This window comes from Heterodontus francisci, chromosome 3 (assembly GCF_036365525.1).
Source record: "Heterodontus francisci isolate sHetFra1 chromosome 3, sHetFra1.hap1, whole genome shotgun sequence".
In the NCBI taxonomy this organism is placed as follows: Eukaryota; Metazoa; Chordata; class Chondrichthyes; order Heterodontiformes; family Heterodontidae; genus Heterodontus; species Heterodontus francisci.
In genome coordinates, this window is record NC_090373.1 from 69,389,781 (window position 1) to 69,511,530 (window position 121,750).

Here is a 121,750-nt window from a genome sequence, read left to right on the forward strand (position 1 = left end):
TACAGAATCATTGGATGTTTCTTGTTGCAATTACTGACATTGAAACTGCTCAAAACACATGAAGTCAATATGTAATACGTCTCCTATTTCAGTATTGATGAGATCTACTTGTAGACCTAAGGAAATAACTGCAGTTTTAGATGGGTTAGGTAAACAACTTAAAGTATCAGATGTGACCATGGAACAACCCGGCCTGTAGCTTAGGTCACAGTCATAGCCTTGTATTTTGATGAGTAGCCACTGTAATATGGGTGGTGCACTCGTTAACGGTTCACACCAGATCATCTCAAACAGCTTGTGGTCACTTTCCACGATAAATGTCTTTCCAAATAGTTGTGTGTGGAAATGTTGGATTCCAAAAACCAGGGCTAAGGTTTCCTGTTCAATATTCGAATGCGTGCCTTGGGCAGTTAAAAAACTCTTGGAAGTAAAAGCGATAGTCTTCCTTTTTTGCAGCATGCACGCTCCAAGATCTTTTTGTGACGCATCAACCACTTGTGCGGTTTACTCTGCTGGGTCATTGAATTGAAGAGTTGATAGTCCTTTGGCCAATGATTTCTTGAGCTCATCAAATGTGTGCTGATGATCCTCCTGCCAGATAAACGGAACTTCTTTTCTCACAAATTCTTGCAGAGATGAGACTTTCTGTGCAAAATTCGGTATGTATGGTGAAAGAAAATTGATTACACCTAAGCAACACTGAAGATCACTTTGATCTTGCAGGTTGGGCATTGCAATAATGTCCTTCAGTTTGCTAGCATCAGGATGGATCTGAATATATTGACCCAAGAAAGTTAATCTGTTGTACATTAATGTTACATTTTTGGCTATTGAACACAAGTCTCTCTCAACGTGCTGCTTCCATGAGGACGTGCAAATTTCGATCATGCTCCTGTTTTGTTCGGCCATTAACAGCGATGTCATCTGTTATACAGATGCATTTGGAATTTCACATGTGATAGAAAAAAGAACAAAGAACAGTACAGCACAGGAACAGGCCATTCGGCCCTCCAAGCCTGTGCCGATCTTGATACTTGCCGAAACTAAAACCTTCTGCACTTCCGGGGACCGTATCCCTCTATTCCCATCCTATTCATGTAGTTGTCAAGATGCCTCTTAAACGTCGCTATCGTACCTGCTTCCACCACCTCCCCCGGCAGCAAGTTCCAGGCACTCACCACCCTCTGTGTAAAGAACTTGCCTCGCACATCCCCTCTAAACTTTGCCCCTCTCACCTTAAACCTATGTCCCCTAGTAACTGACTCTTCCACCCTGGGGAAAAGCTTCTGACTATCCACTCTGTCCATGCTACTCATAACTTTGTAAATCTCTATCATGTCGCCCCTCCACCTCCGTCGTTCCAGTGAAAACAATCCGAGTTTATCCAACCTCTCCTCAGAGCTAATGCCCTCCAGACCAGGCAACATCCTGGTAAACCTCTTCTGTACCCTCTCCAAAGCCTCCACGTCCTTCTGGTAGTGTGGCAACCAGAATTGCACGCAATATTCTAAGTGTGGCCGAACTAAAGTTTTGTACAGCTGCAGCACGACTTGCCAATGTTTATACTCTATGCCCCGACCGATGAAGGCAAGCATGCCGTATGCCTTCTTGACTACCTTATCCACCTGCGTTGCCACTTTCAGTGACCTGTGGACCTGTACGCCCAGATCTCTCTGCCTGTCAATACTCCTAAGGGTTCTGCCATTTACTGTATCCTTCCCACCTGCATTAGACCTTCCAAAATGCATTACCTCACAATTGTCCGGATTAAGCTCCATCTGCCATTTCTCTGCCCAACTCTCCAACCGATCTATATCCTGCTGTATCCTCTGACAATCCTCATCACTATCCGCAACTCCTCCAACCTTTGTGTCATCCGCAAACTTACTGATCAGACCAGCTACATTTTCCTCCAAATCATTTATATATACTACAAACAGCAAAGGTCCCAGCACTGATCCCTGTGGAACACCACTAGTCACAGCCCTCCATTGAGAAAAACACCCTTCCACTGCTACCCTCTGTCGTCTATGACCAAGCCAGTTCTGTATCCATCTTGTCAGTTCACCTCTGATCCCGTGTGGCTTCACCTTTTGTACCAGTCTGCCATGAGGGACCTTGTCAAAGGCTTTACTGAAGTCCATATAGACAACATCCACTGCCCTTCCTTCATCAATCATCTTCGTCACTTCCTCAAAAAACTCAATCAAGTTAGTGAGACACGACCTCCCCTTCACAAAACCGTGCTGCCTCTCGCTAATAAGTTAATTTGTTTCCAAATGGGAGTAAATCCTGTCCCGAAGAATCCTCTCTAATAATTTCCCTACCACTGACGTAAGGCTCACTGGCCTATAATTTCCTGGATTATCAAGAACAAAGAACAAAGAACAGAACAGCACAGGAACAGGCCATTTGGCCCTCCAAGACTGTGCCGATCTTGATGCCTGCCTAAACTAACACCTTCTGCACTTCTGGGGCCCATATCCCTCTATTCCCTTCCTATTCATATATTTGTCAAGATGTCTCTTAAACGTCGCTATCATTTCTGCTTCCACTACCTCCCCTGGCAGCAGGTTCCAGGCACTCACCACCCTCTGTGTAAAACATTTGCATCGCACATCCCCTCTAAACTTTGCCCCTCGCACCTTAAACCTATGTCCTCTCGTAACTGACTCTTCCACCCTGGGAAAAAGCTTCTGACTATCCACTCTGTCCATGCCGCTCATAACTTTGTAAATCTCTATCATGTCGCCCCTCCACCTCCGTCGTTCCAGTGAAAACAATCCGAGTTTTTCCAACCTCTCCTCATAGCTGATGCCCTCCAGACCAGGCAACATCCTGGTAAACCTCCTCTGTACCCTCTCCAAAGCCTCCACGTCCTTCTGGTAGTGTGGCGACCAGAATTGCACGCAATATTCTAAGTGTGACCTGTCTAAAGTTCTGTCCAGCTGCAACATGACTTGCCAATTTTTATACTCTATGCCCCGACTGATTAAGGCAAGCGTGCCGAATGCCTTCTTGCTACCCTTCTTAAACAAAGGAACAACATTGGCTATTCTCCAGTCCTCTGGGACCTCACCTGTAGCCAATGAGGATACAAAGATTACTGTCAAGGCCCCAACAATTTCTTCCCTTGCCTCCCTCAGTATTCTGGGGTAGATCCCATCAGGCCCTGGGGACTTATCAACCTTAATGCTTTGCAAGACACCCAACACCTCCTCCTTTTTGATAACGACATGACCCAGACTATCTACACTCCCTTCCCTTGACTCATCATCCACCAAGTCCTTCCCTTTGGTGAATACTGATGCAAAGTACTCATTTAATACCTCGCCCATTTCCTCTGGCTCCACACATAGATTCCCTCCTCTGTCCTTGAGTGTGCCAACCCTTTCCCTGGTTACCCTCTTGCTCTTTATATACGTATAAAAAGCCTTGGGATTTTCCTTAATCCTGTTTGCCAATGACTTTTCATGACCCCTTTTAGTCCTCCTGACTCCTTGCTTAATTTCCTTCCAACTGTCTTTATATTCCTCTAGGGCTTTGTCTGTAGCCAGCCTTCTAGCCCTTACGAACGCTTCCTTTTTCTTTTCCTATGGTCCATGTGTAGTTGGAAAAGATTTTGGCATACAGAAAGTCCGAATGGTAATCCTTGGGAAACAGTATCTCCCAAATGGAGTGCGGAATGTCGTTCACTCCTGAGAGGTCTTTTCCAAATGTATGAACCAGTATCCATTTTAAAATTAATTCTGGAAAAACATTTGGCATTTGTAAACTTGGAGTTTAGTTCCTTAAGTGTGGGAATTTTATTTGGGCATTGTTCCAGTGCCACATTCAGACGCCATGGCTGGATTTTGTTCTGTCCCAGGGGTTGGGGTCTGTGGCGGGGGTGGAGAGGGGCACCACACACCCCAACGCTGGGAGGGCCCAGCCCGCTACTACCGACAGTGGTGAGACCTCGTGGCGGCCCCTCACCGCTCAGCGACGGGACCCCCATTTGAGTATTTAAATAAATTAAAATGAATGAATTAATGATACTAACGTTGCCGCCTGCTGTCCCGCTGCGATCTTCAGCCCCGTGGCTGACACTGCTGCACCTGTAGATCCCCGTCCGGGGAAATGAGTCGCCACACTGGTGGGAGGCGGGAGGAGGTACGTTTATTGGTGCAGGGGTGGAGGGGGGGGAAACAAGGTCAAAATAACATCATTGGTGTAGGGGATAGTAGGAAGGGTTTGAGGTTAAAGTGTATGCAGTTTGGGCGGGAGAAGGTCACATGGACAAGGTAAGTATTTTGGGCGGGGAGGGCAAATAATTAATTAAATTGTTATGGGGGGGGTGGGAGAGGGGCAGATGAAATGTCTTTATTTATTTATTTTACTTGAGTTTTAAATATTTAAATTTTCCTGTATGGCACAAAGCCCTGTAAAAATGTTGTTAGCGCCTTTGCACAGGCAGCTGACTCTATTGCCGGGGACAGACAGCCATCCTTCTCCATGTGCCCGCCCCATCTATTTAAATGAGCCACCGCTGCGAGACGCAGGCCACCATTCTCTTCACCTGCCGCCAATTTAGCCGCTTGGGTCTGAACAAACTTCTTGAGAGCCATCTATTTTGTTGACGCATGTGATGGAGCTACACCAATTGGTGTGGTGCTGGATTATGCCATCTCTTTCTATCTTATTCAGTACTACTTTCAGTTTAATCTGGATATGGATGCGATACTTATGTGGAGGATCGATGGAAGGAATTGTGTCTGCACTTATGTACAACACTGCATCACCTTTTGAACCTATCTGAGTATAATGTTGTTCGGTCAGCTACAGAGGTGATAGGGTTGTCCTTGTGGTGTGCTATCTTCACCATTGTCACGTTGATGCTATGAAAGGTAACCAAGGTCAGGTCTCTGCACGCCGGTCGGCCTGCAAGCGTTGGACCTGTGGTGTCCACAATGTAATCAAAAGTCCATTGTGAATTAAATTGGAGCAGGGAGTGGCCCCTTTGTCCTTTCAAAGTACTGTCTGTTACTATGCAAATGTCTTTCCAGTGAAGGGTTTTTTTTTTTTTAAACATGTTCTTTCTTTACTCCAGTAACAGTTTAAACATCAATGTTGATGTGGCAAAATATGAGTGCCTCATTCCTGACAGGTGAGGGCATACATGACACCCTAATGATTGCTTCATGGTTCAAGCATGTGTCCGCTTTTGAGCAATGTTTCGACAGGGGTAGGAACTATCATGAGCTCAATGTTTCTATCAGCCAGCTCTGCCTCTGAAAAATCACAATCATGCCCCTTACCTCTTCAGCGGCTCACAAACTGATCTATTGTCTCCTTGGGTTGCTGTCGGAAAGGCATAAATTTGAGACGTACATGCCGAAATTAAGCTTAACTCTTAGCTGATCTAAGTCTTAACTGGGAACGGTCCAATGATTGACAGGGCCCTCGACCATGACCAATCCATTTCATGCACTTCTGCTCTCACCTCTTCCCCTCCCTCACAGAACCATGAAAGGGTTCTCCATGTCCTCACCTTCCACCCCACCAGCTTCCATATTCATCGCATCATCCTCTGCCATTTCTGCCACCTCCAGCATGATGCCACGAGCAGACACATATTCCCCTCCTCTTTCAGCATTCCAAAGGGACTGTTCCGTCTGCGACACCCTGGTCCACTCCTCAGTCACCCTTTCCTATGGTGCCTTTCCATGCAAGCGTAAGAGATGCAATGCCTGCCCTTTTATCACCTTCTTTTTCACCATCCAAGGCCCCAAACACCCCTTCCAAGTGAAACAGTGATTTAATTGTAATTCTTCAATTTAGTCTACTGTATTCGCTGCTTGCAAAGTGGTCTCCTCTACACTGGGGATACCAAAGGAAGATTGGGTAACTGTTTTGTGGAACACCTCTATTCAGTCTGCAAGCTAGATCCCGAGCTTCCTGTCTCTTGTCATTTCAATTCCCTACATTGCCCTCACTCTGACCTTTCTGTCCTTGGCCTAATACAGGCTCAATTCAATCTCAAGGAACAGCACCCCATCTGTTGACTGGGCATTTTACAGCCTTCTGGACTCAACATTGAGTTCAATAATCTTAGGTCATAACCTCTTACCCCATTTTTTTTCTGTCTTTTTTTACTGGTCCATTTTCTTTTTCTTTTTTCCCTCCTGTTTCTTTCTTAATCCCTTTACTTTGTGGTTGGTTGGCTGTTATCCTGCCATTCACACCACATTCAGACAGATCTTTTTTTTCGTTACTTGTACTATAACCACTCCCTTTGGCTTTGTACCATGAAACCTTTTGTCATTTAATCTGTCATGCCCTCACCCGAGCACAGACCTTCCTTTTTGTTCTTCTTCCCCGCCACCACCCCCACCGCCCCCCCCCCCCCCCCCCCCCCCGCCACACCGTTATGACCAGGTGAGAACGATGTCTCGGGGTCCCTTTCAGCCTTCACCTGGTCTTACCATAACAGGGTTTGATTTTTAAACACACCGTTTTTAGCTTCCCCTTGGTGAATCCTTGCTCAGCACTTTCCAATTATAAGGCAAAGAAACCAGCACAAACAGCTTTTTTTATTTTATTTTATTTTATTTTATTTTAGAGATACAGCACTGAAACAGGCCCTTCGGCCCACCGAGTCTGTGCCGACCAACAATCACCCATTTATACTAACCCTACAGTAATCCCATATTCCCTACCAAGAAGAAAAGTTGAAATTTATTAAACTTGAACTTAAACTCCAATCCGGACGATGCCTATGGATACACGATGCGCCCATGCTCGCATGCATACGTGATACACACATGCAAATAGAGACAGGAAATAGGAGAAGAAAAATACAGTGGAAAGGTTTGAGGCAATATCTGAAGAGCTTTTGTTACAGTTCTTCGAGCTCACTGTGGAGTCCTTCATTGGAGTAGATCTTGCTTTTCGTTGGGGCCCAGTATTCTTCTTAAATCTTGTTCGCTGTGGGAGACTTTTCTCTTTTGGGGTTCATGTGTCTTCAGTGGATTCAGATGCTTGTGAGAAAGAGATGGGAGCAGACAGGAGAGATCTTCTCAGTCCAGGAGCAAATAGTCTTTCTGAGTTCAAACTCTCTGTGGCTCATTCCAAAGCCTGGAACAGCCAGTTAGTCATGTGACTAGCTGGTCTAACCAGTCCTGGCCCCTGTGGATTGCATCACTCCAGCAGGCCCTAGAATGTGCTTCCCCACCCCCTCACTGTCCAGTGATCAACATCCATTGTAGGCTGAATGTGTCAGGGAATGGTCCTTTGTCCTTTCAAGTCCTGTCTGTTCATAAGCAAATGTATTTTCCAGCCATGGCTGGTCTGTTTAACAAATCATTTCCTCGCTCCAGCAACAGTTAAAAATCAATGTTCATGACAAAATTAATGTGCCTCATTCTTGGCAGGTGGGGCCCTAGCATGACACCCCTTTCCCTTGCTCAAATCCTATTACATTTCTAACTTTTGACAGTTCTGATGAGAGGACACAGACCTGAAACGCTAACTCTGTTTTTCTCTCCACAAATACTGCCAGACCTGCTGAATATTTCCAGCATTTTCTGTTTTTGTATGGAAGAGGTGACTGATTAGTCAGCATTGTCAGCAATTTCATCTCTTTTTCCACTGAATAACAACAAGAGCATGACATGGCTGCCATTGTCAGCACACTGCTCTCAGCTTTAACTTCCACCTCCTATGCAATACACCCACATTACGTTCATGTCCTACAAGGAGAGATACTTTGCTAGCTTTCAGTATGGGTAATGAAGCAGGCATGATGCAATGCTAACCTTCGGGAATAGAACCTGAGAATGCCAGATGGAGCAATCCTCCCTTTGCCGACTTCATGCAGCACCATTTCCACTTCACCACCATAAAAGGTTGGTTTCATGTACCACTCTAGAACTTGCCCACAGACTCCATTTCCTGCCCCCACATTTGTTTGCCATCCACATGTTTTTTTTTGGCAAACTGTTTTGCCCCAAACAGCTTTTGAAAAGGTTGAAAAATGTGACCCCACTTTCCTTTAAATGATTGCATCTCTTTAAGGACGAATGACATTTACTATTTCCTTGCTTTGGTGAACTGTCCTTTCAGGCCCAATCCAATCCAGGAGCTTACCTCACATAGCAATCTGGTCATGCCAACCCTTCCCGATATGCACAAGCTCAAACTTCACAGCACTACAGTTCTGCCCCAAAGGCACATCTGCCACCAGTAATATTAGCCCTACTCCAGGGTTGGCCGTAGTTTCAACTCAGGCCCAATATCATGTCATGCTTTCTGGCCCAATGTTGTATTTCTGCCCAACTGCCCTGCTCCGATCCTTCATTACCCAGCCCCTGATGATGTGCAAGATCTACTAGTATAAAAGAGGACAATAATTGCTTTGATATTCGACAGTTGCACTAACATCCAACAACAATAGCGAAATTCAATTTATTAACTCAGCTTCAGATTTTAATGTTTCTCTTTATTTCCAGTCAAAGGCCAAAACGATGGAGATGATGTTCCTTGGGATTGTGGTTTACTGCCTTTTGCTGACCCTTTCCAGTTCAAAGGTTGAGGAAAATCTGTATTGCTCAACACAGAGGTCAAGTGTAAGAGATCATTCTTTTAATATCTATATTCCTAGTATAACTGTTTAATATTCTACTAGGCCTCTCCCTCTATTACTAGACAGTGAGGATTTTACCATCATTCCCTTGGGCAAAACATCACCTTCCATATGATGTTACAGGAAGTGATGACAAGAGATGGACAAGAGGGAATGGGCTGGGGGGCTGGGTTCCATTCTCCGGCATCATTCACATGTAGCGAGCAGGATTGCAGATGTGAATCAAGCCCACATTCTAATGAAAATAAGTAATTTATGTGCATATTCATGGATGAAACCCAGATCCTGATATCGAACTTAACTACATCTCCCCACAACTTTGAGTACTCAGCTTTTCCATTTTTTGGAAAGTCCCAGTGATATCAACCCGCTTTCCCCAAAGACTCATCATTATCAATGGACTAAAAGTAGCAAAATATGTTATTCCGATTTATTATGTTAACACATATCTAATGCCACAGAAGTTCCTTAGTTTTCACCGTAGTGCTCCCTCTTTGTCCTTTGTGCTCTTTGAACTCTTTTGCTAAATATAAACTTCAGGTACCATTGAGTTACAAGAAACTTCAACTTCAACATTCGAGATGAGAATTTGTTGTTCCTTTGCTTTGCACTTGGAGACACAGCATTGCTATAGTAATGATTAATCTTTGAAACTCATACTCGTATTTCTGAAGTCATTATCTGTCTAATTTGCAGGTCCCCTTTTATTCACATGTTGTACAGCCCCACGGAAACAAGAGCACAACAAATGGTAAGAAAGAAAATACATCTCCAATTTAAAGATGCCAAGTGACTAAGAGTTGTTTTGATAGTTCACCATCAGATAATAAACTACTCAAATGCAGTATTCAAGGTCACAAAAGGATTCTGTTCAATAATTATGGTGACAATTACAAATAACTATCTTTTCTTACACTTCGCTTATTCCATGTTTCATAAACAAATCAATGATGACTAAATAAATATATAAAAGAAACTTGAAAATTGTTCCTTTCAACACCAAATAAATGCATTTGCATACTGTTGCAATCTATGTCAACATGGCAGGCAATTTGTGTACAGAAATGCCTCACAAAGAGCAATGAGATAAATGACCAGATAATCTCTTTTAAAACTATTGGTTAAGGGATAATTGTTGGTCATGACCCCCTAAGAATTCCTCAGCTCTTCTTCATATAGTGCCATTGGATCCTTTACTTGAGCAACTTGCCTTTGTTGAATGCCTCATCCAAAAGGTGGAATCTAACAGTGCCTACATCAGCTCATGAACTGATACTTGAGTTGACTTCAAAGTGAAAGAAAATCAGGTGGGGTGTAAAATGTGCCACCAATTCACTATGGTCCGTTTTGTGCTACTTCCCAAAACGAACTTCACCCCCATTTTCTATACATTGAGTAACTCATTCTTTGCATGCTTTCATATTTCAGATAAACAATATGTGAAAGGATTTTACCATGCGGATTTAAATTTGGAAACGACTGACTTTCAGACTATTGCTGAATATGTAAAAAGATTAGTTTTCCCTGCTGTTGTTAATATCCCTGGAACAAGTACCACTCTTACTATATTTAATTTAAACATCAGAAAGGGTAAGTTATATTTATTGCTGCACAAAGATGTTAATATTTGAGTAAAATATTTGAATTTAGCTAATTTGTTAACTGCATTTTGGGGATGAATTTAACCTTCCCGTGTGGACACTTAAAATCATCCAGGTTACTTACTCACTTTGGAGCCACCGGGAGATGACTACTAGTGGTTTCAACCTGCTCAGTCGAGCAGGTGGCAAAGACAACTGCCCAAATCCATCAAGATCCTGTTTTATAAATGCAGGTTGTCCAAATGAGATCAGCAGGAACCAACTGTTTAATTCAGTGAAATGAGTGAGAAGCCACAGTGAGTTTCACACCAGTCAAACCCAATGGGGGAAGCAGATTGGCGGAAAGAATATGCACAAAAGATTTTTTTCACCTTTTTTTGACTTTCCGTGTAGTGTCAGGAGACTGAGGAGTGTTCCTCTTAGTCCAGAAAGGATATTATAGGAGCTCAGCTGTCGCTGACTCACCACCTCCCCCTTCTCCATTGCAAGGTTTTCGCTGCCTACCAGGTATCATGGCTGGCCATATTTAAATGAGGCCAGGAGTTAACATTTCTGGAGCAGCAGGTGTGGTTCTGTCTCACATTGCTGTCCACCCATCCAAATCTGGAGTTTTATTTTTATTTATTCATGCTTAGGATATGTGTGTCGCTGGCAAGGCCAACAGTTACTGCCCACCCCTAACTGCCATTGAGAAAGTGGTGGCGAACTGGGAAACTAGGTTAAAGGGCCATGACAGTAGAAATGCAGTGGCAGACATTTAAGGAGATATTTCATAGTATCTTCAAAGGAAAAGTGAGCATTTGTTCTCTCGGGAGTGAGTCTGGGGAATTAATAATGGGAAATAAAGAAACAGCAGAGGAGTTGAATGGATATTTTGTGTCTGTCTTCACTGTAGAAGACACAAATAACATCCCAGTAAGACTTGTAAGTCAAGAGGTGAAAGAGAGGGAGGAACGTAAAACAATTACCATCACCAGGGAAAGGGTACTGAGAAAGCTATTAGAACTAAAGGCTGAAAAGTCCTTAGGACCTGATGGCCTGTATTCTAGAGTCTTAAAAGAAGTGGCTGCTGAGATAGTAGATGCATTGGTTGTAATTTTCCAAAATTCCCTCGATTCTGGAAAGGTCCTATCAGACTGGAAAACAGAAAATGTAACTCCTGTATTCAAGAAAGGAGGGAGACAGAAAGCAGGAAACTACAGGCCAGGAAGCCTAACATCTGTCATAGGGAAAATGCTAGAATCCATTATTATGGAAGTTATAGCAGGACACTTAAAAAATCTTAATGCGATCAGGCAGCGTCAACATGGTTTTATGAAAAGGAAATCATGTTTGACTAATTTATTAGAGTTCTTTGAGGAAGTAACAAGCAATATGGATAAAGGGGAATCTGTGGCTGTGGTATACTTGGATTTCCAAAAGACATTTTATAAGGTGCCACATCAAAGGTTACTACACAACATAAGAGTTCATGGTATTGGGGGTTACATATTAGCATGGATAGAAGATTGGTTAGCTAATAGGAATCAGAGAGTAGGGATAAATGGATCATTTTTGGGTTGGCAAGTTGTAACTAGTGGAACGCCGTGTGGCCTCAACTATTTACAATCTATATCAATGACTTGGATGAAGGGACAGAATTTATGGTTGCTAAATTTGCTGATGACACAAAGATAGGTTGGAATGTAAGTTGTGAAGAGGGCATAGGTAGTCTGAAAAGGGATATACATAGGTTAAGTGAGTGGGCAAAAATATGGCAGATGGAGTATAATGTCGGAAAATGTGAACTTGTCCACTTTGGCAGGAAGAATAGAAAAGCAGTATTTTATTTAAATGGAGAGAGATTGCAGATCTCTGCAGTACGGCGGGATCTGGGTGTCCTGGTACATGAATCATAAAAAATTAATATGCAGGAACAAGAGGTGATTTGGAAGGCAAATGGAATGTTATCATTTTTTGCAAGGGGAATGGAATATAAAAGTAGTGTTACAATCAGGTGAGAAAGGTGTCTAGGGGGTCCCTTTTAGTCTTCACCTGGTCTTATTGTAACAGGGTTTAATTTTTAAACACACTGTGTTTTGAGCTCCCCTACTTGAATCCTTGGTTCAACGCTTTCCAATTATAAGGCAAAGAAATGAGCACAAACAGGCTTCCTTCAGTTTAAAGAAGAAATTTATTAAAACTTAAACTAAAAACTCTAATTCGCTTAATGCCTACGGATACACTCCGCGCCCCATGTGAGCATGCATACGCAATATGCACATGCAAATAGAGACAGAAAAGAGCAGAAGAAAACATAAAATAGAGCAGTTTGAGGCAATATCTTGTTACTGTGCTTCAAGCTCATGTATAGTCCTTTTGTAGGTAAGTCCAACTGCTAGTTAGTCATGTGACTAAACAGGTCTGACCAGGTCTTCTGGACTGGGGAAGCAGGGACTGGGTCCTTTGTTCCAACACTGTCTTTCTGGTGAGGGGCCCGGCAATTCCTTGTGATAGGCCCTCTTTTCTCCCCAGCAGAAATTTTAAGTTTTAATGTTCATGTGGCAAAATAATGTGTGCCTCCTTCTTGGCAGGTGGGAGCCTGCATGACAGTCGGGAAGGTCTGCTACAGTTGCGCAGGGCATTGGTGAGACTACATCTGGAATACTGTGTATAGTTTTGGTCTCCTTACTTAAGAAAAGATATAATTGCATTAGAAGCAGTTCAGAGAAGGTTCACTCAACTGATTCCTGGAATGTTGGGGTTATCTTATGAGGAAAGATTGAGCAGGTTGGGCTGTATCCATTAGACTTTAGAAGAATGAGAGGTGATCTTATTGAAACATAAGATCTTGAGGGGACTTGACAGGGTCGACGCTGAGAGGGTGTTTCCCCTTATGGGAGAGACTAGAAATGGACTCCCATTTAAGATGGAGATGAGGAGAATTTTTTTCTCTCGGAAGGTCTCCAGTCTGTGGAATTCTCTTCCCCAGAGAGCAGTGGAGGCTGGGTCATTAAATATTTTTAAGGCTGAGCGAGATAAATTCTTGATGTCAAGGGAGTCAAAGGTTCTATGGGATAGATAGGAAAGTAGAGTTGAGGCCACAATCAGATCAGCCATGAACTTACCAAATGGTGGAGCAAGCCTGAGGGAATGAATGGCTCACTCATGCTCCTAATTTGTATGTTTATATCATGAGCCGCCTTCTTGAACTGATACCAACAGTGGTGAAGGTACTCCCTCAATCTTTAAGATAGGGAGTTCCAGGATTTTAACCCTATGATGATGAAAGAGTGGTGATATATCTCCAATTCAGTATGGTGTGTGACTTGAAGGGCAACTTGGAGGTTGTGGTTTTCCAATGCACCTGTTGCCCTTGTCCTGCTAGGTAGTAGATGGTGCAGGTTTGGGAAGTGTTGTCGAAGAAGCCTTGGCTGCAGTGCATCCTGTGGATGGTACACACTGCAGCCATGGTATGCTGGTGGTGGAGGGAGTGAACAATTAAGGTCCAGATTGAGTTACAATTGGGGACTTTGTTGTATGTAAATCTTTATGTACTGAACCATATAAACCAAGAAGATTCCGGTTTCAATTCCTGGACCTATGGGCTGACAAGTCTCCAGGTCATGATGGACTTCATCCTACAGTTCTGAAAGAAGTGGCTAGTGAGATAGTTGATACTTTGGTTTTAATTTTCTAAAATTCCCTTGATTTGGGGAAGGTTCCATCAGATTGGAAAATAGTGAATGAAACTCCTTTATTCAAAAAGGAAAGGAGACAGAAAGCAGGAAACAACAGGACAGTTAACTTAACATCTGTCTTAGGGAAAATGTTAGAAGCTATTATTAAAGACGTTATAGAAAAAATGAAAGGTAATTAGGCAGAGTCAATATAGTTTTGTGAAAGGGAAATCATGTTTAACCAATTAATTGGAGTTCTTTGCAGAAGTAGCATGTGCTGTGGATTTCCAGAAGGCATTTAATAAGGTGCCACATCAAAGGTTATTGCAGAAAATAAAAGCTCATGGTGTAGGGGGTAACACATTGGCATGGATAGAAGATTGGCTAGCTAACAGGAAACAGAGAGTAGGCATAAATGGGCTATTTTCTGGTTGGCAAGATGTAACGAGTGGTGTGCCCAGGGATCAGTGCTGGGGCCTCAACTTTTTATAATTTATATAAATAAGTTGAATAAAGGGACTGAAGGTATAGTTGCTAAATTTGCTGATGACCCAAAGATAGGGAGGAAAATAATTTGTGAATAGGACAAAAGGAGGCTACAAAGGGATATAGATAGGTTAAGTAAGTGGGCAAAGATCTGGCAAATGGAGTATAATGTGAGAAAATGTGAGCTTGTCTATTTTGGCAGGAAAAATAATAAAGCATAGTATCTAAATGGTAAGAGATTTCAGAGCTCTGAGATGCAGAGGGATCTGGGTGTCCTAGCGCATGAATCACAAAAGGTTAGTATGCAGGTACAGCAAGTAATTTAGAAAGCTGATAGAATGTTATTGTTTATTGTGAGGGGAATTGAATACAAAAGTAGGGAGGTTATGCTTCAGTTATACAGGGCATTATTGAGACCACATCTGGAGTACTGTGTATAGTACTGGTCTCCTTATTTAAGGAAGGATGTAAATGTGTTGGAAACAGTTCAGAGAAAGTTTGCTAGACTAATATCTGAATTGGGTCGGTTGTCTTATGAGGAAAGGTTTCACAGGCTAGGCTGGTATCCGCCGGAGTTTAGAAGAGTAAGAGGCGACTTGATTGAAACATATAAGATCCTGAGGGGTCTTGACAGAGTGGATGTGGAAAGGATGTTTCCCCTTGTGGGAGAATCTAGAACTAGGGGTCACTGTTTAAAAATAAGTGTTCGCCCATTTAAGACAGAGATGAGGAGAAATTTTTTCTCTCAGAGGGTTGTGAGTCTTCGGAACTCTCTTCCTCAAAAGGCGGTGGAAGCTGAGTCTTTGAATATTTTTAAGGCAAAGGGAGATAGATTCTTGATAAGCAAGGGGGTGAAAGGTTATCGGGGGTAGGTGGGAATGTGGAGTTGAGGTTACAATCAGATCATCCAAGATCTTGTTGAATGGCAGAGCAGGCTCGAGGGGCCGTGTGGCATACTCCTGCTCCTAATTCATATGCTCGTATGTTTGTATGTCTGTTCTGATTTAGCTAATCTCAACCAGGATGCTGGTAGCCAGTGGGGATGATCCAATTGGTCTTACCTTTGCTGGAGTAGGAAGAAGTAAATCATCCAAAAGTTGCGACTACTGATTAATATCTAATCACACACTCGATAGGACAGCAAGGGTGTGTCAGCCTACTGAAGTTTCTCTTCACTTGTGCTTAGGACAGCCCTGCCAAATATCATTAGCTTCAGCAATTCAGGTGGGAAAACTGGAGCCATGAAATTAATCCTAACTCCAGCTGACCGTTTTGTTTGGATCCAGGTGACAATTAGATTAAGTGACTTGCCTGAAAACTGGTAAAGTGTAATCTTTTGGTGTCACACTCTTCTCCAGCTCAGAGTTGAAGCAGCAAAGCAGTTTTCAACCATAGCTGCCTCTCCCTTCACTTGTCAGTCAAACATTTTTTTTGTGATTGATAGCATGAATAATCAACCCAAGTTCTCAAGTCCAATTACGACAGTGAAAGGGCTTGCTACCCATTGGAAAATACTTGTTGTTTAACTAAAAATGCAGTTTGCTCCACGAGTACTGGATATTTCATCTTGGTGCTGGAACTGGTATCTCCTTGGCTCGAGCTGCCACCAGTTGTCGTCAGCCACCACAGAGAAAGCAGGTGAAAATGTCATGAATTATGGGATTGTCACAACTATAAACATCTTTATAGCTGAACATTGCACTGTTGGATAGCATTGATTAATATGACATCATAAACACTGCTTCAGTATCTGAGGAATTGCGAATGGAGCTTAACACTGCAATCATCAGTGAGCATCCCACTTCTGATCTTCTGATCGAGAGAAGGTCATTAATGAAACAGTTGAAGATGGTTGGGCCTAGGACACTGTCTGGAAGATTTCCTGCAGTGATGTCCTGGGGCTGAGAAGATTGGTCTCCAACAACCATAATCATCTTCCTTTGTGCTAGGTGTGACTCCTGCCAGTGGATAATCTTCCCCTTAATTCTCATTGACTTCAACTTTGTTAGGGCTATTTGATGCCACACTAAGTCAAGTGCAATCATTCTCACGACATCTTTGGAATTCACCACTTATGCCCATATTTGGATCAAGGTTGTGCAAGGTCTGGAGCCAGGTGATCCTGGCTGAACATGAACTGATTATTGGTGAGCTACTAAATAGTACTGTTGATGACTCTATCCATTAGTTTGTTGATGATAGGACAGCAATTGGCTGGGTTGGATTTGTCATGCGTTTTGAGGACAGGACATACCTGGGTAATTTTACATGTTGTCAGGTAGATGCCAGTGTTGTAGCTGAACTGGAACAGCTTGGCTAGGGGTGCAGCATGTTCCAGAGTACAGATTTTCAGCACAACCCAATAGATCTTGGCAGGGCCTGTAGCCTTTGCTATGTCTAGTGCAGCAATGCTGCATCAGCTGTTCATTGATGTCAAGTGGAGAGAATCAAATTGGCTGAAGACTGGCATCTGTAATGGTGGGGACCTCAGGAGGAAGTCAGGAAGGATCATCTACATGACACTTCTGGCTGAAGATAGTTGTAAGGTCTTCAGCCTTGTCTTTTGCAATCACCAGCTGGACTCTGCCATCATTGAGGATGGGGACATTTGTTGAGTATCCTCCTCCCAGCAGTTGTTTAATTGTCCACCATTCATGACTGGATGGACCAAAGATCTTCTCCTACCTGAATTGTTACCATTTTATACTCATCTTTGGCATAAACTCTGCATGCACACACCAAAATTCCAATCCCAGTCTTTTTGATTACCTTTGATCTTGATCAGAGTTGTCTAAGATACAGCCCATGGGCCAGGATCCGGCCCGCCAAAGATTTCCATCTGGCCCGCGGATGTATTTCAGAGAGGAGAAATTCCCCATTGTCTCCTTCTTTCAGACCGGCTTTTAAAAAAATATCGCAAGTCAGTTTCACCGCTGACAGCTGCTGCATGAGAGTGGTAACAGCGGTTTCCCAACATCGGACAGATTCAAGGTTTTCCGATTCTTTTTTAAAAGGCTGCCCGAAAACCCCGAATGTGTCCAAGAATGGGAAACTGTCCTTCTTGCTCTAATGCAGCATCTGTCATCTGTGAAACTCAGCACAATTTTCTTTAGAAAAAACTGACCAACCACAAAGCTGCTGTGCTGTGCTGAGCGCTCCCGCTCCCTGCAACTGTCAGAGAGAGAGAGAGAGAGAGGGAAACAGAGAAAGAGAGGGCAAACAGAGAGGGAGAGAGGGGGGGGCAAAGAGAGAGGGGGGAGACAGAGAGGGAGGGAGAAAGAGAAGGAGGAGAGTGAGGGGGCAGAGAGAGAGGGGACAGAGAGAGAGAGGGGGCAGAGAGAGAGAGTGAGACAGAGATGGGGACAGAGAGAGGGATCGAGAGGGGTGGAGAGAGAGGGGAGACAGAGAGAGAAATAGGGACAGAGAGAGAGAGGGAGAGAGAGTTATCAAGATCACTCCTGAAAGATGGACATCTATGTGGAATACTCCATATAGCTACAAGTAAGCGAGCAAACATTGACTACTTGTATAAACAAAAAAAGCCAAGTATCTCACTGAATCAGTGTCCAACATAGTGATGAGAAAGTATGTCAATAAATTAATCTTCTCATTTAAAGCTTCTTCACAAAAATGCCCATTTGTTGTTGTTTTGATTAATAATAAGATACATTTTTAATGCCTTTATTTTTCACAAATTGTCTCACCGCCCACCCCCCCAAACCCCCCATGCAAGACAAAAATTGTAATGTGGCCCCCCCCCATGCGAAAAGGTTGGACAACCCTGATCTAGATGAAGAAAATGTCAGATTTTGAGTTTTTGCAAGCAAGGCTTTCCCATTTTGAAACATAGATATCATTCTGACTGGGTGACAAGATTAGAAATTATCTGTGCAGATTAATCTGTCGATAGATACCATCTCAGATCAGTGGAGTCCTCAAAAACATAAAAATGAAAAATCCTGACGTATTTGCAAAGGATTTAAAACATATAATTTTGGCATTACTATTGGACTGCCTTAATCTATATAAAAGGACTGCTGAAAATGCTGTGTAGCTTTTAGAGATAAAGTACTGAAGTATTTTGAACAGCCTTATGGCACTGATGATGCTCATCCACTGATGTGCTTCACTAATGGAAGAGAATGACAAGAGCTCTCACACATAGTCCCCCAAATATGTGATTTTTTTGCTCTAGCCCAGGCTATTTTGGAATGCACCAAATGAAGCCATCTTTACCAGCAAGCTTGAGTTGAATTCTTGGGAAAGCAGGGTGTGAAGGGAGTTGTGATGGTGGCAGGTGGTGGTGGAGGGAGTTTAAATAGAATTGAATAAATGCTTAAAGTGACTGGGATGAAGCAGTAAGTGAGGTTAGGTTAGCACTCTGTCACTTCACCTCAATGAACCTGGCTTCAAATCCAGCTTGCAGAAAAAGATGAAAGACTCTGGTCTCTTCCAGCTGTAAAAGTTTTACCCACAATGTGATTGAACTGTGTCATTTGGTTTCTTGGAAACATAGTTCAAAAACTTCCTGCATGTTGGTGAAGCGTGATATTAAACTGGCAAACTCCTGATATCTTTATGTGCATGTCTAATTCACCACTAAGCATATTCACGTTAAATTTCTACGTATTCTATTTTAACAGTGTCAATGTATGAAACGGTTAATGATTTGCTTCAAACAGCAGACAGAATATCTTGTCACAAATGTATTAAGCAGCATGCTAAAAAACACCACACCAACACAGAGTAGGAGGAGCTTAATCTGATACCTGAGCTGAGGGTCAACAATGTAAACTTAGATTTTAAATGTAGAACAAGGCTCCATTCCCACCATCAGCATTGCCCACTTTGATGGAAACAATAAAGCCATAAAAATATATACATTTAGAAAGGGACCAAGTTAACCTACAGCATTCTTGTACCTTTCCTAATCACTGATACACTGACAGATTCCCTCATAATTTGGAAAGTTAGAGAGGAAGTGATAACTTACAGAGAAAGTAATTTAATAGAGGAAAAAAGAAAAAATACTGTATGAAGATATTTCTGATAGAATGTTATATTGTCATAAGCATGCTTGCTAATAGAAAATATACATTTTTAATAAATGTTTTAAAGCATGTTTTACAATTTTACTAATTGATTATCTATTTATTATACTTCTTTAGAATGTAATTACATTGACAATAAAGCAATGTGCACCTTCTGGAATGAAGATATTGAGAACTATACTGAATGCTGTGTACAATCTTCAGGAGCGCACTGTTCAAACTTGCCCATCTGTAATTGTAGTCATACGGATGAAATAGGATTCTGTCCAGAAAATGTCACAAGTCTAACTATGAAAGGTAATTCACTCTATTCTTTTAAAACCAGGGAATAACATTTGAAATGAAAAATACTTTCTTGTAAATCTAGTTATTCCTTTACTGTAGAATTCAGCGTACCTCAGTTTTGGTTTTGCTTTCTCAATAAAAATTCAATGTTGTACCAGTTAATCTTTCACACATACTTAACAAAAATAATTTAAAAGTGGAAAAAAGATTTTGAAAAGTCAAATAATTATATGATGCTATTTCTGATAGAATGTTATATTGTTGTAAGCATGAATGCTAAGAGAAAATGGGGTAATTTACACTTAAAATACGGCATTCTTGAGCTGGATTACATCAAAGAAGCCAGCGCAACCAAGCAGAAACTCCAGACTACAGATTTGTAACATCTACTTAGTCTGTTTTAAAGAATGGTTTAACTTTAATAATGGATAATGTTGTTTATTGTATTTGTTTGGAATGTAAATACATAGGCAATAGATCAATGTGCATTTAATATCTCATTTGAAAGACAATACTTCCTACAAATTTGCACTGAAATACCAGGCTAGATTATGTACTCAAGTCCTGGATATACTATTGTTATCTCCAGACTCGACTATTCTAAGGCTCTTCTATCTGGCCTCCCACCTTCCATCTTCCTTAATTGTACTTTACATTAAATTTCTTAATTTTGGCAACCACCGGCATGACACAAAGAGGCTGCAACAACAATTACAAAGTAGTAAAGAATAAATATTATTTGGTAATTTAATAGCAGATATAATGCCAACATTGTAACAGTATGTCTGTATGCAAAATATGTAAATCCAAAGCTTTGAAGATACTGGTTGGTCAGGGAATGGAAGTCCTGATGAACAAAGAATAATAATATAAACCTATTTTGAATAACAGGGCTAGTCTGTATTATTACTCACTGTATTGATTTGTATTTTATCAAACCGTCTTAGATTTGGCATTGTGAACAGCCTCAGTCCAATGATCTACTTTGCTGATATTTAAATGAATTATGCCACCTCCCATATTGATTTTCCCTGAGGCTGCACTAATTAGTCCAGAGAGATGTTTGAGGCATTGACAGTGCTAATTTATACTCTTTAATGCAAATATTTCCGAGATGCAAAAAATGTAAAATATATCAAAAACATCCACTTATTCAACACAAGTCCTTTGGACTAGGAGCTATTTTTATAAATGAAAAGAAATGACTGTTGATACATGGTAGTGAAGTTACTCAGGCATTTTACGATGTGGCCAAGTTTCTGAATAATATTGATCTTCACAAGCTGTCATATTAAAACTATCTGCAAAATGTTTGTGTCAACCTAAAGGGGACAAATCAGGAGTATAAGAGCTGTTCCATGCACGTTGTCATTGTGGGAAATGAAAGCGGATACTCCAAGCAAAACTCTAAAGGCACAAAAATTAATGGTATGGCGAAGAAGATTTTTATGCAACTTAATAGATTGGGAATAAAACCAAAAGCCTGCTGCCTCTCGTCCCTCTCTTTCTCCCAAGTTCTCAACTTTTGAGTTTTTCTCATTATATTTCTTTCTTAGGGACATAGAAAGATAGGAGCAGGAGTAGGCCATTCAGCCCTTCGAGCCTGCTCCACCATTCTGGATCATGGCTGATCATCTACCTCAACATCATATTCCCACACTATCCCCATATCCCTTGATGTAATTAGCAACTAGAAATCTATCGATCTCTGTCTTGAACTTACTCAGTGACTGAGCTTCCACCACCCTCTGGGGCAGTGAATTCAAAAGGTTCACCACCCTCTGGGTGAAGACATTCCTCCTCATTTCAGTCCTAAATTGCTTGCCGTTTGTTCTGAGATTATGTCCCCTGGTTCTAGACCCCACAGCCAGGGGAAACATCCTTTCTGCATCTACCCTGTCTATCCCTTTAGGAATTTTGTAAGTTTCTATGAGATCACCTCTCATTCTTCTAAACTACAGAGAAGACAGGCCCAGTCTCCTCAATCTCTCCTCATAGGACAATCCCACCATCCCAAGAATTTGCCTGCTGAACCTTTGCTGCACTCCCTCAATGACAAGTATATCCTTCCTCAGGCGGGGGCCAGAACCGCATGCAATATTCCAGGTGCGGCCTCACCAATGGTCTACACAATTGAAGCAAGACTTCTTTGCTTCTGTACTCAAATCCTCTTGTGATAAAGGCTAACATATCATTTGCCTTCCTAATTGCTTGCTGCAGCTGCATGCTAGCTTTCAGTAACTTATGAACATGGACTCCTATGTCACTCTGGACATCAACACTTTACAATTGCTCACCATTTAAGAAATACTCTGCACCTCCGTTCCTTCTACTAAAGTGGATAACCTCACACTTATCCACATTATATTTCATCTGCCATGTTCTTGCCCACTCATCCAGCCTGTCCAAATCCCCTTGAAGCCTCCTCACAACTCACATTCGCACCAAGTGTTGTGTCATCCGCAAACTTGGAAATTTTACAATTGGTCCCATATCCAATATCATTGATATAGATTATGAACAGCTGGGGCCCAAGCACTGATCCTTGCGGTACCCCTATAGGTGGCAGCCTGCCAACCTGAGAGTGACCCATTTATTCCGATTCTCTGTTTTCTGCAAATTACCCAATCCTCAATCCATGCTAGTGTATTACCCCCAATCCCATGCCCTTTAATTTTGCTTACTAACCTCCTATGTGGGACTTTATCAGAAGCCTTCTGAAAGTCCAAATACACCACATCCACGGGTTTCCCCTTATCCACCCTGCTAGTAACATCTTGCTCTACGGCAGCGAGGCCTGGACAACGTATGTCAGCCAAGAGCGACGTCTCAATTCATTCCATCTTCGCTGCCTTCGGAGAATACTTGGCATCAGGTGGCAGGACTATATCTCCAACACAGAAGTCCTTGAAGCGGCCAACACCCCCAGCTTATACACACTACTGAGTCAGCGGCGCTTGAGATGGCTTGGCCATGTGAGCCGCATGGAAGATGGCAGGATCCCCAAAGACACATTGTACAGCGAGCTCGCCACTGGTATCAGACCCACCGGCCGTCCATGTCTCCGTTATAAAGACGTCTGCAAACGTGACATGAAATCGTGTGACATTGATCACAAGTCGTGGGAGTCAGTTGCCAGCATTCGCCAGAGCTGGCGGGCAGCCATAAAGACAGGGCTAAATTGTGGCGAGTCGAAGAGACTCAGTAGTTGGCAGGAAAAAAGACAGAGGCGCAAGGGGAGAGCCAACTGTGCAACAGCCCCAACAAACAAATTTCTCTGCAGCACCTGTGGAAGAGCCTGTCACTCCAGAATTGGCCTTTATAGCCACTCCAGGCGCTGCTTCACAAACCACTGACCACCTCCAGGCGCGTATCCATTGTCTCTCGAGATAAGGAGGCCCAAAGAAGAAGACCCAATCCTCAATCCATGCTAGTGTATTACCCCCAATCCCATGCCCTTTAATTTTGCTTACTAACCTCCTATGTGGGACTTTATCAGAAGCCTTCTGAAAGTCCAAATACACCACATCCACGGGTTTCCCCTTATCCACCCTGCTAGTAACATCCTCAAAAAACTCCAACAAGTTTGTCAAACATGATTTCTTCTTCGTAAATCCATGTTGAATCTTCCCAATTAGACCATTATTTTCTAAGTGTCCAGTAATCACTTCCTTTATAATAGATTCTAGCATTTTCCCAACTATCAACATCAGGCTAACAGGTCTGTGGTTCCCCATTTTCTCTCTCCTTTCTTAAACAGTGGGTTACATTTGCAACCTTCCAATCTGCAGGCATCATTGCAGAATTTATAGAATTTTGAAAGATGATCACCAATGCATCCATTATCTCTGTAGCCATCTCTTTCAATACTCTAGGGTGAAGATCATCAGGTCCCAGGGATTTGTCAACTTTCAGTCCCAATAATTTCTCCAATACTACTTATTTACTAATCCTAATTTCTTTCAGTTCCTCATTCTCACTAGACCCTTGCATCTCAAGTATTTCAGGAAGACTTCTTGTATCTTCCTCCGTGAAGACAGGTGCAAAGTAACTATTTAGCTTCTCTGCCATTTTTCTATTTCCCATTATAAATTCTCCTGTCTCTGCCTGTAATGGACCCACATTTGTCTTTGTTAATTTTTTCCCTTTTACACACCTAGAGAAGCTTTTACAATCTGTACTTATATTTCTTGCTGGTTTATATTCATATCCTATTCTCTCTTTATCAATTTCTTGATCGTCCTTTGCTGAATTCTAAAATTCTCCCAATCCTCTGGCTTATTACTTTTTTGGCAACTTTATAAGCCTCCCCCTTTGAGCTGATACTATCTTTAACTTCCTTTGTTAGCCACAGCTAACTCACTTTCCCTATTGTGTTCTTTTGCCTTAAAGTAATGTATTTTTTTTGAAAATCATGCATTAATTCTTTAAATACTTGCCATGTACCGTCAAACCTTTTAATGTATTTATCCAATCCACCATGGCCAACTTGCTCCTCATACCTTCATAATTGCCCTTGTTTATATTTAAGACCCTAGTTTCAGACTGAACAACATCTTTTTCAAACTTAATGGAAAATTCTATCATATTATGATAGGGCGGCACAGTGGTGCAGTGGTTAGCACTGCAGCCTCGCAGCTCCAGGGACCTGGGTTCAATTCCGGGTACTGCCTATGTGGAGTTTGCAAGTTCTCCCTGTGTCTGCGTGGGTTTCCTCCCACATGCCAAAGACTTGCAGGTTGATAGGTAAATTGGCCATTAGCAATTGCCCCTAGTATCGGTAGGTGGTCGGGAAAAATATAGGGACAGGTGGGGATGTGGTAGGAATATGAAATTAGTGTAGGATTAGTATAAATGGGTGGTTGATGGTCGGCACAGACTCGGTGGGCCGAAGGGCCTGTTTCAGTGCTGTATCTCTAAACTAAATTATGGTCACTCATCCCTAAAAGTTCTTTTACCACCAGATTATTTATTAGTCCTTTCTCATTGCATAATACTAGATCCAAAATAACCTGTTCCCTCATTGGTTCCTCAACATATTGCTCCAGAAAACCATTCCGACCCACTCCAGGAATTCTTCTTCCACAGCATTGGTGACCATTAGATTTACCCAGTCTATATGTAGATAGAAGACACCCATGATTACTGCATTGCCCTTGCTACATGCACTTCTAATTTCCTGATTTATACCATGCCCTACATTACCACTACTGTTTGGTGGCCTGTAAACTACTCCTACCAATAATTGTTGCCCATTGCTCTTTCTTAGCTCGACCCAAACAGATTCTACAGTTTGTTCATCTGATCGATTAATGCACTGATTCTCACTAATGCACTGATTCCACCCCTTATTATCAGCACTACCCCACCTTCGTTTCCTTTTTGCCTTACCTCCTTAAATGTCAAATATCCTTTAATATTCAGTTCCGAGTCTTGTCCACCATGCAGCATTGTCTCTGTAATGGCAATTAAATCATACCCATTTACTTCTACTTGCGCCATCAACTCACCTACCTCGTTGTGAATGCTGCATGCATTCAGATAGAGTTCCTTTAATTCTGCCTTTTTAACATTATTCTGTGTTTTGGCCCTGGTGATAGCATTTGTTTCTGCTGCTTTCCACTTTCATTCACAGCTTTTCTATTTCCTGTAACCAGCTTTGTTTTTCTCCTGGCTGAATTCCCTCATAGGTTCCCAACCCCCTGACAAGCTAATTCAAACCCTCCCTAACAGCCTAGCAAATCTCCCTGCAGGGATATTAGTCCCGGTCCCTTTAAGGTTTAACCCGTCCATCTTGTACAGGTCCCACCTGCCCCAGAACCAGTCCCAATGCCCCAGGAATCTAAAGCCTTCCCTTCTACACCATTTTTCCAGCCACGTATTCATTCGTTCAATATTCTTATTTCTAAACTCACTAGCACATGGTACTGGGAATAATCCTGATATTACTGCCTTAGATGTCCTGCTTTTCAATCTCCTTCCTAGCTCCCTAAATTCTGTTTTCAGGACCTCCTCTCTCTTTCTACCTATGTCAATGGTGCCAATGTGGACCACGTCTTCTGGCTGTTCATCCTCCCCTGAAAGAATAGCCTGCAGCTGTTCCATGACATCCTTGACCCTAGCACCAGGGAGCCAACACACCATCCTGGAGTCATGTCTATGGCCACAGAAACACCTGTCTGATCCCCTAACTATTGAATCACCTTCCACCATTGCCCTTTCACTCTTCTTCCCCCCACCTCCCCCCCTCCCCCCCAACCCCCAACCTGTGCAGCTGAGCCACTTGTGGTACCACAAACCTGGCACTTGCTACATTCCGCTGACAAACCATCACCCTCACCAGTATCCAAAATGGAAAACTGGTTAGTGAGTGAGGTAGACTCAGAGGAGTCCTGCACGACTTGCCTGGTCTTTCTAGACTGCCTAGCTGTCACTCATTCCCTCTCTGCCTGCATACTCTTAATCTGCGGTGTGACCACTTTAATAAACATGCTATCCACATAGTTTTCAGCTTCGAGGAGGCACCACAATGACTCTAACCTCCGTTCGAGTTCCAAAATGCGGAGCTCAAGTTTTTGCAGCTAGAGACACTTCCTGCACATGTGTTCACCTCGGCCACGTGAAGGTCCACGACTCCCCACATGCCACAGGATGGACATTCCATGCAGCCGAGCTGTCCTGCCATGCCTTAAGCTTGCTTTCAGATTATTTACTTTAAACTGGAGACTAGGAAGTAGAAAGTAAAATTACTTACCAATCAGCTCCTTCTGTATGTATAATGTAGGCACTGAAGAGTTCAAGAAAAAAAAACTTTTACCTTTCTTCTACCTTTTCTCTATAATCCAGTTATTAACCCACTGTTCCTAAAAGTATTGAATGTGCCAAGCTCTTTACAAACTTACACTAGATACTCACCAACAAATCAGCTTAGGACTTTGCTGTGATGTCACAGATTTTTTTGCAAACTCAGCACACACTGATTCCAAGCAGTTTCCAATATGTGTGCTTCCAACTCCCAGGTAAGTGTGGGCCTCGAGCCTCGGTCCTGATTTATAGTCTCCCACTCCAGGCTGTTTCCTCACAGGTCCGATGTCTCGCCAACTCCCAGGTAAGTGTGGGCCTCGAGCCTTGGTCCCAATTTATAGTCTCCCTCTCTCGGCTGTTTCCACGCACATCCAGTGCTTCTCTGACTCCCTGATCTTCTTCTATGCTACATTTGTGTTGCCTTTCAACTGGTTCCTTTTATTCTGATTTTCTCACTGTCACTAAAATGTTTTGTTTCTTTGTTGAAGACTTGTGCTCCAGCACTATCGCTGTCTTTAGCCAAACAGTTCCAGTACAGCTATAACACTGACATAGTGGAAAATTATCCATGTATTTCCTGTCCAGAAAAAGCAGGACAAATCCAATCTGGCCAATTATCGCCTCATCAATCTTCTCTCCATAATTGGCAAAGTGGTGGAAGGGGTCATCGCCAATGTTATCAAGCGGCACTTACTCAGCAATAACCTACTCACCAGTGTTCAGTTTGGGTTCTACCAGGGCCACTTGGCTCCAGACCTAATTACAGCTTTGGTCCAAACATGGACCAAAGAGCTGAATTTCAGAGGTTAGGTGAGAGAGACTGCCTTTGACATCAAGGCAGCATTTGACCAAGTGTGGCTTCAAAGAGCCTTAGCAAAATTGAAGTCAATGGGAATCAATTGGCTGAGGTCATACCTAGTGTAAAGGAAGATGGTTGTGCTTTTTGGAGGCTAATCATCTCAGCCCAAGAGCATTGCTGCAGGAGTTCCTCAGGGTAGTGTCCTAGGCCCAATCATCTTCAGCTGCTTCAGCAATGACCTTCCCTCCAACATAAGGTCAGAAGTGCGGATGTTCATGACTGCTCAATACCATTCACACTCCTCAGATAATGAAGCAGTCCATTCTCGTATGGAGCAAGACCCGGACAACTTTCAGGCGTGGACTGATAAATGCCAAATAACATTCATGCCATACAAGTGCCAGGAAATAACCAAAAAAAGAGAAAAGAACCACCATCCCTTCACATTCAACAGATTTACCGTTGCCGAATCCCCCACCATTAACATTCTTGGGTCACAACTGACCAGAAACTTAACTGGACCAAGCATATAAATACTGTGGCTACAACAGCAGGTTATAGACTGCATATTCTGTGGTGAGTAACTCACTCCTGACTCCCCATAGCCTTTACACTACCTACAAGGCATATGTCAGGAATGTGATGGATACTCTCCACTTGCCTGGATGAGTTCTGTTCCAACAACGCTCAAGAGTCTTGACATCATTCAAGACAAAGCAGTCCACTTGATTGACACCCCATCCACCACATTAAACATTCACTCCCTCCACCATCGGTGCACAGTGGCAGCAGTGTGCATCATCTACAAGATGCACTGCAGCAAGTTGCCAAGGCTTCTTCAACAGCTTCTAAACCTGCGACCTCTATTATCGAGAAGAATAAGGACAGCAGGCGCAGGGGAACACCACCACCTGAAAGTTCCCCTCCAAGTCACACACTGTCCTGACTTGGAAAAGTATCACTGTTCCTTCACTGTTACTGGGTCAAAATCCTGGAGTTTCCTCCCTAAAAGTACTGTGGGTGTACCTACACGGCAGGGATTGCAACAGTTCAAGAATGCAAGAATGGGGTGACACAGTGGTGCAGTGGTTAGCACTGCAGCCTCACAGCTCCAGCAACCTGTGTTCAATTCTGGGTACTGCCTGTGCAGAGTTTGCAAGTTCTCCCTGTGACCGCGTGGGTTTTCGCCGGGTGCTCTGGTTTCCTCCCACAGCCAAAGACTTGCAGGTTGATAGGTAAATTGGCCATTATAAATTGTCCCTAGTATAGGTAGGGGAAGGTGGGGATGTGGTAGGAATGTGGGATTAGTATAAATGGGTGGTTGATGGTTGGCACAGACTCGGTGGGCCGAAGGGCCTGTTTCAGTGCTGCATCTCTAAGTAAATAAATGCAGTTTACCACCACTTTGTCAAGGACAATTAAGGATGAGCAACAGATGCTGGCTTTGCCAGGGATGCCCACATCCCAAGAATAAATAAGGATAAAAGGATGATGCAGAACCTCATTGTCCTGTGTGGCCCTAACTTGAGCTTCAGATTCCATGTTCATCTTCTGGACCCATTACTTCTACCGCTAAATATTGTCCACCTCTACACGTAATTCTGAAACCCTTATCCATGCTTTTATCTCCAGATTCAACTTCTCCAATTATTTCCATGTTGATGTCCCAAAATCTACACTACACAACTGCTTGCACACTTCATTATCTGTATCCTGTCCCAAGCCTCATTACCTCATCACTGTCCAACCTCTATTGGCTTCCTTTCCTCCATTTTCAAGACCATTATCCTTGTTCACAAATTGCTGCATGGCCTCACCACTCTCTACTTCTGCAAAAACCTCCAGGCGTACATACAAGTTTGCCGCAGTTTGTGCATTCCCCTCACCCTTTGCTCCATCTGCTACATCAGTGTCCCTGTGGCATTGAACATTGATCCAGTCTTCCGCTGTTCCCTAGGCCGAATGAATTAAACCTCTATCTACTGCTCCATGGACCTGGCAATTAAATCTATAGGCTGGGATTTTATGGGGCCCCCCGAGGCGGGGTGGGAGGTGGGTGGGGGCATGGATTATAGTAACGGGTGGTGGGGGACGGAGCACTATCACCAAGTGATCTTTCTGGGGGCAGGTAAGGCCAATGGTGGCCTTCCCCTCAGAGGCCAATTGAGGCCCTTAAGTGGCTTATTAACGGCCAATTGAAGGCCTCTTCCTGCCGCCACTGGGATCTTACCAGCGGCGAGGTGGTGGGGGTGGGGCCTCCGCCACATGGGGAGGTCACTGTAACATGATGCACACTCCCTGCGGGCTTGGAGGGGTCCCTCCTCCATGGATAATCGGTGTCCCACGGAGGACCCCCACTGGAATCTACTTCACCCCTCAGTACGCCCCTCCTCCTGGAATGCATGACCACCTCCTTAATGGGACCTTCCGGACTGGCCCCAGTGACCCTGCCTCACCTACCTCAGGTCCTGGATTTCAGTGCTGGACCTGGGTCCGACGCCTCTGCAGTACCAGCAGTGGCCACCGCTCCCCATGGCTTTACCGATACTGCTCAGCTGCCGGGCCTCTTAAAGGGATGAGGATCTTGGCTCGTGAAACTTTGTTGGAAAAAGACTGGAGGGTCACTCCGAGGGGGTGCGAAAAGGCAGAGGCAGGGTACCCCGCCTTTTCAGCCTGGAGCCAGAAGCCCCGCCTCTAGGACAAAATCCAGCCCACATGTCTCTAGTCTTTGATATTGGGAGATTGAACCTGTGTTGATGTGCTCCCTGACACTGGGGAATTGAACCCATGTCAATCTGCTCCCTTTCATTGGGAGATTATATCTATGTCGATCTGCTCCCTTTCATTGGGGGATTATATCTGTGTCCATCTACCCGATGACACTGGAGAATTTATTATTCAATTCTTTTGATTTGCACTCTCAAACATCTAAACATAGTCTCAGAAAATTTCACCCATCATTCAAATCTACTTTTATTTTGCATTTAGAGTAGTTTTCCTCAATCTTTTAATTTATAATTACCTCTTAAACAATAATTTAGGAGGACGGAAATTGCTCCTTAACTGCAAATGTGTGGAAAGACGATGGCAAAGCACTAAAAGGGATATACATCCTTTATATCAAAAGTTAGCCTCAGGCCACAGCAATTGTACACTTACGAAACCTGTATCATATACATAGTAATCTGACTGGATAATATATATGCCTAAGTGAATTTTGTACTTTAAGATATATCAAGATTCATCAGAGAATTTTTATATATATGCAGATGGTTGTTGCCAGTAAGAACCATATAAACTGAATAACTTTCAAAGGGTTAATGGAAATATTTAGGGAAAAAAAGCTGATTAGGAAAAGAGCAAGGAAATGGAACTAACTGGATCATTCTTCAGAGAATTACACAGGTGCCATGAACTAAGTGGCCTCTTTCTGTACTGAAAAATTCTATGGGGATATGGGGGTGAATTTCCACTGGAGTTTTCCAACTCATCCACTGTACCACTGGAACATACTAATAGGAAAATGGATACAGGAGGAGGCTATTCAGCACCTCAAGACTTTTCCATCATTCAATTAGGTGATAGCTGATATATATCTCAACTCTAATTATCTGCCTTGGTTTCATATCCCTTAATATCCTTACCCAACAGAAATCTATCAATCGCAGTCTTGAACTTTCAGCACCACAGCCTTTTGGGGAGAGAGTTCCAGACTTCCACTACCTTTTGTGCGAAAAAGTGCTTCCTAACCTCACCCCTAAATGGCCGAGTTCTAATTTTAAGGTTAAGTGCCTTTTTTCTGAGCTCACTCACCAGAGGAAATAGTTTCACTTTATCTATCCTACCAAATCCTTTAATAATCTTAAAAACCTCAATCAGATCACCCCTTAATCTTCTATAATCAAGGGAATGCAAGCCTAGTCTATGCAGCTTTGACAGAAGAGCCAGGGAAAGAGTCTGTTAAAAAGGAAGTATACCCCATAGTCATGCTGGCAAGCAGGAGAACTCTGGTGGAAATTCATTACCCGTCCACATCCATTTCCCCCCCCCACCCCCCACCCCCCTCCCCCCACCATCATCATTCTACTCTTCAATTTGCGGAAGCATGAGTCAGAAATTTAAAAGAAAAGACTAGGAATTCAGGGTTGACTAATTTGAGTGTTGTATTGTGCTCAATTAAAGTCATGGGTAACATTGTATTGCGCACAAAGTGGCTGAACTTCCTTGGTGCACAGCCGAAAATTTGTGACAGCCCCAAATATAGCCTCCTGGTGTGAGAGAAGACAGACTAATGGCAGGAAATTCGCATGCCACAAATCTCCTTAGCTCTGGACCCCCTGCAGCTGGACAAATTGGGAATGGGGTGAACTGATGTGTACAGACTTGCTCAGGGGTACAAGTGATGTCCCATTTGGAGATCAAGGCATGGCTTCCCATTCCTAGAAATGCTGACTCCTTTATTGACATCCATCTAAAAAGGAAGTATCTTAGCCAGTGGCGCCAACATCCAAAAGAGTAGCGTGCCAGTGCCTCTTTTTTTCTCCCAACATCACCCACTCTCTGCTCAATGACCACCAAGGTGTACCCAAAGTAGTGCGGGCACCTGCCACTGGAGTTTAAATTAAGTGAACATGCCCTGCTCCAGGATTCTCTGATGGGAAAGCCAAGAGCAAAGGTTGTTCACACCCAATCCACTGCATTTCTTATGGTTTTTTTATTCATTCACAGGATGTGGTCATTGCTAGTAAGGCCAGCATTTTTCATCCATCCTTAACTGCCCTTAAGAAGGTGGTGGTCAGCCACCTCTTTGAATACAACTGTTGCTCGGTCATTTCAGGGACAGTTAAGAGCCAACCACATTATTGTAGGTCTGGAGTCACATATAGACAAATTGGGTAAGGACAGTAGGCTTCCTTCCCGAAAGGATATTAGTGAACTGGACAGATTTTAACAACAATCCTGTAGATACATGTTCACCATTACCAATACTAATTTCTTTTAATCCAGATTTATCTGGCTATGCTTGGGGTAGATAAATCACCTCGTGCAGATGGCATCCCAGATTGCTAAAGGAAGTGGGGGTGGAGATAGTGGAAGGACTTGCCATAATCTTCCAATCTTCCTTGGATATGGGAGAGGTGCCAGATGATTGGAGAGCAAAAAATGTGACACCCTTATTCAAGAAAGGCTGTAAGGACAGACTTAGCAACTGCAAGCCAGTTAGTTTAACATCCAGGGTGGGTAAGGTTTTAGAAACAACAATCAAGGAAAAAAATCAACGGGCACTTGGAGAGGTTTGAGTTAATTAAGGATAGTCAGCATGGATTTGTAAAAGGGATATCATTTTTGACTAACCTAATTGATTTTTTGGTGAAGTAACAGAGAAGGTTGATGAAGGGAATGCGGTGGATGTTGTCCAAATGGATTTTAAGAAAGCATTCAACAAAGTACCACATAAAAGGCTGGTTAACAATATTAAGACTCATGGATTGGAGAGTCAGTGTCCAATTGGATAACAAGTTGGGCTTAAGGACAGAAAACAGCAAGTCATGGTAAATGGTTGTTTTCAGACTGGAGGATGGGAGACAGTGGTGTTCCCCAAGGGTCAGTGCTGGATTAATTCTTTTTTTGTATATATATAAATGACTTGGATCACAGAATGCAGAGTAGAATGTCAAAATTTGGCAATGATACCAAACACGGCAGAGTGACAAACAGTGAGAAAGATATGAACCGCCTGCAACGGGACATAGATAGGCTAGCAGAATGAGCAGACAAGTGGCAGATGGAATTTAACACTGAGAAAAGTGAGGCAATGTATTTTGGTAAAAGGGATACGGTGATACAACTTAACGGCGCAGTTCTAAACAGTGTGCAGGAACAGAGGGACCAGGGGGAGTGGGGGAGGGGGGGGGGGGGTGCATGTGCATTGATCTTTGAAGGTGGCAGGACATATTGAGAAAGTGGTTTGCAGAGCATATGGGATCTTGGGCTTCATGAATAGAGGCATAGAGTACAAAAGCAAGGAAGTTATGCTGAACCTTTATAAAGCTCTGATTAGGCTCCAACTAGAGTGTTGCATCCAATTATGGTCACCAGACTTTAGGAAGGATGTGAAGGCCCTGGCGAGAGTACAAAAGAGATTCACCAGAATGGTTCCAGGGATGGGGAATTTTAGTTTCAAGGTAAGATTGGAAAAGCTGGGGTTGTTCTCCCTGGAACAAAAGTGATTGAGGGGAGATTTGATAGAGGTGTACAAGATTATGACAGGTTTAGATAAGTTAGACAAGGAAGAACGGTTCCCATCAACTAAGGAACTAGGGGACAAAGGTTGAAGAATTTGAGCAAAAGATATCGGGAGAATCTGAGGAAGAAGTTTTTTATGCAGTGAGTGATAATGACCTGGAACTCGCTGCCCAAGAGGTTGGAGGAAACAGAAACAATCAATGATTTCAAAAGGAAATTTCACGGGAACTTGAAGGAAATAAATTTGCAGGCTTTTGGGGATCAAGCGGGGGAGGGGGACTGACAGGATTGCACTGCAGAGACCCAGCATGGACACAATGGGCTGAATGGCCTCCTTCTATGCTGTAAATAATTCTATAACTCTTATCTAAATAATTGTAACTCTGTAGCTGTTGTCATGGGATTTGAAGTATATGTCACCAGATGCTGACCCCAGGCCTCAGAGTTATTATACTCGATGCTACTGGTCCCAAGGTGGAATGGGGACGAGGTTTTAAGGCTGTCAGCTGTCTTGATACTCGCACTCTGTTTGGCAACAGAAACTGTCATAGCCAAAAGTATTTATCTGTTCCGATGTTTTTTTGCAGTTACGGCAACTGGTTCATTTAAAATCAATGAAAGTTTTGGTGATGAACGTCTAAATAACACATCAAATACTTCTGAAGAACTTAAGAAGAATCTGACAACAATGGTATGTATAACACAATGGAGTATAGTAGCTACAGCTCTGCAAAGTAAGTATAACCAATTCCTATGACCTTTGTTAACTAGATAATCTCTAGTACATAAATGGTTCATAATTAAATTATATATATTTTTAAAAGGTCACCTATTTTGACATTTCAACCGATACCTCAAATTTATGATCGAGAGAGTGGATTATAATTAGGTGGCTCATGAGGAGAAAAACACTGATACAAAATGATCCAGTCTGTGCTGAATTATTTAGAATTAGAATTAGAACATTACAGTGCAGTACAGGCCCTTCGGCCCTCGATGTTGCGCCGACCTGTGAAACCATCTGACCTACACTATTCCATTTTCATCCATATGTCTATCCAATGACCACTTAAATGCCCTTAAAGTTGGCGAGTCTACTACTGCTGCAGGCAGGGCGTTCCGCGCCCCTACTACTCTCTGAGTAAAGCAACTACCTCTAACATCTGTCCTATATCTATCACCCCTCAACTTAAAGCTATGGCCCCTCGTGTTTGCCATCACCATCCGAGGAAAAAGACTCTCACTATCCACCCTATCTAACCCTCTGATTATCTTATATGTCTCTATTAAGTCACCTCTCCTCCTCCTTCTCTCCAACGAAAACAACCTCAAGTCCCTCAGCCTTTCCTCGTAAGACCTTCCCTCCATACCAGGCAACATCCTAGTAAATCTCCTCTGCACCCTTTCCAAAGCTTCCACATCCTTCCTATAATGCGGTGACCAGAACTGCACGCAATACGCCAGGTGCGGTCTCACCAGAGTTTTGTACAGCTGCAGCATGACCTCGTGGCTCCGAAACTCGATCCCCCTACTAATAAAAGCTAACACACCATATGCCTTCTTAACAGCCCTATTAACCTGGGTAGCAACTTTCAGGGATTTATGTACCTGGACACCAAGATCTCTCTGTTTATCTACACTACCAAGAATCTTCCCATTAGCCCAGTACTCTGCATTCCTGTTACTCCTTCCAAAGTGAATCACCTCACACATTTCCGCATTAAACTCCATTTGCCATCTCTCAGCCCAGCTCTGCAGCCTATCTATGTCTCTCTGTACCCTACAACATCCTTCGGCACTATCCACAACTCCACCGACCTTAGTGTCATCCGCAAATTTACTAACCCACCCTTCCACCCTCTTCCAGGTCATTTATAAAAATGACAAACAGCAGTGGCCCCAAAACAGATCCTTGCGGTACACCACTAAACTCCAGGATGAACATTTGCCATCAACCACCACCCTCTGTCTTCTTTCAGCTAGCCAATTTCTGATCCAAAGCTCTAAATCACCTTCAACCCCATACTTCCGTATTTTCTGCAATAGCCTAGCGTGGGGAACCTTATCAAACGCTTTACTGAAATCCATATACACCACATCCACTGCTTTACCCTCATCCACCTGTTTGGTCACCTTCTCGAAAAACTCAATAAGGTTTGTGAGGCACGACCTACCCTTCACAAAACCGTGCTGACTATCGCTAATCAACTTATTCTTTTCAAGATGATTATAAATCCTGTCTCTTATAACCTTTTCCAACATTTTACCCACAACCGAAGTAAGGCTCACAGGTCTATAATTACCAGGGCTGTCTCTACTCCCCTTCTTGAACAAGGGGACAACATTTGCTATCCTCCAGTCTTCCGGCACTATTCCTGTCGACAATGACGACATAAAGATCAAGGACAAAGTCTCTGCAATCTCCTCCCTAGCTTCCCAGAGAATCCGAGGATAAATCCCATCTGGCCCAGGGGACTTATCTATTTTCACACTTTCCAAAATTGCTAACACTTCCTCCTTGTGAACCTCAATCCCATCTAGCCTAGTAGTCTGAATCTCAGTATTCTCCTCGACAACATTTTCTTTCTCTACTGTAAATACTGACGAAAAATATTCATTTAACACTTCCCCTATCTCCTCTGATTCCACACACAACTTCCCACTACTATCTTTGATTGGCCCTAATCTAACTCTAGTCATTCTTTTATTCCTGATATACCTATAGAAAGCCTTAGGGTTTTCCCTGATCCTATCCGCCAATGACTTCTCGTGTCCTCTCCTTGCTCTTCTTAGCTCTCCCTTTAGATCCTTCCTGGCTAGCTTGTAACTCTCAAGCGCCCTAACTGAGCCTTCACGTCTCATCCTAACATAAGCCTTCTTCTTCCTCTTGACAAGCGCTTCAACTTCTTTAGTAAACCACGGCTCCCTCGCTCGACAACTTCCTCCCTGCCTCACAGGTACATACTTATCAAGGACACGCAGTAGCTGCTCTTTGAATAAGCTCCACATTTCGATTGTTCCCATCCCCTGCAGTTTCCTTCCCCATCCTACGCATCCTAAATCTTGCCTAATCGCATCATAATTTCCTTTCCCCCAGCTATAATTCTTGCCCTGCGGTATATACCTGTCCCTGCCCATTGCTAAGGTAAACCTAACCGAATTGTGATCACTATCACCAAAGTGCTCACCTACATCTAAATCTAACACCTGGCCGGGTTCATTACCCAGTACCAAATCCAATGTGGCATCGCCCCTGGTTGGCCTGTCTACATACTGTGTCAGAAAACCCTCCTGCACACACTGGACAAAAACTGACCCATCTAAAGTACTCGAACTATAGTATTTCCAGTCAATATTTGGAAAGTTAAAGTCCCCCATAACAACTACCCTGTTACTCTCGCCCTTGTCGAGAATCATCTTCGCTATCCTTTCCTCTACATCTCTGGAACTATTCGGAGGTCTATAGAAGACTCCCAACAGGGTGACCTCTCCTCTCCTGTTTCTAACCTCGGCCCATACTACCTCAGTAGACGAGTCCTCAAACGTCCTTTCTGTCGCTGTAATACTCTCCTTGATTAACAATGCCACACCTCCCCCCCCCCCCCCCCACCCTTTTACCATCTTCTCTGTTCTTACTGAAACATCTAAATCCCGGAAACTGCAACATCCATTCCTGCCCCTGCTCTACCCATGTCTCCGAAATGGCCACTACATCGAGATCCCAGGTACCAACCCATGCTGCAAGCTCACCCACCTTATTCCGGATGCTCCTGGCGTTGAAGTAGACACACCTTAAACCAAGTTCTTGCTTGCCAGTGCCCTCTTGCATCCTTGTAACCTTACAATTTGGTGATTCAATAGTCAGGCTGAAGCAACTAAAACAGAAACATTCTGAATTTGCGCAGTGCCCCGTGTTAGAATATAAATAGAGTCATCGAGTCATAGACTTATACAGCACAGAAACAGGCCCCTCGGCCCACCGTGTCTGTGCCGGCCATTAAGCACCATTCTAATCCCATTTCCCCGCACTTGGCCCGTAGCCTTTTATGGTATGGCATTTCAAGTGCTCATCTAAATACTTCTTGAATGTTGTGAGGGTTCCTGCCTCTACCACCTCTTCAGGCAGTGCGTTCCAGATTCCAACCACCCTCTGGGTGAAAAAATCTTTCCTCAAATCCCCTCTAAACCTCCTGCCCCTTCCCTTAAATCTATGCCCCCTGGTTATTGACACTTTCGCTAAGGGAAACAGTTTCTTCCTATCTAACCTATCAATGCCCCTCATAATTTTGTATACCTCAATCAGGTCCCCCCTCAGCCTTCTCTGCTCTAAGGAAAACATCCCTAGCCTATCCAGTCTCTCTTCATAGCTGAAATGCTCCAGCCCATGCAACATCCTGGTGAATCTCCTCTGCACCATCTCCAGTGGAATCACATCCTTCCTATAGTGTGGTGCCCAGAACTGTACACAGTACTCCAGCTGTGGCCTAATGAGCGTTTTATACAGCTCCATCATAAAGTCCCTGCTCTTATATTCTATGCCTCGGCTAATAAAGGCAAGTATCCCATATGACTTCCTAACTACCTTATTTACCTGTGCTGCTTCAGTGATCTATGGACAAGTACACCAAGGTCCCTCTGACCCTCTGTACTTCCTAGGGTCCTACCATCCATTGTATATTCCCTTGCCTTGTTAGTCCTCACAAAATGCATCACCTCACACTTCTCAGGATTAAATTCCATTTGCCACAGCTCCACCCATTTTACCAGCCCATCTATATCGTCCTATAATCTAAGGCTTTCCTCCTCACTATTTATGACACCACCAATGTCCGTGTCATCTGTGAACTTACTGATCATACCTCCTATATTCACGTCTAAATCATTAATGTACACTACAAACAGCAAGGGTTCCCAGCACCGATCCCTGTGGTACACCACTGGTCACAGGTTTCCACTCGCAAAAACAACCCTCGACCATCACCCTCTGCCTCCTGCCACTTAGCCAATTTTGGATCCAATTTGCCAACTTGCCCTGGATCCCATGGGCTGTTACCTTCTTAACCAATCTCCCATGCGGGACCTTATCAAAAGCCTTACTGAAGTCCATGTTGACTACACAACTCTTACCCTCATCTACACACCTAGTCACCTCCTCGAAAAATTCAATCAAGTTTGTTAAACACAATCTCCCCCTGACAAAGCCATGCTGACTATCCCTGATTAATCCCTGCCTCTCCAAGTGGTGATTAATCCTGTCCCTCAGAATTTTTTCCAATAGTTTCCCTACAACTGATGTTAGACTCACTGGCCTGTAATTACCTGGTTTATCCCTGCTACACTACTTGAATAGTGGTATCACATCCGCTGTCCTCCAATCCTCTGGTACCTCTCCTGTGGCCAGAGAGGATTTGAAAATTTGTGTCAGAGCCCCTGTTATCTCCTCCCTTGCCTTACAAAACAGCCTGAGATACATCTCATCTGGGCCTGGGGATTTATCCACTTTTAAGCCCACTAAAACTGCTAATACTTCCTTCCTTTTAATGCTAATATGTGCAAGTATATCACAATCCCCCTCCCTGATCACTACACTTACATCGTTCTTCTCCATAGTGAACACAGATGAAAAGTAATCATTTAAAACCTCACCTATGTCCTCCGGCTCCACACACAGATTGTCACTTTGGTCCTGAATGGGCCCTACTCTTTCCCTGGTTATCCTCTTACCCTTAATATACTTATAAAACACCTTAGGATTTTCCTTTATCTTGCCCGCCAATGTTTTTTCATGTCCCCTCTTCACTCTCCTAATTACTTTTTTAAGTACCCCCTACACTTTCTATACTCCTCTAGTGCCTCCGCTGTTTTCAGCATTCTGAATCTGCCATAAGCCTCCTTTTTTTTTCTTATCTAATCCTCTATATCCCTTGACATCCAGGATTCCCTAGACTTGTTAGTCCTATCCTTCACCTTAAAAGGTACGTGTTGGCTCTGAACTCTCACTATTTCCTTTTTGAATGACTCCCACTGGTCTGATGTAGACTTTCCTCCAAGTAGCTGCTCCCAGTCCACTTTGGCCAGATCCTGTTTTATCATATTGAAATTGGCCTTTCCCCAATTCAGTACCTTTATTTCCGGTCCATCTTTGTCCTTTTCCATAACTACCTTAAATCTTTCAGAGTTATGGTCACTATCCCCAAAATGCTCCCCCACTGACACTTCTACCACTTGTCCAGCGTCATTCCCTCGGATTAAGTCCAGTACTGCCCCTTCTCTTGTAGGACTTTCTATGTACTGGCTCAAAAAGCTCTCCTGTATGCATTTTAGGAATTCCACCCCTTTAAACCTTTTGCCCTAAGACTATGCCAGTTAATATTGGGGAAGTTGAAATCCCCTACTATTATTACCCTCTTACTTTTACACCTCTCTGAGATTTGCCTACATATCTGCTCCTCTATCTCTCCCTGACTGTTTGGAGCTCTATAGTACACTCCCAGCCAAGTGATTGCCCCCTTTTTGTTTTTAAGTTCTACCCATATGGCCTCATTTGATGAACCTTCTAAGGTATCATCCCTCCTGACTGCAGTAATTGACTCCTTGATCAACAGTGCAATGCCACCTCCTCTTTTACCCACTCCCCTGTCACGCCTGAAGATTTTATACCCTGGAATATTGAGTAGCCAGTCCTGCCCCTCCCTCAGCCATGCCTCTGTGATAGCAATAATATCCTATTCCCATGTGCTAATCAATGCCCCCTCGTAAGACGCCTTACATTAAAACAGATGCAATTCAGCCTTGCATTTTTCACTGATGCCTTAACAGGTCTATATTTGCTCTGCCTTCCAGACTGACTCAATTTCTCTTCTATATTTGACTGTGCATCACCCCCTACTGTACCTTCACTCTGTATCCCATCCCCCTGCCAAATTAGTTTAATCCCCCCACAACAGCACTAGCAAACCTCCCAGCAAGGATGTTGATCCCGTTCCGGTTCAGGTGCAACCTATCCAACTTGTACAGGTCCCACCTTTGCCAGAAACAGACCCAGTGATCCAGGAAACTAAATCCCTCCCTTCTGCACCATCTCCTCAGCCACACATTCATCTGCTCTCTCCTCCTATTCATATGCTCACTAGCACGTGGCACAGGGAGTAATACAGCGATTACAACCGTTGAGGTTCTGCTTTTTAATCTGCTACCAAGCTCCCTAAATTCTTGTTGCAGGACCTCATCCCTCTTTCTATAGTGGAAGTTTTTCTTTAAAAAGGCATGTTTTTAATCTGCAATTTTGTTTTCAATTGTTGTTGCAAACATTTTTGAAGCTGGCTGATTTGGATTAACTTTGCAATCTTTGTAATACTTATTATTCGTTTAAAGTACATCCAATAATCATCTGTATGATTTAGGCCTTCCCAAATATAGTAATTATAAATATGGGAATCATTTTACACTTCTAACAAACAGCTTCAGCACCAAAAGTACAGATCGAAAATTTCATAGTATCATACAGCACAGAAGGAGAGCATTTAACCTTTTTTTGGAAGACTGAAACAAAGTATTTGTTTTATGTCTTTGTCATTCCCTTTTTCCCCATTATAATTTCTCCCGTCTCTGTCTGCAAGGAACCCATGTTTACTCTCGCAGATCTCTTTCTTTTCAACTACCTATAGAAACTTTCACAATCTGTTTTTTAAATGTCCCCTGCTAGTTTATGCTCAGATCCTATTTTCTCTTTATCAATTTCTTGGCCATCCTTTGCTGACTTTTAAAATCCTCCCAAACGTCAAGCTTACTACTCTGATTGTGGGCTTGCGATTTTTTTTATAAAGCCAGTCTGGAAGAAGAAGCCAATAGGAAATTTCTCATCTCTGAAATTACCAGTCTGGTGAAGATGGGGAATGGCTGGGTACAGTTTATATCTGCAGGCCGGCTGGAACCTTTGGCGGGCCGGATTCTAGCCCACGGGCCGTATGTTGGACAACCCTGATATAAACAGTTACTGCACAAGTTTAATCTAAACCCATCTTGCTCTGTCAGGCTCCACCCACAACTGCCTGGTCTTGTGTGGCATGACATCATTTCCACTGGTGTTCTTCACTTACAGCTCATTAAGGTGATCTTCTCTTAAGGTGGTCCCTTCTTAAGGTCACCCCACAACAACCATCTACCATCATAATCGTGTAATCTGGTTTCCCAAGCCACCTTAGCCAAACCTATATAATTTTGTTTGCTCAGATTTAAGATGTTATATTTTTAGGGTAAACTAAATCACTCCCAAACTGAATATAAAATTCTATTACATTATGATCACATGTCTGCAGGGGATCCTTTACTATAAGATTACTAATTAATTCTGACTCATTGCATGTCATGAAAGCCCCCACCTGCCAAGAATGAGGCACATTAATTTTGTCATATGAACATTGATTTTAAACTTGCTGGGAAGAAGAGAAGGCCTGTTACAAGGGCTGCCAGACCCTTAACTGAAAAACATTTGCATACTAACAGACAGTTCTTGGAGGGACAAAGGTGCTATTCCCTACTCCAATTTAACCCACAACGGACTTTGAGCACCAGGTATTGTGTATAAGAAGAGACATTCCGGGGTCAGCTAAGACAAGAGAATCCACAAACAAATGTGGTCAGGCCAGCTAGTCACATGACTAACCTGTTTGGCAACCTGGGTTTTTCTGAATTGTACAAAGAGTTTCAAGTCTTCAGAAGAAGGAATTTTCCTCCACACAAGATCAGGTGGCAGGTTGTTCAACCTTGCCCGTCAAAAAGCAAAGACCAAAGTACAGAAGGTCCTCATCAGGGAACTCCTCTTTGCTGATGATGCTGCATTAACATCTCACACTGAAGAGTGTCTGCAGAGACTCATCGACAGGTTTGCGGCTGCCTGCAATGAATTTGGCCTAACCATCGGCCTCAAGAAAACGAACATCATGGGACAGGACATCAGAGATGCCCCATCCATCAATATCAGTGACCACACTTTGGAAGTGGTTCAAGAATTCACCTACCTAGGTTCAAATATCACCAGTAACCTGTCTCTTGATGCAGAATTAAACAAGCGCATGGGAAAGGCTTCCTCTGCTATGTCCAGACTGGCCAAGCGAGTGTGGAAAAATGGCGCACTGACACAGAACACAAAGGTCCAAGTCTATCAAGCCTGTGTCCTCAGTACCTTGCTCTACGGCAGCGAGGCCTGGACAACGTACGTCAGCCAAGAGTGACGTCTCAATTCATTCCATCTTCACTGCCTCCGGAGAATCCTTGGCATCAGGTCCTCGAGGCGGCCAACATCCCCAGCATATACACCCTACTAAGCCAGCGGCGCCTGAGATGGCTTGGCCATGTGAGCTGCATGGAAGATGGCAGGATCCCCAAGGACACATTGTACAGCGAGCTCGTCACTGGTACCAGACCCACCAGCCGTCCATGGCTCCGCTTTAAAGACGTTTGCAAAGGCGACATGACATCCTGTGACATTGATCACAAGTCGTGGGAGTCAGTTGCCAGCGATCGCCAGAGCTGGCAGGCAACCATAAAGGCGGGGCTAAAGCGTGGCGAGTCGAAGAGACTTAGCAGTTAGCGCAAGGAGAGAGCCAACTATGTAACAGCCCCGACAACCAATTTTATCTGCAGCACCTGTGGAAGAGTCTGTCACTCCAGAATTGGCCTTTATAGCCACTCCAGGCGCTGCTTCACAAACCACCGACCACCTCCAGGCGCTTACCCATTGTCTCTCGAGACAAGGAGGCCAAAGAACAAAGAGTTTGAACAGAGAAAGACTGTTTTGCTCCTGGAGTGAGAAGACCTCTCCTGTCTGCTCCCATCTCTTTCTCACAAGCCTCTGGACCCACTGAGGACACATGAACCTCAAGAGCGAAAAGTCTCCTACATTGAACAAGGTTTAAGAAGAATACTGGGCCACAACAAAAAGCAAGACCTACCTATAATCAAGGACTCTACAGTGAGCTCAAAGAAGAGTAATCAAAACCATCTTCAGATATTGCCTCAAACCTTTACACTTTTTTTCTTTTGCTGTTTTCTGTCTCTGTCTGCATGTGTGTATCACATAGGCATGCTCGCATGGGTGCGTTGCTTATCCGTAGGCGTTAACCGAATTAGAGTTTAAGTTTAATAGAGTTCAACCTTTTTTCTTTAAATCTAAGAAAACCTGTTTGGCTAGTTTCTTTGCCTTACAATTGGAAAGAAGTGAACTAGGATTCACAAAGGGGGAGGTAAAAAAATGGTGTGTTTAAAATAAAACCCTGCTGCGGTAAGACCAGGTGAAGGCTGCAAGGAAACCCTAGACCCCCTTTCTTACCTGGTCGTAACATTGCAGAATACTATATTCATAATTTCCTGTTCCCTAGCTGGTTCCTTGGCATACTGATCTAGAAAGCTATCTTGAATGCATTCCATGAACTTGCCCTCCAGGCTGAATTTAATGAAGCTGTTTGGAACAGGAATGGAACCAAGGTGCAAGGGGGGTGGGGTGGGGGTGGTGGTGGGGAGTGGGGGTGGAGGAGCAGAGAATAGCGTGGACACATCTGCCTGAAATCTGACATTGTGAGGTCAGTTCTGGATGTAGTCAGCAGTGGTACTGCAATTTTAATTGTAGAACAGTTAGTTTTAATACATTAGCTTGTAATTAATTGCAATTCAATGGGGATCTTAGAATCGTGGGTGACAGGTGGCCCTCAAGAGCCTTTGTATCTCCAGCCATTGAAAGCTGGTGGCATTGAGGTGAGGCCTCAGTGCCGCGACAGGTAGGCAACCATGACCAGCACTGAATAGGGGAACAGGGAGGAGTGGAGGCCATTGTCAGCCTACAGTGTTGTGCGCTCTGCATTGGTGGGCTTGGTTTCGAGTGGCAGTACCGGGGAGAACACTCAGAGCGACCTGGGGGGAATCCCCAGCTGTGGAGGTCAGCCTCTCCTCCTCCCTTTCAATGCTTACTTGAACCTTCCTGCTAATCACAGAAGGATGAGGAGCTGGAAAGGACTCCGGGCGCCTTGTCCTTCTCTCGCCTTGTCACTGCTACATTGATCTCATGGCGCGTGTCTGTGGGATCTGGCTCTCCGAGAGGGTCGCCAACCTTTTGATTGGGGAAGCCATGAGCTCGAATGCCTGAGACATAGCAGCACTCATGGCATGGATGGACTCCTCCATCCTCCGCTCATGACTGCACATTGCCTCTGGCATCTCCACCAGATGTTGCTTTAACTCTTTCTGCAACTCCAGCATGCCCTGTGCTGTCAATACCAGAAGCTCGTCATCAGCCTGGGGCTCAGCATGGGCCTGGTCACCCATAGTCCTCCGACTGTCAGAGGCCTTGGCTGTCACAGCCTCACCCAGCTGCTCAGACGCGTATGTGGTGCTGTCATCAGTTTGTGACCCTCATTCTAAAGCCAAGCAGAAACTCATCGAGATAAAAGTTTCTGCGTTGGTGGAAGGTGCAGTAGAGTCATAGCACGGTGCATACTCTGACTGCTGATCCTCCTCAGAGGTGGAATTATGTCCCCTTCAGCTGGAGTCTCCTGCGAATGCCGACCTGCATGAGAAAATCCAAGCTTGTGTGAGTTAAGCTGTGCAGATCTCGTCATGCCAACTATGTGTTATGGAGGTCTTGAGCAAGTGATCTGTATGTCAATGGAAGACAATCCTCACTTGCTTGTGTGGAGACTCCAGTCTCACCATCCGCTATTGAGCAGCCACCCTGGGTCCCCACTAATTCAAGCACTTCCCCCTCAGCCGTGGAGAGAGGCCATGCCTCTGCCAGTCTGCGATCTATACCTGCTGTTGTGAGCCCTCTTGTCTGCAAGTGGAAAGAGGGAGATAGTCATACTTCGCAGAGAGATCAACATGGCAGTTCTGCTAGTGCCTGCCCCTCGTCCCCTACTGCGGTATCCTATATAGCTCATCCTCCCGCCCGCTCTCAGGGGAGTTAATGGGTTGAGCTGTGAAAGAAGGTGACCTGTGGCTGAGATGCAGTCGTGCATCTGTCAGGATGAGGTGATGTTTCACCACCCTTTGCCAGTGCCTTTGTAGTGCCTCCCTCCCCATGTCTCGCATCCTCCTGCGTAGCCATATGTAAACCCTAAAAAGGAGAGAGGTATGGAGCAGTCACCATGGCACACTGAAGGAAGTTGTTGAGCCTCTTGCGGCACTGTACCCATGTCCAGGGGGTGGTGGGGGTGGTGACCCCACAGCTGCTGACCTCCTCTGCAATTTCCACCAGGCTTGCTTGGGCAGGTGGGAGGACCTCTTCTTGCCTTTGAAGTGGAAGAGAACCTCCCGCCTTTCCCTTGCAGCCTGGAGGAGAATCTCGAGGGAGGCATCGCTAAACCATGGGGTCATCCTGTGTCTTGCCTCTGCCATCCTGTGCTGTCCTTCTCTGGGGGTAGGATAGGGTGGGGGTGTGGGGTCAAGGAGTCACTACCGGAAAGGCTCCAGCAGAGAGCACAGCAAATAAGTATAAGTTAGCAATGGAAGCAGGGTTGGCAGGGCTTTAAATATGGCACCAGCACCTGCTCTGGAGTCATCTGATGCCATATTCAGCGCCTTGAACCTCGCCCCCATCGTGTAATTGGCCGGGCCCCGTGCCTCCATTAATACAATTAGCCACCCACTGCATGATTGCATTGAGCTGGCCACGCACGTGACTGGCGGGGACGGCATCTACTTCTGGGTCTGCCGCCAGGACCCACAATGGGCTCCCTAAGTTCAGCCCAATTATTACAAATTTGGTTAGCCCCGTCTATATGAAGATTAAAATCCCCAATGATTACGATATTACCCTTGTTACATGCACCTCTAATTTCCTGATTTACTCTCTGCCTGGCGCTACAAATGCTCTTCGGGGCCCTATTAACTGCTAGCACCATTGTTCTGCCCCTTGTTGTTTCTTAATTCCACCCAAACTAATGCTACATCGAGTTAAGATTCTTTTTCTCCACTGTCCTTATCACATCCTTTATTACCAGGGCAACCCTCCTCCTTTACCATTTTGCATTCTTCTTCTAAAAGTCAAGTATCCTGGAATACATAATTCCCAATCAAGTCTGTGCAATGGTTATCAGATCAAACCCATTTATTTCTATCTGTGATATTAATTCATCTAATCTGTTGCGAATGCTTTCTGCATTCAGTTCTAGTGCCTTTAGCTTTATTATTTTTCTCTTTTTCCCTGATGTCAAATGAGTCACTAATGCCCCAATACCTTTGTTAAGCTCTGTGTCCCTTCCTGATGAAGTGGAATCTTCCCAATGTAGAAACGGTCCATGGTTGCTTAAAGTCTTAGCAGTTGTCTAATGGGAAATAAAGGTTCTTCAACAGTAGGGGATTCAGTAGTCTAGTTCAGCAGTTGAAGTGTTGCTCTTCTTTCCAGCGATGAGCACAGCAGATCAACAAATAGTTTTTTTTTAAATTAATCTGACTTGACTTTTCAGAATTCTGAGAGGGAATAATAATACGGTTTAAATAGACTGAGGGAGAGCTCTCCTATTTCCTTCACGTGCCAGAACAGTCTGTTAACTGTGTGTCTCTGCAAAGCCAGCTTCAAAGTCAAAATGGATACATTTGAAGTCCTGTCCTTCTCTTTATGGTGTTGCCAGGACAACCAAGATGCACTTTGCAGTAACTCCTGAAGCTGGCTGCCTTAAAGAAGTACTGATCTCTTACAGCCTTAAAGGCACACCACATACTTACTAAAAAACCAGGATCATGACAGGAAGGCGATGGGCATTCCACGCCAGCCTTCCCTCACCATTTTTAGGCAATCCCCTTTCAGTCTGTCGCTGGAGGTTTGATAAAATGTAGCCCAATAATCCAGCTGAGGTCTAACCAGTGATTTACAAAGGTTTAGCATAACTTCCTTGCTTTTGTATTCTATGCTTCTACTTACAAAGCCAAGGATCCCTTATGCCTTTTCAGCAGCCTTCTCAACTTCTGTCACCTTCAGAGATTGGTGTGTGTAAATCCTGAGGTCTCTCTGTTGCTGAACCCCCTTTAAGATGGTGCCATTTAGTTTATATTGTTTCTCCTCATTCTTCCTACCAAAATGAGTGTATAAAATTACAAATGAAAGGACCAATAGAAACTTTAAGTGGGTGCACGTGAGGTTTGGCCACTTTATATTATTGTATGCGCGTTTATATTTTACATTAAAATGATTCTTATTCAGAACAATGGGATTTTGTTGATAAGACTAAACAATAACCTATTTTATTAGAAAATTTTGAATTACATTCCTGAAAGTAACCTTTATTTATTTGCACTGTTTACAGCTTGCCAGTTCTTACAGTAACTTGGCCGGGTTCCAGTGTGTCGAAATACTTCATGTTCGGTAATTTTTTGCTAGATTGAACTCTGACAGCTGTTGCAGGATTTTCTAGCTCCTACCTCTCTTGACAGTTCTTTCCTTAGATGAAGCAGATCCACAACAGTGCCTTTGAACTACTTATTATTTTTTCATATTTATATAATATATTTTGTATTAATTTTGTATTCCTGGTTCCCATTTTTAATATTTCTCATTATCTTTCTTGATTACAACCCTACTCTTTCCCTCATGCTATCTCTGTGTACTTTTTTATCATTGTGACTATGGGCCCGATACTAACTCACGGGGGGTAACTTTAACCTCCAAAAAACGGGTGGGTTTGGGTCAGTTGGGATGTAAAAATGAAAAAAAATCCTTAGCCCAAACCCAACCCATCCTGAACCCGCCCACTTTTGATTTTAGTGCAGGCAGGACTGGGATCAGATGAGCAACCGATCTCAGGAGGCGAGTTGCTCATTTATATATTTCAGTGAGGCTACTGGAAACCCAGCAGCTGAAGGGAGGTGAAGACTGCTGCATGGAAAAGGTAAGTGCATTTCCAACACTGCTTGCGGACCAGGAGGAGCAGGACTTTTTCCCTCCAGCCCACCAAATGAAACTGTTCTCTTCCCCAGGGATCAGACCCTCCCCGATGTCCTTCTTGGGCACCCCTCCCCATCTTCTTCCCTCTTCATCTTCTCCCCTTCTCATTTTCTCCCCTCCTCCCCCAATATCTCCAGTTCCCACCTGTAAGATTTGATTCTAGGGGTGGCAGATTACTCAAAAAGAGGTGAGGAATTACAAGCGGTTTATTGAGAAGCGACAGTTCAAATTCAGCGTAAGTAAACATACAACCCGTAATGGATGGTTTACCAGTCACAGGTCAGATGGACAGATGACAGGGAACAATAGTCGGATCTTTGCAGCCTGCCCTGATGACTTCTTCTTTTTCCAACATCTCTCAAGCTGGCCGAGGTATTAAAATGAAGTTAGCATGCACCTCGAGGGCACCTTCTCGTCTGCCCGCCCTCACTTCTCAACTGGTCATTCTATACCTTATTTTAGGGGCTGGTGGATATCTCACATCAATCATTTGTTTAATTACCTTTGCTCATTCAATTATCCAATTACCGGGGAATAGAAGCTAAAGGCAGACCCCTCCCAAACTGGCTCCAGTCCCATGAAATCATCTTTGTTTATCTCTTGTAAGGACATCTTGTTACCCTCATCCAGACAGCTTGCTTAGATATGAAGGGTATGATTCCTTTTCCCAACCTCGTATCAACCTCACACAAAGGACTGTTTCTATGCTATGTCCTTGACTACATAACAGGGTCTTGTGAAAAATCTAATATGTCCTCACTGCTCTGTTCTGTGATTGTGTTAGTTCTGGTTGTCTGCTAAAGAAACTTTCTTAATTAGAGAGAGGGAAAGAGAGAGAGATTTCTATAGCATTGAATTAATCTTTAACGATTTAATAAAGTCATTAAACTGTCATTTCTTATACACCCTCCCCATCCCACATTGATCCCTGCCACTCCATTGATGTCTCTCCCAAGCTCTGATCTTTCTCTGCTTCTTGATTGAGGCCTAGTGCTGCTGGCCTACCCATTCAAAAGCCAGCTAGCTTCTCAATCTGGCTGGCTATGGCCAGGAAACAAATCCAAAAATAGTAATCAAATCCTGCCATTAATTTCATTATGACCTGAGGGAGACGCGTCCTTCCAGATTCCTGACCGCAAAAATGCACCCCTCGCAACTGCACCCCCACCTCTGCTCCGCTCCCTTTCCTCCTCCATGTAAATATCACTGACTGCAAAACTGCCCCTCTGTTCCCTCTCCACCTCCCGGTAAATATCAGGGCCATTGTTTTCATCTGCAAGACCTGTTTTGAATTTTTCAACAGGTTTCCCGCCCAACAGCTAGTCAGATTGACAGGTGGCTTGTCTGTCAGGCTAGAAGACAACCAGGGAGTGGATGTCAGGTAAATCTGACATTGAGGGCAATGAGGGGAATCGGATATCATGAGGGAAGTTGGACATTGCCAAGGGAGGGTGGTAGGGGAGTCAGACATCGCAGATGTGAATGAAATATCACCAGGTTTAATCGTGCAGTGGAGTTGAGATGGAGGGGGGGGTGGAGTGCCAACTGATCAGGGGTTATTGGAAAGGTAAGCTTGGTGGGCTGGGGGAATAGATCAGACTTCTCCTGGCCCACAAGCAGTGCAATAAAAGCACTTTCCTCATGGTTCTGGCCCCTCTCGTCTCGTTTCATCTGCCAGGATTCCTAATGCCCAGGAATCCCAGTGTGCCAATGTTAAAAATAAAACTTGAGTTTAAATTGAGGCACACTGCCTTTTAAAAAAAATGTAGTTACTGAGCTGCCTCCTGTGAGTGTGTTTATTGTTCAACCCCCAACCCATCTCCATTAAAATGTAAGTAGGCAGGTTGGAGATAGCTTGAGGTCTGATTTCCCATTTTTATTCCTGTCTGCCTTTTCACTGCATTATTTTGAAGAAGAGCAGAAAAGTTCACCCTTGGTGTACTGACCAATATTCATCCCTCAATCACCATCTCAAAACAGATTATCTGATCACTGTGGGATCTTGTGTTAAACAAATTGGTTGCCATGTTTCCTACCTTACAACAAACTGTTACTTCAAAATTGACTGTAAAGTGCTTTGGGAAGTCTTGAGCTATGTAAATGTAAAACTTCCTTTATTTACTTGCTCTTCTTTCTGGTGACACCGGGCATTATTTCAAGACGCTGGTGGTTTGCAACCACCAGATTAGTTTGAATCAGTTTGTTATTTTATCATAAACGCCTCAATACTGGTGGGTGGGGGAGGGAATGGAGGGGGATGTTCTGTCGTGGAAACTGCAATAAAATTTATTTTTTCTCCCCTTTAAAAATAAAATCTGGCATGTTCAAAAAACAGGCATCAACTGCAATATTCTATTGCTGGGATTTTAACACCAGGGGCAATGCAGGGGACAGGTGCTAGGCATCCAGCCTTGGGAGTTACTGTGGGAAGCCTGGAGAAGCACCTCTGCTCCTCCTGGCACCAGTAGCAAAATGTTGTACTTATCTTTTTGGGGCCTCTGCCTCTGTTCCAACCAGTTTTAGTAGTCAGAGGGCTGAATTTTACAGATCCCCGACATCGGGGGTCGTGGCGGAGGAGGGCAGGAAAATCCTCTGGGAGAGGACCACCATGCACCCCAACACTGAGAAGGCCCCTACATTCCTGCTGTCTGTCCCGTGTGATGTTCGTGCTGCTGGCTGGCATTCCTGCACTTTCAGATCCCCATCTGGGAAACCATGGCAGCACCCTGGTGGGGAGGGGGGAGGAGGTAAGTTTCTCAGTGCGGTGTGGTGGGGAGCGGGATCAAAGTAATATCATTGGTGCAGGGGATGGTGGGAAGGATTATAGATTAAAGTTTATGTACTTTGATAGGGGGGAGGTCAGGTGGACAAGGTAAGTGTTTTGTGTGGGGGGGAGGGAGAGGGCAAGTAATTAATTCTATGGTTATTAGGGGGTGGGAGAGAGGCAAAATACTTTTTCAAAATTGTGTTTCTTTAAATATTTAATTTGAACTGTAGGGCTTGAAGCCCTTTGAAAAAGGCATCCGCGCCTGAGCACAGGCTGCTGCTGCCATTACCAGGGACGGACAGCCCACCCCGCCACGTGATCGGGGCGGGGTGGGCGACCCGCCCCGGATATTTAAATGAGCCGCCGCGCTTAATATCGTGGCGGCTCCGCGATGTGCTGCCCTTGCAGGCCGCCATCGTTTTCACCCACTGCTGATTTCGGCGGCGGGGAGTATAAATTTTAGCCCATAGTATCCATGGCAGATGCCCCAGCCAGTGGAAAAAATGCCTTTGATTCCTATCCAGTTTTGATATGATGTTCACCTGAGCCAAGTGGGCACCACAGCTTCTCAGTGTTAAAGCAGCTCTGCGCAGCTTCCAGTAGGCAGAGGGAGTTAAAATCCCCTCAGTTAAGTTCTCTTAATCCTAATTATATTTGGTTCAAAAGGCATTCACATGTTGCATTTTATATTGAACTAGAAATGGAAGCATCATAGTGGACCACAAGCTTACAGTCAATGGAGAGTTAAGCTCAAAATATTTATTAACTTACATCAAAGATGCAGCTGATCTAATCATTCAGAGTTACATGGTGGATATAAATTCCTTTCAAATGAAGACAGAAGGTAAGCACCTTATGCTACAAATATTGAAAAAGAGTATCTTAATGTCAATAATTGATACTCACAAGTACTTAGCAGTTGTTGTCTAATTGTTCTATCCAGATAGTCCATCAATTGATAGCCTATCAATTTTCTCACTAAGTATTGTACAAGGACATGAATAGAATCATTGCTACTGTTTTGACGTTGCAAACCACAAAGCACGGCTCCTTATTGGACGTTTTTTTGGTGATGCCAGTGCTGTTTTGCCTCTAAGATGGCATCATGCACAGGGAGTGTCCAGCAGAAGTATGCAGAGTAACGATGATTTGACACCAGCACTGTCAATTTGCAGCTCAACACTCCAACTAATACCCTCTCTTAACTTCGCACAGCTGAACCTGTATTCAGCAGCAGGAAGGGCCACCCCCACCCCTGTGCACAAATGAGCACTACTTAAAGGGATCATCACTTACATACAGGTTAGTTAGTTATTAATATCTAGTGGCTCGTGCTGCAATTGTAGAAGTGTTTAGTGCAGGGTTGTCCAACCTCTTCACATGGGGGGGCCACATTACAATTTTTTGTCTTACACAGGGGGCTGGTGAGACAATTTTGGAAAGAAGCTTGAAATGAAAAGATTAATTTATTGACTTACTTTATCATCACAATGTTAGACACTGATTTAGTGAGATACCTGTCTTTTTTTTTGCTGGCACAAGTAGGCAATGTTTACCCGCACACTTATTATAGCAATGCAGAGTATTCCGGAGAGATAATCCATCTGTCAAGATATCTTGATCACTTTCTTGCCCTCTTTCTCTCTGTCTCTGTCTCTGTCCCTCTCTCACCCTGTGTTCTCCCCTCTCTGTGTTGTTCCCCCTTCTCTGTGTCATCTTCACTCTCTCTTTCCCCTCCTACCTCTCCCCCCCCCACTTTTCCTCTTGTTTCCTAACTTTCTCTCTCTCTACCCCCCTTTCTCTGTCTGTCCCCCTCTCTTCCTGTCCCATCTCTTCCTGTTCCCCTTCTCTCCTTCTGCCTGTGCTCCCTCTCTCCCCCTGTCTCTGATCCCTTCTCCCTCTCCTTCACCTCTCTCTGCTCCTTTCTCTTTCCCCCTATCTCTCATTCTCTCTCTTTATCTATCTGTCTCCTCCTCTCTCTTTGTCCCTCCCTTTCTCTCACACTCTCTCCCTGACAGTTGCAGGGAATGGGAGCACTCAGCACAACAGTTTTGTGGTTGGTCAGATTTTTTAAAAATCACCCTTCCAGTTTCATAGCTGTCAGGTGCTGACATCAGGGACAACAGTTTCTGAACTTCGGACAGATTTGGGGTTTTCCTTTTTTTTAAAGCCTGCCGGAAAACACAGAATCTGTCTGAAGTTGGGAAACCACTGCTCCTAATGTCAGCTGTGAAACTGACAGTGTTTTTTTTTATTTTTTAATCAGTCTGAAAGAAGAAGACAATGGGAAATTTCTCATCCCTGAAACACATCCGTGGGCCAGTTGGAAACCTTTGGTGGGCCCGATCAGGCCCGTGGGCTATATGTTGAGCAACCCTGCAGTGGTTTCTAGAGTCCTTTAAAGTTGCTGAAGTCTATACAGAGGCTGAAGTACTTGGTCTTGACTTCAAGGATTAGGCACAAACCATTTGCTCCCAGACATGGGTGCAGTAGTTTGCGTTCTCCTGGACCACAGCATGACAGGGAGAATGAGCAGAGGCGACACAGAGCAAGACAGGCGGATGAAAGATAGAGGAGGGGGAGAAGGGTTCTCAGCAAGAAGCCATATCTGCCCAGGTTGTCCAAGAAACATTTCTCCTACCTGAACCTCAATGAGGAATAGTGTCAAATGTCTCCACTTCACTAAGGACACCCTCACTGAAACCTGGTACTTGCTGCAGCTTCAACTGGAGCCTCAATGCAGGGCGAGGACTGTGGTGCCAGTGGCTGTGAAGGTGATTGTGGCCATGAACTTTTATGCATCAGGATCCTTTCAGGCTAGAGCAGGAGATATTTGCAACATCTCCCAGTTTGCTATCCGTTATTGCAAAAGGGAAGTCACTGATTCTCTCTGTTCTGAGAGCTGCATACATTTCATTCTCTCTTGCCAAGGGAGAAGTAGGGGAGAGAGCATATGGCTTTGCAATGATTGCAGGCTTCCCCATAGTTCAGGGTGCCATTGTCTACACACACATCACCACCTTGTGGAACCCACATGTCAGCTTTTCCAATATACCACAAGTGAAAAGGATTCCATTCCCTCCAGCTTCAGTGCAACCATATGCAATGTATCATTCAGGTCAATTCCTGTTATCTTCGCAGCAGTCATGATGCCTTCATTTTGTGGCAGTCTGCTGTGCCATCTCCACAAGCCACAATGACAAACCAGAGGGTGGCTATTGGGCAACAAAGGCTATCCTTTGATGACAAGGCTTATACCCCAGTACAAAATCCATGCACATAACAAAATCCATGCTGCCACAGAAAATGTGAGTGAACAGACCATTTGGGTGCTTAGAAATGCTTCCACAGTCTGGGCTGCTCTGGAGGAGCCCTGCAGTATTTGGCAGAGTGTGTATCAAAATTCGTCATGGACTGCTGCATGCCGCACAGCCTCGCTATCATGTGGAAAGGTATGGTTCTGTGAGTACTACTATGTCAGGCTATTGCTTCACTGGTCTGTGGGACAGCTCTCCCAATTTTGCCACAAACGCCTAGATGCTAGTGAGAAGGACTTTATAGCATCGACTGGGCTGATATGTGCTTTTGTCATGTCCGATGCATAGTTTGATGCCGACTGGTCCATCCTGTTCTATTATTAGACATTTTTGTAGCAATTTGATACCACTGAGTGGCTTGCTACGCCATTTCAAAGGGCTCTGGGTCTGGAGTCACATTAGGCTAAACCAGGTATGGAGGACAGATTTCCTCACCTGACAGACATTAGTGAACAGGTGAGTTATGACATCTGGTAGTTATATGGTCATCATTACTGATTATTCAGACCTCTGGATTACTAGTCCAGTAACATAAACACTTTGCTACAGTTCTACCTAAATGCCTCCACAAGTATAATTATGATGATACTGAGGCATAGTAATTTTTAATGTTTCTTTTAAAAAGTGGTGCTTTTAACAAATGGCAATTTTCCTTTAGGACTTGTGAAGATGGAAATCTCTCCTTTATATCTTTATTACAAGAAACCTATGAATATAAAATGTACCATTAAGGATAATGTCGAAAAAGTACACTGGTTCATCAAGGCACCTAAAGATGATGAAGCAGTCATTTCTAAACGTCTTTATAATTATACAAATGATGGTTCTGTATCTGAATCCGAACTTGAAGTAAATGCAACTTCAATTTGGAAAGGTAAGCCCATTTACATCAAGATTACAACAAGGTATAAATTGTCAATCATACCACTGATGTACAATTAATGGTTACTGATGGTTACAAGATCCCATGAATAATTTACTGGCATTGTTACACCTTCTGTAGCTTTTGGACACTGAATGCTATTTTGCATTAATGGATAGGGTTTTTCCTGTCATTTTTGCAAGATGTTCCTTTTAAGGTTGCTTTTGAATCTTAGCTGAAGCCTACAAGTAAACCCATCTCATACTCAGAAAGCTCTGTAGTAAATAGAAATGAGATGAAAGCAAAAAGAAAAACAAATTCTGGAAATCTTAAATCGAAACATGAAGTACTGAGTAAACAGAATTTCCATCGCACTACTGGTGAAGTTTTAGTTTTAGTTTTAGAGATACAGCACTGAAACAGGCCCTTCGGCCCACCGAGTCTGTGCCGACCATCAACCACCCATTTATACTAATCCTACACTAATTCCATATTCTTACCACATCCCCACCTGTCCCTATATTTCCCTACCACCTACCTATACTAGGGGCAATTTATAATGGCCAATTTACCTATCAACCTGCAAGTCTTTGGCATGTGGGAGGAAACCGGAGCACCCGGAGGAAACCCACGCAGACACAGGGAGAACTTGCAAACTCCACACAGGCAGTACCCAGAATTGAACCCGGGTCACTGGAGCTGTGAGGCTGTGGTGCTAACCACTGCGCCACTGCGCCGCCCCAAGTTATGGCAAACAGCACAAGAACAGTGCCCAGGAAATTCATGGCCACTGTTTCAGGTGCAACCCTACTTCTGGCAAAGTACCAAAAAGATGCTTCCCATGCCAGTCTAAAACATTAACCTCTCTAGAGATGAATCTAAGGTGCCCACCAGTGCCAACATGCTGGAAAGTCCAACAAATGCTGCTGTGTCAAAAGGGTTGCCAGAGACCCGTTGGAAAGAAGCTGAAATATAAAAAACCTGTATCCTCTTTGAGATGCAGGCCAAAATCCAGGCATAGACATCCAGAGCAGTTCCAGCACCAACTGCTGCTGATGCTCTCAGCTTCTCCCCTCTTTTTCCCAAAACTCCAACTCTCTCCCTCATCTCGCAAAGAGGCACTCCCAGTTTCTTCCCAAAGCACCAGGCCCAGCTTCTGCCCTTTTCCTCTCTGAATTGTTGCTCTGTTTTTTTTCTCTTTTCCATCCTTTTTTTCTTTGTCTCCACTTCGTCCTTGATTTTCAATCCCTCACTGTTTATGCTCTTCTCATTCTCTTCTCCCTGTCTTTCGTTTCAGCCCTTCATCCTCTTTGCCATCCCTTTTTCTCTTGCTTTTTCTTTCTTCTCCCTCTTTTTCTGATATAACGGTTGTTTCAAGACTCTTTCTAGATTGCTAACTTTATCTATCCAAGGACTGTAGCACATTATAACAACACAACTTGCATTTCTATTGTGCTTTTAATGCAGGGAAGCATCTCAAAGGGCTTCGGAGAAGCGTAATCAGACAAAAAAAGATGCTGAGCCAAAGAAGGAGATATTAGGAAGGATGACCAAAAGCTTGGTCAAAGAGATGGGCTTTAACAAGGTTTTTGAAGTAGTAGAGGGAGGTGGTGAGGTATATGTTGCATATCGCTGTCAGCCTGTTAGGCGTTTGATTGGTGAGGCTTGCGTAGCTTTCTGAGGCTTTGGTTAATTTAAACAATAACTCATTTATTACATTTCAGGAACTATATACACTTTCACTTAAGCATGTCTAATCCTCTGCTGACACAATGCTTCTTCTCTCTCTCAAGTCTCTTACACATGATCTCTGAAATTATAACAGTGTTACTCACACTGTCCCAAATATTAACCCTTTCAAACCCTTATACTACATGAGGTTATAAGGAGCTGGCACGAAAGAGGAGTTGAGCTCTGGGGCAGATCAGCCATGATCTTATTGAATGGTGGGGCAGGCTTGAGGGGACAAATGGCCTACTCCTGCTTCTATTTCTTATGTTCTTATGTATATCTCCCTCCGCCCCAGGTGTTTGTCCATATATATTTTTTCTATATACATTAATTTTTGCTTTACATACTACCCCATCTGACATCACAGATTCAATCTGTCAGGAGGTTTCACAGCTCTCCCTGATCGTGTTGTTGTCAGACTTGGGAGATCAGTAGTCTTTCTCTGAACTCTTGTTTCTTGACTTGGATTGGCTTCATTGAGGTTTGTAGTATCTGGTGCTTTCTGAATTTCAGGATCAACATCTGGTTCATCCAAATATGATTGACGTCTCTGATGAATAGAAATAGGATTCTTCCTGTTTCTTCTTATGGTACCTTCTGAAGTATATACTAAATAAGATCGCTGTTGATTCTCATCTCTCTGGTTGGTTACTCCTTCTCTGCCTTGGTCCCGTACCCATATCTTTTGTCCTTCAGTCAACTTGGTAGGTTTCTAGTACAATATCTTCTATTATAATTCAAAACTTGTTTTTTTTCCGATAAGTCTTCTCTCTGTCTTGAACTCTCTGATAATCCTGAACTTCTAGCCCTGGAAGTAATTTCTTTAGGTAGGATGGGAAGTTGTGTTTTGAGTTTCCTCCCCATCAACAGTTCTGATGGTGCTAATCCACACAACAATGGAGTAGATCTGTAGTTTAGCAGTGCTGTTTGAAAATCTTCATTCTTCTTTAACAGTGCTTTGATACTTCTGATTCCTTTTTCACCATTTGATTGAGGATATCTAGGGGAAACTTGTAAGATGTAAAAATCCACATTTTTCCGCAAGTGCATGAAGTAGCCATTTGCAAATTGAGGACCATTATCTGACACAATCTCATCAGGAATGCCATGTGTTGCAAAGATCTCTTGTAAAGGTCGAATGACAGTCTTAGTTGTCGTTGTGTACAAACGTTTGATTTCTACCATCTTGAGAAGTAATCGATAACAATCAGGAAGAATTTCCCACGAAACATGAATCCATTCATCCCAGATGTTCCCACGGTCTGGTTGGAAATTGGGTTGAAATAAGGTGTTCCCTCTGGTCTGTTCTGAGCACCATGCATACCTGGCAATTAGAAATCACTTCTTCAATATCTCTCGATATTCCCGGCCACCAGACGGATGACTGTGCCCATGCTCTGTATTTTGTGATACTCATGTGGCCCTGGTGTATTTTTTCCAAGATATCTGCCCGGAGTGAGACCAGAATCACTCGCCTCTCATCATATACGAGCAAATCATCCACAATAGTAAAGTGCTTTTTGCATTCAAAGTAGATTTTCATCACTGTTCCATTGAGTTGTTGCTGTGGCCAACCTTGTGTACAATATTGGTGTATTTGGATGCATTCCTCATCTTGCATCTGAGCATTACAAATTTCTTGGAGCTTTTCTGAACTTGCCAGGCATTGTAATGCAGTGAACTGAGGATATGGCCGGAATTTTACGTCATCCCAGCAAGCCGGATTGTGGTGGGGGGGGGGTCGCTTAAAATGGAGCGGGAGGCTCCAGGAGGCCTTCCCGGCCCGCTCCCACCTCTGCCCACCTTTACGTGGGTCATGGAGGGCGAGAAACAGGCCACCCGCCCCAGGCCAATCGAGACCCTTAAGTGGCCACTTAATGGGCACTTAAGGACCTTCGCCTGCCTCCACGGGTATTTTACCCGTGGCAAGCGGACATCCGGTAAACGTGAAAGGCCGCCTAGTGATACCTGGAAGCCTTCCAGCGCTCCAGAGGAGGCCTGCCAATCGGTCACAGGGTTCCCGATTCAGGGCCGCCCCCACTTCTCCAATCACCCCCGGACCCAAGATGCCCCCACCTCCCCCCCAAACGACCATCCTTGCCTCGCCGGGCCGTGACCTATCTGCCAGCTCGATGATTGGCCGGTAGCTCAATAAGGCGGGACTTCCTCCCTTAAGCGGGTGGAAGTCCTGCCTCTGAACAGTTAAAGCCTGGGGACCCATAAAATGCAGGTCAGATTCCCAGACTGGGAGGATGTGGGTTTGCCATTGACTTTTACGTCGCCCCAGCTCCCGTCCACCCATTGTAAAATCCAGCCCTATGACTCAATCTCATTAATGAAGTTAACATCCTGCTGTGTAGGATGGTCAACAGTAGCTCTGCACAATGCATCAGCTGTTGTTTGCAATTTGCCCTGTACATATACCTTTTCAAACATGAATCTCATTAGCCTCAACTGGAAACTCTGGATTTTCAGAGGCATTCAAGCGAGTTCCTTTTCATCAAGTAAGGAAACTAAGGGTTTGTGGTCTGTCTCTATCACAAACTGTGAGTCAATGATATAATCTGAAAATTTTTCGCAAGCCCGCATGACTGCGAGAACCTCTTTCTCTATGACAGCGTATCTCGTCTCAGTCTCAGACAATGCTTGAGATGCATAATAAACTGGTCTACGACATCTATCTGGATGTTCTTGAAAAAGAGCTGCCCCTAACGGGCAGCACAGCACGGGGCGGCACAGTGGCGCAGTGGTTAGCACCGCAGCCTCACAGCTCCAGGGACCCGGGTTCGATTGCGGGTACTGCCTGTGTGGAGTTTGCAAGTTCTCCCTGTGTCTGCGTGGGTTTTCTCCGGGTGCTCCGGTTTCCTCCCACAAGCCAAAAGACTTGCAGGTTGATAGGTAAATTGGCCATTATAAATTGTCACTAGTATAGGTAGGTGGTAGGGAAATATAGGGACAGGTGGGGATGTTTGGTAGGAATATGGGATTAGTGTAGGATTAGTATAAATGGGTGGTTGATGTTCGGCACAGACTCGGTGGGCCGAAGGGCCTGTTTCAGTGCTGTATCTCTAATCTAATCTAACCCTATAGATGAGGAATCTTCTGCCCCCCTGGATGAGGCAACTGCTGCAATTGCAGTGGGTAGTGAGGGGTTATAATGTGCTAACATATCTGGTGAAATTAGCATTTCCTTGATCATTTGAAATGCCTGTTCCTGATGTGCATTTCAACACAATGCTTGAGCTTTCCTTAATAGTTGTCTAAAGGGTTCAGTAACTTGCGCTAGATTGGGCAGAAATTTTTCTAGTTGATTAACCATTCCAAGGAATCGTTGAAGATCTTGGATGGAAGTAGGAATTAGGAATTTACTAATGGCTCTCATTTTTTGCAGGTCTGCCATTATGTCATTGCTACTAGCAGTGTGCCCTAGAAAATGAATGGATGTTTTCGAGAATTCACACTTCTCACGTCAGGCTTCAAAACCACTCTAACCCTCAGGTCATGTTCTTTGACAGATTCCCCATGGACTAAGGTGTCATCCATATGGCATATTACTCCTTTAAGGCCCTGTAGAATGTTTGACATAGTTCTTTAGAATATTTCAGGTGCAGATGTTATACCGAATTGTAAGCAATTAAAACAAAATCTTCCGAGCGGAGTGACGAAGGTTGCCAATAACTATGACTTCTCGTCCAAAGGGACTTGCCAAAAGCCACTATTCACATCCAGCTTTGTGAATATGATACTTTTGGATAACTTTGCCAAGCTTTCATTTACTGAGGACATCGGATGGATTTCTCATGTGACAGTCTTGTTAAGCTGAGTTAAGTCTACACAAATGCGAAGAGTATTGTTTGGTTTAGGAACTGGAACCATTCCAGAGCACTATTCTGTCGGCTTAGTGACAGGGGAAATGACTCCCATCCTCGTCATCTCTTCTGGCTGAAGCTGACCTTGCTTCATTCGTGTGGTTTAGTATCTTCCTAGGTATAGCATCCTTTCTCAACATAATGCTATATTTGGTCTTAAGTCTTCCTAGACCAGAAAATAATTTCAGAAAGTCTTTTTGGAATTGACTCCTGGATTCTTGCTGCTTAATTTCTTCCACTTTCCTGATAAGATTAAGGTCAATACGAGCTCTTCTACTTAAAAGAAAAAAATATTGATTCTGTAGAACATAAAGTGTTTCCAATATCTGCTTTCCCATGTACTGGAGCATTGCCTGTAGCTTTCCCTTGACTTTCAGTTCAATCCCTCCTGAACCGTGTAACTTAGTTTCTGTTGGTTGCAGGTAATGTGTTGATAATCACAGTTTGTTGTCTGATAAAACTGTAACACTTGCTCCAGTGTCTAGTTTAAAGGTGGTAAAAGTCCATTGACATATATATCTGCAGTCCAGAATGCATGATTAGGGTCATTGATCTCACCAAGGAAGTTTTCTGATTTTGCTTCTGAAGGAGATTGTTCAACTTCATTAATAGCTCTACACGTGAAAACTTTTTACAACTTTTTAAAGTAGAGGTTTTACTTTGGCACATCTTTCCAAATTGGCCTACTTCTTTGCAGTGAAAGCATTCTGCTTTTTTTGCAGGACACTGTTCACACCTGTAGGTCTTTTTGGCGCCACAGCACTGACAGGGTTTCATGGTGTCTTCCACTTTCCCTCTGAAGTATACCTACTTTTCTGGTGCTTCTTTTACTGTCCTGGACTTAAGGAACTGTATCGTCATTGGAGGTTTCCTGACCCAAGGTTTTTCTTCACCTCTCAGGATTGTTCTGTTCTACTTAAGAATTTCAAAACACTATCATTTTCTTATTTATTTGTTTCATAATTATGTGGTATTTGAGTGTCAACATCAGCAGAATTGTATGTTGCTATCAAGCTTACCTGAGGGTCACAAAATGAAAAGAGTAAATTATTCCCAAAGGAGGGCCATCATGTTTTAAGTTCTTGATAGGCATATCATTCATTCCATAGCTTTACTGAATGTGTATTTTTGCTGCTCATTGCATTGTGCAGGTTACTATTGCTGTCATTTTGATTTTGACAATGGATCAATTATCCATGAAGGCTGTGGACAGCCAAAGATTTATCTTCTACCTGAGGAGATTACAACATATCCATCACAATACACGCTGGTTAAACCAGATTGGAAATTAGTTACTTATGTTAAATGTTGCATCAAGGATGATGGAGAAAATTATACTGTAACATTGGAAGCAAAATATAGCTCAGGTACAAGTACTCTATTTTATGTTTTTAGTAATATTTCTTTTGCAGCCTATATATATGTATATATTTTGCATACCTCTGAAATATTCTGATTTCTCATCTTATATTTTGCGATCCCAAAATGCCACATCTTAATCATGAAAGTCTTCAGCTATTCACAGTTTATAACCTTCTGACTCCAAATAGCTGCGATGGTGGACAAAGATTCACTTTAAAAGTGGGGATTAAATGATTGCATCCCATTTACCTCATATAACCAAAGTTATTGACTCCAATATTTCAAACCTCTATTGGCAAGAAACTAGGCCAGGACCCAGTTATGCAGGGGATTCCAAAATGGCTTGTTGAGATGAAGCTTCTAACCTACCTCAAACATGGCCATTTAGCGTGGGAGATTCAGAAGGTGGGAGGGTTGGGGAGTACAGGTGTTGGATCCAGAAACAAGGATATCCTACATCAGAAGTTCTCATGCCATGATCATTCATAGGGAGGAGTTCATCCAAGCTTATCTCTCTGACCTTTGATAGTATGGGGCCCACCTGGAAGTCAATGCCAAGATCAGGACCTTGACCACTGAGTACAACTGTGCTGCCCCTGGCAGGTTGGGTTGAGCCCAGTCACATTTCCCATTGAATGGGGGAGTAAAATGAGACGCCGATAGTCTTCAGGGCAGTGACTCAGTGTTTCCAGGAGCCACACAACTTTCTTCGCCCACAGCTGATTTATAATGGGAATGCATCCCAGGCTCCAAGAGAGTTCAAGGCCAATTTCTTGTTCATTACCAATATCAGAGGGAAATCAACTGTTCATTGTATGTTACATGGAATAGTGCTCTATTTATTCTAATACAACCTACATTCTGAATCAGCATGTGCAATGTCATTAGAGTCATAGGCCAGAATTTTACACCCCCACCCCCCCAAAGAGCAGATGGTGGTGGGGGTGGGGCGTAAAATGGAGCGGGAAGCTTGGGGGGCCCTTCCTGACCTGCTCCCACCTCCACCGCCACTTAACGCAGGACAGCGGCAGTGAGAAAAGGCCCGCCCGCCCCAGGCCAATCAAGGCCCTTAAGTGGCCAATTATCAGCCACTTAAGGGCCTCTGCCCACCGCCATGGGGATTTTACCCTTGACTGGTGGGCAGCCCAGGACTGAGAAAAGCTGCCTGTTAAAAGTAGACAGCTTTCTGATGGCCTGGGGGTGGGGCCCTTCTGATCAGGCACCGAGTACCCGATGGAGAGCTCCCCCCAATGCCCCAATCATCCCCAACGCCCAATACGCCCTCCCTGCCCCCAATCGACTACGCTTGCCTTAGTGGGGCCCAACCGATTGCTCCTAGCAAGGTGCCAAAAACATACCCATTCTCCGGGGCTCCCCGACATCTTCCATCTTCAGCTGGGTTGCAGTCCCAGCAGTGGCCACTGCCCCTGGTGGCGCTGCTGGGATAGAGAGCTGCCGGCCCGCTGACTGCCTCAATGAGGTGGAAGTCCGCCTCCGACCAATTGAAGGCCGGGGGATCGTAAAATGCGGTCCGGATCCTCAGCCAGGCAGGGCAGGTTCAGTCTGTGGACGGCTCCCGTCTGACAAGCGTAAAATTCAGCCCATTGATTCCTAGAGTTATTTATGGCACAGAAGGAGGTCATTCTTCCATTGAGTCTATGCCAGCTCTTCACGGAGCTATGCAGTTAGTCCCACTCCCCGGCTATTTCTCCCAGGTGGCCATCCAATTTCCTCTTGAAGTCATTGATAGTCTCTGCTTGTACCACCCTTGTGGGCAGTGAGTTCCAGGTTATTACCACCCGCTGTGTAAAAAAAAGTGCTTCCTCATATTCCCCCTGCATCTTTTGCCCAAAACTTTCAATGTGTGCCCAGTACTTGTACCATCAGTTACTGGGAGTGTTTTTCCTTATCTAACTTATCTAAGCCTGTCATAATTTTCTACACTTCTATTAAATCTCCCCTCAATTGCCTTTGTTCTAAGGAGAACAAACCCAGCTTTCCAACCTAACCTAGTACCTAAAATTCCCTGTCCCAGGAACTATTCTGGTAAATCTGCTAGCATATAATAAAATATTGTAAATCAAGTGCAAAAATATTTTTCACACAATGGTTAATTACCCCACCACAATGCTCCATTTCTCAGATGAGCATGCAGTTAACTCCTTTTAGGCCCCTATACCTCCTGCTACCTTAGATACAGATGTGTAAGAACAGCAACTTCTCACTTTATTTGCCATCAAATGGGAAATGCTTAATGTCCACTTGCCGCCTGAAATGAAGGTTGAGAATGGTAACTCGTCATGTATGGGAATCAACGTCATGCAACGGTATTCTTTTGAGTAGTGGTGTATCACGAGTGCAAGATATGAATGATATAAGCCCTCTAACAGTAGCTACACTGTGGAACAGAGTATAGGTGAAGAAATAATCAAGGTTTTCAAGGTACTGCAATAATCATGGTGGATTTTAATCTTCATATAGATTGGATGAATCATATTGGCAAAGGCAACCTGAAGGATGAGTTCATAGAGTGTATTCAGGACAATTTCTTGGAGCAGTACATTCTAGTGCCAAAGAGGGAGCAGGCTATTTTCACTGTAGGCAACAGTGAGCATAACCTGATAGAATTTCACAATCAGTTTGAGGATGAGAGGTGTGGGTCTACGACTAGTGCCTTAAACTTAAATAAAGACAATTACGAGGGTATGAGGTCACAGTTGGCTAAAGTTAACTAGAAAAATAGATTAAAAGGTAGGACAGTAGAGAAGCAGTGGCAGATACTTAAGGAGATACTTCATTACTCTCAGAAAGAATATATTCCATTGAAAAAAAAAGACTCTATGGGAAGGACGCACCATCTATGGCTAACTAATTAAATTAAGGATCGTATCAAATTGAAAGAAAAAGTGTACAATAGTGTGAAGATCAGAAGATTGGACAGATTTTAGAAATCAGTAAAGAATGACTGAAAAACAAGAGGGAGAAGTTAAAGTATGAAAGAAAGGTATCTAGAAATATAAAAACAGATACTAAGAGTTTCTACATGTATTTAAAAAGGAAAAGAGTAACTAAGGTGAGCTTTGGCCCCTTAGAGGGCATTAATAATGGGAAACAAGGAAATGGCAGAAGCATTGAACAGGTATTTTGTGTCTGTCTTATGTCATGCTCAAGAGAAGTGCAGTGATGAAAATACAGAACCAAACTGAAGAGTTATAAAAAATTGGCTTTTCCTTTAAAAAGTAGGGAATGTGTTGCAAAATAGCCATTGTAGGTTGGCTGACTTGGCCTGTATATTCAAATTGCCTCACTGGCTGTTAAGGACAAAAGGATAAATTCTAGTCTGGGAGGTGTCAATTACACCCACCCTGAAACCATCAAGAGAAATTCCTGAATTGAATTCTAAACCAAAGAAGTTGTGAAGTATCCACATCCTGGGCCATTGTGTGGTCACAACAGGGAGAGGGCTATGCATCTCCTAACAGAGGCTAATGTTAGAGATGTTTTACATTAAAAGGTAGCTCTCTAGAGAGAGAGAGAGAGGGGGAGAGATCACAAGAACATCACTGAAAGGAAGCCCAGTCAGTGGCTATGGAAAGGCCAGCCAAAATAAGAAAGGAGCCCTGCTGTGAATTCTACACTTCAACTTGGTGCAGCAGAGAACTGAAAGTGACCATCACTTCCAGTCTGAAGTCTTAACCACCAAGAGACTACAATCACCCAGGCTGCAACTTTAAAAGAGAAACTGTCTTCCTAAAAGATTCAACAGGTTTACCACGAACCCTGAGAGTGAATGAGTGAATGCCTGCGTGGGTCTGGTTGCGACCATTTTGGAATGAATATTTTTCAATAAATAGTTAACCATCTGCTTTAAACCTATAAGAAAACCTGTCACTGTCTGTTTATCTGACAAATAAAACACAAGGGGTTAAAGCCCTAGTCACAAAAACACTTTCTGCGGTCAGTTGGGAGGTGAACAGTGGGAATAAGTCATGTCATCACCCATCTGGCTGTGCCAAATTGAGAGCTCAAAGCTGGGACCTGAACCATCAGATTAAACGAGCGATTTGGAAATGGGAGGAAAATTGACCTCTAAAATTGTGGAAAAGTAAACAAACAGGTTTTCTTGTATAATAAAAGCAAAATACTGCGGATGCTGGAAATCTGAAATAAAAACAAGAAATGCTGGAAATACGCGGCAGGTCTGGCGGCATCTGTGGAGAGAGAAGCAGAGTTAACGTTTCAGATCAGTGACCCTTCTTCAGAACTGTTCTATTTTATTTCAGGTTTTCTTGTATTCTGTTTTTCCTCTATGGTGCTAGAAACAAAAGAGATAGCCACATTTAATGCTGAAGAGTTTGTACTGCAAGGAGACATATCCCATGATAAGTTAAATAGATTAAGTATTGAAGATTTAAAAACCCTAGCTACCGAGGTGGTAGTCACTTTTAAACAAAAAAACAAAGAAAATTGAAATAGTGAAGAGTCTAGCTAACTATTTTAAACTTACTACTGAACCAGAAGAAGAAAGCCTGAAATCTGAGTCTGAAAAGGTACCTCTAGCTAGAATCCAGTTGCAGCTGAAAAAGGAAGAAATATAGTTGCAGTTGAAAAGAGAGGATATGCAGTTTCAGAAGGAAAAAGAGGACAGAGAGGCAAGACAATTGGAGTTAGAAGGGCTACAGGCGCAAGATGAAAATGCCACCAGCCACTTAAATCTTATCCCCAATTTGAAGCAAATCTTTGATGTTCTGAGACATTCCCAGTTAGTGCCAAAATTTAATGAAGAGGAGGTTGAGTCATGTTTTATCCCCTTTGAGAAAATAGCTACCAGGTTAAAATGGCCAAAGGCATATTGGACTCACTTTGAACAAGGTAGGTTCATGGGTAGGGTTCATAAAGCTTTTTCTCTGTCATCAGAAGAGAGTTCCTTTGACTATGAACAAACTAAAGCAGCAATTCTAAATGAATATGAGATAGTACCCAAAGCCTGTCGACATAAATTGAGACACACGAGGAAAAGGTCCACCCAGACTTACATTGAATTCATTAAACATATGGCTTTTGATCATTGGACATGATCTCTGAAGCGAGAACCCTCATATGAAAATTTGAGAGAAGTGATGTTGCTGGAAGAATTTAAAAATAGCACCCCAGTTAATATAAGAATCCATATTGATGAGCAAAGAGTTACATGATTAAAAGAAATAACAGAAATGGCAGACAACTATGCGTTAATATACAGACCCCTAACCCAGAAAAGAATTGTTCTAGTAACTCTTATAGGCTAGAGAGAATAGAGGGATGCAGATGAAGCAAAAATAGACTTGAGAAATAGGGAAGGAAAACCAGATTAGACTCCTACTTTTAAAAGAAGGAACCCAGATGATACACCAGTAGGAGCACTCCCGATGTGTTTCCAGTGTGGAAAATCTGGGCCTATCAAGGCAGATTGTTGGTACTCCAAAAAAACAACAGGGGCACTGCAGTCAAGACAGTGTTCATAGCTATGAAAGTGATGATCATGTGTACTAATGTGGTACCAGATCAGAATACCTATAAGAACTTAAGAACTTTTTGCAAAAAGGAAAAATGACTCCTTTTGTATCCCAGGCACCAGGTAAAGAGTTAACCATCCTCAGGTATACCGGTTGTCTACAAACACTACTTGTAGCAAAGTTTACAGTAATACCACCCAAAAACAGAACAAATACCATGGTATTGATAAAAGGACTAACTGGCAAATGCTTGAAGATTCCCTTAGTTAACGTTTACCTGCAGGGTAAGTTGGTCACCAGTGTAGTGACGGTCAGGGTCATTTGGAACTTCCCAGTGCAGAGGTCGGCCTATTACGGGCAATTACTTGGCAGGAAGCGCAATTGTATCCAGAGGGTTCAGAGCAGTCCACAGACTGGAGAAACCAAGGGGAACAAACAAAATTCGGCAAAGCTCCAGAGAGCTGAGGAAGTCCCAAAAATCCCATAGGGGGCAATAGGACCAGAATAGATTAAAGAGGCTAAGGGAAAGCCAGTAGAATTTAAAGAGACCAAGATAGAACCAGAGGAATTTAAAGGAGCTGAGATAAAAGTAGCAGAGGTTGAATAGGGTGCACCAGAGGTATGGTTAACAGGAGCCTTCTTTAACAATTTAAACAGGGATAAGGAAAGTTCCCAAACAGGCAAGCCAAGAGTGAGGGAGATGCCTCACCTAGCTGAAATGCCACTGAGGAGTGCAGTGGAAGCTGGACAGCCACCTGCGAGTGTGCCAGATTAAGAGAAAACCACCCCCAAAGTAAAGGAAAAAGGGAAGGTAATGTAACCAAAGGTGAAAAAATAACACTTGGGAAAATCACAAGGAAACTAAAAGTGAGGTCAGTGTGGATGTTCCCACTGAAGAATGGGCTGTAGAAAGGCCAGCCAAAACAGGAAAGGAGCCCTGCTGTGAATTCTACACTTCAATTTGGTACAGCAGAAAACTAAAAATGACAACTGCCTCCATTCTGAAGTCTTAACTACCAGAAAACTACAAACACCCAGGCCTGCAACTTTAAAAGCGAAACCGTTCTCCGAGAAGATTCAACAGGTTTAACGTGAACCCGAACACCTACCTCACTTTAAACGATTTACCATTTTCATCTCCATCTATTCTTTTATGTGTGTGTGTGTGAATGACTGCGTGCGTGGGTGTGGTTGCGACCATTTCAGGAATGAATAGTGTTCATCTTCTGTTTTAAACCTACAAGAAAACTTATCACTGACTGTTTATTTGACAAATAAAACACAAGGGGTTTAAACCATCATAACAAAAACATTTGCTTCTGTCAGTTGGGAGGTAAGCAGTGGGAACAAGCCATGCCATCACCCACCTGGCCACAACACTTCCCTGTAGAAGACACAAAAAAATCCCAAGAATAGTTGAAAATCAAGAGGTAAAAGGGAGGGAGGAACTTAAAACAATCATCATCACGAGGGAAAAGGTACTGGGAAAACTATTCGAACCAAAGGCTGACAAGTCCCTTGGACCTGATGGCTTGCAACCTTGGGTCTTAAAAGAAGTAGCTGCAGAGATAGTAGATATATTGGTTGTGATCTTCCAAAATTTCCTAGATTCTGGAAAGGTCGCAGCAGATTGGAAAATCTCAAATGTAAGACTTATTCAAGAAAGGAGGGAGACAGAAATCAGGAAACTACAGGCCAGTTAGTCTAACATGTGTCATAGGGAAAATACTAGAATCCATTATTAAGGAGGCTAAAAGTCCTACCCATATACCTCAAACAACATCACAAAAAATCAGATTATCTGGTCATTATCACATTGCTGTTTGTGGGAGCTTACAGTGTGCAAATTGACTGTCTCGTTTCCTACGTTACAATGGTGACTATATTTCAAAAGTACGTCATTGGCTGTAAAGTGTTTGGGGATTTCCTGAGGTAATGAAACGTGCTATATAATTGCAAGTCTTTTTATTTTCAGATGGAGTTTCAAATGCATCAATACTAACTCAAAATGGCACAAAGTGTTGGAGTTTTGGAATAAATGACACATTTGAAAACAGTACGAAGTATAGGTGCACCTTTAAAAATTTAGCAAATCAAAACACATCTGGAATTATAGACATTATTCTCGTAAGTGGTAAGTAAAACATTTGTCTCCACGTTCAGTAAAATGTTTCTTACATAATATATAATGCTAACAGCAAAGAAAACAATCCTATTCATTGATTTGCTGGACCATCTGCTACTGTCTGTGGTCTTTCCTGCTACATTGATGCCTCATCTAGCCTAGGTCCTTTGATTTGCTTCCCTCCTGGCAGCTGGCAACTTTGAAATCCAGGTGGGTCAAGATCCTCAGTCTTTGTCTCATAAATCTTTTAAATTGTCAGCCAAGGGACCCTGTTGTAAGGGAAGCATAATTGATGTCAGGATGTCTCGCATGCATCCTCCCAACCTCCATGACATCTCTTTGTGGTGGAAAGAATCTGGTACAGGTTTTTCAGGTGCTTTGATGCTGAAGAAGCTTTCTTGTTCGGTTGACAGAGTTTAAGGGCACCTTGTCCTCGTGTGTACCCCGGTTTTCTGTTTCAAGCTTCTTATTAGGGACGTATGTTGCTTTCGAGGTGGATGTTCTGGGGGTGGGGAAGGGGAGGGCAGAAAGATCACTTTTGGGGGTAAGGGAAAGACATGGCTCCTCAAACTTTAGCTGATCACCAGTCTGCTTGGGACCAGAAAAGATAATTATTAATAATCGCAGTTTCCTTTTTTATAATTTCTTAGCACATTGAATTACAGTTTCAACTCAACTGGATTACAATGTGCAGTTTTGTCATAATTCTTTAATTGACATGTTCTGTATATTTTTGCATGCTTCATGTGAGAAATTATAGCAGCCTATGTTGTACTCAGTGTATATCTTAAATCACATATAAACATTTTACAGTGAGCAAGGTATATGATTTTAAATCAATGACTTGACCACCAATTTAATGAGAGCCAGCTTAGCTCAGTTTGTAGCACTCATATCTGAACCAAAAGGATTCATGCCCCAGTCCAGGACTTTAGTGCAGTATTGATGGAGCAGTGCATTGTCAGAGGCAATAGGACCATCTATACTCCATCTAGACCCACCAGAAAAAAAACAGGCTTTTCCTAGGCCGTTTTTTGACCAGCCTGTAATGGTCCCTTCAAGGACCGCATGTCAGGTCACTTACTGCTTGATACAAATAGGCAGAATGTGCACAGCACGCGCAACACCCATTTGTACCTCAGAATAACAATCAAGATCCTATGTACATGATAGTATTTAATATGTTCATTAAATGTGACTTCACACCTGAAAGAGGCCACATTATGGTCACCCATCTGAGGATTCTACCTAAGAGGGCAACAGTCGGAGAGCCAATATAAGTGACCCAACTGTCTTTTGGTTGAGATGTAGAATCGAAACACAATATACTAATTTAAGTGGACATAAGGATCCCGTAGCACTACTTGAAGAAGATTATGGAGTTCTCTCAATATCCTAGCCAACATTACTCCCTACACTATAAACATACTAAATAGTTATACATTTTTTGCTGTTTGTGCCACCTTGCTGGGAATAAATTGGCCACTGCATTTGCCTACATTACAGCAGTAATTCTTTTATTGGGAAAATCTTTGGAACTTGTTACAGTGCTTTCCGACATTACAGCAGTGACTAATCTTAAAAAGCAATTCATTGGCTGTAAAATGTTTTGAGACGTCCTGAGGCAAAAGAAATCTATATAATGCAAGTTCTTTCTTTAATAAAAAGTAAATAACATATATTTGCTATAATTTTCCTCTCTAAGACAGATGAAATTTCAGGCTTCAACAGAATAAAGCCAAAATAAATTTTAACTTTGATACATATATCAAATATCATTCATTCCTTGAAATGAATAACAAGTATACTAGAATATTAATGGAGCACAGCCGGTGCTCGGATGTATTGTAACATGTAGTGTGTAGTTTATATGCAAAAGGGAAATATTAATTTCATCGGTTGGAAGCTTACCTTAGACTTTTCATGGAAAAAAACCCGACAAGTAACTTTTAAAAAAAGACCGCATTTGTTGACAACGCGAACGGTAGGTGGCACTGTTTTGGCACATACGCAAATACAGCATGTGCCACGAAAACGTCACAGATTGCGACTGTAGCAGCTGCCAGGACTAAAGATGGCACTGCTCAAAGAATCACACAGAGGCAACCTAACGAACACGTAGCAGTATACAATGGCCGGAGTGAGAGAGCGGGGGCCGGGGAAGCAGCGTTGAGGGTGTCGGGGGGTGGGGGAAAAGAGAGGAGGGTGGGGGAAAAGAGAGGAGGGGGGGGGAAAGAGAGGAGGGAGGGGGGGAAAAGAGAGGAGGGAGGAGGGAGGGGGAAAAGGGAGGAGGGAGGGGGAAAAGACAGGAGGGGGGGGAAGAGAGGAGGGAGGGAGGGGGGGGGAAAGACAGGAGGGGGGGAAGAGAGGAGGGAGGGAGGGGGGGAAAAGAGAGGAGGGGGGAAAAGAGAGGAGGGGGGAAAAGAGAGGAGGGAGGGGGGAAAGAGAGGAGGGAGGCGGGAGGGGGGGAAAGACAGGAGGGAAGGGGAAAAAAGACAGGATGGAGTGGGAAAAAAGACAGGAGGGAGAGGGGAAAATACAGGAGGGAGGGGGGGAAAGACAGGAGGGAGGGGGGGAAAAGACAGGAGGGAGGGGGGAAGAGTGGAGGGGGGGGAAGTGGAGGGAGGGGGGAAAGAGAGGGGGGAGAAAGAGAGGAGGGGGGGAGAAAGAGAGGAGGGAGGGGGGGAGAAAGAGACGAGGGGGGGAGAAGGAGAGGAGGGGGGGGAGAAAGAGAGGAGGGGGGGAGAAAGAGATGAGGGGGGGGAGAAAGAGAGGAGGGAGGGTGGGGAAAGAGAGGAGGGAGGGGGGGAAAAGAGAGGAGGGGGGAAAAGAGAGGAGGGAGGGGAAAAGAGAGGAGGGAGGGGGGAAAGAGAGGAGGGAGGGGGAAAAGAGAGGAGGGGGGAAAAGAGAGGAGGGAGGGGGGGAAAAGAGAGGAGGGAGGGGGGGAAAAGAGAGGAGGGAGGGGGGAAAAGAGAGGAGGGGGGAAAGAGAGGAGGGAGGGGGGGAAAAGAGAGGAGGGAGGGGGGAAAAGAGAGGAGGGGGGAAAGAGAGGAGGGAGGGGGGGGAAGAGAGGAGGGAGGGAGGGGGGGAAAAGAGAGGAGGGGGGGAAAAGAGAGGAGGGAGGGAGGGAAAAGAGGAGGGAGGGGGGGAAGAGAGGGAAGGGCGGGAGTGGGGGGGTGGGGGGGGGAGCAGCGGAGCGGAAGAGGAGTGCCTTTTTCTGTGCATGCGCCAGAAACACAACAGCAAAAGACTTACCGGCCAGTCCCTGGACCCGGCGACACCGAGGTCTTCGCACACTCGCTCCCCGCAGCTCTCTACGGCCTCTCGCATCCGGCGCTCTCCATTCAGCCATTCCATCCAGCTGCGGATGCCCAATCCAGTTGCTTCTCCCCTACTTCTCCACAGTACTTCAGGCATTGCAACTGTCTGGTCCCTGCATTTTGCATGCTCCCTCTCCCCACCCCTCCCTGCTCTCCCCACCCCTCCCCCCTCTCCATCTACCCCCCTCCCTCCACCCCCCTACCTCCACCCCTCCACCACAGTTGAATATCTGAAGTGCAGTTGCAAAGTCGGGGAAATAGCATGCAAAACAAAACCTCAACAATTCTGGGGTTAATTATTGAGAAGTTTTATTAAGTTCATTAAGCATCCGAGGAACTGCTGTGCATGGATACATGAGTGTTGTGTTTCCAGCATTCCCGTTAGATAGACAGGCCGAGTCTCTGCTATGCACAGCTAAAGAGATTGTTCCTGGAGAGCCTTGTGGTGAATGAATGCTTGGCTCTCTATTCCACTACTGTATTGTCCATGTGAAGAAGGCAAAGTCACAAGAGTCTGAGCTCAGTCTATTCTTGTTGAATGTCCCCCAAACGCATCCCAATGTGCATTCCCACTTCATCCATAAATGCAATGTTCCTTTCCACATCGTGACCAGCTCCGCAGCATGATCCAGTTGCCTTCGTTGCTTGAATGCTGACCTTAAGTCTCAAGGATTGTTTTCTCGACGGCATGTTTTACATGAAAAGAAATAAAGCAAATCAGAGTCAAAGCTTGCCTCCCTCCATCCATTGAAATTACTGTTGTGCACACCTTTTTAAGTTCTGCAGTGAAGGCACCAATTGATAACATCGCCAATGAAGCACTTATTACCCACCTCAGATGCAGGGATCAGCACATCCTTGCATCCTTTCCTGCACTGCCTCCTTTGCTTGAATGCCGTCCTTAAGTGTCAAGGATTGTTTTCTCAAGGGCACGTTTTACATGAAAAGAAATAAGGAAAGAACATCAGTGTCAGAGCTTCCCTCCCTCCAATGAAATTACTGTTGAGCATGCTTTGTGTTCTGCGGTAAAGGCATGTACTGATAACACCGCCAATGAATCACTTAGTACCCACCTCAGCTGTAGGAGGCAGGATGATGTGACTGCCCCTATCTCGTGATGGTTCAATGCTGCTCTCAGGGAAAACATGAATGATGTGAGGGTGCTGGAAAAGAAGCACATTTCTTTTGGGCTATGAACATAACGCTGGCCATTTAGCCCAGCAGTTCCCTGCTAGTGATTATGTTACTCATGTGTCTTCCCATCCATTCCCATTTAATCCTGCCTACTACTATCACCAGTTGTGTTCACAGCAAGAGCATTCACATTTGTGCTACCACTGGACACAGCATGCTTGTTTCTTTTAGTGCTCAGTCTCTTCTTGCTGAATGTTCCCCAAGTGCTTGACCCGTTTGGACGCCCTCTCTGCTTGACAGGCAGCAGCTGGCAATTTGCGGAGTCTCACAAGGCTCTGCATGGTTGTTACAAAGGCGGATGGGGAAACAGGTGGCTGTGTGCCCATGTGCACTGCTCTGATGGGTGTAGGAGCAGGTGGCTGTGTGCCCATGTGCACTGCTCTGATGGATGTAGGAGCAGGTAACTGTGTGCCCATGTGCACTGCTCTGATGGGTGTAGGAGCAGGTGGCTGTGTGCCCATGTGCACTGCTCTGATGGGTGTAGGAGCAGGTAACTGTGTGCCCATGTGCACTACTCTGATGGGTGTAGGAACAGGTGGCTGTGTGCCCATGTGCACTGCTCTGATGGGTGTAGGAGCAGGTAACTGTGTGCCCATGTGCACTGCCCTGATGGGTGCAGGAACAGGTGACTGTGTAACTGAGCAGCAAGGAAAGGGTACCGCAGGTAGGGGAAGTGGAGCTTTGAACAGGCAGGCATATGTATGGTCCATCAGATCATTAGGCCAGGGGGTGAGACGCTCAGGGTCCAGGGTTTGTGACACGTGACTGATGTCCAGCGCGTGGCCACCTGTATCCGAAGGTGCTTCCGGGCAATTGTTGGGCATAGTAAATGGCTCCATCTCATCAGCCAGTCCTTGCTGCCAGCGGAGAGTCTGTTGCTGCAGCCAGTCCAGTCTCCTCACGGGAAACATGATGAGATAAGAAATACAGAATGCTCTCCATTAAAACGTTACAAAAACGAAAGTGACCGTTAAGATGGTAGGTTGCAGCACATGTACTGCCTGCACACAGCAACTCACAACAGGGACTGGAGAACATGCGGTGGCCCAGACAATGGAAATGATTTCAGAGCAGCTTACAACAGGGACTGGAGAACATGCAGTGGCCCAGACAATGGAAATGTTTTCAAAGCAACTTACAAAGGCAGAGCAACTTACCTTGGAACAATCTCCTGTGTCAAATAAAAATGAAGCAAATCTCCAAAACGAATAAATAATTCAGATAAAATGCGAGAAAATGCCCGACGAAACCTCTCCTCCTTCCACTTTCAAAGTAATTCATGACAACGCTACGTCATCGCCGACGTCATCAGGATGCGCCGCGGTGTGCACCTGCGCAGGCGGTCTCATGCCCTCTGCGCATGCGCAAAGCGGTCCTGGCAAGCTGGACCGCAGCGCATGCGCAGAGGCCATGAGACCGCCTGCGCATGTGCGCACCGCGGCGCATCCTGATGACGTCGGCGATGACGTAGCGTTGTCATGAATTACTTTGTTTAAAAAACTAGCAGCCAAGATGGCCACTGCCATTTGCATCTGAAATACCAGGAGATTGGACTGGAGACAAAAGGTCTAACAAGAAGCCCAGCCAGGACAATGGCTTGCTCTAAGTGATTGAATTACCTAGAATGGCTTAATTAGCATGGCCATCAAGGCCATCCCACCCATTGACTTTGAAAGAGACAACCCCCTCCAAGTGTGAATGGACATCCTGGGACATGTAAAACCTTGAATTTCATTAGAAGATTCCAGAAAAACTTCAATAGAAACAAAGGGGATTGAGAAGAACCATGTAACCCCCCGTTCAACTCTGAAGAAACGAGTTTTGTTACATAGACAAGCAGTCAGGCAGTAACCAAGTGGACAGTAGCTGAGAAGGCGGCTGCTCCCCTGTCTCTCTCTCTCTCTCTCCCCAGAAACAGCAAGTGAAAACCGTCTGCAACTGGGGGGGCACTCCAAGCCTACAGACCACTGCAGCCAGCAACCGGGGGATGAGAGCCAACTACAAATTCTACCTTCAGGAAAACCCTGAGCAAAGCAGGCCAACCAAAGTGCACTTTGACTGGCAAGGACTTCAAGAATACAGCTTCAGCTGAGGACTACTGGATTTGCAGACTGTATTTAAGTTCCATTATTCTGGACTTTAATCCAATCACCAAACCTATTTTTCCCTGCTGTAATCTACTTGTGTGTGTATGATTCTCATGTGATTGTGTGCGTGAATGCGTAGCGTATTTTTAAATCAGGTTAGAGTGTTAAGTATAATAAACTTACCTCTTTCTTATTTAAACTCAAGAAAACCTGTCCGATTGGTTCTTTCGCAATCACAGTGAAGGAGAAAGGTAAAACACTCACCACTGTTTAAAAGGAATAAGCCCTGTTGTGGTCAAATAAGAGGAAGGGGCAAGAGGGGAGTTTGAGACCCCCTCCGCACCTGGCTGTAACAAGTGGGAGGATGTAGCATTGACCATGCTGATCAAGGAGATTCTGAAAAGATCGCCATTGGCAGCACTTACTGTCTCAGTTATGGAATATAATTCATACAATACAATTTATGGGTGAGCAAAAAGGAGGAAATAAATGAAATTATGTAGATGTATATAGTAGCAAAGGGACTAAACCATTTATTCATTCCCCATTGATGTTTGTTTCTCTCTTTTAAATTTTTGTTCAGAAAATGACAAGTTTTGCGAACATGAAACGAATGAAGATGGTGTTTGGGAAAGTACCAAAGCTGGTTTATATGCAGAAAGTAATCATTCCTGTGAAGAAAACAGAGTTGGAAAAATAATAAGACTTTGTAATAAGAATGGCCAATGGAACAAAGTGTTTAAAAACTGTACACTTGAAGAATTAGTGAAATTGCTGAACTTAGCTGAGGTATGTTTTTTGTTATCATAGTCTTCAATTTTATTTAGTGATTAAAGGTGGCTGGATTGGATGGTTCAGCTCTGAATGCATGGGCTACTTTATGGTATTACTCTTATTTCAAACTTGGTCCTGTTCTTGCTCCCAAATTCCATAGATCTTGGGCAGGAATTTCTTGGGTTTTTTTTCAGTGCAATTTACCTGAAATCAGCCATAGCAGCGCAAAAGCTGGAGGAATTTCAAGCACAAGTTATGTTCAATACAAGTTGAGTTTCCGTGTTTTTTTGTGCTGGTTTTAAGAACAAGAAAGCAGCCCCGGCCACAGAACTGGCAATGCCACACCAACCACACCGATCAAATCAATCACCATTGTGCGTTTCCGTTAATTGCGCCCAGTTGTGGGCCTTCAAGGATGCTCTTAAAATTAAGCATATTTTTTTAGGCATTTTTTTTAAAAGCTTTTAGATTTTTTTCATTAACTAAGAAGCTGACTTCTGTACACCAATGTAACTGGAAAATGATTCTTTATAGCTTTTAAAGTCATTTTTAGTTACTTAAAATTGGGTTTCTCAGAGATGATGGACAAGATGCGATGATTAGAAATGCTCATTTTTTTGTGATAAACCCATTTTCAGCTGTATTAATAAAGCTGCACCAAGTTACTGCTCTTAAATATATCAAGGAACATTTCTGAATGTGAAATTAAAAAACGATTATGATCTAACATGCTGCCCTATTACATAAGGTTATATAAGATCCTAAAGTCCCCAGCATCACAGATGCCAGTCTTCAGCCAATTCGATTCACTCCACGTGATATCAAGAAATGACTGAAGGCACTGGATAATGCAAAGGCTATGGGCCCTGACAATATTCCAGCAATAGTACTGAAGACCTGTGCTCCAGAACTTGCTGCACCCTTAGCCAAGCTGTTCCAGTACAGCTACAACACTGGCATCTGCCTGGTAAATTGCCCAGGTATGTTCTGTACACAAAAAGCAGGACAAGTCTAACCTGGCCAATTACCACCCCATCAGTCTAGTCTCAATCATCAGTAAAGTGATGGAAGGTGTCATCGACAGTGCCATCAAGCGGCACTTGCTTAGCAATATCCTGCTCAGTGATGCTCAGTTTGGGTTCCGCCAGGGCCACTCAGCTCCTGACCTCATTACATCCTTGGTTCAAACATAGACAAAAGAGCTGAACTCAAGAGGTGAGGTGAGAGTGACTGCTCTTGACATCAAGGCAGCATTTGACCGAGTATGGCATCAAGGAGCCCTAGCAAAACTGGAGTCAATGGGAATCAGGGGGAAAACTCTCCGCTGGTTGGAGTCATACCTAGCGCAAAGGAAGATTGCTGTGGTTGTTGGAGGTCAATCATCTGAGCTCCAGGACATCACTGCAGGAGTTCCTCAGGGTAGTGTCCGAGGCCCAACCATCTTCAGCTGCTTCATCAATGACCTTCCTTCAATCATTAGGACAGAAGTGAGGATGTTTGCTGATGATTGCACAATGTTCAGCACCATTTGTGACTCTTCAGATACTGAAGCAGTCCATGTAGAAATGCAGCAAAACCTAGACAATATCCAGTCTTGGGCTGATAAGTGGCAAGTAACATTCGTGCCACACTAGTGCCAGGCAATGACCATCTCCACAAGAATCTAACCATCTCCCCTTGACATTCAATGGCATTACGATCGCTGAATCCCCCACTATCAACATCCTGGGGGGTTACCATTGACCAGAAACTGAACTGGTGTAGCCATATAAATACCATTGTTACAAGAGCAGGTCAGAGGCTAGGAGTCCTGCAGCGAGTAATTCACCTCCTGGCTCCCCAAAGCCTGTCCACCATCTACAAGGCACAAGTCAGGAGTGTGATGGAATACTCTCCACTTGCCTGGATGGGTGCAGCTCCAACAATACTCAAGAAGTTCAACACCATCCAGGACAAAGCAGCCCACTTGATTGGCACCCCATCTACAAACATTCACTCCCTCCACCACCAATGCACAGTGGCAGCAGTATGTGCCATCTACAAGATGTACTGCAGCAATGCACCAAGGCTCCTTAGACAGCATCTTCCAAACCTGCGACCTCTAGCACCTAGAAGGACAAGGGAAGCAAATGCATGGGAACACCACCATCTGCAAGTTCCCCTCCAAGCCATATGCCATTCTGACTTGGAACTATATCACTGTTCCTTCACTGTTGCTGGGTCAAAATCCTGGAACTCCCTTCCTAATAGCACTGTGGGTGTACCTACCTCACATGGACTGCAGCGGCTCACTACCACTTTCTCAAGGACAATTAAGAATGGGCAATAAATGCTGGCCTAGCCAGCATTGTCCACGTCCCATAAATGAATAAAAAAAAAAATTATGTTCCGCAATTTGCAAATGAGGTTTGAGCAGAAACTTGAGCAAAAAAATTACTTCTTAAAACTATCATAATTTTGAGTGCAACTTGCACTCAGGTCACTGACTGCACCCAAAGCATAAATTCTTGGCCCTAAACATGGCCATAGCCATGGCCATGGCCCTGGCCCTAACCCTAACCCTAACCCTTTCCTTTCATTTAGCTACCTTGTTTCTGATTAAATCACCTCCTGGTGTTGGGGAGCTACATTGTATTATAAAAGTGTTTGCTGACTTTAGACAGGAATGGAGCCAGGTGGGCCCTGAAAATACTGGGCTGGGCAGCATGTCATATTCAAGGCACCAATCCCACACCAGCAATAAACAGCAGCACAGGGGGAACAGGAATCCTGCTCTCCCTTCAATTCAAGCCAATTAAGATAGTTTAAACTTATTAAGAGCTTTCAAGAGGTTCCAGTTCTGATTTTTAAAGTGCTGGACAGGTTACTTCAGAAATGAACCAGCTAAAGACAGGTATGTATAGAGTGGGGAGCCACTCATGGCTGACCCAGGGAATTACCTTGACCCCATAAGAGGGTCAGCGGGGCAAAGGGGGAACTCTGTACTTGGTAGAGGGGTACCCTAGGCACTGCAGAGGTGGCAGGGAGAGTGGGCAGTCAGCATCCAGGCTTTGAATGGGGGCGGCATCCCCAGCATCGTGGGGCAGAAGAGCAGGGGGTATGGCTGCCAGGGACAATTGGGCAGCCACCTGCCCAGAAGGAAGACCCCAGCTGGCAATGGGGGCATAACTGTCAGATTTTGGGCCCAGTGGTGATGAGGGGCAGCACCCTCCGCAGGAAGGACAGTGGCCCGATCAGCAGGAGGGCATGGAAGAGGCAAACGAGGGAGGAAGGCAATGGAGGCTGAACCATCAACACAGGATCTACCGACGAAGACAGAGATTCCTGGAGATGGCCGACACCCAGCGCCACAGGAGACTGCACTCTCCAGGAAGATGGTCACAGAGATTTGTGAGCTCGTCGCCGAAGACCCTGGAACTTGCAGCACTGGTTGCCATGCCTTGTCAGTGGCTGTCAAAATCACTGTGACCTTGAACTTCTTCATTTCTGACTCCTTCCAAGGATCAGCTGCAGACCGTAGTGGCATCTCACAAACAGCTGCACATCACTGCATCTCGCCGATCACTGATGCCCTCTTTGCCAGAACTAGACAGGACATTCATTTAACGACAGACGTGACCTTGCAGGGACAGAGGGCGTTGAGTTTTGCCTCCATCGCTGCATTCCCCCAGGTGCAGGGCATCATTGATTGCACCCATGTGGCCATCAAGATACCCAGCATCCGGCCACTCAGATCCATCAACAGGAAGGGCTTCCACTCCCTCAACATCCAACTGGTTTGTGACCACAACAAGATTTTCCTCTACATGCGCACTCACTTTCCTGGCAGTTGCCATGACTCCTTCATCCTCCGTCAGTCCAAGCCATCTCCAACCCATAAAGTGCATAGATGGATCCTGGAGGACAAGGGAAATCCCTTGAAGAGATGGTTACTGACCCCTCTATGGGTGTACTAGACAGAGGCACAAAAGCGATACAGCCAATTCCACCTGCTCAGCAGGACAACCATTGCACAGGTCATTGGGCATTTGAAGATGCGGTTCTGGTCCTGGACCAGTCGGGTTGTGCCCTCTAATACCCTCCTGCAAGGGTCTCGGTCATTGTGGTTGTCTGCTGTACTCTCCATAACATGACCCTCCAGAGAGGTGTGGACCTTGAGGGCGGTGAGGCCCTTGAAGAAGACAGCACAGCATGAGAGGAGCAGGAGCAGGCTGTGAGAGAGATGCAGGAACTGGAGGCAGAGGGTGATGACACTGAATAGAGAGGTGCCACTGCTGCATGATAAGGTGGCCTCTTCCTGCCACCCTCCAGGAAAAAGACCTCCCTCTTCTCCCTCAGGGCCACCAGCATTAGGTCCATGTTGATGAATCAAGTGTCTGCCCTGTCCCGGGTGCCAGGCCTCCAGCTCCCCTGTGACATCTCACTTCCCTCTGGTGCAGTGAAAGGCTTTGGCATAAACGGCAGATTTCTCCCTCAGGACAACCAGAAGCCTCAGTGATGGCTGCCGTGGGAAGTCTAAATCAGTCCCATACTTCATCTAATGCACCTCCGTTCCCGCCCCCACTAACTCTACGTGGACAGGAAACCTGTCTCCATACCAATTAAGGGCTTGCTTCCGGTGGCAATCTGAACTTTAATCAGTTTTCCATTGGAGGCAGATTTCTGTCCCAAAAACAGACCAAGCTCCTGTTTCCCGCCTCCATGGCAAAAATTCTGCCACAGGTCTTTATCTTAATTTAATGCTCACCTTTCAAACACTGATGAAAGGTCATAGACCTGAAACGTTAACTCTGTTCCTCTCTTCACAGATGCTGCCAGACCTGCTGAGTATTTCCAGCACTTCCTGTTTTTATTTCAGATTTCCAACATCTGCAGTATTTTGCTTTTATTCCAAACACATCTCCTGGCTACATTTCCAAACGCTTATAGCGGATACTCTGATTTTCAAGCTGCGGAGGAGGGTTTCCCTATAGGTTCAATACCACTGACTACCCCCAGTGCCCTTGGCAGGACTCCATGTCCTGGCTGATCCCTACACCACCCCAAGTCCTCACTGGACACTCAAAATACACCACCAGCCCAACTGCCCCAATCCCTGATCCCAGCAACAAAACCTGGATCTTTTCTATAAGCAAATACTTTAAAAAATTTGGGGGGGCGGAATTTTATGTTCTTCCCCATGGTGGGCCTGCAGGCAGGGAGAGCATGTAATCGGGTAGGATTATGGCAGGAGGAAACCCCGCCACTTTTCCGCCTCCGCCAAGATTAAGTCTGGGATAGGAAGGCCTGTGAATGACCTTCTCACCCCGCTGCCAATTGACGCCCTTAAGTGGGCAATTAATGCCCAGTTAAAGGCTCATCCCATCACTGCTGCAATTAGTCAAGCGGCAGATGGGCCTGTCGCTGCACAGGAAGCACGGCCAAAAAAAATCATGTGGGTTGCTTGCCGGCTCCATGAGGAGGTCCCTCATTAAAAGGCATTTAGTACCTAAACGGAGGACCCGGCATCGGGAAGGGGGAGCCCACTGAGAGCCACCTCCCTGCCCTTGCTGCCGACCCCTCTACATCCCCCTCCCTCACAACATCTACCCTGCAATACCCTTCTCCCCTGACCTCCCTGTGACCTGGGGCCAGTGCCGCTCCTGGGCCTCAGGTAGGTACTCCACCAGCAGCAACCACCGCCTCCACGGTAGCATTGCTCAGTTAAAGAGCTGCCTGCCTCCAATTGGTCAGCAGCTCTCAGAGGGTGGGACTTCCGTCGCCTTGATCCCATGAAGGCCGCCACTGTCCAGTTAAATGCCTAATTGGCACTTGATTTGGCAGGCCTCCCACTGAAGGGGCGACGCGGGTTTCTCGGCGGAGCTTTTGCCGGAGGTCAAGACCTCCGTCGCCTGGATAAAATCCCAGCCTAGGCCTTAAAACTGGATAGCCCCTGAAAATGGGTGCGAGGGTCACGGATGCTTGATTAACCCCATGAATAAAGAAAAAGCAAGCACCTCTTGCTTTCCCCCCTCCCCTCAACACAATTCTACCCTTATGCTTTTCTTTTTCAGGTACCCAAGAAAATGGCAACCTGGTCAGGCAGTGGTGGAAGAGAAAGAGGTGGAAGATCAGGAAGGCTGTGATGAAGAAGAATCACCACCACTCACTCTCACACTCCCAGTCACCAGCACAGAAACTGACAGTGCTTGGACTTTAGACGATAGCTTAGAGGTGGGATCTGCACATGTTGAGCTGCATTTTACCAAGCCCTGACATCCTGCTCCATGGCAGGGGTTGCAGATGAAGGGCCCAGCAGACGCCCGCCGTGGAGGCCGAAGCCGAGAGGGCCCAGCCCAATCCTCCCGGCAACGGCAAGGCTTCGTGGCGGCCCCTCTGCCACTGGACGATGGGAACACCATTTCAATATGTAAATTAATGATATGAATAAATTTAAATGAACTTTCCCGCAATCTTCCGAGCCCGCCGCAATCCTTAGTGTGGCGGCCGGCACTGCCGTGCCTTCAATTCCCCATTGGGGGAAAGCTGGCGTGACACTGGTGGGAAGAGGGAGGAATTAAGATTTTCAGTGTGGCAGGGGAGGGGACAGGGTCAAATAAACATTATGAGTGTAGGGCATGGTGGGAAATGGTGAACTTTCAACTTTGTACAGTCTGTGGGGGGGAAAGGTCAGAATTCAAAGGTAACTGTTGTGTGGGGTGAAAGAGCAAACCCAAATGTAATTTTTATTGGGGGGGGGGGGGGGGGGTTGGAAACAGGTGTCAATTTTGGGGGGGGTTCACTTTAAAAATTCAAATTTGCCAGCAGGGCTGGCTGCCCTTTAAAAATGGCACCAGTGCCTGCACACTGGCAGCTGGCGCCATTGCCAACGTTGGACAGCTCGTCCCCTCCACGTGATTGGAGATTGCAGCAGCACTTCGGCCATTTTTTTAGCTCACTGCCAGGAGCGGCGACAGGCTCTTAAAATCCAGCCCATTGAGATACTGGGCATGAGTGGGCTGCAGCCAGGGCAGGGAGAAAGGGTAAGGCAGGTGCCAGCTTGGCGGAGGATGCGTTCACACACAAGATCTGCTGCAGAGGACTCGATGGGGCGACCTACAAAAGAACGTGATGGCTATGCAAACTGAAATGCTTGGTACATTGGGAATCCTGCCAGAAAGCCAGCTAATGTCAAAGAGCATGGAAGAGTCTGGCACCAACTTGGGACAGGGCTTTGCGCAAAGTTTGGAACCCATCCTCTCCAGCAAGGAAGTGATGATCAACTCCATGAGAACGTTTACGGACCCCATCCATGATGCAGCATCTGATGTTATGTCTCAGCTTCCATTGCAGCACAAGCCAAAGCCACTGAACATCTGGGTGCTGCAGTGGAAGCTGAGGCTAAAATTATGCAAGAGCGGCTTACTGCCATGCAATCTGAGACTGTTGCCATCAAAGCTGCAGATACCAGGGCTCAAAAGGATTTGCAGGGTGTTCCAGCAGGCAAGCAATCTGTCTTCCAACACATTGCTAAAATTGCTGAGGCACCATCTCGAGGGAGTGACAGTGGCTCTGTGGAGCACAAACCTTCTGTTCTCTCTCAGGATGATAGCATTTATGCTCCCACCACTGCCACTCCACTAGTGCTCTTGCTATTGTCAGCCAGCCCAGACTTTTGGCACCCATGCCGAGGTGGTGTATGCCAAAGCCCAGCCTTCTAAGCCCAGAGCTGCTCCAGGGTGTCCTGCAAGTCCATCTGCAGATTCACCCACTGACAGTAGAAGCCTCCACCAGTCATGCTGCAGCCATTGGGGTAGCACAGCATAAGAGCACTAGGACAGGAAAACGTACGTGGAAGACAGGCAATAAGGGAATGCACAAGGGTGATCAGTTGACTTATGTATTCAATATGGCATGTTTTGATTTATAAATTTGATTTGGAATGTTTGCTTTGTAGTTCCTTTATTTTTGCATTGTCGCCACAAGGACACTATGATGTTCAGTGACAGAGGGAAGGTCAGGCGTGGGACTGTTGGTGAATGGGAATTGGGATTGTGATAATTGCAGTCAAATGAGTTGGCATGGACAGCCAAGGCAGAAAGTGGCTGTGTTGATTGCCTCCCCTCTTCCTCCTCCTCCTGTTCCTCATTCCCCTTCTCAGTTGGTCCCTGTTTAGGGCAGTGTCCTCATGATGGCGCAGTTGTGCAGCATTCAGCAACCCATGACAAATGCTCTGCCAAGTTCTGCAGGGCACTTCCAGAATGGTTCAGGCAATGGAAGCCTTGTTTAAGCACCAAAATGGGCTGCTTAATCACATTTCCTCTGGCAGTATTGCTTTTGTTATATGCATGCTGCCACATGTGCATGGATAATGCACCGGAGTCATAAGACATATAGACAGTGGATAGCTCTTGTCACCCAGTAGTCACCCTCTGGTTTGTCGTGGTGGCTCAAATGCAGCTGGCCCAGTGGACCTCATTACAATTAGGCATTGTGACTGCTGCCAGGATATCGAGCATTGATCTGCATGACAACCCAACTGGACGTTGAGAGAATGGAATCCCTGTTGGTTGCGGTACATCTCGGAGTTGATCAGCAGCACCACAAAGTGCATCTGTGTAGTCAATGACTCCCTGCACCATATGGAAGCCAGTAATCCAGGCGAAGTCATGTGCTCGCTCTGCCTACTTCTCTCTGACAAAAGAGAATGAAATTTACTTAGCTCTTTTGGAGTACAGAGCCCTTGTGACCCCTTTTATGCAACAATGGACAGCAAACTGGGTGAAGTTGCAAATATTGCCTGCTCCAGCCTGAAAGGAGTACAGCACATAAAATTGCATGACCATTGTCACCTTCACAACCACAGGACAAAGTCCTTCAGCACATAGACTTCCTATAGACATCAGCAATTTTAACCAACTCTGGAAACCACCAAACCCTTTTATAATCGCAACAAGAGCCAGTAGAAATCATTCAGAAACTAACCTGAAAGTAATTGGTCCCTTTAAACAGTGTTTGTTTTTTGGGGCGGGATTTCTTCCTGCTGCTGAACTTCTGTTCAGGTATGCAAGGTAAAGAGAGGGCATTAGCTGGAGCACTGAGCTCCAAAGTGGCAGTGCTGTCGTCAAATCATCATTACACACTGATTGACACTAGCAGCTGCACACTCTGCATACTTTCATTCCGAGGCACCCTCAAAGATAAGGTAAGGTTTTTTTTGTACCATGCCAGGGCCAGGCAGGCAGCTCTTGGCAATCCGGGATGGCGGGGGCCCTCTGTGGATCATGGAGAGGCCATGGAGGAGGCTTCCCCCAGGAACCCGCTGGGAAGCCGCCCAGCTTTACCTAGAGGTCTCCCACGTGGCAGCGGTCCCTTCTGACACCAGTAAAATGCCGGCAGGTGGTGGCCCTTAATTGGATACATAATTGACACAATTGGGCAGCTGAGCTGCTGAGGGTCCCATCACTGGTAATATGCCGCAACGACAGTAAGGTGTTGGGCTCCCCTCCCAATGCATTCCTCTGCCATTTTACCAGCCCTCCTGCCTCCTAGCCCATCTCCATTCAGCCCTTGGATTAGGTCACCCCTCAACATTTTAAACTCAAGGGAATAAAACCAAGTTTATGCAACCTGCCAAATAATTTAACCTTTTAAGCAGTGCTATCATTCTGGCCAATCCCCTCCAAGGCCAATATACCTTCCTGATTTTTGATGCTCAAAATTAGACGTAGCATTCCAGATGAGATCTGACTAAATCTTTGTACTTACCCCCCTCCTCTCTTCACTCTCCTCCCTTTTTCCCACTTCCTCCTCCTTTCTTGCAGTCCTTCAAACCCATATCAATCTTCCTCCTCAGCCTTCCTTCTCTTGCTTCTCTCCCATCCTCTTTCTCATCTCACTCCTATGCACCCTTTCATATTTCTCTCCCCACCCCTTCTCTCCCTCCTTCCCTTGCTTCTTCAGCGCCTCCCCTGCTTGGCCCAATTATGTCCTCCACCTACTAACTCTGTTTAACCTGAATACTGCACTTGGTTCTGACTCCATGTGTGTAATGCCAGAGGTATATTATTACAGGAGACTAATTTACAATTTTCACAGAATAATGCGCAGAGTTGTGGAATTTGGTCATCAAAGCACGTGTTTAGAAAAATGCCATTTAATAAAAATGGCATTTGACTTATTTAGTCACTGTAAATCAGTGGCCCTGATGCTATCCTATACATGGCATAAACACCCGTATTGTTATAAAGCTCACCAAGAGAAATACCATAAGGGATTTTCTAAGAAAAAGCCCTAAGCTTGGATGTGGATCATTACAGGGTAGTCAGAAAAGAAATGTAATTTAATTGGTTCACATTGTCTTTCAGGAACTAGTGGTTGGACGTGGTGCAGTGCCCCAAAAGCTGCCGCAAGTATTGGATTGTCTAACTTCTTCTCACCTTATAAGTGGGGTCGACCTCATTACTGCAGATGCTGTTGCTGTGGTGCAAATTCTGGATGCACTTTCCAAAGCTGCAGTGAATTCAGGATCTTTATTTAATAGCACAGTTGTGTCAGTAAGTCATTTTATTTTGCTTCTAAGGAAATCAAAGCTGATAAGTTGTCAATTAAAACTTTCTGCATTTGATATGTTGTTACATTGAGTGAAAGCATCATGGTTCTAAGTAGTTATTTTAAGCGAATTGTTCCACCAGTATTTTTATTCAGTGGTGTCTAATGGTATCTTATTATGTAATGTAGTTTAGTTGTCTGGCAGTATCCTGGGATAATGGGTTGCTTCACTACCCTTCGAGGGTGAGTGAAAACTTGATCCCCAATACCTCTGAGTTTCTCATCTCAGTCTCCCAAGGGGAAGGAATGTTAGAGGAAGGTTTATCCCCACTCACTCGCAAGCAAATGATCTGAAACTGGTGCACGACTCAGTATTACAAGAGGAATGGAAGGAAACTACAGGTACTTAGTACTCTGTAAAGAATTTTTTGTTAATTAACTTTTTAATGAATTTAGCCTTGATGACAGCATTATAATGTCATGGAGGTGTCATCAATAGCCTGCCATAACTCTGGTGAAAGACTAGCGGAACAACAATGAAACCAGTGGAGACACAATTTTTCCAGATGCCTGACATTTCCAAGAATTTCTTTTCAGTCTTGTTAGGGGGGAAACAGAGAAGGCCAAACAACTAAGCAACAGAGACTTCCTAAGCTGGGAGTTCCTGTTCCTGGACATGAAAGGGACCTGACCTAGTTGTGGCAGCCTCTATAAGTTCATTATATTCAGTAAAGTAGCCTAGACCTCTAAAGAATTAAAAATTCTTTTGTTTGAAAAAAGTTACTGCACATTACCCGGAGACAATAGAACAGCAGTTATTCAATACATTAGTCATTAGCCACATATGTCTAATTGGGAATCCAGATGTAGGTAATTGAATTTCTGCTTAGTATATAAACACTATCATTGAATAAGTGATCTCAATACTCTCATTTGCATGGCATATCTATGTTTATTTTTGGTACTGTTCAGATTGCTAATATCCCAATATGGTGAGCACCAAGCATAAGCACATATTGGACCAGAAGCCCGCCACATTGGGTAAGGACAAACAAGATGCTTTACCCACATCTGAAGTAGGCATTTGTACTGATCAATAAGGGACCTAATGCCTGTTGAAGCCCCATTCTATAAGATTGGTCTTCCCTGATGCAACTCACCCAGCTGCAGATGCAATCAGGGAAACCAGCCCTAAAGTTTACCTGCAACAAAAAAGGTAAGTAACTTCTGTGTATGTGGAGCTGATCACAGCTCAACACTCACTCTATCGTCACCACTCCCAACTGATCCTGTTCTCCCATCACCTCCCAATCACAGGTCCCCTTCCCAACCCCTGACCCAGGCATCAATCCCCAACCCAGGCCTTCATTCCCAAACCCAGAGCCAGAACCCCATCCAGATCCCTGTCGCAGGCCCTCATCCCCAAACCCCGACAGTACATGCCTGAGAGCCGCTGTAACATTAGCAGAGGTCCAAATCTGGTATTCTCTTGGGACTTTGTCGGCAATATTGAAATGAGGCCTGAGACCTCACATCTGACAGCCTTGTGCATCACCATTTGTAACTTTCTGGTTCCATCTACACAGCTTAACATGTCTCCTAACTTATAATCTACAAACATGTATAGACATCTCTGTATTCTTTCATCCAAGTCATTGATATATATGGTGAAAAACTGAGGGCCCAGTACAGATCCCTGGGAAACACCACTTGTCACAGCATGCCAGTCAGAGTATATTCCCTTTATGCCTACCCTCTGTCTCACCTGCCAACCAATTACCAACCCAAGGTTATCTCCAATTCCATACGCTTTCATTTTGCTAATATTCTGCTGGGAGGAGCTTCACTAAAAGACTTCTGGCATCCCATTTGGATGACAGAATTTGTCTACCAGCATCATTACTATAGTCCCGCCAGGTGCCAGTTGCAGTCCCAGGTGCAACTTTCCGGTCAAGGCAGGGGTAGCAAGATCAGCTGCTGGGATGCTGGCCAAGGGCCTAAGGTGAGTCTGGGAGTGGGGAGGTAATCATGCGAGGGGTGTGGAGCCAGGAGAGGCACTCCTACTCTTCGTGACTTCAGGTTAAGGTAAGTAATTTAGTGAAAGTGCACTGTTTCTGGTGACAGTTGTCAGTAGTCCCTTTAAGAATTGCCACTTAGCCATGCATGTAGGCCAGATAATGCAGGAGCTGCTATGTTTGAAGCAAACCAATTTCTGGTTTGGGTCCTAAAATAGGTGTTTTAGGCAGCCAACAGGGTAGCCTCGACAGAACCTGAACCAACATGGCGTTAGACTTGTTTCTGAGCCTGTTCTGGGTGTGGGCGTTAGGTCCCCTAAATTGGATCTGTTCTCTGTCAGGAATACACACAATTAGTCAATGGCTTAGGGAACTAAGAGGGAGCTGGGAGAAAGTAAAAGGATTTGCATCCTCATATGAAAAGAAAATGTTATTTGAAGTAGTTTAATGTGTGTTCTACATTGTTGTTTGAATACAGACCAATGACAAATACAATAATAATAAAAACAAGAAATGCTGGAAATACTCAGCAGGTCTGGCAGCATCTGTGGAGAGAGAAGCAGAGTTAACGTTTCAGGTCAGTGACCCTTCATCAGAACTGGCAAATATTAGAAATGCGAAAGGTTTTAAGCAAGTAAAGTGGGGGTGGGGAAAGAGATAACAAAAGAGAAGGTGTTGATAGGACAAGGTCACAGAGAATAACTGATTAGAAGGTCATGGGACAAAGGCAAACGGGATGTTAATGGTGTGCTGAAAGACAAAGCGTTAGTACAGAGAGGGTGTCAATTGACTGTAAAATGAACAGCCCTGGCTCCACATTGAGGTGGGCACATAAGGGGATAAAACTAAGTCCATAGCTGAGTACAGAACGTTCAGTGTCAGAGAGGGGAAGCTCAGAGGGTATAGTGAATACACGGCAAGGGGTCAGATCAGAAGGGGTGGGGTCAGAGGGAAGTGAAGGGGAAGAAGGATATGGAGGGGCATTAGCCCCCATCAGCTGCTAGAGCTTGCGTTCCTTAACGCTTGATAGGAAGAAAAAAAGTTTTTTGTTAATGCGTCGGATAGGATGAAATGAAACTGCGGAGTAGAACAGCTTTGAGATAAGGTGAGGCAGTGCTTCTGGAGAGAGAGGTCCAGTGTGTACATGTGGTCAGTTATTCTCTGTGACCTTGTCCTATGAACACCTCTTTTGTTATCTCTTGCCCCACCCCCACTTTACTTGCTTAAAACCTTTTGCATTTCTAATACTTGTCAGTTCTGATGAAGGGCCACTGACCTGAAACGTTAACTCTGCTTCTCTCTCCACAGATGCTGCCAGACCTGCTGAGTATTTCCAGCATTTCTTGTTTTTATTTCAGATTTCCAGCATCTGCAGTATTTTGCTTTTATTTTAATGACAAATACAACCTATTTTCAAGAATGTTTCCAGGGTGGGGAACCTGAGTGAAAGAAAGAAGGCATAAAATTACAGCATAAAAATGCTTTTCGGGAAAAGACCCATGAAAGGGGAAAATGGCAATTGGATTCCACTAAAATGATGACCACTCTACAGGAATAGGATAGCAGCAACAAGTTACATTTTTAATGCACCATTAGCAGAAAGAAATATCCAACTTGTCATATACAGTCCACCTGAGATTAATTCTAACTTGTATTATTTTCAGGTACCAGTAATGCTAGTTATTGCGAGAAATCAAAACTGATCATTCCCCTAGGAAATAATGTTTCAAATGGCATGCAATTGTAACACCTCTTAACCCCTCTTGTACTGAAAAAGAAAAGTAGTTTTGAAATAGGAATCTTGTTTTAAATATGCTGTCATCAAAAACGAATAAGTTTAACAAGTGAGTTAGCATGCTATTCTTTCATTTCCAGTGTCTAGTTTCAAATTAAGCTCAAGTTGATGTCTTTTGGTTACATGCATCTATATAAAATAGGTTTGGCAAGTTGTAATACAGGCTTTTTAGTGACCACTGTTCTTTCAGTGTAAATTAATGGCCTGCACATTTGTACACAGGCATAATTTATAAGTTTGGAAATGATACTTGGAAATGTAGTAAACAGTTTTCAGAAGGATATAGACAAACTGGTGAAATGGGCAGACACATGGCTGATGAAAGTTAATGCAAACAATTGTAAAGATATACATTTTGGTAGGAATAATGAGAAGAGGCAATGTAAAATAAATGGTACAATTTTAAAGGAGAGTGCAGGAATAGAGAAACCCGGGGAAGTACACACACAAATCTTTGAAGGCGGCAAGACAGGTTGAGAAGGGTCTGAACAACATCTGGGATCCTTGGCTTTATTAATAAAGTTTTTTGGTTGGCATCCTTCCATCTATGAAAGATAATGGGCACGTAGCAAACAATCCACTTAGGTGGGCTGTTTTCTCTTGGTGCACCTTTGCTGATGGCTGTGAAGACCAATCCTTGACAGGCAGGTGATGCCACAAAAACCTCACATGAAGCAGCCAAGTGGCGCTGTGAGTTGCTGTTTTTGATGTTGGCGCCTGTTGCCAAGCAGCTATAGCAACTGGTCGTCGTGGTTGTGCACACCAGTTACAAAAGCAAGGAAGTTATGCTACACCTTTAAAAAACACTGGTTAAGCCTCAGCTGGAGTATTGTGTTCAATTCTGGGCACCACACTTAAGAAGAGGGTGCAGAGGAGATTTACTAGATTTATACCAGGGATGTGGAACTTCAGTTATATGGAGAAACTGGAGAAGCTGCGGTTGTTCTGAGAACAGAAAAGATTAAGAGGAGATTTGATAGAAGTGTTCAAAATCATGAATGGTTTTAATAGAGCAAATAAAGAGAAACTGTTTCCTCTGGCAGAAGGGTAGGTAAGGAGAGGCCACCGATTTAAAGGGATTTGTAAAAAAGAACCAGAAGAGACATAAGGAAACATGTTTTACACAGCGAGTTTTTGTAATCTGAAACGCGCTATCTGAAACGGTGATGGAAGCAGGTTCAATGGTAACATTCAAAAGGGAACTGAATAAATATCTGATGGGGAAAAAAAATTACTGTCCTATAGAGAAAGAACAAGGGAATGGGATTAATTGGACCGCAGTACCAAAAAGCTAGCACAGGCATAATGGCCAAATGGCCTTCTTCTATGCTGTATCATTCTATTATTCGATAGTCGCACATTGCAGAATTGTCAGAATTTGGTACTAATTGACACTAGATTTGATTCAGAGAGGGTTAAATGAAATTATAAATGGGATTGTTGCCATGGGGCTTATTGTGGGATGATTTAAGACTGGACCACCTTAAGCACTGCAAGTACAGGTCATCAGAGGAAGTGGTGTCGAGTCACACATGACCAGGCAGTTGTGGGTGGAGCCCGGGGTAGTAAGACATGTGTAGCTAAGCTTGTGCAGTAACCTTTAATGTATATATGTTCCAGTTCAGTTATAATAAAACCCCAAGCTCATTTTGGATATTACTTGTAATCCTGTGACTATTAACAATAGATCACACACTGAAGGACAAGTAATATTACAAGGCTATGGGAAGACTCTCGTGAGGCAGCGATCGAAGCTTATTGCTGGCAAACAATAGAAGGAGCTTTACCCAGCATTTGACCTGTGCATATCTGCTTTGGAAGTGTAATGCGCTGTCAAAGGGTTAAAAAAAAGCAAAGGCTTTCCATTGATGATCCTACTTTGACAAGCACAAATGTTTCCAAAAAATTAACAAATTTAACTAAAATTGAAGTAGCCACACCAGAGATAATCAGTCATGAAATGATAAATAACCCTCATTAACTGAGTTGATTTCTCATTTAAGCATGGCACTTTTGATAAATATTGCTGACTTTGTTATAAAATATGATTTATCCTTCTAGCTCTAATTTGATAATGTCTACTCCTTGTGTAATATTATTGTGTTTGTTATGACCCACTTCTCCATGGGGCACAGCATATCAATAAATTTTTCCCATTTACCAAAACAGCCAATTAGACACACTATTTGTCCTTAGAATAAAGCATACCAACCAGGTTTCTTTAATCAACAACAAAATTAAATATTAATTATAAAATCAAGTCTTACCCAATAATGAAGTAAATCTATATATGAATTGAGATATTACAGGTCCTTATTTTCCCTTGCCGTCATGTACATGCACACACATCTGAAAACCGGTTAACTGGGAAAATAAATGGATTTTGGTTTACAGCTGTTTCATAGGAATAAAAGGAATAATAAAAGAACTTAGTTTGTCATGATCTGGGAGAAGGTTTTTCGATTTGGTGAGGTGTACCAAAGTAGAATAGTCAGATGCCACTTGAAGTCTTTGCAGGCGAGGTTGATGAACAGTCTGTGATGGGTAGGCATTCAAGGAACTTCAACTGCAGCAGGCTTCACATAGGTCTTCAATCAGGGGTCTAGCAACAGGTCTTACAGCAGCAGTATCACAGTAGAAGATTTCTTCAAATTTCAGGATTTCTTAAAACACAGAAGGCAACAGGAACCACACTTGATGCCGGGATTCTTCAGAAACAGGAGGCAATAGGAATCTGCCACATTTGAAATAAAGGGTTTCTTCTCAAGAGATGCAGGATTCTTTTACAGAGAGGTACTTTTTCTGGTTCTTCTCCTGATCTCCAGGCAGGTCAGAATCAAATTTCAGAATGCCTGCTTTTTGTCAAAACTTACTGGCTTTCCAAGTTCCAAACTGAAACCACAACCTTCCTGACACATGTCCTGTCATAAAGTCTCTCTTGTCACTCAAAAAGTAACTCTGAGGTCAAACCCCTTTGCTGGTTTCCTTAAATTTACCTGCTTTCCCGTCCTTTTACAAGTTCAGCTCCTGTTTGAACTTCCTTTCAAAACATCCACAGAGTTCTGATTTTTTGAACTTCCTTTCAAAACATCCACAGAGTTCATCTTTTTTGAACTTCCTTTCAAAACATCCATAGAGTTCAGCTTTTTTGCAGGTGGCTCAATGATACTGAAAATCCTTTACAGTTTAAAAAAAAAACACAGAATCTTAAGTTTTAATTTAAAAAAATCCTTGTAACATGTTTCTTTTATTTCTCTACAGGCTTTCCTTTCAGTGGCAAGCAATGTAACACAAGAGAAAAAGGACGGAGAAACCAACAACTTCAGTTCAAGTACCTTAATGAGATCAGTTGAAACATTCAGTGAATTATTTAAGCCTCCTGGTGAAGAATTCGGGGTATTGCTTTCAAACATTGAGCTAAGAGGAAAACAGTTTGATGCTAATTCCTCAGACAATTATTTTCAGAACTTTTCTGGGAATTATAGTGCTACAGCAGAGATAGATAGCAAAAGTTTGAAAGATATGATAGAAGCTAAAAATATTTTTAAAATATCAAGCATCCTGTATTCAAATATAGCTGCCAATTTACAAACAAAAAACATTATCCAAAACAAGGATATCCAAGATTACTTTATAAACACCCTTGTTCAATCAACTACCCTGAAAATGGATAATGACACACAGAAAACAATGCAGCCAAACATTTCCATCACAATGTTTTTCCCTCCAAAAGAGCAAAAAGGTAATCTCAAAACTGCAAAATGTGTTTTCTGGAATTATGAACTCTTTAATCAGGAAGGTGGCTGGTCGACTGAAGGTTGTGAATCAATAGTCGCTGAGAACGGAACAACCTGCATTTGTAAACACTTGACATCCTTTGCTGTGCTCATGGCTCCATTAGGAAGAATTATTCCATTTATTGAGGAAATGACCTTCATAGGATTAAGCATTTCAATTGGATCCCTGATATTATTTATCACTGTTGAAATTGTAGTGTGGAACACAGTTGTCAAAAGCAGCATCACTCATTTTCGTCACACTGCCCTGATCAACACTGCTTTTGTTTTGCTATTTGCCCAGTCTTTCTTTCTAATTGGTTCGATTCCTTCTGTTAAAAACAATGAAACCTTGTGTACAATTGCTACAATTTTCACTCATTTTTTCTTCCTTTCTGTATTCTTTTGGACCCTTGTTCAAAGTCTAATACTTCTCCACCAACTTATCTTTGTTTTCCATCATCTGAGAAAGATCACGTTGATGTCATTTTCTTTTATCATTGGCTATGTTTGCCCCCTGGCAATAGTGATCGCTGCAACCACGAGCTTCATAAGCAAAGGCAACTACTTGAGAAAAAGTATTTGTTGGCTAAATACTGAACCTGTTGGAGAATTTACTGCCTATTATACATTCATTATACCAGTTGGATGCATTATTGGCATCAATATATCTATCCTGATAGTGGTCATTGTGAAACTGATGAGGCCATCTGTTTCGGAAGGAATAAACAAGGAGGACAAAGAAACAATTAAGAAAGTCATTAAAGCCGTCCTTATTCTTACTCCAACTTTTGGATTGACCTGGATCATTGGATTTTCTGTAGATGAGCAGTCTCCTGATTTTATCCATTATGCATTTGTTTTCTTCAACTCAATGCAGGTACAGTACATATAAGGTGTAGCGTTTGAGAAAGATCTGAATTTTGACTGAAGATGACAAAGCATTCTAACAATATATTAAATTTCTCTTCAAGGGTTTCTTTATTTTACTAACTACCAGTTTTATAGAGACCAAGGTGAAAACATTTGAGCTTCATTTTGCAAAATTAAGCACTTTTCTTCTTTTGTACACAATTAATTTTAAATGTTACTTCTTTTGTGAATTTTAGATACGTGACACCTTCGTAAAGCGTGTTAAGTCAATGGTACGTCTCATTTATAAATCTGAAATCACATCATAACCAATAAGATATACTAGCAAAACTAATGCCTTGATAAAAAGTGTGAAATGGAAGTTTCAGCTAAATTAATGCAAGTGCATGCGTTCATACATATTCATTGGAAATGATTTTGACCTGAACATCCTTGGGGATTGGGGCGGGCAAAGACAAGGTAGGATAGGAAATGGGAAAGGGTTCAGGAACACCTGTTCTTCACCTCAAAAAAACTGGAACTAAAATTTACTGTCGAGATGGGACTGGCAAATGTCATCTGGTGAAATTCACGCCCCAATTTATATTTGCGGCAGGCAGGTATGCATTACCTTGCTGAAGCAGAAGTAGGAGCCCACAAATGTGTTCCAAGCTGACTGCATGGCTTGGAACATTGAAGAAACTTGGAGAAATCCAGTAAACAAGACTATTCCCAGTTTATTTTTAAAAATTTCCAGCTGGACCAGCTGGCTTGGTAGATAAGGGTTGGCCAGCGCAATAATCTTTTCAGGTTCACACCACATCCCAACAACCCAGTCGGAAGGAGAAAGAAAGGCATGCATTTATGTAGCGCCTTTCACAACCTCAGAATGTGCTTTGCAGCCAATGAAGTACAGTCACTGTTGTAACATAGGAAACGCCTTGACCAATTTGTGTACAGCAAGATCCTGCTATCAGCAATGTGATAATGAAAGATAATCTGTCTTTAGAAAAGTTGATTGGGGGATAAATATTGGCCAGAATACCAAGAGAACTTCCCTGCCTTCTTTGAATAGTGCCATGGGATTTTTTTTGCATCGATCTGCAAGAGCAGATGGGGCCTTGGTTTATCATCGTATCCAAAAGATGGCGCCTCGACAGTGAATCATTCCCTCAGTACAGCAGTGCAGGGCTGAATCTGGTTGGGTCCTGCTAAAAAGAAACAAAGTGTCTCACCCCAGAAATCGTGATAGGGTCATGTTCATGGATCATCGGTGGGGGAAGAGGAGCATGGTGTACAGGCCCATTGTGCTTATTTATGGTGCAATTTTTTTTTATTCATTCATGGGATGTAAGCATCACTGGCCAGGCCAGCATTTATTGCCCATCCCTAATTACCCCATGAGAAGGTGGTGGTGAGCCACCTTCTTGAATTGCTTCAGTCTATGTGAGGTAGGTACACCCACAGTGCTGTTAGGAAGTGAGTTCCAGGATTTTGACCCAGCGATGGTGAAGGAACGGCGATATAGTTCCAAGTCAGGATGGCTTGTGGCTTGGAGGGGAACTTGCAGATGGTGGTGTTCCCATGCATCTGCTGCCCTTGTCCTTCTTAGTGGTAGTGGTCATGAGTTTGGAAGGCGCTATCTAAGGAGCCTTGGTGCATTGCTGCAGTGCATCTTGTTGATGGTACACACTGCTGCCACTGCGCATCGGTGGTGGAGGGAGTGAATGTTTGTCAATTGGGTGCCAGTCAAGCGGGCTGCTTTGTCCTGGATGGTGTCAAGCTTCCTGAGTATTGTTGGAGCTGCACCCATCCAGGCAGGTGGAGAGTATTCCATAACACTCCTGACTGTGCCTTGTAGATGGTGGACAGGCTTTGGGGAATCAGGCGGTGAGTTACTCGCCGTAGGATTCCTAGCCTTTGACCTGCTCTTGTAGCCATGGTATTTATATGGCTACTCCAGTTCAGTTTCTGGTCAATGGTAGCCCCCAGGATGTTGATAGTGGGGGTTTCAGTGATCGTAATGCTATTGAATGTCAAGGGGAGATGTTTAGATTCTCTCTTGTTTGAGATAGTCATTGCCTGGCACTTATCAGCCCAAGCCTGGATATTGTCCAGGTCTTGCTGCATTTCTACACGGACTGCTTCAGTATCTGACGAGTTACGAATGGTGCTGAATGTTGTGCAATCATCAGCGAACAGCCCCTCTTCTGACATTATGATTGAAGGAAGATCATTGATAAAGCAGCTGAAGGTGGTTGGGCCTAGGACACTACCCTGAGGAACTCCTGCAGTGATGTCCTGGAGCTGAGATGATTGACCTCCTACAACCACAACTATCTTCCTTTGTGCTAGGTATGACTCTAACCGGTAGAGAGTTTTTCCCTGATTCCTATTGACTCCAGTTTTGCGAGGGTTCCTTGATGCCATACTCAGTCAAATGCTGATGTTTGAACCAAGGCTGTAATGAGGTCAGGAGCTGAGTGGCCCTGGCGAAACCCAAACTGAGTGTCACTGAGTAGGTTATTGCTAAGCAAATGCCACTTGATAGCACTTTCCATCACTTTATTTTATTTTTTTATTTAGAGATACAGCACTGAAACAGGCCCTTTGGCCCACCGAGTCTCTGCCGACCATCAACCACCCATTTATACTAATCCTACATTAATCCCATATTCCTACCACATCCCCCCTATACTAGGGGCAATTTATATCAGCCAATTTACCTATCAACCTGCAAGTCTTTGGCTGTGGGAGGAAACTGGAGCACCCGGCGAAAACCTACGCACTCACAGGGAGAACCTGCAAACTCCGCACAGGCAGTACCCAGAATCGAACCCGGGTCACTGGAGCTGTGAGGCTGCAGTGCTAACCACTACGCCACTGTGCCGCCCTGATGATCAAGAGTATCCAGGAGATAAAAGGAGCCGAAGCCAGAGACCAGAAGCAGTAGAGAGAGCGGCGGCAGCGAGAGCGGGAACAGGCGAGAGGAGCCGGGAGATAAAAGGAGCCGAAGCCAGAGACCAGAAGCAGCAGCGAGAGCGGGAACAGGCGAGAGGAGTCGGGAGATAAAAGGAGCCGAAGCCAGAGACCAGAAACAGCAGTGAGAGCGGGAACAGGCGAGAGGAGTCGGGAGATAAAAGGAGCCGAAGCCAGAGACCAGAAACAGCAGTGAGAGTGCTCTGTTTTGTTCTGTGGACCTGCTTGACCAGCAAAAATTGAAGGCTGACGTCACAGGAGTGCTGGTAAGTGACTGGTGGGTATTTCTTTCTTCCATTTGAGCAGCGGGAATAGTGAGATCGCGAGCCAGGGGGCAGCCGGGAAGGTGAGTTGAGCTATAAAGTACTTACCTCGTGATTCGGCGGACGCGGACACGGGGACTGCTGGGTAAGTGAACTTATATATTCGGGCAGTGGCTAAACCGGAAACACTACACGTGTAGTGTCTCCCACCCATCCTCCTCCTCTAACCAAAAAAAAGGACTCTTGTGTGGGGGGTTTGGTAAGGTAAGGTTTTCCATTATTTTATTAATTTTTTTTTAAATCTCTGTTGTCAATTTAGTGCAGAGGGGATGGAAGCTAGGGCAGTTGCATGCTCCTCTTGCAGGATGTGGGAGGTGAGGGTCACCACTTGTGTCCCTGCTGACTTCACCTGTGAGAAGTGCACCCAACTCCAGCTCCTCGCAGACTGCGTTAGGGAACTGGAGCTGGAGCTGGATGAACTTCGGATCATTCAGGAGGCTGAGGGGGTGATAGCGAGCAGTTATAGGGAAGTAGTGACACCTAAGTTACAGGATAAAGGTAGCTGGGTGACCGTCAGGGGAGGGAAAGGGAATAGGCGCACAGTGCAGGGATCCCCTGTGGCCGTTCCCCTCAATAATAAGTATACCATTTTGGATATGGTTGGGGGGGACGACCTACCAGGGGAAAGCCACAGCGGCCAGGTCTCTGGCACTGAGCCTGGCTCTGTGGCTCAGAAGGGAAGGGGGGAGAATAGGTGAGTGATAGTGATCGGAGATTCAATGGTTGGAGGAACAGACAGGAGATTCTGTGGTCGTGAACGAGACTCCCGGATGGTATGTTGCCTCCCGGGTGCCAGGGTCAGGGATGTCTCGGATCGAGTCTACAGGATTCTTAAGGGGGAGGGGGAGCAGCCAGAAGTCGTGGTACACATCGGTACCAATGACATGGCGAGGAAAAGGGATGAGGACCTGAAAAGCGAATATAGGGAGTTAGGTTGGAAGCTAAAAGGCAGGACGAGCAGAGTAGTAATCTCAGGATTGAAACCGGTGCCATGTGCTAGTGAGCTAGAAACAGAGAGTGAGTGCAGTTGAACACGTGGCTACAGAGCTGGTGTAGGAGGGAGGGCTTCAGATATGTGGATCATTGGGATACCTTCTGGGGAAGGTGGGACCTGTACAAGAAGGACGGGTTGCATCTGAACTGGAGGGGCACCAATATCCTGGGCAGGAGGTTTGCTAGAGCTCTTCAGGAGGGTTTAAACTAGTTTGGCAGGGGGATGGGAACCGGAGCTACGGATCAGTGGGTGGGGTAGCTGTTGAACAGGCAGATACAGAGTGCAGATTGTCTGTGAGGAAGGTTCGACAGTTGACAGGGCAAAGTTGCAACCAGTATGATGGGTTGAAGTGTGTCTATTTTAACGCAATGTCAGGAATAAGGGTGATGAACTTAGAGCATGGATCAGTACTTGGAGCTACGATGTTGTGGCCATTACGGAGACTTGGATATCACAGGGGCAGGAATGGATGTTGGATGTTCCGGGGTTCAGATGTTTCAAAAGGAGTAGGGAGGGAGGGAAAAGAGGTGGGGGAGTGGCATTGCTAATCAGGGATAGTATCACAGCTGCAGAAAGGGAGGTTGTCGAGGAGGGTTTGTCTACTGAGTCAGTATGGGTGGAAGTCAGAAACAGGAAAGGAGTAGTCACTTTATTGGGAGTTTTCTATCGACCCCCCCAATAGCAACAGAGACACGGAGGAACAGATTGGGAGGCAGATTTTGGAAAGGTGCAGAAGTAACAGGGTTGTTGTCATGGGTGACTTCAACTTCCCTAATATTGATTGGAACCTCCTTAGTGCAAATAGTTTGGATGGAGCAGATTTTGTCAGGTGTGTCCAGGAAGGTTTCCTGACTCAATATGTAGATAGGCCGACTTGAGGGGAGGCTATGTTGGATTTGGTGCTTGGCAACGAACCAGGCCAGGTGGCAGATCTCTCGGTGGGAGAGCATTTCAGTGATAGTGATCACAACTCCTTGACCTTTACTATAGTCATGGAGAGGGATAGGAGCAGACGAGATGGCAAAATATTTAATTGGGGGAGGGGGAATTACAATGCAATTCGGCAGGAACTGGGGAGCTTAAATTGGGAACAGATGTTCTCAGGGAAATGCACGACAGAAATGTGGAGGTTGTTTAGGGAGCACTTGCTGCGACTGCTGGATAGGTTTGTCCCGATGAGGCAAGGAAGGGATGGTAGGGTGAAGGAACCTTGGATGACAAGAGATGTGGAACAGCTAGTCAAGAGGAAGAAGGAAGCTTACTTAAGGTTGAGGAAGCAAGGATCAGAAAGGGCTCTAGAGGGTTACAAGGTAGCCAGGAAGGAACTGAAGAATGGACTTAGGAGAGCTAGAAGGGGACATGAAAAAGTCTTGGCGGGTAGGATTAAGGAAAATCCCAAGGCGTTCTACACTTATGTGAGGAACAAGAGGATGGCCAGAGTGAGGGTAGGGCCAATCAGGGATAGTGGAGGGAACTTGTGCCTGGAGTCGGAGGAGGTAGGGGAGGTCCTTAATGAATACTTTGCTTCAGTATTCACCAGTGAGAGGGACCTTGTCGTTTGTGAGGACAGAGTGAAACAGGCTGATATGCTCGAACAGGTTGATGTTAAGAAGGAGGATGTGCTGGAAATTTTGAAAGACATGAGGATAGATAAGTACCCGGGGCCAGACGGGATATACCCAAGGTTATTATGGGAAGCGAGGGAAGAGATTGCCGCGCCTTTGGCGATGATCTTTGCGTCCTCACTGTCCACTGGAGTAGTACCAGATGATTGGAGGGTGGCAAATGTTATTCCCTTGTTCAAGAAAGGGAATAGGGATAACCCTGGGAATTACAGACCAATCAGTCTTACGTCGGTGGTGGGCAAATTATTGGAGAGGATTCTGAGAGACAGGATTTATGATTATTTGGAAAAGCATAGTTTGATTAGAGATAGTCAGCATGGCTTTGTGAGGGGCAGGTCATGCCTCACAAGCCTTATTAAATTCTTTGAGGATGTGACAAAACACATTGATGAAGGAAGAGCAGTGGATGTGGTGTATATGGATTTTAGCAAGGCGTTTGATAAGGTTCCCCATGGTAGGCTCATTCAGAAAGTAAGGAGGCATGGGATACAGGGAAATTTGGCTGTCTGGATACATAATTGGCTGGCCCATAGAAGACAGAGGGTGGTAGTAGATGGAAAGTATTCAGCCTGGAGCTCGGCGACCAGTGGTGTTCCGCAGGGTTCTGTTTTGGGACCTCTGTTCTTTGTGATTTTTATAAATAACTTGGATGAGGAAGTGGAAGGCTGGGTTAGTAAGTTTGCCAATGACACAAAGGTTGCTGGAGTTGTGGATAGTGTGGAGGGCTGTTGCAGGTCGCACCGGAACATTGACAGGATGCAGAGCTGGGCTGAGAAGTGGCAGATGGAGTTCAACCTGGAAAAGTGTGAAGTGATTCATTTTGGAAGGTCAAATTTGAATGCAGAATACGGGCTTAAAGACAGGATTCTTGGCAGTGTGGAGGAACAGAGGGATCTTCGGGTCCACGTCCATAGCTCCCTCAAAGTTGCCACCCAAGTTGATAGGGTTGTTAAGAAGGCATTTGGCTTTCATTAACAGGGGGATTGAGTTTGAGAGCCGTGAGGTTATGCTGCAGCTCTTTAAAGCCCTGTTTAGACCACACTTGGAATATTGTGTTCAGTTCTGGTCACCTCATTATAGGAAGGATGTGGAAGCTTTAGAGAGGGTGCAGAGGAGATTTACCAGGATGCTGCCTGGACTGGAGGGCATGTCTTATGAAGAAAGGTTGAGGGAGCTAGGGCTTTTCTCATTGGAGCGAAGACGGATGAGAGGTGACTTGATAGAGGTGTACACGATGATGAGAGGCATAGATAGAGTGGATAGCCAGAGACTTTTTCCCAGGGCAGAAAGGGCTATCACCAGGGGGCATAATTTTAAGATGATTGGAGGAAGGTTTAGGGGAGATGTCAGAGGTAGGTTCTTTACACAGAGAGTGGTAGGTGCGTGGAATGCACTGCCAGCGGTGGTAGTAGAAGCAGATACATTAGGGACATTTAAGCAACTCTTGGATAGGTACATGGATGATAGTAGAATGAAGGGTAGGTAGTTAGTTTGATCTTAGAGTAGGTTAAAGGGTCGGCACAACATCGTGGGCCGAACGGCCTGTACTGTGCTGTACTGTTCTATGTTCTACGTTCTAGACTGAAGGGGTGGTAATTGGCCAGTTTGGATTTGTCCTGCTTTTTGTGTACAGGACATACTTGGACAATTTTCCACATTGCCGGGTAGATGCCAGTGTTGAAGCTGTACTGGAACAGCTAGGCTAGGAGATCGGCAAGTTCTGGAGCACAGGTCTTCATGATTTTTGCCGGAATGTTGTAAGGTCCATAGCCTTTGCAGTATCCAGTGCCTTCAGTTGTTTCTTGATATCACATGGAGTGAATCAAATTGGCTGAAGTCTGGCATCTGTGATGCTGGGGACCTCAGGAGGAGGCCAAGATGGATCATCAACTCGGCACTTCTGGCTGATGATGGACGCAAATGCTTCTGCCTTGTCTTTTGCATTGATATGCTGAGCTCCCGCATCATTGAGGATGGGTATATTTGTGAAGCCACCTCCTCCTGTTAGTTGTTTAACTGTCTACCACCATTCATGTCTGGATGTGGCAGGACTGCAGAGCTTAGATCTGATCCGTTGGTTGTGGGATCGCTTAACTCTGTCTATCCCATGCTGTTAATGCAGTTTGGCACGCAAGTAGTCGTGGGTTGTAGCTTCACCAGGTTGACATCTCATTTTGAGGTATGCCTGGTTCTGCTCCTGGCATGCCCTCTTGCACTCTTCATTGAACCAGGGTTGATGCCCTGACTAGATGGTAATGGTAGAGTGGGGGATATGCCAGGCCACAAGGTTACAGATTGTGGTTGAGTACAATTCTGCTGCTGCTGATGGCCCACAGCGCCTCACGGATATCCAGTTTTTCATGGCTAGATTTGTTCAAATCTATCCCATTTAGCACAGTGGTCGTGCCATACAACATGATGGAGTGTATCCTCAATGTGAAGACGGGACTTTATCTCCTCAAGGACTGTGCAATGGTTACTCCTACCAATGCTATCATGGACAGATGCATCTGCGGCATGCAGATTGGTGAGGATGAGGTCAAGTATGTTTTTCCCTTTTGTTGGTTCCCTCACCAGCTGCTGCAGACCCAGTCTAGCAGCTATGTCCTTTAGGACTGGGCCAGCTTGGTCAGTAGTGGTGCTGCCGAATCACACATGGTGATGGACATTGAAGTCCCCCATCCAGAGTACATTCTGCGCCCTTGCCACCCTCAGTGCTTCCTCCAAGTGGTTTTCAACATGGAGGAGTACTGATTCATCAGCTGAGGGAGGGTGGTAGGTGGTAATCAGTAGGAGGTTTCCTCGCCCATGTTTGACCTGATGCCATGAGACTTCATGGTGTCCAGAATCAATGTTGAGGACTCCCAGGGCAATGCCCTCCCGACTGTATACCACTGTGCTGCCACCTCTGCTGGGTCTGTCCTGCTGGTGGGACACGACATACCCAGGGATTCTTATGGCGGTGTCTGGGACATTGCAAGGTATGATTCTTTGAGTATGATTATGTCAGGCTATTGCTTGACTAGTCTGTGGGACAGCTCTCCCAACTTTGGCACAAGCTTCCAGATGTTAGTAAGGAAGACTTTGCAGGGTCGACAGGGCTGGGTTTGCCTTTGTCGTTTCCAGTGCCTAGGTCAATACCATGTGGTCCATCCGGTTTCATTCCTTATTGACTTTGTAGCAGTTTGATACAACTGAGTGGCTTGCTAGGCCATTTCAGAGGGCATTTAAAAGTCAACCACATTGCTGTGGATCTGGAATCACATGTAGGCCAGACCAGGTAAGGACAGCAGATTTACCTCCCTCAAGGACATTAGTGAACCAGATGGGTTTTAATATTTCAGACTGTGTTCAGTGCTGAATAATTATATCCCCTGTACAGCTGAAATATTTATGTGCCAAATCACAGGTGAACATTTTTGACTGAAAGGCATGTGAGACACTACCATAGACACCAAAGTAGGAGAAAAGAAGCTTGGAGGGTATGACATGGCAACCATTATAGAGATATGGCTGTGAGCTGGCCATGAGTGAGAGTTAAATGTTTCAGGTTATAAAGTTTTTAGAAAGGATAGAGATAGGAATAGTGATGAGGGGTAACTTTACTCATTACAGATACTGAGCGTGAAATTGAGCTCGTTAACGCCCTTTGTTTGGGTGCTGATTGGAAACCAAAATGGCATCGTATGCATGGAGGCACATTTCTGCCACAAATCGTGCCAGGTGCCATATTGATGAAGGCATTAGCATGTGTGTAGCTAACATCTGGCAGAGGTATGCAGAGCAGGCAAATCATGACATGAATCAGTCGGCAACGCTGAGTTGGAACCAGCAGTGCCATTTTCAAGCTCCATGCTCCAGCCAATGCCCTCTCTTAACCTTCCTTGGCTGAACATGTGTTAAGCAGCATGCAGAACCCCCAATGAGTGCTATTTAAAGTGATCATCAAATATTTACAGGTTAATTGCAGATTGATTTCTTCAGGCTGTTGGTACAATTCTACAAGTGTTTGGTGCTTTCTGTAGTTTTTTCAACAACAACAACTTATATTTATATAATGCCTTTAATGTAATAAAAGTCCCAAGGCGCTTCACGGGAGCATTATAAAACAAAATGTGACTCCAAGCCACATAAGGAGATAGATATTAGGTTAGATGACCAAAAGCTTGGTGAAAGTGATAGGTTTTAAAGGAGGAAAGCAAGGATGAGAATTTAAAAATCATGATGTTGTTTGACTGGGAGCCAATGTAGGTCAGCGAGCACAGTGATGATAGGGGAACGAGAATTGGTACGAGTTAAGACACAGGCAGTACAGTTTTGGATGACCTCAAGTTTACAGAGGATAGAATGTGGGAGACCAGCCAAGAGTGCATTGGAATAGTTAAGTATAGCAGGAACAAAGGCATGAATGAGGGTTCCAGCAGCAGATGGGCTGAGAAAGGGGCAAAGTCAGACAATGTTATGTTCAAGATGCAAAAATCTACAGGGAGTGGTATGGCAAGTGCTGCAGGACTTTTTGCTGACTTCAAGACTTCTGCTCAATTAAGTTGCTGCCAGTCATGGATGCACTAATGGACCTTCCCTTTGGAATAGAGCATGACTCGGAGAATAAACGGAGGACACGGAGAGCAGGACAAGCTGCTAGAAAAGAGAGGCGGAAGGGGGGAGCAGGATGAAGAGTAGAAGGAGGAGGAGTAGCAAGAGGAAGAAGAAAGGAGGTGGTAACCTAGAGAGCCCCTTTCTGCCGGGGCTGTACGTGAAGAATTACTTTGAGTGAGATACCAGTAACCACAACCCCAAATCCCCATTCACCAACAGTTCCTCAACTCCTTACCTTCTCTGTGTCACTGACCATCATAGCATAGGTTTGGCCACAATGCTGAAATAAAAGCCAACACAAAATAAACATTCCAATCCAAATTTAGAATTGAAATCATGCAATATTGCATATAAACATAAACTAATCACCCTTGTGTATTCCCTTAGTGCCTGTCTTCTGTGTGCCTTTGCCTATCCGAGTGCTCCAACACAGTGCTACCCCAGTGTCTGCAGCATGGGTAATTGAAGGTTGCTGAATTTCAGTAAAGGAGACTGCAGATGGCCTTGGAGAGGACCATTTCAAACAACTCTACACCTGGAAGACCCAGATGCGGACTGCACCATCCTGGCATGGGTGGCAGCAGTCGGGACTGGCTGGCTGAGAGGCAATATCAAGGCCACTGGTGGAGTGGCAGGGATGGGAGGAAAAATGCTATCATCTTGAGAGAGGGCAGCAAGTTCATAGTCCATGGGCCCACTGACAGTCCCCAGGGCAATGCCTCAGTAATCCTAATAATCTGTTGGAGGTCGGATTGCTGGACTGCTGTGACACCCTGCAAGTGCCTTTGAGCGTGGGTATCAGCGGCATGATGGCAACAGTCTTAGTTTGCATGGCAGCAAGCTAACCCTCCCTGACTTCAATCTGACTTTCCACTGCAACATTCAGACTTCCGGTGGAAGCTGCTTGTGCTGCATTGGAGCTGAGATATTGGCCATCAGATGCTGCATCATGGTTGGATGCACAAATATGTTAATGGAGTAGGCCACCATTTCCAGGCTGGAAAAAGTGGGCTCTAAGCTCTGAGCAAAACCCTGTGCCATACTGGTGCTGGACTTCTCCATGCTTTTTGACATTGAATGCAGACTTTCTGGGAAACTTCCCAATGCACTAAGCAATTTGTTGTACATATCCAGAAAGCTTTGTCTGTCAAAGTCCTCATCTGAACTCTCAGAAGTGCTGAGCAGAACTCATGTATGACCTCACCCTTTGGTGAACTGACACCTGTCCTTTCCTCGCCCTATGTCCTGGCTGCAGGCCACTTGTGCCCTGTGTGTCACCACATATGTGCTAACCTTGCCAGTGTCTGAGATTGTAGCTGTGAGTGTAAAATTGAGTGATGATGCTGTGTCTTCATCACCACTATATTCTCGGTATTCCATCACTGCCTGACTAGGAGGGAATTCTTGGGTATCAAAGGAAAGGTTATGGTGAGGGATGGGGGCAAGTGAAAAGGTGCATGTTTGCATCATCTGCAGCTTGTAATTCAGAACAGATTGTGAAATGAGACGGAAGTGAGATATAAGAAAGAGGAGAATTAGGTATGAGGATACAATTATCTTCAATTAATTCAGCCCTGCCTCTGCCCATGGGAGTTAGGACATGTCAGCATGCTGTTCCCTCCAGTTAGCTCCTACTCCCTCTGATTGTGTGCCACCTTGTCCTGCAACAGAGAGGGAAGTGTGTCAGTGAGTGTGGTGCAATCTGTTTGGGTGATGTAACTATCACAGTTGATTAGTTCAAAACTTTTGCAAGCTGAGATGTAGGTGGAGGTGTTAAGTGTGTGAGGGTGAGGTGAAGCACATGAATGTTCGGTATGAGTCTTGATTGTTGCTCGATGAGTGATGGGGGTGTGGTGAATTGAGGAGTGTCTGAACTAATGGTGCAGTTGGTAGGATGTATTCACTGACCTTGACCACTCATGTGAGCCATTGGACTCCTTGTGGCAATGCATCTGTGTCCTCGGGGCTACCTCATGGCATTGACCTTGCTGCCTTTTGAACATGTGCCTGGAGGGCCCCTGGCCTCCTGTGGATGCAGAACATGTTTCTATTTTTCCCCTCCTCCGGCAAGGCATACAGTGCAGCATCCGAAAACTGTGGAGCCCACTCTCTCCCATGTTGTGCCTTTCTCACCATTTCCCAGATTAGACTGACTTCCTGCATGACTGTCAGCACCTGTTCCAGCCACAATGCACCTCCCTTTTAAGAAGTGCAGGCTGGCTTTAAGCAGCACAGGTTAGTTTTCAGAACTGCTGCGAAGTTACGATTTTGGGCCCCTTACTCATAGATGTAGCCAATGAGCAGCATGGTTAATGTTGGTTCCATGCAGGAATTATTCTAATGAGCATGCAGCACAAAGTTGGTGCATTGCCTGCATTCCAATCAACAAGCATGGGTTAATTGTGCATTGTGATCCATGCACCCATTTTCAGGAGCTGTCCAATTTAGCCCTCACTATTACCACATTTGGAAGAGGGAATGTAGGGAAAAATTTTTTCATAGGATATAGGCATCACTGGCAAGGCCAGCATTTGTTGCCCATCTCTAATTATCCTTGAGAAGGTAGTGGTTAGCCACCTTCTTGAACTGCTGCAGTCCATCTGGTGTAGGTGCACCAACAGTGCCGTTAGGAAGGAAATTCCAGGATTTTGATCCCACAACAGTGAAGCAACAACGATGTAGTTCTAGGTCAGGATGGTGTGTAGCTTGGAAGGAAACTTGGGGATGGTGGTGTTCTCATGCGTCTGCTGCCTTGTCCTTCTAGGTAGTAGAGGTCGTGGGTTTCGAAGGTGCTGTCATACAGCGCACACTGCTGCCACAGTATGTCAGTGGTGGAGGCAGTGAATGTTTAGGTTGGTGATGGGGTGCTAATCAAGTGGACTACTTTGACCTGGATGGTGTCGAGCTTCTTGAATGTTGGAGCCACACTCGTCCAGGCAAGTGGAGAGTATTCCATTGCACTCCTGACTTGTCGATGGTGGACAGGCGTTGGGGAGTCAGGAGGTGAGTTACTCACCTCAGAATTCCAAGTTTCTGACCTGCTGTTATAACCACAGTATTTATATGGCTTGTCCAGTTCAGTTTCTGGTCAATGGTAACCCCCAGGATGTTAATAATGGGGGATTCAGCAATGGTAATGCCATTGAATGTCAAGGGCAGATGGTTAGATTCTCTCCTATAGGAGATGGTCATTGACTGGCACTTGTGTGGCACAATGTTACCTTGCCAGTTATAAGCCTAAGCCTGAATGTTGACCAGGTCTTGCTGCATATTGGCATGGACTGCTTCAATATCTGAGGAGTTGCGAATGGTACTGAACATTGTGCAATCATGAACGAACATCCCCACTTCTGATCTTATGATTGAAGGAAGGTCTTTGATGAAGCAGCTGAAGATGGTTGGGCCTAGGACACTACCCTGAGGAACTCCTGCAGTGATGTCCTGGGACTAAGATGATTGCTCTCCAGAAACCACAACCATCTTCCTTTGTGCTGGGATATGACTCCAACCCATTGGGAAGTTTTCCCCTGATTTCCATTGATTTCAATTTTGCCAGGGCTCCTTGATGCCACACTCGGTCAAATGCCACCATGATTTCAAGGGCTGCCACTCTCACCTCCCCTTTTGAGTTCAGCTCTCTTGTCCATGTTTGGACTAAGGCTGGAATGAGGTTAGGAGCTGAGTAGATCTGGCGGAACCCAGCGATTATGCTTAGAATTGAGGAATAAGAAAGGACAACACTGTAATAGGCATTCTCCACAGTTCTCTGGATAGCAGCATTGCAGTGGGAGAATATATTCATTCAGGGATTCAAGAGACTTGTAGCAAAAGCCACGTTGTTTTAATGAGGGACATTGATTTTCATATAGTTTTGGAAGTGCAGAGAAGCTCAACACAGAAAGGTAGTGAACTTCTGAATACATTCAAAACAGTTTTCGGGAGCAGTAGATTCTAGAATCAACAAGAGGGCAGGCCATACTAGATGTAATAATGAGTAATGAGCCAGAGTTATTACTAATCTAACAGTAATGGAGCATTTATCTAACAGTGATCATAATATAATCAGATTTAATGTTAGGTCTGAAAAGGAGAAATGTAACACAGTTACTAAAATTCCAGATTTCAGTAATGGGATGAGACAGAGACAAACGACAACAAATTAGTCAAAACTGTTATTCCGCAAAGCTACAAATGAACAGTGGGAGGTGTTTAAAAAAGAATTTAACTTAATATAGGACGAGTAAATACCCCTCAGGACCATGAGCTCTACTTACCAAATAAAATAGCCATGGTCAACAAAAGAAGTGAGAGATAACATAAAATTAAAGGAAGTACAAAAGTGCAAAGAATAGTGAAAATCCAGGGAGAGATAAAATCAAGCAAAAGAGGACAAAAAAGATAATAAAATCTGACAATAGGGAATATGAAAAGAAACTTGCTTAGGAGATCAAGATTAACACAGAAAGTTTGTACATTTATAATAGAAAAAAGGGTAGTCAAGATCAATGTGGACACTTTAACAACAGATGTGAGCAATATTGCAAATAAAAATGAGAAAATGACAGATTTGTTGAATGATTACTTTGGGCTCAAATTTATACTTCTGCCGCCATAATTGGTGGCGGACGTAAACAATGGCGGCCTGCCCACGCGAGCCGCAGGTTGCAGAGCCAATGCGATATTAAACGCAGCAGCTCATTTAAGTAGCCAAGGCGGACTGCCCACCCAATGACATGGAGGGGGTGGTCTGTCCATCCCTGGCAATGGTGTCAGCAGCCTTTGCACAGGTGCTGACACCATTTTTAAAGGGCTTCAAGCCCTAAGATTCAATTTAAATATTTAAAGGTAAATGTGAAATAAAATTAAAAACTATTTAAATTGCCCCTCTCCAAACCCCCAAAAACCATTGAATTCATTACTTGCCCTCTCCCCCACAAAAAACTTAACTTGTCCACTTGACCTTCCCCACCACCAAAGCGCATCAACTTTACACTTTACCCCTTCCCACCAACCGCTACACCAATGAGGTGACCCTGCTCCCCTCCCTCCCATACAGAGAAACTTACCTGCTCCCCCCTCCCCACCAGTGTTCTGCCTCAGAGCCCCGGACAGGGATCCGAAGGCACGGAGTGCTGGCCATCGGCACCAATATCGCTTTGGGACTGACGGCTGGAGTGTAAGTTCCATTAATTCATTGATTTATATTTATTTTCCTATATTAATGGCGCCCCCATCGCCGAATGGCGGGGATTGAGGGATCTGTAAAATGTGCCCCTTTGTGTCAGTTTTCTCAGTAGTGGAACAGGATAATACACCTGACATTCCAGGGAAATTAATCATGGACTGGAACTCAATAAAGTTAATGTAAGCAAGAAAAGAGCATTAGAAAGAAAATGTCACAAAAGACTGGCAAATCCGCAGGACCTGATGGTTTCCATCCCAGGGTATAAAGGAAGTAGGTAAGGAAATTGCAGACACTTTAGCCATAATTTTCCAAACCTCTCTCAATTCAGGAATTGTCCCTTAAGATTGGGTAATTGCAAATATAGCTCCATTACTTAAGCATGGTTTTTAAAGGATAGGACACACCTGTCAAGCTTAACTGAATTTTTTAAAGCAAGTAACTGATAGACCTGTTTAGGAGATTGGTTGGTCAGTAGAGGTCAGAGAGTAGGAACAAAGGGTATGTATTTGATTTGGGTGGGAAAAGCTTATAATGGGATGTGTGGTTTGACTATCTATTCGACAGCCTCCTGAGATGACAAGTGGAAAAAGGAGGTATGTCCTGTAACAGATCTTAGTGGGCAAATTGATGTGATGTGTTCCATGGTCTGAGAATCATGGCCACAATTGCACTTTTGGTTGTCCCTCAACTTCCACTTGTGTAGCAGGTGGCCGCATCATCCATGGCCTGTGCAGATTCGGTTGAGCACTGTCCACTGTCACCGAGGAGGTTGAAGCCAGGGACCTATGCTATTGGGTCAGTGATGAGGTGCTGATTCTTTATACTGCATGTGTCCCATGATTCCGTCCATCTGGATAGTGGGTTGATATCTGCTACATGAATATTAACTGCTGTTTCACAGATTGACCGGTGTGATGTTAAGTGCTTTCTTGGTTTTTCAACTCTTTACGAATGGGAAGGTCAGTGTTGTTCAAAACCATTTCCATCTCACAACCAATAGCAGGGTGGGCAATGTGGGACAGCACCGGAATCCACTCTGTTGAAGTGGGCTTAAGTGTCCTGGGCACTGTCCTCGTGGCAGCATTTAGCTGCATGACCATGATCTTTGTGTGGCGGCTGCAAGACAATGAGGCAGAGCAGTATTCTGCAACAGAGTAGACTAGGACCACCGTTGTGGTGCAATGTCCCTTTTAAAACATGACTCGTCCATGTTCTTTGAACCAATCAATAAGATCATATTGTAAGTAATATTATATGCCTTTTTTTCAGGCCTTACAAAATACATCTGAGAATGTCTACTCAAAAACATCATCTCAGTCAGTTGGAAAATAAGGTGAGTAAAGTTGGTGGGAACAGCACAAAAGTTTAAAGAGCACAGAATGAGAAAAAGCCATTTGACCCATTAGGCCTGTTCCTCAAACTAGCCCATGTACAACCTAGTATATCGTGGATGCCAGCCAACCCATTTAGGGTGGATTCTGCTTTGAACGATTCTTGATTGTAGTGATCATGTAGATATGATGGTGGATTTTTCAGCAGGCAGGATCACTCTCATTAAAACATAACTAACAGCTGCAAATGATACCTTACCACCTTGGTGCCAGGGTGAAGGGCATCACACTACTCTTGGGAAATCTAATGAGAAGGAAAGGAAAGTAGCCATGTTGATCTCATTTGCTTAAGTAGAATTATGTTTGAGATCTTAAAGATAAAGTTTAAGGAATTAGGGACTAAATTTAAAAGAAATCTCAAGGGTGGTAACCCCTGAATTGCTTTTTGTGCCATGTGCTGGTCAGACTATGGGGAGGAAGATTAAGAAAGTCCACATACAACTGCAAGATTGGTGCAGGAAGAAGGTTTCATGTTGTTAGGGCACTGAATCGAGTATTGGAATAAGCCTTCATCCGAACCAAAAATGCATCAACATTCTTGCAGAGAGGGTAGGTAGAGCAGTGGTGGAGCTTTAAACTCAAACAGTAAGGGGTGGGAAAAAGGTAGATTTGAGGACGAAGGATTAATAAAGTTGCTGGAATAGAAGTAGGAAGTTTTGTTGAAATAAATACTGAGAAAATGGTATTAGATAATAAAGGGAAAGAACAGCTATGAGATCGTGAGAAACAAGGCATGGTTATACAAGGAAGAAGTGATTCCAAAAAAATGTTAAATGAGAAGACCAGAAAAAAGAGAGACAACATCAAAAAAAATTAAGAGTCAGGATTGAGTGTTATGTAGGTGAATGCATAGAGCTAAACAGAGGCATTAATAAATAAAGAGGGGAAATTATATCGTAGCATTAATGGATATGTGGCTGAGGTCTTGCAGGATCTGAAACTTAGAGGGTGAATTTCCACAGGAGCTCTGGCACTCGACCATAGTAACTTCGGCAGGAAAACCGTGTAAATACTTACAGATAAAATAGTGACAGCAAAAGCCCTGGCAGCGCTTAAGAACCAATTAGATGGTACTGTCCGGGAACTTTAGGATCTTTCTGGATGGGCAAATTTTCAGAAGGCATTTGATAAAGTGCCACATCAAAGTTTATTGCAGAAAATTAAAGTTCATGGTATACAGGATAGCATATTGGCATGGAAAGAAGATTGGCTAGCTAACAAGAAACAGAGAGTAGGCATAAATGGGTCATTTTCTGGTTGGCAAGATGTAATGAGTGGTGTGCCACAGGGATCTGTGCTGGGGCCTCAAATTTTTACCATTTATGTAAATGACTTGGTTAAAGGGACTGAAGGAATAGTTGCTAAATTTGCTGATGACACAAAGATAGGTAGGAAAGTAAGTTGTGAAGAGCACATAAAAGGGCTACAAATGGATATAGATAGATTAATTGAGTAGGTAAAGATCTGGCAAATGGAGTGGGAAAGTGTGAAATTGTCTATTTTGGCAGGAAGAATAAAAAAGAAGCATAATATCTAAATGGTGAGAGATTGCAGAGCTCTGAGATGCAGAGGGATCTGGGTGTCCCAGTGTATGAATTGCAAAAGGTTAATATGCAGGTACAGCAAGTAATTTAGAAAGTTAATAGAATGTTACCGTTTAGTGCAAGGGGAATTGAATACAAAAATAGGGAGGTTATGCTACAATTATACAAGGCACTGGTGAGACCAGATCTGGAGTACTGTGTACAGCATTGGTCTCCTTATTTAAGGAAGGATGTAAATGCGTTGGAAGCAGTTCAAAGAAAGTTTACGAGACTAATATCTGGAATAGGCGGGTTGTCTTATAAGGAAAGATTGGACAGGCTAGGCTGGTATCTACTGGAATTTAGAAGAGTAAGAGGCGACTTGATTGAAACATAAAAAATCCTGAGGAGTCTTGACAGGGTGGATGTGGAAAGGATCTTTCCTCTTGTGGGAGAATCTAGAACTAGGGGTCAATGTTTAAAAATAAATTGTCACCCATTTAAGACAGAGATGAGGAGAATTTTTTTCTCTCAGTGGGTCATGAGTCTTTGAATATTTTTAAGGCAGAGGTGGATAGATTCTTGATAAGCAAGGGGGTGAAAGGTTATCAGGGGTTGGTGGGAATGTGAAGTTGAAGTTACAATCAGATCAGCCATGATCTTATTGAAGGGTGGAGCAGGCCCGAAGGGCTGAGTGGCCTACTCCTGCTCTTAATTCATATGTTCATATGTTTGCTTTGGTAACAAACATCACTTGGGTACTTAGGAATTCAGGGACTTCTGGTTTGAAGCTCTGTATTATTTGTTATATACATTTTTTTAAAACTGGCAGGTATTTATGACTGTGTTTCTTTTTCCGGATTCTGCTGTCATTTATAACTGGTTCCAGTTTCTGATAATTTGAGATAATTTGAACCCATCAATTTGCCAACACCCTTATAACATTTCCAAATAATCTTCAGTATTTATATTAAATAATTAACAATAAATGATTAACAATAAGTAAAGAACAGTCATGAATAAATGTAAAGTTTCTATATATCTATCATTATACCTGCGTCATTATACTCTAGGAATGGTTTCTTATTTCCGGTTTAAGTATTTTACTTTTACAGTCTTCAATGTGAGTTGTGAGTTGTATTACTGTATAGCTTAAAGTGCATTATTTGCATGGCTTTAAATAAATTACTTCAACCCACAGATTATGAAGAACGGAAAACCTGGAAATTCTACAATAATTCACTTTTGGGGTTCTTTGATAATCCCCTTAGTGCAGTTTTTAGTCAATATTTTAAATAGGCTATATCTTTACTAGCTTTCTGTTATGGCATATATAAATAAGGAATTAATTGAAATGTCATTATTAGTTGAGTTTGGTTTTATTAAATCTTGATTCTAATCTTAAAGTGTAAAGCTTTGAGTACTAGATTGTCATGTGCATTTTACATAAAGTGGACTTATTTTACCATCTTACATTATATGATTCAACTGTTGGAACTCAATGAGAACAAGGGGCACATATAAAATGTCTGTAATAATAATAAATGCAAACTTAAATATCTCTTTTGGGCCTCCTTATCTCGAGAGACAATGGATACGCGCCTGGAGGTGGTCAGTGGTTTGTGAAGCAGCGCCTGGAGTGGCTATAAAGGCCAATTCTGGAGTAACAGGCTCTTCCACAGGTGCTGCAGAGAAATTTGTTTGTTGGGGCTGTTGCACAGTTGGCTCTCCCCTTGCGCCTCTGTCTTTTTTCCTGCCAACTACTAAGTCTCTTCGACTCGCCACAATTTAGCCCTGTCTTTATGGCTGCCCGCCAGCTCTGGCGAATGCTGGCAACTGACTCCCACGACTTGTGATCAATGTCACACGATTTCATGTCGCGTTTGCAGACGTCTTTATAACGGAGACATGGACGGCCGGTGGGTCTGATACCAGTGGCGAGCTCGCTGTACAATGTGTCTTTGGGGATCCTGCCATCTTCCATGCGGCTCACATGGCCAAGCCATCTCAAGCGCCGCTGACTCAGTAGTGTGTATAAGCTGGGGATGTTGGCCGCTTCAAGGACTTCTGTGTTGGAGATATAGTCCTGCCACCTGATGCCAAGTATTCTCCGAAGGCAGCGAAGATGGAATGAATTGAGACGTCGCTCTTGGCTGGCATACGTTGTCCAGGCCTCGCTGCCGTAGAGCAAGGTACTGAGGACACAGGCCTGATACACTCGGACTTTTGTGTTCCGTGTCAGTGCGCCATTTTCCCACACTCTCTTGGCCAGTCTGAACATAGCAGTGGAAGCCTTACCCATGCGCTTGTTGATTTCTGCATCTAGAGACAGGTTACTGGTGATAGTTGAGCCTAGGTAGGTGAACTCTTGAACCACTTCCAGAGCGTGGTCGCCAATATTGATGGATGGAGCATTTCTGACATCCTGCCCCATGATGTTCGTTTTCTTGAGGCTGATGGTTAGGCCAAATTCATTGCAGGCAGACGCAAACCTGTCGATGAGACTCTGCAGGCATTCTTCAGTGTGAGATGTTAAAGCAGCATCGTCAGCAAAGAGGAGTTCTCTGATGAGGACTTTCCGTACTTTGGACTTCGCTCTTAGACGGGCAAGGTTGAACAACCTGCCCCCTGATCTTGTGTGGAGGAAAATTCCTTCTTCAGAGGATTTGAACGCATGTGAAAGCAGCAGGGAGAAGAAAATCCCAAAAAGTGTGGGTGCGAGAACACAGCCCTGTTTCACACCACTCAGGATAGGAAAGGGCTCTGATGAGGAGCCACCATGTTGAATTGTGCCTTTAAATATAGACAGAAGGAAAATGACCGATGACATTCCTGATCGATTAAAGAATATCTTATCTATATTTATATATAATCATGTCAGAGCTAAAGCTTATATTTTAATGATTTACTTTTTTATATAAGGAAAAGGATGACAATTTTGGTTCTGTTTTACTGCAAGGAAAAGAAGGGGGCATTGAAATGTGTGATGTTGGACCAGCAATTAATTCAATAATTCCGTAAAAATCCACCAGCATCTTCCATTGAAGCCATCTGATTCAATATATATTGCCATCATATTTGAGTTTTAACTGGAGTTAAGTGCATATTCTGCATCTTATATTATTAATATACTAGTGGAAATAAAACAAAAATAGAGATTCTTTCATAGCTCAGCCAATTTTCAAATTCAGCAAAAGTTAGATAAGAAATTCTATTCCTTGTCTCAAGAGGGCATCAGAGGCCTACAAAACTTTAATCACTGATTAGCCAACATGGAATCGGTTCTTCTTCAAGGAATAAAAGAAGGCATCTATCTGGCCAGCTTCAATATTTTCTACCTATTTTAGTATGAACGGTATGAACTGGCTACAACCCACATTTCAATCTATCGTTGTAGCATAGTGAATTGTGGGAAAGGTAAACCACTTGCAAATAAACAGCACAGAATGAAGAAATATGACCTGAATTGAAACATCGTTGTGGAATCATAAAATCATATCAATGTTTGGTGTGGTATTTTGATTGTATGGAGTTTAGATTAGACATAATTGATGTATAGTTATTTTGAAAAAAAAGGTTAGAATATTTTAACAACTTGTGATGTGAAAACGGTCGTTCCTGTCTCTTTACAAATCAACGAATTTATTAATAAAGTAATAGCTTTAAAATATATAAATTAGAGTGAAATTATCTTAGATATATCATGCACGTGCAGAGGTGTGTGCTTCAGCCATGTAGTAGCATTCAGATGTTTAGAACAAAAAATAATGTTTCATGCTTGCAATATTTAACATTCTAAAGAATTGATTAAGTAACACCAATGAGATTAAAACATAGTACATGTTGCCTTTTCTTTTGTTATACATGTAGCAGAGACTTATTTTTAAATAAAATGTATTAAATAAAAATAGTTACAAGTAAAAGCATTTGTTTGTAATACTTTCTGTGAACTGTTATTGTGCCTGTGCCAGTCTTATTTAAAAGGACAAGACTCCAGAGATATGGCTTTTGGGGGAGCAAGGTTATGTCCTGCAGCTGTGGCTAATGACGAATACACAGACTCAAGCTCAGAAGGGTCAGTGTGGCCCTAATATTATGGTGGAGCATACCTTCGGTATCGTCAGACAGTAATTCCAGTGCTTGGGCCATTCAGAAGGAGTTCTGCACTGAACACTAGACAAGGCATGCAATGTTATTGCTGCTGTCTATGTTTTCTGCAGCTTTGGCCTGCAGAGGCTCCCATTGATGGAGCAGACAGGAGAAAAAAGGTAGATGGCAAAGCTGAGGACGATGGAATAGAGTTACCTGCTGATGGAACGGCTCAGACTGTTCCAATCATCAGATGCAACATAATAGTGTAAATATTTCATGAATAGCCTTTGTCCACCAATACATCAAAGTATTTGCTTGCTTAAAATCTTTTACATTTCTAATATTTGTCAGTTCTGATGAAGGGTCACTGACCTGAAACCTTAACTCTGCTTCTCTCTCCACAGATGCTGCCAGACCTGCTGAGTATTTCCAGCATTTCTTGTTTTTATTTCAGATTTCCAGCCTCTGCAGTATTTTGCTTTTAATTTATTACATCAAAGTATTCCCCTCATATGCTCATTCAAAATGCCAAATAAAGCTTTCCCTCCTTCCGTTGGTCCCAGTGTATATCAGGACTCACGAATGCTGCCTTATTTCTCCCCAGCAACCTGAATGGGCCTATAGCTATCAGCCTCTTTTACACCACTGGCTTTGACCAATATCATCTCCACTTTATCTGTGCTGGAGAAGTGGGTGAAATTGGATCCTGTGAGGTGCTACATGAGGTGGCGGCACAGTTGACTAGGCTGGGAGCAGAAGAAGAACATCATTTACAATATGATACTCCCCTTGAAATATAGCTGCACAGAGCAAGAAGTTGAACTGTGTCTGAAATGCTGTAGCATTGATCCATGTGTAAGAAAATGCATGGTTGTGTAAATGAGGTTAGCAATAAAAACCAAAGGATATTAGCGATAAGCTGATGGGAGACTTCCAAGTGCAGCCCCCTCCCACTCACCTATTGCCTGCACAGTCATAAGGAGTAATGGATCACAGCTTTGGTGACCCCCTAGCCTGTTTGTGAGTTTTGCTTCCTATTATGTGCGGTCTTCCACTTGCAAGCAGAAATAAAGACATATGTAATAAAAATCTTTGCAAGATAAGTTGGAACAAAGTGCACATCTTATATGAGCATTCAACTGTAAAGAAGCTTGTGCTTGCTGCTCTGTTCTGGACCCAAGCATTGGCCAACATGGACAACACTGTGATATGTCACATTGTCCCGTGAAACAGAAGAGCATGAGCACACCCTGAGTTCTCCACTGTGGTGTTCCAGGTTTTCAGTGAAGTGCAACAATCACGTTTGACAAAACAATCAGTAAGATGGTGTCACCTGTAGGCTTATCCATATTGCAGCTTTGTGTAGACCTAAAAATATCTTCACATGAACATCCAGGTTGCAGCCACAAGCGTGTCAGTCCTGTTAAGCAGAGATGTAAGATTTATGCATTTTCGAGCTCCCTCTATTAATTGCTTTTAGCTACTGGACATGATACTTCAAGATGGCTCCTGGGCTGGAAGCTCCCTAGGAAGCTCCCTTGCTGTTCAACTCTATCCATGGCCATCTGCTCCCATCCCTAACGTTTTCTCCCCCAATCTGCCCTCTTAAACTGTTTAAATTCCCCTGGCTCTTTAAATCAGTTCATTTTAGCCCTATCTAAAAGTTAACAGTTAGTTTAGTGTATGTTACCTGGGCCCACTGCCCTCCCCCAGCCACACCTGCTCTTTGTTTTCTCAATGAAATTGATCCGGATGAAACTGACGAGAACAGCTGCCGATACTTCAATCTCCGATCCTGCTGTCTTCACAGTCCAGAGTGTCTGCAGCCACGGCATGCGGTAAGTCCATTGAGGTGAAGAAGGAGCTGCGGGACCCGAGAGAAGTCCTGTGAAAAGGTGCCCCGAACACCCAAAACATCCACGAACGGCCCCCGCGGCCGCAACTTCAAAGCGCCCGCGGGAGATGGCTCGGAGAGCATCTGCAGCGCACTGTCGGCAATGCTGCATGCCTTTATTTAAACCACTGCAAAAAAAAAACCCTTAGCAAATGTAATCACCTCTAAGTCTGCCAAATGATGCTTCACCTCCCGAAGGACGTGGATGAGCTTTCCGGACGTCGATGGTGGGCACTGAGGAAATGGCTTATTACCTGCACCAGATTCCACCCCCCCCCTTTACCCCCCTTCCACCCCCCCCCCCCACCCCCGTCCCCTTCCCTGCTCCACCCTCTCAGCTCACCCCCTCACAACCCCGTCCCAGCCCGCCCCCCCCCCCCTCGCACCATCTTCACCCCGCACCCCCTTCCCCTGCACCCCCCCCACCCCCTCCCTCTACCCCTCCCCCTTGCATCCCCTCCTCCCACCGGCACCATCCTACACCTGTGTAGGGGCCCCAACAACCCCACTGCCTTGTGGGCGTCTCGGGAGAGACCAAGGCTAAGGGAGTAAACCCTAACAGAAAATCCGGAGCGGAACCCCGTAGGCGGTCATGTGTCACCTTTGGCATGTTTCCGGCAGTTCCTGCAGCCATACTGGTGCCAAACGTCGTGTCCTGCACTCCTTTGGACCCCACCAGAAAGGCCGAGAGGGGGGTTTTGACGACTGGGCAACTCTCAACCTCCATAAATTTGCCCAGGCATGCGCCATGGAGAGGTCACTCCATAGTTGCCTCACAGCGACTGAAA

At 44.2% G+C, this 121,750-nt stretch overlaps 1 protein-coding gene across 1 annotated transcript; it reads left to right on the top strand.

Annotated features, from left to right (window-relative positions):
• Nucleotides 1-5,692: 5,692 nt before the first annotated feature.
• On the top strand, nucleotides 5,693-97,033 carry LOC137367075 (adhesion G protein-coupled receptor F5-like). The gene is made up of 27 exons (XM_068028539.1): nucleotides 5,693-5,713; nucleotides 5,821-5,883; nucleotides 8,490-8,606; nucleotides 9,320-9,374; nucleotides 10,052-10,213; nucleotides 19,538-19,717; nucleotides 34,142-34,245; nucleotides 47,849-47,907; nucleotides 51,952-52,097; nucleotides 55,229-55,444; nucleotides 62,184-62,399; nucleotides 64,876-65,097; nucleotides 66,678-66,794; nucleotides 66,913-66,944; nucleotides 68,005-68,173; nucleotides 69,865-70,023; nucleotides 72,035-72,154; nucleotides 75,802-75,995; nucleotides 76,441-76,561; nucleotides 77,199-77,404; nucleotides 87,736-87,924; nucleotides 89,084-89,135; nucleotides 89,800-89,921; nucleotides 94,991-96,385; nucleotides 96,480-96,521; nucleotides 96,615-96,650; nucleotides 96,974-97,033. Exons 1-27 carry the CDS (start codon nucleotides 5,693-5,695, stop codon nucleotides 97,031-97,033), a joined length of 4,575 nt encoding a protein of 1,524 aa, XP_067884640.1.
• Nucleotides 97,034-121,750: the final 24,717 nt, after the last annotated feature.

Excerpts from the sequence above, each read along its gene's own strand:
- LOC137367075 (XM_068028539.1), top strand. The coding sequence starts at position 5,693 with ATGGTGCCTTTCCATGCAAGC. Across the intron at positions 52,098-55,228 it reads CTTTCAAATGAAGACAGAAG|GACTTGTGAAGATGGAAATC; the intron begins GTAAGCACCTTA and ends ATTTTCCTTTAG. Across the intron at positions 96,651-96,973 it reads TAAAGCGTGTTAAGTCAATG|GCAGGTATGCATTACCTTGC; the intron begins GTACGTCTCATT and ends TATTTGCGGCAG.